This window comes from Pleurodeles waltl, chromosome 4_1 (assembly GCF_031143425.1).
Source record: "Pleurodeles waltl isolate 20211129_DDA chromosome 4_1, aPleWal1.hap1.20221129, whole genome shotgun sequence".
NCBI lineage: Eukaryota > Metazoa > Chordata > Amphibia > Caudata > Salamandridae > Pleurodeles > Pleurodeles waltl.
This window is the reverse complement of record NC_090442.1, coordinates 934,511,399-934,655,577: the sequence shown is the minus strand read 5'-3', so window position 1 is coordinate 934,655,577 and position 144,179 is coordinate 934,511,399.

Below are 144,179 nucleotides of genomic sequence, written 5' to 3'. Positions count from 1 at the left end.
TTGTCCTTCTTAGGCACCGTCAGTTGGGACATATTGGAAGGTGGCGGAATCCGCCGGTGTACCGACCGCTGGTGGACCTGTTGACAATGGAAGAGCGACATGTCATCGTGACCTACCGGTTTGACCGTGCCACAATCCAGGAACTATGTACCCAGTTGGAGCCAGACCTGATGTCACCAATCCGCCATCCGACTGGAATCCCCCCTCAAGTGCAGGTGCTGTCAGTGCTCCATTTCCTTGCAAGTGGGTCTTTTCAGACAACTGTGGCCATGGCATCAGGGATGTCCCAGCCTATGTTTTCCAACGTCTTGTCCAGAGTGTTGTCTGCCCTGCTGAAACACGTAAGGAGATACATCATTTTCCCTGAGGTGGCGGATTTGCCTACAGTGAAAGGTGACTTCTATGCCCTTGGACATATCCCCAACGTCATAGGTGCCATTGATGGGACCCATGTAGCTCTGGTCCCCCCACGCAGGAATGAACAGGTGTACAGGAACAGGAAGAGTTATCATTCGATGAATGTCCAGATGGTCTGTTTGGCAGACCAGTACATCTCGCAGGTAAATGCAATGTTCCCTGGCTCAGTGCATGACGCCTACATCCTGCGGAATAGCAGCATCCCTGATATGATGGGTGAACTCCAGAGGCACCGTGTATGGCTATTGGGGGACTCTGGTTACCCCAACCTGTCCTGGCTACTGACCCCAGTGAGGAATCCCAGGACCAGGGCAGAGGAACGGTACAATGAGGCCCATGGGCGGACTAGGAGGGTGATCGAGCGGACCTTCGGCCTCCTGAAGGCCAGGTTCAGGTGCCTTCATGTGACAGGTGGGTCCCTATTCTACTCACCGAAGAAGGTGTGCGACATCATCATCGCCTGCTCCATGCTACATAACTTGGCATTGAGACGGCAGGTGCCTTTTCTGCAGGAGGATGATCCAGATGACGGTGTTGTTGCAGCGGTTGAGCCTGTGGAGCCTGTGGACAGTGATGAGGATGAAGCTGAGGAAGATGAAAACGACAACAGGGAATCAGTCATACTGCAATATTTTCAATGAGACACAGGTGAGTACAATTTCATGTTTCACATCATTTTACATTTCACACGTCTACCTCTATCCTGTAAAATTGTTTTTGTAATGCATCTGTTTGTGTTTATGGTGTGTGTGTCTGTGGGGTGTGTGTGTTGTGTGTGTGTGTATCACTCTCTTTTTCCTCCCCCCCTCAATTCTGTGCTAGGCAGCTGTACTCACCGTCGTTGTCTTCAACGGCATTGGTGTTCGTGGTGAAGCAGAACGTAGAAGATCATCGGGAAGACGTGCAGGTCAGGTTCCATAGCGGCGTGGTTCTTCCCTGTGTCTCCAATGGTGAGTCCTTTCTTTTCTGAGCCTAGTTTCCACCAGGCTTTTGTTGTTGTTAGTACCGCCCCAGAAAAAGTAGCGGTTTCCGGGGTCTTAATATGGTGGGCAGAACATTGACTTTCGTCTGGCTGTAGGCGGCTACCACCGTGGTGGCTGTTGTTTCCACCCTGGCAGTCGGTGTGGCACATTGGCTGTCTATCGGAGATCTTTCTGTCATGGTCATAATTTTTGCAGTAGTTCCTGCCACCCTGTTGGCGGTATTACTGCCACTTTATCACTGACCGCCAGGGCTGTAAATGTGGGCCTTAATCTCCCCGTAACTAAAACCAAAATGAATGTGTATTGCAGAACCTTTGGGTACAGTCTGCACTATTTAAAACTTCAATAAAGCTAAGAATTAAGGCCCTGATTTAAGAAATGTGGCGCTTCACCCAGTGCAACGCCACATTTCTTCCACCCCCCTATTGCCCCACCGAATACTACCATGTGTGCGCCGTACCTAAGATATGGTTCACCATGGCGGTAGTTAGGGGAGCTAGCATCAACATTTTTTACCCCAGTTCACATATTTGCAGAATTAGCGTAAAACACTCTGGTGGTCATTACAACCCTGGCGGATGGTGTTAAAGCTGCGGTAATACCGCAAACAGGTCGGCGGACAAAAAAAGGTAATTACGACCCTGGCAGAAACTGCCAACTAAGACAGCCACTTTAACACATCGCCCGCCACGGCGGTACAGACAAAGAGCGCGGCGGTCACCGCCAACAGACAGGCGGAGGACAATGTACCGCCCACACTATCACAACACACCAATCCGCCACCTTTTCCGGGGCGGATTCACCGTGGATAAAAACACGGCGGAAACAGCTTGTGCTATGGGAAAACGCTCACCTGAAAACATCCCACGAGGAACGAGGACACCATGGAGCCGAAACTACAAATCTTACCTGCCCTTGCATTCCTGCTCATCTACGACCAACAGCGACGTAGGCGCAGAACAAACCGGTGAGTACAGCACCTACGACACGGGGGAGGGGGAGGCAAAAGTTACGGGGACACCCACCAAACACCCCCACCCTCGCATATTACAACATACACACCAATGCAGTCACAAAAATCACAGTAACAACCCACAATCCCCCTGGAAGAATGCAAAGACAATGCGAATAGCGGTCAAACTTTGTATTGTGCCAATATACTACTCATCAAACAATTAACGGATATATATTTCACGAAATCAGTCATAAATAAATGTACAATACAAGAAGTAGTGCAGAGATGTACACAACAATGTCCGTGCACCAACAGTCCAAAAATGCATGGGCGACGCCTACAACAGATACCTGACCAAAATCCGAGAGAACACTGCCGGGGCATCAGATAGAAACAATACAGGCACCTCAGGGGGAAGGGAAGGGGGGGCACCTATGCCACATGAATGCGAAGCCAGATCCACGACGGGGCTCCATGACCATTGATGTATCCTGGGGAGTGCAAAGCCACAGTCTCTCAAGTCACTTCAGTGGGTGGGTTGCCCACTGTGCCATCCTGGGGAGTGCTTAGCCACAGTCTCTCAAGTCTCTACAGTGGGTGGCTTGCCCATTGTGCCATCCTGGGAAGTGCAAAGCCACAGTCCCTCAAGTCTCTACAGTGGGTGGCTTGCCCACTGTGCCATCCTGGGGAGTGCAAAGCCACAGTCTCTCAAGTCACTTCAGTGGGTGGGTTGCCACTGTGCCATCCTGGGGAGTGCAAAGCCACAGTCTCTCAAGTCACTTCAGTGGGTGGGTTGCCCACTGTGCCATCCTGGGGAGTGCAAAGCCACAGTCTCTCAAGTCTCTACAGTGGGTGGCTTGCCCACTGTGCCATCCTGGGGAGTGCAAAGCCACAGTCTCTCAAGTCTCTACAGTGGGTGGCTTGCCCACTGTGCCATCCTGGGGAGTGCAAAGCCACAGTCTCTCAGCGGTGCTTAGCCATGGCGGTCTTTGCCCTGTTCAGCGGTCTTCACCATGGCAGTCTTGGCCTTGTTCAGCGGTGCTTTGCCATGCCGGTCTTTGCCCTGTTCAGCGGTCTTCACCATGGCGGTCTTTGCCCTGTTCAGCGGTCTTCACCATGGCAGTCTTGGCCTTGTTCAGCGGTGCTTTGCCATGCCGGTCTTTGCCCTGTTCAGCGGTCTTCACCATGGCGGTCTTTGCCATGTTCAGCGATCTTCACCATGGCAGTCTTGGCCTTGTTCAGCGGTGCTTTGCCATGGCGGTCTTTGCCCTGTTCAGCGGCCCTGTTCAGCAGTCTTCACCATGGCGGTCTTTGCCCTGTTCAGCAGTCTTCACCATGGCAGTCTTGGCCTTGTTCAGCGGTGCTTTGCCATGGCGGTTCTGGTACGGATATTGGTGTGTGGCATTACGATCTCCACACTGGACATTGGTGTGTGGCATGACAAACTCCACACTGGACATTGGTGTGTGGCATGACGAACTCCACACTGGGCATTGGTGTGTGGCATGACGAACTCCACACTGGACATTGGTGTGTGGCATGACAAACTCCACACTGGACGTTGGTGTGTGGCTTGACATTCCATCATTGCCCAGCGGGGCTGTGGGATTCCGGACCCTCATGGGCTGTGACTCTGGCGGTGGCGGTGGTCTCCTGACCAGTAACGATACTTGGGCCCTCCTGGGCTATGACTCTGGCGGTGGTCTCCTGACCAGTGACGATACTTGAGCCCTCCTGGGCTATGACTCTGGCGGTGGTCTCCTGACCAGTGACGATACTTGAGCCCTCCTGGGCTGTGACTTTGGCGGTGGCGGTGGTCTCCTGACCAGTAATGATACTTGGGCCCTCCTGGGCTATGACTCTGGCGGTGGTCTCCTGACCAGTGACGATACTTGAGCCCTCCTGGGCTATGACTCTGGCGGTGGTCTCCTGACCAGTGACGATACTTGAGCCCTCCAGGGCTGTGACTCCGGCGGTGGCGGTGGTCTCCTGACCAGTAACGATACTTGGGCCCTCCTGGGCTATGACTCTGGCAGTGGTCTCCTGACCAGTAACGATACTTGGGCCCTCCTGGGCTATGACTCTGGCGGTGGTCTCCTGACCAGTGACGATACTTGAGCTCTCCTGGGCTGTGACTCCGGCGGTGGCGGTGGTCTCCTGACCAGTAACGATACTTGAGCCCTCCTGGGCTGTGACTCTGGCGGTGGTCTCCTGACCAGTGACGACTGTGCTGGCGGTTGTGTCTGGACCGCCGGAAATGATGGCGCACTTCTCTGACATGACACTCACAACAGGTTGGGGAGACTTCCTCTGGACCTTCCCCACCTTCTTTTGAGTTACAGATGACTCACCAATCGCCTTGGATCCCATGTCACTGTTTGTCCCACCAGGAGTCTTGACACGGTCCCGTCGTCCACTCTCCAATTTCGGAGCCTTTACAGGGGTTGGGCTGACAGTGCCTTGGCTCCAGGTCCTACTGCCTGCCCTGGTGGACGGGGCACTCCAAAAACCTGGTACACGCACCACTGGTACTAGAGGCTTTTTGGCTGAGGCGCTACAACGGGACTGATGAATTGGAGTGGGGGTGGGGGCAAAAAGGTCAATTTGACATAGGGACAGTTTCTGACGTACACTGGGATGGGTAGCTGGAGGGGCTCTGGGAGTGGAGGAAGAGGAGGTGGTTGTAGGAGGTGTCACTTTAGCTGTTTTGGGTGCAGGTACTGGAGGCTGTCGTGAGGTGGATGGATGTTGGGTGAGTGATTGCCGGCGTTTGTGTACTTTGGGAGGGGGCGTCACAGACACACTGGGAGAGGACACAGGGGACGTGTAAATGGCAGTGGAGGTGGTGAGTGCAGGTGAGCGGCTTGTGGTGCTGGGTGTCCTGGTGCGAGTCCGAGTGCCTGTAGATGTGGTACATGCAGGTGTGTGTGTAGATGACACTGGGAGGGAGGAGGGAGAAGAGGAGGAGGGGGACACAGTGGAGACAGTGGATGTTGCTGTGTCTGTATGGGTCTGATGCTTGTGTGAGTGCCTGTGGTGTGTGTGGTGCCTATGTTTGCTTGAGCTACTTGTGTGTGTTGACTTGTCTGCATGCTGGTCTGTAGGTGTGCTTGGGATGGGCTGGGGTACAGGGGATTGGGTCTGGGTGGAGGAAGTTGGAGGGGGGAGGCTGGACACAGGGACAATGGCTGCCATCAGTGCTGAGGCCAGAGATTGCAGGGTTCGCTGAAGGACAGCCTGACCAGAATGAATGCCTTCCAGGAATGCATTACTGTGTTTCAACTCTCGTTCTACACCCTGGATGGCATTCACAATGGTAGACTGCCCAACAGTGAGTGACCTGAGGAGGTCAATGGCCTCCTCACTGAGGGCAGCTGGGGTGACTGGGGCAGGGCCTGAGGTGCCTGGGGCGAAGGTGATGCCCACCCTCCTGGGTGAGCGGGCTCAGGGCGAACGCGGAGGGGCTGCTGGGAGGGCGGTGCTGGTAGGGGAGGTGGTGGCTGTACCTGTAGAAGTGGGGCGCACAGATGGTGCCGCCACCACAGGGGAGCTCCCATCGGCGGACGAGTCCGTGTCGCTGTTTGGTGATCCTGTGGCCGACGTGAAGCTCCCCTCGCCCTTCGTCCCACTGGTGAATTCAGAGTCTGTGGTGTGGCCCTCCATGGCCATGTGGGATGCAGCTCCCCCGTGCTCCGGTGCCACTGTACCTCCGCCTGTTGATGCTGATGTACAGATGGACAGGGAGAGCAGAAAAAGGGTGGAGACAGAAGAAAGAGAGTTTTAGTGCATGGCATACCGCTACCGTTGGCGGACAAGACAAACGCAGCAGCCCCCTGCATTACGCCGTGCTCATGCCCTCTGCACATGCAATTTCTGGGATATGGCCTACATGGCAATGGTAGAAATCTGCCCACATGGATGGCAAAGCGGCAACTATACATCAATTTGCCTTTTTTTTTTAGCTGGGGTAGAGTGCCACATGGCCTACATTACGGAGGGGCCTTGCCTACCTAACTCGCCCTGGCCTGGGGACACCCACAGCCCACCTCCCCCACCCAGACCCCTCCACTACGCGCAAAGTCAGCAGAATGAGGTTGTACTCACCCTCTTGTGTCTGCTGTGATGCCCTCAAGCGCCCATCCAACACCGGGTAGGCCACCGCCAGGATCCGGAACATCAGGGGGGTCATGGTGCGACGGGCACCCCTCCCACGTTGGGAGGCCACCCCCAGCTGAGCCTCCGCCGTCTTCTTGCTGCAGCGGCGAATGTCCTCCCATCTCTTACGGCAGTGGGTGCCCCGTCTCTGGTGGGCCCCCAGGGTCCGGACTTCCTTGGCGATGGCACGCCAAATGTCCCTCTTCTGGTGGGCGCTGACCTACATGACATGCACAAGGAAAGAGGAACAGTCATTACCTACAGCACCGTCGTTGTAATTGGCCCCCTCCCAACTCTATCCCTGTGGCCCATTCATCCCCATGCATGACTGTTCTATGTACTTTGCCCCCTTCCCTCATCCACCCAGCCCTCTCCACCTAGGCCTAGCCCATAAAACGTGCTCCCTGTGTACTAACCTGTTGGTCTGGAGGACCGTAGAGTAGCGTATACTGGTGGAGGACCCCATCCACAAGTTTCTCCAACTCCTGTGCAGTGAAGGCAGGGGCCCTTTCCCCAGACGCAGCAGCCATCGTCGCTTCCAGACCGAGGTCACAGCAGCACTCGCAGTGTAGGTCCTCTCCTGTCGAAGATCAGGTATCTAGTGATTGAAGAGATAGAAAATGGTGGTGACGTCCGCGGCGGTGATGTCCGCGGCGGTGCGCATCATCACCGCCAGCACACCTGTTCATTGGCTCCTGGGACCCATAGGGTCCAATGTTAACCAATGCAGCATTGCGCCGCGCTCTACGACCGCCTACTGCGACGGTGTACAACGCCAGCGCAGTTACCCCACAATTCCAATGTCCCAGTTTAGAGGTCAGGCAGCCACCATTTCAGGGGCCCACATGGCTTCAATTACTACTGCGTCACACATACCGAGGCCTACACTCAAAACCTTTCCCGGATGGGTTAATTGTCTGTTGTAGTCTTGTGTGTGACTGTGGGTACATACCTGGAGGAATGCTGACAGTTTCTTCGCTGTTGTCCTTCTTAGGCACCGTCAGTTGGGACATATTGGAAGGTGGCGGAATCCGCCGGTGTACCGACCGCTGGTGGACCTGTTGACAATGGAAGAGCGACATGTCATCATGACCTACCGGTTTGACCGTGCCACAATCCAGGAACTATGTACCCAGTTGGAGCCAGACCTGATGTCACCAATCCGCCATCCGACTGGAATCCCCCCTCAAGTGCAGGTGCTGTCAGTGCTCCATTTCTTTGCAAGTGGGTCTTTTCAGACAACTGTGGCCATGGCATCAGGGATGTCCCAGCCTATGTTTTCCAACGTCTTGTCCAGAGTGTTGTCTTCCCTGCTGAAACACGTAAGGAGATACATCATTTTCCCTGAGGTGGCGGATTTGCCTACAGTGAAAGGTGACTTCTATGCCCTTGGACATATCCCCAACGTCATAGGTGCCATTGATGGGACCCATGTAGCTCTGGTCCCCCCATGCAGGAATGAACAGGTGTACAGGAACAGGAAGAGTTATCATTCGATGAATGTCCAGATGGTCTGTTTGGCAGACCAGTACATCTCGCAGGTAAATGCAATGTTCCCTGGCTCAGTGCATGACGCCTACATCCTGCGGAATAGCAGCATCCCTGATATGATGGGTGAACTCCAGAGGCACCGTGTATGGCTATTGGGGGACTCTGGTTACCCCAACCTGTCCTGGCTACTGACCCCAGTGAGGAATCCCAGGACCAGGGCAGAGGAACGGTACAATGAGGCCCATGGGCGGACTAGGAGGGTGATCGAGCGGACCTTCGGCCTCCTGAAGGCCAGGTTCAGGTGCCTCCATATGACAGGTGGGTCCCTATTCTACTCACCGAAGAAGGTGTGCGACATCATCATCGCCTGCTCCATGCTACATAACTTGGCATTGCGACGCCAGGTGCCTTTTCTGCAGGAGGATGATCCAGATGACGGTGTTGTTGCAGCGGTTGAGCCTGTGGAGCCTGTGGACAGTGATGAGGATGAAGCTGAGGAAGATGAAAACGACAACAGGGAATCAGTCATACAGCAATATTTTCAATGAGACACAGGTGAGTACAATTTCATGTTTCACATCATATTACATTTCACACGTCTACCTCTATCCTGTACCTACATTTCACTCCCTATTTGGTAACTGAGTTGTCCCCTTCCATTTCTTTTTCAGTAATGTGGTAACCTACGTGTCAACAGCTTGCACCCTTGAAAGGCTTGTGATGTGTGACATTGGTATGTTGACCTTCCAATGGGTAACCTTTTTTCACACTGTAATTGACAATACAAAGTTCACAATCATTGACTGACTCCAATATTATTGAGGATTCAAGGGTGTTTATTGAAGTGCATAAAAATGTAGGGGGGATGTGAAATAGGGAGAGGTCATGGTGGAAGAATGTCCATGGCAGAGTCCAGTCTATTAGTCTCACAGGTACATTGCACATCTGGCCATTGGAAATGGAGCTGGGGCAGTTCCAAGCTGGACAGGGTAATAAAGTGGTACAGTGGGGGGACAATTAGGGTGGTCTTATTTCCTGGTGGGGTCTTGCCATCTTGCTCTGTCCTGTTCCTGGATCTCAGGGCCCACTTTCGTGGTGGTTGTCCGTCTGCAGGGGGTGGGGTGCTAGTGTGTTGGTCCTGTGGCGGGGCTTCCTGTCCACTAGCGCTGGCGGAGGTGGTGGGCATTTCATCGTCGTGGCTAGTGTCAGGGGCCCCTTGGAGTGCCACGGTGTCCCTCAAGGTCTTTTGAATGTCCGTCAGCACCCCTATGATGGTGCCCAGGGCGGAGGCGATGGTCCTGAGCTCATCCCTGAACCCCAAATACTGCTCCTCCTGCAGCCACAGGGTCTCCTGCAACTTGTCCAGGACCGTTGCCATCGTCTCCTGGGAGTGGTGGTATGCTCCCATGATGGAGGATAGGGCCTCGTTGAGAGTAGGTTCCCTTGGCCTGTCCTCCCTCTGTCGCACAGCAGCCCTCCCAGTTCCCCGGTGTTCCTGTGCCTCTGTCCCCTGGACCGTGTGCCCACTACCACTGCCCCCAGGTCCCTGTTGTTGTTGGGGTGGTGGGTTAGCCTGGGTGCCCTGTAGTGGTGGACACACCGCTGATTGACCTGTCCTGGGTAGGGAGGTATGGGCCCGCTGGGTGGGTGCTGTGCTGGTGTTACCAGAGGGTGTAAGCTCGGTGTTGGGCTGTGGCTGGGCAAGGGGAACCGACTGTCCTGAGGCCCACGATGGTCCGGGCTGGTCATCAAGATCCAGTAGGGCAGAGCTGCTGTCGTCACTGTGGGCCTCTTCTGGGGGTGGAGTGGTGTTGTCTGGACCCTCTGGTGTGGTGACGTTCCTTCGGGGTCCTGCGGGGGTATAAGTACATGATTATTGCATGTGTGTGTTTCATGGTGTGCAATGGTTGGGTGTGCATGAACCCCAGTGCAGGCATTCCTGTGTGGGGGCTTGTGTGGTGATGTTTGGGGGGTGTTGTGGGTGTGTGCAGTGGGCATGCTTTAGTGATGGGTGTCCATGCTTAGTTGTGTCATGCAGGTCTTGGGGTTGAGATGGGTGGTTGGTGTTATGGGTAGATTAGTGAGGAGTTATGGTGATAGGGGAGGGTGTGAGGCTGGGGGTGTGTGATAGCATGCAGGTAGGGTGGGGGATATGATAGTGAAGATTTGACTTACCAGTGTCCGTTCCTCCAACGACTCCTGCGAGGCCCTCAGGATGCAGGATGGACAAGACTTGCTCCACCCATGTTGTTAGTTGTGGGGGAGGAGGTGGGGGTCCGCCGCCAGTCCGCTGTACCGCGATGTGGTGCCTGGATACCGTGGAACGCACCTTCCCCCGTAGGTCGTTCCACCTCTTCCTGATGTCCTCCCTATTTCTTGGGTGCTGTCCCACAGCATTGACCCTGTCAACTATTCTTTGCCATAGCTCCATCTTCCTGACTATGGATGTGTACTGTACATGTGAGCCAAATAGCTGTGGCTCTACCCTGATCATTTCCTCGACCATGACCCTGAGCTCCTCCTCGGAGAAGCGGGGGTGTCTTTGGCGTGACATGGGGTGGTGTGTGTGATGTGTGGGGTGGTGTATGTGTTGATGAGTGTGGTTAGTGTAGTGGTATGTGGTGTTTTGTGCGTGGATGTTGTGTGGGTGATGGTGTAGTGTGCCTCTGTGTGATGGTGTTATCTATTCTGTGCTGTCTCTCTCTGGCCTTTGTCTCTAATTTGTGGTCGTAGGGGTTTGTGGGTGTGTGTTTTATATTGTGTTGGGTGTGTGGGAGTGGTGTGTGTATGTGTATCAGGTGTGTGTATTTGTAATTGTCCAATGTGGTGGTGTTTTGGAGCTGTGTGTGTATTTTGAGTCCGGCGGTGTGTACCACCAATGGAATACTGCGGTTGAATGACCGCCGCGTGGATTCGTGTGTCGTAATAGCATGGGCGTGTTTCTGTTGGCGTGGAGGTGGAGGATTTGTTTCCGCATATTTATCGCTGACCTTTGGTGTGGCGGACTTGTGTGGGTGTCTGAATTTCGGCGGAATCCGTGATGTGTGTCATAATAGCTGTGGCGGTCTCCCGCCGCCGCCGCGGTGTATTGCCGGTCTTCTGCACGGCGGTAAGCGGCTTTTACCGTCAATGTTATAATGACCCCCTCTGATGCAAATCCTACAAAGCCCATTGAAAACAATAGCATGGCTCCTTTTAATGCCTGCTCTGAGCTGGTGGTAGAAGTGCCGAAATAAATGAAACAAAGAAATCTCTTTGATTTCTTTGCACCATTCATTTGGCCCCCCCTAGCGGGGAATGCCCCCTTTGCATTCATGATGCCTGGTGCAGGCATAATGTAGTGCAAAGGGTTACAAAGTGGCGCAATGCATGCAGGTATTTTGGCCTCATTTGGCCACATTAGCATAAAAGGGAATGGTGCTAATGTGGTGCAAGGAGGCACTAGGTGCTCTTAAATTGGCCCTTTGTGTTTTGCACAATTCTGTCATTGGGCCTTACCTGGGCTACATTTGTGTGGCCTGTGTGGTACGTTTGGTCTCTTTTTTTCTCTGGTGGCCATCTTGGGACACTTGTTTGTTTTAAAGCTCCCTAATTTCTGTATTTACTGCAGTATCCTCAGTAGAAAACACTTTCAGTTTTCCACTTCGATTCAATCAAGATGGCATTCAGATGTGCCATATTGTTTACATCAATTCAGAATTTTAGCACTCTAATTGCTCATTAGAACACTCTAGGCTGCTAATCACCAGGGAATTAACAGGCAGTCTGACGCTGGTTTGAAAGTGCATATTTCAGTCCGCATGTGAGAACTTTTTAATGAAATAAAAGAGAAAGATATTTGAGAACTCACTTAAAACATGTCCTAATTTTTCTTTATTCAGAACTAACCATAATTTCTATGACAAATTGAACACCCAGATTTTGTTCCTTTCTAAATTAAATGGTTTAACTTTTGATAGTTTGTCTTAATCGAGATGGCTTCATAAGTTAGACCATTAGCGCTCTAGATGTACTTTAGAACACTCTGGGAGACTGCAGTAGAACACAAGGGAAACAACTGACAGGTGCCGCCTGCTGAACTTACATATTTTACAGAAAATGTCAGACTTTATTCTCATATGGCTGATAAAGATAATGTGAATTTACAGAAAACATGCTCTCACTTTAGATTCTGAAGCACCTTCCATAACCTCTATGGAAAAATCACGAGAAAACAGTCTTCTCTCAAATATGATTCATGAAATCCCAGGGGGGTGAAATCACCTTAGAAGACACCACGATTCCTTAAATTAGTGTGGTACCATCAACAAATGATTTATATTGTAAATAAAAAATGTTATCACCCTGTATACGTTCTCCTTTTCTGTGACCCTCAAAACCTGCCATTCACTACAATGCATTTCAATGAGGTGCTATTGTGTATATTGGTCCCAAAATGTTTGCCAGCACTTCATAGTTGAAGTGCTGATAGCCAATCGGAGCTCAGCATGAGATCTGTGGCTAGGCTCCGCCCAGATATCCAAACTTGGATTTCCTTTATTTTCTCTGAAACTACTGAATGGATTTATACCATATAACAGTGTGCTCTCCAGACCAAAAGCTACCTTTCTGCAAAATGTGGTGTAATTCCCTCCAGCGGTTCGGGCTGCAGGCATGTCGAAAGGCTCCATGGGAATTAACATGGGAAATTTATGCACAGAGATGCATAAAAGTAGAGATTTAAGAGATTAATTCAGTCAAACAGCCACTGACACAACCACTACTAACTGAGGTATTCACAGACTCATACAGTTACTTACACACCCACTCATACACCCACACAATAACTCACGTAGCCCATCAATAGATCACTCATCTAGTGACACAGTCAATCAGCTTTAGAAGCATTGACACACCTGTACACACTTACCCATATAGTCACTGACACAGCCACTGACTGATCAGAACAGTCACTTACACATGCAATCATTCAACAATACAACTATTCACACACCAACTTACTCACCTAAACAGACATTCACCCACTCAGTCACCCATGCTGCCATTCACACAGCCACTCACTGACCAACACATGTTCTCATATGTCCACTCACTATCCTCAATAAAACGTGACACACCTACTCGGTTGAGAATACAGCCACTCATACAACAACTGGCTCTCCCATACACTCACTGACACAGCCATTCAGTTATACAGCCATTCAGACACTCGCTGACTCACCCATACAGTAAATAACTCACCAAGTCACTCACACATATACAAGCATGACACGCAGTCCAGGGTCCAGCAGTCCGATATTGCAGTCCACAAAGCAGAAGCTGGTATTTTCTCTTTTTTTCTTCCCAAAACCCCTTTCCCCTTGAGGAATTGTGAGAGGGCAATGTACTTTTCATTGCGGTCACACTAGTCCTAACCGGGATTGGGGAATTGTCATTGCCTTATCAGAACACCTAGAATTCAGGTGAGTGGCTCACATAGAACATATTGTTAATCCTTTTTTTACTTTGAAATGAAATTAATTTACATTTTTGTATTGAACACTAGGTTTGTAATGACATTATGTTCTTATTACATTTTGTGATATGTATTTTGCGATTCAGGTGAATTGCTGATTGTGAAGGGACCCTGTGAATAGTACTTTTTCTATGTTCCTTAGTTTTGTATATTTTTATGGTGAGGTTAGGCACAATTTTCAAATAAGGCTGTGAGGAAGACCCCTTGTGGGTTGAAATGCATAGTCGAATAAATTACCTTTGCAATATCAGGCTGAGGGGCATTTCTGCATATTGAAATGGGATCTGCACCCGTTTTTTCGGGACAAGGCCATCAGGAATGCAGAACTGCTTTGTTTCATAGATATATATATATATATATTACTAAGTAGCACTTGCCACTAGGTAGTTATAGTTAGGACCATATTTCCATAGAAAAAGTGTTTTTTAACATGCCTTTATCTTTGCCACCTCCTGACGAATCTTCACAAAATCTTCCAATAAAGTGCCACAGTGATTCTTGTAGTGCACAGAAAGTTCTGGAGTGGGGGTGATCCGTCATGAGGGGCAGAGAAAAAGGGAGGTCAAAAATTTGAGTTTCCCATGTTAATTCCTATAGGACATTTGAACATGACTACAGTCTGAACCACTGGATGGATTTACACCAAATTTGACAGAAAACAAGCTTTTGGTACAGAGATTGTGCTTTTGCTTATTTGGTTTAAATCCGTTCAATGTTTTTTGAGATATTAAAGTAAATCCAAATTTGTATATGTGTGATCACAAAGACTTCACAAACAATGATGCGCCAGTGGAGGGAAATGCACAGCTCTGATTGGCTGCCAACACTTCAAACCAGGAAGTGTTGGCAGCCACCTTGGGACTCAAGCTGAGTCCCACAACAAATGTGTAAATAAAAAAAGACAAGGAGCAAGGGTACAGTCACCCTGACCCCTTAGCTCTGGTGCTAGGGTCCCACTGGAACACCCCATGGTAAAAAAAGCATTAAAAAAAAAGTTTTACCACAAAATTGTGCTGATGTTGTGAATTTGTGGGAACATTTTTTTTTAAAACAAGCACGGGGTCCTGTGCTTTTTTTTTTTATAAGCCCCGGGTAGGCCATGTCCCTGAGGCATTGTTATTTTAATCGTGGGGGCCTCCTGTGTGTCCTCCGATGAATATCCATGAGGTAGGTTGCAATTTTCAACCCCCTTGGGAATGGCCACCCTCACAGGGATGGTGGCCTACCGGAGACAGAAGACCACCAGGTCTGTGACTGCTTTTAAATAAAGCATTTTTTTTTTAAATGCAGCCCTGAAAGGAAATCAAGATACATTTCAAAAACAAAAAATGAAACGTTTTTGTTTCCTTTTTTCAGAACAGGCAGTTGTCTGTAGGACCACTGCCTGCTCTGAATTTTTTTTTTTACTGCCATTCACAAAGGGGAAGGGGTCCCATGGTGACCCCTTCCTATTTGCTAATGGGTTAGCACCAGTGTGACACTGGTGCTAACTGTGATTGTTTTGCCTCATACCAGGTCCAGGCAACCCTTATTAGTAAGTGTTACAGTGTCTTGGAAGCCAGGGCTATCTAGTAGTAGCTATGGTGGGCAGCCAAGACTTATCTAGGAAGAGTGTAAAGCACTTGCAATACCACAGTAGTCACACAGTAACTTACCACACCTGAAAGGAACCACACAGTGTTGTAAAAATGATGGTATTTTTTATTATAGTAACACTGAACTAGAATTCTATAGGCATTCCCCCCTCTCTGGAGGTAAGTGCACACAAAATATACACAGGTAAGTACTAGGAATGAGCATAAAACATTGGAAAAACAGAAAGAAATAGCAAGGGCCCTGAAGGGGGGCAAACCATATACTAAAATAGAGGAATGCAAGAATGGGTTGCCCACCAGAAGATAGGGAGTAGTTAGACAAGGGCTGGGAGAGTATGGAATCCCAAGTGATGAGTATCTAGAAGACTCCCATGGACCAGGAGACCAGAGGTAAGTCACATGGTCGTCCCATAGACTAACATGGGGACTTAAAATTGGCACAGTGTAAGAACAGGATCAGACCAGTGGAACACAATAGAGGATTCCAGAACAAGTGGACCTGTGGAAGAAGGGGATAGAGTCCAGTCCAGGCAGGAGTGTCCCGGCGGGGCAGGAAGCAATGCCCATCCTTCTGTGGGTGAAGATCCGTGATGACAGTGATGGGTGAAGGACAGCTGTGGAGTCCAGGAGCTGCAGAGAAGTCCCTAAGTCAACTAGAAACTGTCCCTAGATGGTTGCGAGATTATAGATGGATCAGTGGTCAGGAGGACCACCAACAAGCACAAGCAAATGCATTTCAGAGCTGAAGAAAATGTGCACCGCTGGAGAGGACCAGCAAGGTCCAGGGAACCCGACCCTTGGAGGGGAGTCTGGGCTGACCCTCAGAAGATAGGAGAGCCAATAGAAGCAGTCAGAGCTCCCACGAGCAACCCACTGGCAGCAAACATAGGAAGTCACAGTGAGGCCCAATCAGCATTCTGGCAGAGTAGTCCCACATCACTGGGGCAGCAGAGAGGAAACTGTCCTTTCAGAGGCAGGGTGTTGGGGGTCGGGCAGCTTGTAACCTGAACATCCCTCAGAGCAGGAGTCAACAAGCCGTGGTTGCTGCAACAGTCATGGTGCACAGGGGTTCTATCCTGGAGGAAGAGGCAAGGGGTCACCACCTCCCAAGTTGGACAGAAGGCAAAGAGGACCCAGCAGACCCCTCAGAACCACCACCTGTGTTGGAGAATCTTTACAGATCTAGAGGACAGAAGATCTCAGCAGCCAAACGTCATTGCCTTAGGTGACTAAGATGCACAGGAGTGACTATTTCACTCCAAGAGAGATTACTTCTTGCTTCTTTGTTGCAGCTGAAGTCATGCCAACCGCACAGGATGCACAGCCATGGAAATGTTGTAAAGAGCTGACAGGAGCCACTGAAGCAATGCTGCAGGGTGAGGGTGAGGTTGTCTTGGTGGTGAAGTCCTGTTTGGTTCATGTGGAGTCCAGCAGTGGTTCCAGTGGACAGGAGCAGAAGAGGTTATTGCAGAGGAGTCCTGGTGGAGTCTTGCACACTGAATCTGGGGACCTAAATAGCCCAAAACAGGGTTGGTTGCTTTGCAAAGTGACCCCCTCTCAGAGGGGGTCACTGACATCATCTGAAAAACCTGACCACTCAGATGTTCCCAGGTGCCTCTGCCCACCTTGGTTTCAAGATGGCAGAATAAAGTGGCCACCTGGAGGAACTCTGGGCACCACACCTGGGGTGGTGATGGACAGGAGAGTGGTCACTTTCCTTTCCTGTGTGTAGTTTCATGCCAGAGCAGGGTTTGGGAGTTCCTGGACTAGTGTAAACTGAATTTCTGTAAGGAGAGTCCCAAATGTCCCCTCCCCAGCCTTGTAACACTGATTTCCAAGTGAGAGGAGGTTACCCCTCTCTCCAACAGGAAATCTTTTGTTCTGCCTTCCCCTGCTTGAGCTGATCAAGCAGCAGGAGGACAGAACCCTGTCTGGGAGTCTGAGGCAGCATGGGCTGCTCGCAGATCCTAGAAGACTGGTAGGAGCAAAACTGGGGGGTCCTCTAAAGGCCCCCAGAGAGAATGGAATCATGCCACCAATACTGGCATCAGTTTTGGGGTATAATTCTGACATATTTTATACCGAACATGAATAGGTTCAGAGTTACCATTATATAGCTGGATGACCTATGAAAGTACATAGTTAAAATGGCTTCCCTGCACTTATGAAGTCCAGGGAATTGGAGTTTGTAGGGGCACCTCTGCTCTTGACCTACACCCTGTCCTTAGGGCTGGGAGGGCCTACCATAGGGGTGAATTACACTGACCTGGTGAAGTGACCAACAGTGAAAAGGGTGCATGCACCTTTTCACACTGGTTGCAAATGGCAGGCCTGCAGAAACAGTTTGCATGGGCTCCCATAGGTGGCATAGTACATGCTGCAGCCCATGGGGGATCCCCAATGCCCTAAGTGCCTAAGTTTCATATATTAGGGACTTACAGGGGTATACAAGTATGCCAATTGTGGGGTGTAAAGTGTACCAAGGCAACCAAATTTAGAGGAGAGAGCACAATCACTGGGGTCCTGGTTAGCAGGACCCCAGTGAAAACAGTCTAAGCACACTGACAACAGGCAAAAAGTAGGGGTAACCATACCAAAAAGAGTGACTTTTCTACAGTAACTATAACTACAGAGTGGCAATCAGATTTAATGTGATTTCTTTCTTTTTACCTATAATATTTGTTATTCGTTTGTTTATTGGTTTACGTAATCAGGTGACCATAAATATGTCTTTTAGTCATTCTGAAACTTTACACATGCAGTCTAGATTATTTTTTGTGCTTCCTTGCTACTTATAGTAGAATTGTGCAACATAAGAAGGCCAAAGTGAATCAAAGCCAATCGTTATAAAAAAAAAGTTTTTTTTTCATAATGGCCAATTATCATGTTCCCCATATAGTAGTTTGTGTAACTCACTGCTAGGTCACGTTTATATTTTGTTGCACCGCAGTACATAAGGAAGATGTTTTTTGGTTGACTTGTTGGGCACAGTTATATTTTGAGAGCTAGAGAGCATGCAAAGAAAACGTATGTAGATTAAGATGTATCCTACATGTTAAATATTTGTATATAGGTTTCCATTAGCATGTGACCACAAATGGGTCTTTCAGTTGTTCATGCAGTAAATCTTAAACTTTACCTATGCAGTCTTTTTTTCCAAGCAGCCAATTACCATGTCCTCCAAATGGTAATCTGTGTGGCTCATTGCTAGGTCAATTTTGCATTTTGTTGCACATGGGTGCATAAGAAGGATGTTTTTTGTTTGGCTTGTTGGACCAGTTTCATTTTGTGAGTCAGAGAGCACGCAAAGAAAAGCTATGTAGATTAAGATGAATTCCATTTGTTATCTTTAGTTTATAGGTTTCCATTAGCATGTGACTGTAAAAGGGTCTTTGATATGTTCCTATAGTAAATCTGAATCTAAACATAGACATGCAGTCTTCTTTATTTTTTGGGCATTCTTGCTACTTTCATTAGTATGGTGCTACAAGATATCACTAACCAGAAAAACCTTATAACTTAACATTTACTTACCCTATCTACCTGCAGTAGCCCACAAAATCATCTGTGATCCCTAGTATGTAATACTGCCAAATTTCATAAAAATCCAGCTATCAGCTTTTGCTCTATGCAAAATACAAATGCTAATGAAAAATGCATTGGATCTGAAGCCCGTTTTGGGACTCCCTTTTTTTCTTTTCGTCCCCTTAACCAATTGGGTTAAAACTTTCAGTCCTCTCAAAATGTGAGGTCTGCAAATTTTCATGCACATTCGGCAAATAAGTGCAAAGTTGTTACTGGACAAAAATCCCCAGCCCACTTTGGTAAAATCACATGTGAATTCACCATTCAATAATGTGTTGGATGGCTGAGAACCACATCCTCTATTACTACACTTTGCATACTGCACAACATGTTGGTTCAGTGCATAATAGCCGAGTCTGTTCCACAGCCTGAACTCTGGAAACACTTTTGCCATTTCTTGCCTGTCTTTCATCTGGGTTAATATTACCTGACTTAAACTGCTTTAACTGTCCATGAATCTTATTTTCACTGATTCACCAGGGAAAAACTCCAACAAACATGGGACAATTGCCCCTGTGACTTCCTAATGCTGATCCCATTAGCCATTTCTTTAAATCACTATCCTTCGGGGTATCACCCCTTCTCAGCCAGGCTAGCTTGAATCCAGTGGCATGGGGAGCACAGGGTCCAGGTCTGGACATACCCTTCCCACTAAGGGCAATAAATGGGTTGCCCTATGTGTGCCAGGTATGCCCAGACGTGGGTCCTGGGTTCACTATGCCACAGGATTCAAGTTAGCCTGGCTGATGAAGGATGATACCCTGAAACCAATCCCAGAATTCTTGTTTTTGGTCCAGACATGATCTGGCCTGGCAGTTCGGGCTGGATTGTTCCCATGGGGAACAGTGTCAAGACTGATTTGCATATGGCTGGGTCCAAACTGGGGTGGCATGGTGAGCAAAAGAATTGATGGATTAAATCCAGATCTGTGACTGGTGGAGAATGCTTGATTGGTTTTGCATTCTGTCCATCATTTGTATTTGTTTGCCTTTGAGACACAACAAGGCCAGCATGATGGTGAATCTTCCACTGGCCCATTCAAATGCTCACACTACACCTGTTTATAGACTGATAGTGTGTACCATGGCCCATGGCAGAGTGTTGGGCTAAGAAATTGTCCAATAGCATAGAGCAGAATCCCTTTATGACATAATGAAAATCCAAGTGCCAACTGGAATGGTATTATCCTGTTTGCTTTAAAAAAAAAAGTGATCCGTGGAATGCATCAATTAATCTCAGTCACAAGTAATTACCCTGGACCATATTCCAATAAAATTTTTGCCCACTGGCCACTCTAGGAACTTGGCCATGCTCTAATAGAAACATTCCAGTCACAGCTAGCAAGCAAGGTCCCCTCCAAATGGAAACAAAAGCAATACCAGAAAGCTTCTGTCTCTTTGTGCCTCAAATGTAAAGTGACAATTGAACCCAATGGAACTTTGAAAAGGTCACTGTCTGCCCCATGGTCACAAATAATTAGCTGGCTCTAGGGTAAGCATCAATTTCACAGATAGATCCCACGGATGTATATTTTGACATGAGCCATTGCAATTGTAACAATTGTGTTCAGATTAGTTATCAATGTAGTAAAATATGAAAAGTATTCAGCATGAAGTTCGTCAAAAGCAGTTAAGGCTCAGTTAGTCTTTCATTAAACTATTTTAAGTGGAATTTCAAAGGAGAATGTTAAGACATTGGAAGAGGGTTACTCTCTGACAAACGTGACAGATATCTCATCCACCTCATTTCAAGTGCATTGGATCCCAATGCATATATGATTAGGTGAGAATTGTATCTGTCACGTCTGTGATGAGCACTCATTCCCCGAACTCTATTTTAGGCCTTAAGTTTAGAGTTAGAAATGGCAATGCATGAAGTGACTCGTTTGAAATAAGATATCCTGGGCCAGATGTAGCAAAGTTTTGCGAGTCGCAAATGGCCCGAATCGCTATTTGCGACCCTGCAAAATCCGAAATGGGATGCAAAAATCCCATTTCTGATCACCAAATTGTGATGCGACCCAGAACCGACTCTCAACATTTGCGACCTGATTTTGCGACACGCAATCAGGAAGTCGCAAATTGTGAGTCGTAAACCATATGCAAAAGCCAGTCGCAAATTGCGACTAGTTGCAAAAAGCCAGTTTTGCACACTCAGATTACCACTGATTCAGAGCAGGTGGTAACCAGAACCAAAGTATAAAAGGAGACCCAGAAGGCATCTGGGCTACTCAAAATGGCTGAACTGTATGTGATTGCATGGAGGAGGAGAGTCCAGGCTGCCCAGTAGAGGAGGAGGAGGCAGAGACAGGAGAGGATATACCGAACCAGGCAGACACTATTTCAACAAAATGAGGAGGAGATTTGTGATAAATATAGACTGAGCAGTGCTGTTATCTTAGAGATTATTGAACTGCTGAAACCTTAGCTTGAACGACAGACAATGCGCGGCAGCGCCATCCCCATATATGTGCAAGTGCTATGCTCACTGCACCTCTTGGCCTCGGGTAGCTATCAGGGGGTGATTGCAGTGGCAGGTGGGGTATCCCAAAGTGCCCTCTCACAATTCTTCAGACGTTTCCTAGATGCCATACTCGCACACATGTCCAGATATATATATACCTTCCCAGGAATGAGGCAGAAATGAACAGCACCAAGTTGGACTTCTACAGAATTGCAAACTTCCCACATGTAATAGGGTGTGTGGACAGGACACATATTCAAATTTGCCTACCTGCAAATCTGGAATATGTGTTCCGCAATAGGAAATGTACCCACTCACTAAACATCCAGGTGGTATGTGACGCCCGTAATTTCATTACTGACATTGTAGCTAAATATCCAGGGAGTACACATGACTCATACATATTCAGGCACAGTGGAGTACACCAACGCCTAGGACGTTGGGAGTTTGGAGAAGAATATCTATTAGGTATTGGTGACTACACTCTGAAGCCTTACATACAGGTCACTGTGTAACCCTGTGATGCCCTGCTAAATTAGCCTCTTTTGTCAAACAGGTGACAGTGCATATGCCCTGAGACCATGGATACTCACCCCATACCTAACACCTGGCAATCAGAACGAGAGGCGATACAACATTGCACATCGGCGGACCAGAGCTGTAGTCAAGAGGACCTTTGGCTTGTTAAAGGCAAGATTCCGATGCCTCCACAAAAGTGGAGGAGCACTCCAGTATGCCCCAGAAACAGCATGCAAGATAGTTGCCGCCTGTGCCATCCTACACAACATTGCCACCAGATGTGGGCTACATCTTACCCCTGAAGACACAGACACGGAGGATGAGGGGCAAGAGCTACCACACCGACAGCCTGGGGATAGAAGCATCGCAAATGAGGGCAGACAGAGACGGAACCACATTGCAACCCAATACTTTGGCAGGTACGTGGCAACCGTGACCACACTCACTAATGTCAGACACACATAGCCCAGCTGTGTAGTCAAACAAACAAAACCTTTTATTGCTAAACTATAATGTTGCTAGAAATGTGCAGAATGCAACAGTCTGGTATTGGAAACAGTCAGATCAGACACATTGGGCCTGATTACAACTTTGGAGGAGGTGTCAATCCGTCCCAAATGTGACGGATATACCACCAGCCGTATTACGAGTTCCATAGGATATAATGGACTCGTAATACGGCTGGTGGTATATCCGTCACTTTACCGTCACTTTTGGGAAGGATTAACACCTCCTCAAAAAGTTGTAATCAGGCCCATTATTTTCATGTGCCTCAGTAGTAGTACATGTCAGTGGCTCACAGCCTCCTCTGACTGCGGCCACCATGGCTCACACCAGGTGGGTCCCCTGAGCCCTGCCGTGCACTGCTACTCCGCAGCACACGCGCATCTGTGGCAGACACACTGCTGATTGTTGAGCCCTCCTTGCTGTCCTGCGGGGTATCCCCTGTGCCCCTTGCAGCCTGTCTGGTCTCCATTATATCAACCGCATGGCTGATGCGGCCAAGTCCCTGTGCCACATCACCAGCAAAATGACCCAGTTCAATCTGCAGGCTGACAGTGTGCCTTAACAGGCAGGTCATGTTCGTTGCCAGGCGCCCAATGGATGCTGCAAGTCTGTCGAAACGGGCTGCAGTGTTGTGCTCCCTGCGCCGTGCCTGTGCCCTGTCAGCCACCAGTTCCCTGACCAATAAGTCAATGGATTGTGTCAGGTTCGGAAGATGTGTGTTCATTGTTTGGAACTGATTGTCCACATTAGCCAGCCCATGGGTCAGTGTGATCTGCAGTCTTGTTATGTTCCAGTTAATGGACCTCAACTGTCTATTTTGCAGGCGGTGACCCTGTACTAAGGATGCCTCAAGTCCCGCAAACTCAACATCTGCGACATCCTCACTGTGCACAGACTGTACTCTGCGGCGGCATCTGCGCACTGCGCCTGCTGATGGCTGTGTGTGCCTCTCCATAGGCAATGGCCCTGGTGCTACCACTGCTGCCTCCATATCCAGTGCAGGATCGTCCATGGACTCCGGTGGCATTTCCATGGGTGATGTTGTCCTGCAGTGCCCTGCTGTGTCAGTGGCAACCTCCTCCTGTGGGTCTGGCCCATGATCCTCTCCCTGCATGTTTGCGCTGATGGGGGGGCCTTGTGGGAGACCTGTGGGACATAGGGGATACACTGTCAGTCTCGCACATCTGTTTTTTGCCTCATAATAAACATTTGCCTATATTTGGCCTACTGTACTACATTGCCCATAATGCACTATTCTAGAGTTTGCTAGACTGGAATAGAGCTAGTCTGGAGGTGCCTGCTGCTGTGTACTGGGATTGTGTGTATAGTGCATTTGTGGGTGTCAAAGCACATATGTTGGTACTTACTTTTTGATGTTCCATGCGCCGAACTGTTCACATCTCCTATGCCCAGTACAGCCTCTGGCTCCAGTGTTGTCTCCACCATGGTTTCCAGTGCTGTAGGTGGTGGAACTGTGGATGGGCCACCTCCAGTGCCCTTCATCTCCCTCATGCGCTCTGCAACCCTCTCCTTGGTCCTGGAGTAAAGGTCATACCACCTTTTCCTAATTTCATCAAGGGTGCAGTGACTTACCCCAATGGCATTTATTTTGTCCAGGAAGTGTTGCCAAATTTTGTTTTTTTTGGGTGTCAGGGGCACTCATTGCTGCCTTGCCAAAGAGTTGGTCATGGTGCAGGCAGCACTCCTCAGTAAGTACTTCCAACTCCTTGTCAGAGAACTTGATTTTTCTCTTCCTGCCAGCACTGGGTGTCTCCTCCATTGTTGCTGCAGCTCCTCTCACCTGGGTGTGGCTCTGCAGTTTGGGCTGGGTGTGCTCCTCCCAGTTCTATTTGGTGACTTCCTAGTTCTGATGTCATCACTGAGAGCCAGGAAGTGGTATTCAAACTGTTTTGTTCCACCTGCAGGCAATTTGCGAGTTAGTCGCAATTTGCGAGACCGGACCACACCCTTCGCGCAATTTGTGTCCTCGCTTTTAGCATGGTCGCAACTTGCGACCTCGCTAAAAACGGAGGTCGCAAATTGCGGTGCGACAACTCTGCGACTCGCAATTTGGAATGGCGAGTCTTTCTGGCATTTGGTTTTGTGAGTCGGAAATAGCGATTCGCATGGAGTCGCTATTTCCGAGTCGCAATTTTTTACCTACCTACATCCGGCCCCATGTCCTGAAGCCTTTGTTAATGGTTATCTATAAAAGACGGTTTAATGATTAGAAGTAAATAAATAAATGCAATCCATTATTAGAGGGGGTAGGGAATGTCGAGTGTTCAAAATACTTACACGCATTGTTAATTAACTTACACCAAAACTCATCTTGTTTCATCTCTGCAAGAAACACTAGTTCGCAGTTCTCTTCTTATCAAGGATATTCTAAAAAGAATTTCAAATGAACTTACAGTAAACTTCGTTGCCCCATAACAAAAGCATACCTTGAATATGAGGGGTGAAGTCAGGTCTGTGCGACTGAGAATCCTGTCCCTGTTCTTTTATTCTACCTATCTAAGCGGAGTTGCATTTTAAAGAAAATGCTGAACCAAGTTTATTTAAAAGTACTTCATTATGGCAATTAATTAGTTCTAAATGAATGCTAACCGAGACAAATCTGCGAGACTCCCACCAAGCTGAGATTTATAGCTAGAGAATGGACCACACATAATAAAGTGTAATTTGTTAGATAAGTAAGGGAACTATTGCAATTTACAGTAAGGCAATTACATGACTATAGATTCTGGCTTTCTTCTTAAATGCTGTACTCTGATATAAATCCATTCACATAACTGTACAGTGAAGGAAGGACTTTAATGAGTTAAGGTAAGCAAAGCATGTTTTTTCCAGGCCGACCGTTGGTTTCTTCGCACATAGTGAAAACTAGAAAGTTTCACGGTATACCTTTGTCAGAAAAAGACTTTTTCTGCATTGATAGATAATATTCAAAGCATACAGAGCAAATTTTCTTTGTACTTGAACACAGCCAAGCAGAAATTCTTTTCTCTTCAAGTATACCTTAAATTAAGGACTTCTATACAGGGCGCCAAATGTTTTTCTCTGGAAGTTTACCTATTGAGGAGCTTTTCTATGCAATATGCCATCTCTAAGCAGAGGACAAGGAAGCAGTATGTTATCTGTAGAAGCATTTGGTTAGCGTGAAATATCACAAGAGTCTTGGGGCTACATGTACAAAGCACTTTTGCCGTCACAAACAACACAATTCACAGAATCAGTCCATTTGTGATGGCAAAAAAGCTTTTCCAAATGTACAAACATCCAAATGCGATTCTCCTGGATTGCAGTTTGGGTGTTGAAATCTCTATTTGGAAGGTGCGTGTTTACCAGGTTGCATTTCAACAGAAAAAAAACAATCTTTATTCAATGGCAGACACAGACATGGAGGTCTGCTGACCTCCGCAGGCTACTATCCCTGTGATGGCTGCGATTTCTAATGGGTAGCAAACTGAGACCTAACTCATTAATATTCATGAGGTAGGTCGGTTTGCGACCCACTAGAAATCACAAGTATGAAACAAAAAATGTCATACATAAGGAATAGCGATTACCAAATAGCAATTTGGAAAAAAATTGCTATTCCTACTCGCTGCTCCTACATCTGCCCCTTTCATTTTTACATGGAAGCAGCAAAGTAGAAACACTTTCGGAAAGCTGTTGACCTTTACATAAACCTTCACAAACATATTTAACTAATGGTATTATTATTCATTACAGTTGATTTATTAAGAGGCTGCTACTTAAACCTTAAGGTGAATTAACAGATTTTGACTGCCCTGTTAAAATGTCTGTGCAAGCAAATCCATGATGTATCGAGTACATTGGCAAAGCTAAATGAATTCCTTAAATCTCCTGAAAATACTTTCATAGTGTTAGAAATGGGGTTTTTGGTTGGCAGTCAGGTTACCCTCAGTCCAAGCAAGAACCCTCACTCTAGTCAGGGTAAGTCACATACAATCCAAATTATCCTGTGCCCACCCTCTGGTAGCGTGGCACGAGCAGTCAGGCTTAACTTAGAAGGCAATGTGTAAAGCATTTGTGAAATAAATCATACAATAACACAATATAGCACCACAAAAATACACCACACAGTGTTTAGAAAAATATATAATATTTATCTGGATATTTGCAGGTCAAAACGAATAAAGATGCAATATGACATTGTAGAGATATCACTGAAAAGTGATATAAAGGCCCATATTTATACTTTTTGACGCTAAACTGCGCTAACGCAGTTTAGCGGAAAAAAAATTTGCGCCGTCTAACGCCATTCTGAAGCGCCATGCGGGCGCCGTATTTATGGAATGGCGTTAGACGGCGCAATCAGACCGGCGCTGCCTGGTGTGCGTGGAAAAAAACCACGTAGACCAGGCAGCGCCGGCGTGGGGAAAAAATGACGTTAGGGCGTCTTAAAATGGCGCAAGTCAGGTTGACGCTAAAAAATTGTCTTAACCCGATTTGCGCCATTTTTTCGACGCCCAGGCGCCATTTCATGACTCCTGTCTTAGTAAAGACAGGAGTCATGCCCCCTTGCCCAATGGCCATGCCCAGGGGACTTGTGTCCCCTGGGCATGGTCATTGGCATAGTGGCATGTAGGGGGGCACAAATAAGGCCCCCCTATGCCACAAAAAAAATACAAAAAAAAAAAAATTATACTTACCTGAACTTACCTGTACTTCACTGGGATGGGTCCCTCCATCCTTGGGTGTCCTCCTGGGGTGGGCAGGGGTGGCAGGGGGGGTCCCTGGGGGCAGGGGAGGGCACCTGTGGGCTCATTCTGAGCCCACAGGTCCCTTAACGCCTACCCTGACCCAGGCGTTAAATTCAGGCGCAAATGCGGGTTTTTTTGACCCGCCACCTCCCGGGCGTGATTTTTGCCCGGGAGTATAAATACGACGCATTTGCGTCGCCGTCATTTTTTTAGACGGGAACGCCTTCCTTGCATCTCATTAACGCAAGGAAGGCGTTCACGCTAAAAAATGACGCTCTTTCTTCATACTTTGGCGCTAGACGCGTCTAACGCCAAAGTATAAATATGGCGTTAGTTTTGCGCCGAATTTGCGTCGAAAAAAACGACGCAAATTCGGCGCAAACGGAGTATAAATACGGGCCATAGTGTCTAAAGTCTTTAAAAAGCAAAAAAAGTATCTTTCAAGCACAAAGTACCTGGTTTAAAAGGGCCACAGAGGAGGAGATACATGAAAAAATGGTGTGTGCGTCGGTTTCGCCCCTTCACACACAGACTTGCGGCATTATTCTTCACGCGGGGAAGTTGTGCGTCGTTTTCTGGCGCGCGGACAGTCTCCTTCTGTGGTTCACGGGATTACCAGATGTCACGGGGTCTGTGCGTGGAATCCTAGGGTTGTTTTCCGGCTGTGCGTCGTTCCGGTGGGCTGTGCTTGAAATCTTCTCCCTCACGGCAGGCGTTGCGTCGATTTCCTTTCTGAAGTCGGGTGGCGTTGTCCAGGCGAGGCCGTGCATTGAAGTTCCGGTCACAAGTCTTTCCGGATCGGCATGCAGTGAATTTTTCACTGCAGAGCAAGCTGTGTGTAAAATTTTCCGGCGCACAAGGCGTCCAAATGAAGAAGAGAAGTCTTTTTGGTCCTGAGACTTCAGGCAACAGGAGGCAAGATCTATTCAAGCCCTTGGATAGCACTTCAGCAGCAAGGCAAGAGTTCAACAAGGCAGCAGGGCAACAGCAAGGCAGCAGTTCTTTGTAGAAAGCAGTCAGGTGAGTCCTTTTGACAGCCAGGCAGTTCTTCTTTGCCGGATGCAGGTTCTGGTTCAGGTTTCTTCTCCAGCAAGTGTCTGATGAGGTAGGGCAGAGGCCCTGTTTTATACTAAATTGTGCCTTTGAAGTGGGGGTGACTTCAAAGAGTGGCTAAGAAATGCACCAGGTCCCCTTTCAGTTCAATCCTGTCTGCCAGGGTCCCAGTAGGGGGTGTGGCAGTCCTTTGTGTGAGGGCAGACCCTCTACCCTCCCAGCCCAGGAAGACCCATTCAAAATGCAGATGAATGCAAGTGAGGCTGAGTACCCTGTGTTTGGGGTGTGTCTGAGTGAGTGCACAAGGAGCTGTTAACTAAACCGAGCCAGACGTGGATTATAAGGCACAGAAAGATTTAAGTGCAAAGAAATTCGCACTTTCTAAAAGTGGCATTTCTAGAATAGTAGTATTAAATCCGACTTCACCAGTCAGCAGGATTTTGTATTACCATTCTGGCCATACTAAATATGACCTTCCTGCTCCTTTCAGATCAGCAGCTGCCACTTCAACTATGTATGAGGGCAGCCCCAATGTTAGCCTATGAAGGGAGCAGGCCTCACAGTAGTGTAAATACGAATTTAGGAGTTTAACACCACCAGGACATATAAACTACAGCGGTACATGTCCTGCCTTTTACCCACACAGCACCCTTCTCTAGGGGTTACCTAGGGCACACATTAGGGGTGAGGTATATGTAGAAAAAGGTGAGTTTTAGGCTTGGCAACTACTTTTAAATGCCAAGTCGAAGTGGCAGTGAAACTGCACACACAGGCCTTGCAATGGCAGGCCTGAGACAAGGTTAAGGGGCTACTGAAGTGGGTAGCAGAACCAGTGCTGCAGGCCCACTAGTAGCATTTAATCTACAGGCCCTAGGCACATATAGTGCACTCTACTAGGGTCTTACAAGTAAATTAAATAGCCAATCATGGATAACCCAATCAACAGTACAATTTACACTGAGAGCATATGCACTTTAGCACTGGTTAGCAGCGGTAAAGTGCCCAGATTTCAAAAGCCAACAACAACAGGTCAGAAAACATAGGAGGAAGGAGGCAAAAAGTTTGGGGATGACCCTGTCAAAAAAGCCAGGTCCAACACATAGGTACTTCACAGATTTTGTTTGCAGTTTTTTGCACCATAAGCCTGGTTCAAGATTATTGGAGCACTTTACATCAGACCAGACTGCATTACATATTTTTATTCTTTTTTAGGCACGGGGAGATTAATTGATTTTCTCAGAATCAGAGAATGTTGCGCCAAATTTAGGATTCAATTCCGGTTCCCCATGTTCAAGATCTCATGAGATCTCACCTTCTGTGTCATACAAGGGCACCAATTGACTGCAGAGATATCTGGGGATTCAAACGGGGCAGTTAATGCGTGTACTTCCAGCATGACCTCAGGTGTTGCTTTCTGCTTTCTCTCATGGCGCTGGGGAGACAGAGGCACTCTCATATGCAGGAGACCTTCCAGACCACGAGGGCTACATCAGCCTACTTGTTTCAGCGCACGAGAAAAGGGAGGTACTATACGTGGTGCACAAACACAGCAGTTTTCTCAGTCCACTGTGTCACTGGTCGCTGGGTAGGTTACACAAAGTCCTTCGTCCATGTTCTTTCCCCAGATTCTGTGTCGTTATGCCTGAAGTAAGACACGCAAAGCCAAGCAGGTGATCCTTGTGACCTTTATTGCTTTTGCACACGCTGTCATGTACTAAGCAGGCAGTTCCTCCATCTTCCTTTATGAACCTCTACGCAGTGTGAGTGTTCCCACTCTGCCTGTTTCTCCCACCACTTCTGTTCCCTCCCTCTCAGTGCCCAGAGGTGGTGACCAGTTCCTTCTTACAGGGACCCAGTGCCCTAACGTTGTTCCACCATGACATGTGATTGGGCGTTCACCTGTGTTCATTGGACACTTTCAGGGAATGGTAATTAAGTATGGTAATGAAATAAATACCTAACAAAATGAATTAACTCGCTTTTTCACAGCCCTTTTGATTGTGAAATATCCTCAGTATTCCCCAATTCCATTTCTTAGGAAAAAGCCCTCTGCTGATGAAATACACGAACTATTCTTACAATTTCTGATTCAGCTGAAAACAACTCCCACACGTTTACACCTAGTGTTTCTTTCATTTTGTATCTGGGCTTCAGAAACCTGAATTCCGTAGTGCGGTTCAAACCTTTTCTCTGTTGGATGCAATGTGGACCACTGAGGAAATAGGCCCATTCTCAGTAGCTTTAAAGGGTATATTACCTAGAGTAACCTAAGCTGGTTTAAGTATGTCCACAATTCTCTGATCAACACTGGGCTTGGTAATATTTGGTCCTTTCCAGAATCCATTAAAGGTGGTGCACTCTTGTCTATTAAGGGAATTAATTGACTGACAGGCCATAAGAAGCACTTGAGTGAGCAAACTAATTCAGATGTTTAGTTGTATTCCAGAATGTCGGTAATATCTGAATCATTTTGCACCGAGGTACTTTGCCTCTGTACCCAGTCTTGGAGATTCTTCCTACATCAATTTAAATACTATTTTAAGTGCTTGCATTTTGGGAACTCATGGAGCATTTTATGTGTTTTGATTGAAGAAACTGTGAAATGTAGTTATTTGGGAGTATCTAATAGCCTCAAGTATACGCAAATCAGGCACCTCAAAATGGCTCCTGGAATGACTTATTAGTGGTGCTCCTTCGATGGCCGATCAGATGTTTTAGGAATTTAATTTAAGTTCTGGACAGTCTTAGCAGCTGTTATAAGTTATTAAAACTAAATAACACCCATTCTCATAATTCTGTTTGCATGTCATTCAAGACAAATTCTATGGGCAATCTGTAACAAGAAATTACATTACCATCCTCAGAGCTACACAGTTTGTGATCTGATGTGGCTCCGGAATCTAGCATTTCATGTAAGGGCTATTGGGCTCATGCATCAGCCCTTAGCATTGGATTGATCTATGTTTTATTGTATACCTGTAGACATCTAAGATGCTATTATCAATTTAATTGATATCTCTGATTTTCTTTTTAATGTCACAACATTTCAATTTTTATATCTGAATGTATGCTGTTCGAATTTTATTATCAGAAATACATCTTGACTTCACGTTCCTCTGAACCACTTAGTGTAGCATTTCTACTGTGATTTGGTATAGAAAAAGAGTATTGATGTTAAGCTCTGCCGCACCTTGTTTAATATATATATATAGTCACTTAAAAAAAAGGTTGCAGGGATGTTATCGTTAGGCTCTAATTTTAAATGTGTGAAGCCATAACAATTCACCAGTTACAGTTACCTCAAGTAACTATAACTTCAGCCGTGGGTAGGGCAGTTGGCCAGAGGGCATGGACTCCGGCCATTCCCTTAGGCCGACACCCTGTAAGCACCCAACCTTGCACCATGCACAGCCTTCACCAGTGCGCAGTGTTGGTTGCCCTCAAGACTTGGCCTGCAGCCAGACCCTGCAGTCAATCCCCTTAAACACCCAACCCCATGCTGTGCAGGGCCCTTTGGTCATGTGTGGTGGGAGTTGGGGCAGCCTCTCAGGGTGTGAGAATAGGTGTGAGAGGGTGTATCTGGGGGTGAGAGTTGCTGTGAGAGTGTCTGTCTGGGTGTAGGAGTGCATACATCAGTGTTTTACTGGGTGCGTCAGTGTGTCCGTGGGTCTGTGATTGGGAGCATAAGGGTGTCAGTCGGTCTGTGAGTGGGTGTGTGAGAGTCTGAGTGAGTTTGTGATTGGTTGCATAACTGTCTGAGCGGATCTGTGAATAAGTGCATGAGTGTCTGAATGGGTCTGTGAGTGGGTGCATAAGTGTCTGAGAGGATGTGTGTAGGAAGTTGGCTCTGTATGCACTATTTCAAAGTAAGGAATAGTATGCACAGAGTCCAAGGGTTCCCCTTAGAGGTAAGATAGTGGCAAAAAGAGATAATACTAATGCTCTATTTTGTGGTAGTGTGGTCGAGCAGTAGGCTTATCAAAGGAGTAGTGTTAAGCATTTGTTGTACATACACACAGGCAATAAATGAGGAACACACACTCAGAGACAATTCCAGGTCAATAGGTTTTTGCATAGAAAAATATCTTTTCTTAGTTTATTTTAAGAACCACAGGTTCAAATTCTACATGTAATATCTCATTTGAAAGGTATTGCAGGTAAGTACTTTAGGAACTTTGAATAATCACAATAGCATATATACTTTTTACATAAAACACATATAGCTATTTCAAAAGTGGACACTGCAATTTTCACAGTTCCTAGGGGAGGTAAGTTATTGTTAGTTCTTGCAGGTAAGTAAACCACCTAAGGGGTTCAAATTGGGGTCCAAGGTAGCCCACCGTTGGGGGTTCAGAGCAACCCCAAAGTTACCACACCAGCAGCTCAGGGCCGGTCAGGCGCAGAGTTCAAAGTGGTGCCCAAAACACATAGGCTTCAATGGAGAAGGGGGTACCCCGGTTCCAGTCTGCCAGCAGGTAAGTATCCGCGTCTTCGGAGGGCAGACCAGGGGGGTTTTGTAGGGCACCGGGGGGGACACAAGTCAGCACAAAAAGTACACCCTCAGCAGCACTGGGCGGCCGGGTGCAGTGTGCAAACACACGTCGGGTTTTCAATAGGTTTCAATGAGAGACCAATGGGTCTCTTCAGCGATGCAGGCAGGCAAGGGGGGGGCTCCTCGGGGTAGCCACCACCTGGGCAAGGGAGAGGGCCTCCTGGGGGTCACTCCTGCACTGGAGTTCCGATCCTTCAGGTCCTGGGGGCTGCGGGTGCAGGGTCTTTTCCAGGCGTCGGGATTTTGGATTCAGACAGTCGCGGTCAGGGGGAGCCTCAGGATTCCCTCTGCAGGCGTCGCTGTGGGGGCTCAGGGGGGACAACTTTGGTTACTCACAGTCTTGGAGTCGCCTGGGGGTCTTCCCTGAAGCGTTGTTTCTTCACCAGTCGAGTCGGGGTCGCCGGGTGCAGTGTTGCAAGTCTCACGCTTCTGGCGGGGATTGCAGGGGTCTTTAAAGCTGCTCCTCTGGAAACAAAGTTGCAGTCTTTGTTGAACAGGGCCGCTGTTCTCGGGAGTTTCTTGGTCTTTTTAGAGCAGGGCAGTCATCTGAGGATTCAGAGGTCGCTGGTCCTGGGGAAAGCGTCGCTGGAGCAGTTTTCTTCCAAAGGGGGGAGACAGGCTAGTAGGGCTGGGGCCAAAGCAGTTGGTGTCTCCATCTTCTCTGCAGGGTTTTTCAGGTCATCAGTCCTCTTCTTCTTAGGTTGCAGCAATCTGAGTTCCTAGGTTCAGGGGAGCCCTTAAATACTAAATTTAAGGGCGTGTTTAGGTCTGGGGGGTTAGTAGCCAATGGCTGGGTACACCCTCTTTGTGCCTCCTCCCAAGGGGAGGGGGGCACATTCCTATCCCTATTGGGGGAATCCTCGATCTGCAAGATGGAGGATTTCTAAAAGTTAGAGTCACCTCTGCTCAGGACACCTTAGGGGCTGTCCTGACTGGCCAGTGACTCCTCCTTCTTTTTCTCATTATCTCCTCCGGCCTTGCCGCCAAAAGTGGGGCCGTGGCCGGAGGGGGCGGGCAACTCCACTAGCTGAAATGCCCTGTGGTGCTGGAACAAAGGGAGTGAGCCTTTGAGGCTCACCGCCAGGTGTTACAGCTCCTGCCTGGGGGAGGTGATAGCATCTCCACCCAGTGCAGGCTTTGTTACTAGCCACAGAGTGACAAAGGCACTCTCCCCATGTGGCCAGCAACATGTCTTGAGTGTGGCAGGCTGCTAAAACCAGTCAGCCTACACGGATAGTTGGTTAAGGTTTCAGGGGGCACCTCTAAGGTGCCCTCTGGGGTGTATTTCACAATAATATGTACACTGGCATTAGTGTGCATTTATTGTGCTGAGAAGTTTGATACCAAACTTCCCACTTTTCAGTGCAGCCATTATGGTGCTGTGGAGTTCGTGTTTGACAGACTCCCAGACCATATACTCTTATGGCTACCCTGCACTTACAATGTCTAAAGTTTGGCTTAGAAACTGTAGGGGCACAGTTCTCATGCACTGGTGCCCTCACCTATGGTACAGTGCACCCTGCCTTAGGGCTGTAAGGCCTGCTAGAGGGGTGACTTATCTATACTGCATAGGCAGTGTGAGGTTGGCATGGCACCCTGAGGGGAGTGCCATGTCGACTTACTCGTTTTGTCCTCACCAGCACACACAAGCTGGCAAGCAGTGTGTCTGTGCTGAGTGAGGGGTCCCCAGGGTGGCATAAGATATGCTGCAGCCCTTAGAGACCTTCCCTGGCATCAGGGCCCTTGGTACCAGGGGTACCAGTTACAAGGGACTTACCTGGATGCCAGGGTGTGCCAATTGTGAAAACAAAAGTACAGGTTAGGGAAAGAACACTGGTGCTGGGGCCTGGTTAGCAGGCATCAGCACACTTTCAATTCAAAACATAGCATCAGCAAAGGCAAAAAGTCAGGGGGTAACCATGCCAAGGAGGCATTTCCTTACAATGTGTGAGTGGGAGAACGACATTGAAGGAGAGAGAGAGAGAGAGTGAGAAAGAGAGTGAGACTGAGAGTGATAAAGACTTTTTTAGGCTTTGATGTATAATATACTTAGAATGAGATATCTCTGCAAAACCTGAAAAAAATGTATTTGTCATTTAATAAGAGTAAGATCACTTTTCATATGACTCTCAAACTTTTTTACTTAAAAATAAATAAATAAGGGAAACAAGTCAAGCTGGACTTGTTTTCTGAATGCTAGGTGTGAAGTTATTTTTTAGCCCTTTATGGGCTATGTGGGACTGCGGGGGAGCACTCAAGGCCATCCCTGGGGTCGTACTGCTTCAGCAAGCAAGGAGCTGCTTTTAACAGCAGCTCCCTGCTTGCTGAAGCAAAACTTCATCTCTGTTCACTGCACACGATCCTGTGTGCAGGAAACTGAGATGAAAACCTCACTTTTTGATAGCGGGACCTGTTTGACAGGTCCTGCTGTCAAAAAGTGGAGTTATGTTTGCTGTGGCTTTGCTACAGCATCAAAGCTGCAGCCAAGCCACAGTAAACAGCTATGTCCTGGGGTGGGCACCCCGAGACATAGCAGGAGCCGGCCCTGCAGGATGCTTTTTATTCCTGGTGGGATCTCTCTATTAACTTGCCACCAGAGCTAAGGGGTCAGGTTGTCTGTACCCTGGCCCCTTATATTTTTTATTTTTTCACTTTTTTCTGGGACTCGGCTGCTGAGTCTACAGATGGCTGCCAACACATCCTGGTTGAAGTGTTGACAGCCAATCAGATCTCAGCACGTAATTGGGAGCGGTTGTGAATCCTTCACTTCCCTACATGTACAAATTTGTTTTCCCCTTAATTTTTGAAAACCTACTGAACGGATTTACACCAAAACAAAAAAAGGTAGCTTTCCGGACCAGGACCTACCTTTCTTCCAAATGAGGTGTGATTTCGCATCCAGCAGTTTCGGCGCTATCGCTGTTCTATTTTTCCAATGGAAAAGTTAATGGGGAAAAAGTGTTTTGGGACTCCCCCTTTTTCTCGCGCCCCCCAGACCGATCACCCTGAAACTTTCCAGACAGCAGCTGATGTGACTGGCAATTTTTTTTTTAAAGTTTAATGACGATTCGTCAAGAGGCGCCAAAGACATAAGCAAGTAAAACATTTTATTTTTTTATATATGGAAACTAGGTCCTAACTATAACTAACTAGTGGCGACTGCCATATATATTTTACCTAATAGAAGGTTGCCAGTAGGTAGGTAGGTAGTTATAGTTACAACCTAGTTTCCATTGTTAAAATGTTTTGTGATTTTGCTATATCTTTTGCACAGTTTGATGAACCTTTATGATATTTTCTAAACAAACTGTTCCCAAGGGTCTTGAACATAGAATTTTTTTGGGTGGTCCTTCAAGGGGGGGGTGACAAAAAGGGGGGTCAAACAAAGTGTGTTTTCCATTTTAATTCCCACAGGGATTTTGAACATGACTACAGCCCGAACCACTAGACTGAATCACACCAAATTTGGCAGAGCGGTAGCTTTTAGTCCGGAGATCATGCTTTTTGTTATTTGGTGTAAATCCATTCAGTGGTTTCGGAGTTATTAAAGGAAAAATAAATTTTTAAATCTAGAGGCGCGGATTCTCCTCAGATCTGGAGAAAAACCATGGCCCTGATTTGCTGGCTACAACCTGACAGAAAAGTTCTGACTTCTGATAGGCACAAAATTGACTATTTGTTTTTTTGGGGCGATCTGCGGATCCTTGAATCCTCCTCATATTATCCTCGAATCCAGGGGAAAAGCAAGGACTTGATTGGCTTGTTGCAACCTGACAGAAATATTAAGATGAGCATTAAAAAAAAAACCTATAGAAATTCATTAAAAACGCCAAAAGTTACAGGGATGTTATAGTTAGACTGACGTTTTACCCATACAAAACAATAGAAATTCAGAAGTTATAGTTACACTCATCTAAAGAAGCTATAAGTTGTGCCGCAAAGTAACTTTAGGCATTGAGTTATAGTTTCTGTCACTCTTTCTCTCTCTCTTCCATCTCATCATGAGATGGAAGAGATGGAGAGAGATTGTTATTGTAATGGCCTTTTCATACAATAACTTCAAAGTGTCACACTTGAAAACAACAATCACTTTTGGCCTACTGGTAAAGCTATTGGGCTCGCTTAGTACGTTGAAGGTTCAAATCCAGGCATCTCATGCAGGATGTCTGTTTATTTACTACTGTTAAGAATGCTAAACATTCCTAGTGATAGAACATTTGTCATTTTTACATCCAAATCTTTGGGTTGAATGTCATATGTATGCCTGGAAATTGCATAGCAAAACGTCAGCTGTGGCCCCTAGACGTTAAGGTCTTAGGCCCGGACCCTGGAGGGTAAGGGTTCCAGTCTTTGTATGTCAATAATTACATTCCTGTTTTTATTACTTTTTAAATTAAAATATTTAAGATATAATTGAAATATTATAATTATAGGAGTTGGCCGCAGGGTCTGGCCGCAGGCCCTGTGGGCCACCCACTCCGCGCACAGCCAAAGGCCATGTATGGGGTGCAGGGCTGGGTGATCATAGGGGCTTGACCGCAGGGCTCAGCCACAGGCCAGGCGCTCAATCCAATCCCTACCATGCACCGGCGAAGGCCATGCTCGGCGGTGGTTCGACTAACGTATAGTAATTTAAGTTACTTTAAGTTAAAAAAACATAGAAATTCACTGAATAAAACAAACGTTACATGGATGTTATAATTAGATTCTGAATTTACTCACACAAAACCATAGAAATTCAGCAAATATAGTAGGAATTATTTGAAGTAACTATAACTCGCTCCCTAAGGTAATTATTACTCGCGCCCTGTCCTTGCACTGCAAATTACTCCAGATATTACAGCACTCATGACAACTTCTATAAAATCATTAAAAATAGAAATTAAAGATTAGCAGTCAAATTATTGGAGAGAAACAAAGTGTGGCAGAGGTCAAGGAGCAGAGTAAGTATTACAAAACAAACCACTGTGTGTAGCATTGCAAATTAATATTATTATGGTAGGATTCCTACAATTTTAGAGTAGCGCTCCGTTTAAAATCAGGTATTGAGAGAAGGTAAAACGCGGCCTAATTAAGTGACATATAATTGTTAATGTGGTATTTGGCATATTACACAGATAAAATGTTCCCAAAGAATAAATGACATTACATTAAACTATCATCTCGAGATTACACCATTTTTTGAGGCGGTTGCGTGGCCTGCTCCTATTTGAAGTCTACCATACAATTTACAGCTCTTTGATGTACACACGCATGGAGCAATATGTTTTTATTTCTATGTATTATTTTTGTCATGTAATATAATAGATGTTATTAATCAAAGTTGTGTCGTTTTGGAGATAGTGTTAACATTCGAACACTATATTTGATTTGCAGATATAGTATTTTTTTATGTCTATACCCTTAACCTAGTTACTTGAATCTGCACGTGAGTGATAGAGCTGTAGTCTATCTGCTGCCAAAGCAGAATTTTGATTAACTGGGTAAATCTTCCACTTTATTGAACACCATAATTCGCCTACGTTTAATTTCAAAGATAGGGCTGCCGTTCTCACAGGAATTTCCACCCACGCTTTACAATCACATTTCAGCAGCTAATCAAGTGCAGAGGATAATCTTGCTGCATTCAGTTACACACAGATTTCAATCAAAGATGAAACGCTATTTCCTGTATGGCAATTAAGTGCCTGTATTGTATGGCGTTTTACAACCATATCTCCGACCTACTGAAAAGTGAGAATGTTCTGTGGAGTGTGCAGCGCTCACTCTGGTGCAGTATGATCATGTTTTTATAATAAAATGCTTCAGCACACTTGATAGAGTTTGCACGGGTTCACAAAATTTAAAACGACTTATAATTTGCCATTTCCATATATCTGCATCTAAATGAATGCAGGGATGATCTGCCATGATTTAAGTGTCTCAAGCGCTTTTTTCAAACACGGCCTTGCTTTCCCGCCTGATTCGATGAGCTATTCGTGCGTGTTATCTCAATTTACACCTGCTTATTGTTTCATTTATGAGTGCAAGCTAGTCAAATGTGAATTTGCACCTGTAAATCAATTTCCATAAGCATAATATTAGCCAAATGTGATGTAATATTGCACACTTTCCTAAAGAGGCGGGATAGATTGTTTTACAGTGCGGATGTCCTAGAAGATTCGTGAACATCCAGGCAATCGACAGCGTTAGTGAGTATTGAGAAACCTCTCCACAACTACTAGCCGGTTGGAGAAAATAAAATATATTCATTAAAATGGTACTGGCCAAAAATAATATCTTTAAATTCCTGTGCTGGTAAGCTAACGAGGTGTCCACACACATGGTTGAGGGCATTCAGCAATGATTTGCAGGTGGTTTTCCAATCGGTAAAATACACAAATGTGTAGTTCTGGCAGGGGCCATTAGTAAGTATGTTGTTTTACGTAGGATCGGGCATTAAACACCCCAAAACTGATGAGTGATTTAGACGGATTTACAAGGGAAAAAAGTTTCTTCTCCGACAAAAAAATGTAAATTCTATTAGTGTCGATGCATTTTCATATCCATAAATTTACACTGATTTATGAAAAGTTAGTGCCGCCTTTGCGGTATTTTTTTACGCAAAAGCGGTGTAGAGGTCCATATTTAAACTTTTTTTTGCGTTGCATTTTCTCCGCTTTTTGACGCAAAAGCGGCGCAAGGTCACATATTTTGTGTGTGCGCCGCTTTTGCGTCAAAAAATGACGCAAAGGCGGCACTAACTTTTCATAAATCAGGCCTATGTAACTGATGGAAAGCTGCGATTGTCGTTTGTTTCTCTACGCACCTTCATTAATAATTGTGAAAACCTACAAATCAAAAATCTACACCAGTGTAAGGCATCGAACTCATGGGCGCAGATCTCGAATGTTTTTGTGAATCAGGTCCTATATTTTTAAACTATCAGTTGTACTTGAGAGGTATTTATTGACCACTTAGAATACTAGTGTTCACAATTGACTGAGGAGGATTGAATCCAAAATACCACATTTTCAAGATCACCATTAGCTATCTAGATTTTTCACATTTAGGTTCATTGCGCACAGATTGTATCTCTCGTACGTATCCTCAAACTACTATGTGGGTCCATTTCTCGTATAGTAAATTTGGACATTCCTGCAGCAGAGTTTTGGTTGGCTCTGAGATTTAAGCATGAGAATATGAGATATTTATATTTTTTCGCATATGACGATGAACTGAAGTGAAATGCAAAGACGTGTACAGGCATGTATTTTACTTTAAAATGTATATTGTCCCAACAAGGGCCAATTTGGCATTTATCAAAAGGGCATTTTACAATGTAAAAGACTGCCCACTATGCTGTGCGACCAACACAACTTTGAAGAATCAGGAAAAATATAATAGACTTTTTAAAATCAGATTTCTAGAAGTCCAGGATTGCAAGAGAGAGCTTGTACAACACTAATGTGTTTGCCAGCAGGATCTAGGTGCGAATTGCTTTCCCCCCAACTTCATGATGCCTGGATAAGCTAGAAGAGAGGCCAGGAGGAAATCAAGAAAAGTAGGAGCATATAAAGGGAGCCAGAAGCATACATCTGGAGAACAGTGAGTTCTGAACCACGGTACATGTAACAAGAGCAGGGTGTGTGTGACTCTACACCAGTTACAACTTAGGGCATCATACGCAACTTCCACCACAGCGGCCTTGCCAAATGAATGATCAACTTCACCAGCTAATGCCAAGCGTTGGTCGAAGTGCCATAAATAGCATGCAAAAGTAGTGGATAGTTGCCAAGACACTGCATAGCTTGCCAACAAATGAATATGGCTATGAATATGCCTCCATCCATCCCAGGCATCACTGGCAGGCTTTGATGCACTGCTATAAGAGGCTGACAATTAACACGCTACTATACACAAGAAACATTAAGGACCAGGGCGGCCACATAAAGCTTTATATAGTTAATGTTTACAAGTCCCTCCAATGGTTACTTTCCAGAGTGCTGTAAGATGTACTACGCTGGGATTTCACTCACTTTCAGTGCTGGCCTCTCCAACACCCTGCAATACGTGAACTCCACCAGACTGTTGTGTAGAGTTGGTATAAAGTCCTGAGTATATATTCTAACCCATTCTTGGATCAGATACTCTTTGATGCACTCAGCTGTTGACTGTCAAACATGCAGGGAATTATGATTACTGACAGTGAATATAATAAAAGAGCAAGAAAGTGGTCAGACGGTGTGTCCAGGAACCCAAGTGATAAAAGTACAATATGAGCAAAGGATTTTGAAAAATCACAAAAAACTACTATAGCTCCCACAATGGAGGGGCCCGCGGGAAGCAAGAGCAACGCTCTAGTCTTCCCGCGGGTCATTTCGGGAAAGGAAGTGACGGCGAGGGACAGGGATTGGGAAAAGGTAAGTGTGGGGCGGGTCTAGGGGGAGGAAATAAAAGGGGTTGGGGGTGGAGGGACCGGCCTCTTTTCCGCGCTGCCATCGCGCGTTTTAATTTGGCCTCCCACCCACCCGGCAATTGGAAGAGCGATTGGAAGGACGGAAGTTAGAGTCGAATAGCAAGGGGGGGAGGGAAATTGTCAGTTAGGGCAGGTTGCAGGGGTGAGCGAGCAGTAGATGGGGGAGGGTGGTGAGTCTGATGCGGGCTTGGCCACCCTTCCAGGGAATAAACAAGCAGGTGAAGGCTCTGAGTGGGGGTACGCACAAACCAAATGGGGCATGAAAGGAAAAGGGGAGTGCGTAGGGGAATGGAAACAAGATAAGGGTTTGAAGGAGAAGGATGAGCGAGGAGATGTTAATAGGAGGGCGTTATTAAAGTTACGGTTACGTTTGAAAGTTAATGGTTATGTTACTTATGCAATCCTGTCCTAATAAATGACCTTTTACACTAAAACAGCTGTCACTGAATTATTTCCCGACTAGCATGTGAAAAACCAGTTACAGTTGTGCCAGCGCACCAGATAACGTTCACATCTTACGCATTTAACTACAGCCTGCACGATGCCTACGAGATTAGCCTGTTCTCGGCTACCCTAGAAAAAGCACAGAGCCAGAGGGAGGACACAAAGACTCCTATGAAGCAGTTAGTAAATATAACCTTTCAAATGTCAACTAAGCTAGTTCAACTTGATTTAAAACGAAACGTGTGTTGGAGTTGCACGTTATGGCTTGTGAATGGTGAAAAGCAAAAAGCTCAAAGATAGCTATAGTGACACGTCACAATATTAATCCCCTGAGAACCACTTCCGGTCTCTTGAGTTTACGACACACCTCCATTTGGTCTGTCCCAATCCAGCACGTGTCCAACTACATACTACCAATACCTAGGATACACATAATGTCTGACGGTGTAAGGTTCTAGAACAAGGTAAAAACTTACATTTAAAAGCTGAAAACGCATCCAAATCAATGAAAGTGAAATAACTAAAACTTTTATTTTTGGAAACTCAGCATTTTTCCTGCTCCAAGACACTTAAAAATGTTGTACTTTTGCCAGTCCTTCGAAGTTATCCCTCTCGAGGCTTCCAAGGGCACCTGAAAACCATTGTTAATAGAGGACAACAAACAAACAATGATTTGTGAGCCCCAATTTGCTTCTCACAGTGACATAAGCCAAGATAAATATATTTAAAATCACTACGTAAACATATTTCACTATCATTTGAAGCGCTGCAGTTGAAGTCTCCACCTGATTGGCCTTAATGTAAAAACGTTTTGTTCCTTAAGGTTTTGTGAAAAAATGTAAAACTCCACATGGAATTTTTTGCTGTATTCTAAGATGATGATGGTCTGTGTTAACAACAAGGGTGCCTTTGCAGCCCTAAAATGAAATTGATGTCGCCCTTGTTTTTATCTTACTTATGGTAAGTTGCCTGCCTTTCCGTGCCTAAAAACTGTTTACCAGAAATTTCAGAATACAAAATATCAGCAAAAAGTTAACTTGCAAAAAAATAAAATCTGTATACATTTTTTAAGCATAGAACCTTGCCACAAAAATGGAAGTCACGAACATACAAATGTGTAACAAATGGTTTGCTTGAGTGGGTTCAATTAGCATGAGAATTACATTTGAGGGAAATACAAATTTGAATGGGTGGAGCAAAAGAAAATGGGAATCTTCACAATATTTGCAAATGGGAAAAATCATGGCGAAAACCCTTTGCCCATTCTTGTAAAAATATGCCATATTGGCAAGTAAAGAAAAAGTATTTTGTTTTGCATGCTATATAGATAATCTGCTTATCTAAACATAAATGTCCCTTCCTTCACATCATTGTGATTTATTTGCTGCATTTACGGCAGTAAGGGTTGATCCTATGATCCTCTTTCTAGACAGTAACAGAAAGGGAGCTGGTGTGTAGCCTGCATATCTTGATGAGCCATCTGTGCTGGGAGGGAGGGGGGAGTGGTCATTTACACCTGAAAGGGCTGTGCCTGCCCTCACACAATGCAGTCTCCAAACCCCTGGTGTGTGTCTGGGGCTTGGCATGGGCAAGGCAGGATCTTACAAACAAGAGATACTTTCCTTTGAAGTAAGCCTACTTCACAGGGAGAAAGGAATATAAGAAGAGGGCCCCAAACCCATGAAAATCAGATCACTTCTGGAATCAAGAGGAACCTTTGCCAAGGAGAAGAGCTGAAGAGCTGAGGAGAAGTGCTGCCCTGCCTGTGTGCTTTGTGGAGCTATCCTGCAGTTGCTGCTTCTGCCTGTGAAAGGGGACAAAGTCTGGACTTTGTTGTGCATTCCTGCTTGTGAAGAATCTCCAAAGGCTTGAACTGAACTTGCCTTCTGTTGTTGAAGTCTCAGGTCCATCAAAGTCTTCTGCTGAGACTCCTGCCCTGCCAAGTGGTGCCCTATCCAGTTCATTGGCACTTGAAAGCTGAAGCTGGCAGACAAAGACTGAAAATCCACGCACAGACTGTCATGTGGGTACATTTTCAATACACCTTCTGTGACGTGGCTGATAAACGATGCCCTGCCTGCTTCACGGCTAAAATCAGCGCTCGACCTGCATTGCGGCTGAAAGATTGATGCAATGTGGCTGAAAGAATGATGCGCAACACCCGCTAACGGAGGCTAACAACGCAAACCTCATGCAGCAAGGTTTTGTGATACAATGCAACCGGATTTTCAACGCAACATCGCTGGATGCGAGAAGTCAATGCAAAGCCTGCCCGGACCCGAGGTGCCCATCCGGATCAACACATCACTCTCCTGCGGAAGAAAAGAACTGACGCACGCCGACTCGACTGAAGGAGGAACGGCACACGTTCTCTCTTGCTAGTGAGAAATCAACACACGGCTGGCCTTTTTCGATGCACGCTCGCCTGTGCAACTTTATTTTGACACTACACAGGTACTTTTGAGTGCTCATCAAGTTCTCACTGTTTTCTTAGGATTAGGACTCTTCTTCTTTGAAAATTCATAACTTGATTTGTATATGTTGGATTTTTGTCGTTTTGGTCTTGTTTTGTTTAGATAAATATTCCCTATTTTTCTAAACCTGTGTTGTGTCATGTTGTAGTGTTTTAACTGAGTTACTGTGTATGTTGGTACAAATACTTTACACATTGCCTCTGAAGCTAAACCTGCCTGCTCATGCAAGGGGGTAAGCGGGGGTTAACTTAGTGTGATTCTCCTTTACCCTGACTAGAGGGAGGGTCCTTGCTTGGACAGGGGGTAACCTGACTGCCAACCAAAGACCCCATTTTTAACAATCATACTAAGAAAAGAAAAAGTGGAATATGCTACAGGAAGAAATAACATGCCAGCCACATGTGTAATGCATCCCCCATTTTATTTCAGACACTTGTAAATGAACTACAGCGAACCTTGTTTCCAACTTGAATGACAATGACTTTTTAATAAAAAACACTTTTGCTGCACTGTAACCAGCCTGCAACTGAAGAGAAGATAGTGAGAGCGTAAAATATGGTTGGAGTGAAGACTGAAACCTACAACTACATGACCATGTTCAATTTCGAGAAAGTAGACATATCTTGCATGCTCCAGTGATGTACGGATAACAAACTGCAGATAATACTGCCATGTACTCTCATTTTCCTAAACACTGCAGAATCACTAGGAATGGGGGTAAAGAACACTCTGCCTCTGTCACATGTCTCTCTCCAAGGCTAATATCTAGAGACATTCACTACTCTTTTGAGAAAATGCCTGTTTTTGGGGGGTCACCCCCATTTTCAACTGGCTGGTAGTGCTGGTTTTTAACTCACACTGGAGTCTAGTCATCCCAAATGTTTGTGCTCAGGACCCTAAACATGGTAAAATTCGCTAATCCCCCACTGGCATGTTTACCTTCAAAGTAGGTTCATAGCATATGCTGCAGGAAAATACACCAATGGCATGGAACATTAAAGGTAATCTAAGATCTTTTGACCCCGAGTAGCCCACAAAGTAGAGTGCCTAATATTTAAAAGTGAAAATACAAATAGTTTGCTGTCATGGTCCTTCAGTGATTAGCTCCCAAAAATTATTTTAATTGTAAAAAGCAGTAGCTAATCCACTGAGAAATACTTTAGCACAATTAAAATACTATTTTTGCTAACTTTGGCTTCAGATAAGCTACAGAAATGATTCAACAACTCTTTTATTAATTATCCAAGGAGGTTACATTGCTGATAAATATGCAGGAAAAGTAACTTATAAAAAGTTAGACTTTGCCTGCCTGAGCTCCAGTAGGTTAAATCACATTAGCCTACCAGCATCTGCCATGGCAGTGCTTTCCCCTTAATGATGAGTGAAAGCTGCTCCCACACCAGAAACAATGACTATGGCCTTTTCGGCAGGAGGGACTGGTGTGAGGAGGTGTCACTCATCCTGTCTCAGGAAAAAGGTTGGGGATAGTTCAGGAACTTAATGAGTTTGAAGGGGACTAGTGTGAGGCCTGGCCTTTCATAGTGAAGTGAAAAGCGAGATCTGATCCCTGGGCCCAGTATAGTATTCTTGGCAACATCCCAGTGGGAGGGGGAGCTGGTCTCAGAATCATGGTTGTGGAGGAAGTGACTGCTGATTCCCCCTGACCAGAGGTCTTCAACCTTTTTTGTAATAGGAGCTACTGATGTTCAAAGAAAAATACACAGAGCTACAAATAAATTAGTATGGTAACCAAAGTTACGTCAGACAAGATTAAATTAGTGGCCACTTTATGAAAAATGATCAGTAGTGATCACCTCAATGTTTCAGGCAAGGTTTCCATCAGTAATGTGAAAAAGGCGTTTATCAATTTGGGCTGCCTCTACATGGTTAATAAAAGACAGCCATAGCAGCAATTCCCCTGACACCAAGGTAAAAATATCAGTAATAAGTCTCTCCAGTGACTCATGATTTGTCACTCAAATATCAGCTTTACATATATTAAATATATTTTGGAAATTTAGAAATTTTTCCTCCAAACATCAAGTTAAGTTCTGAAAAATACAAGCAATTTCATCCTGAAAACACTTTTCAGTTTTGAAATGCATTTATTAATTCAACCAAGCAAAACCTTTTAATTTACTAGGTTGGGATGCACACAGGAGAGCTACTCACAAGTAGCTAGACAGCTACCAGAAGCTCACAAGCTAAATTTAGATGCCTGCTTTAGACACACCCCTGGCTGAGGCACCAGCTTCTCCAGGGGCAGAAGGGTTCTGCATGTTGACTTTCACTAATAATAATATACTGTAGGATAATTTGCAGTCAGGCAAGCAGGATATGCTGAAAATAAGGAAGGGATTGCCCCTGGTTATCTGGTGACAATTTTTAGAGACTGTCCATGAGTCTGCTCACCCACAAGCTAATGAATCCTCTGAAAGAGGAACCTCACCACCAGTTCATCAGAACACATCTGAAACTGCAGAAGACTAAAAGAGTACTGGACCTGCTGTCTGTGACTTGTGTGGAGACGTGAACTACTGAACCTGATCCCACCTATTCCCTGGGGTATTTGGCCGACCTTCTATGCTGCTACAGGGCCACAACAAGCTGCAAGAGGCCTTTATCCTGGAATGACCAGCTGGCCAGTCACAACTGGACTTTGACTGGAACCTGCTGGTGGCATCTGTTGGAGAGAGCCCTGGTCCCTTAGTGCTAACCTTGAGGTCCATTGAGCTTACCATTGACCAATAGACACTGCACCTGAAAGTCTGAAAAGTTGTGAATTTTAAAACCCCCTTTCAAAGCCCTTGGAGTTTCAGTGGGATTTACTACAAAGGTGTCATATTTTGACAGCACATAATTGGATAAATCTTCAGACCTACCCCGGTGGAGGATTTCAAGTTCAAAAAAGAGATCAAGGTGGTCATTACAACATTGGCGGTAAAAGGTGCATACCGCCGTGCAGAAGACCGCCAATACACCGCTGCGGCGGCGGTAGTCCACCACAGCTATTATGACACACATCTCGGAATCCGCCGAAATACAGACACCCACACAACTCCGCCACACCAAAGGTCAGTGTTAAAGTGGCGAATACAAAACCTCCACCTCCACGCCAACAGAAACACGCCCATGCTATTACGACCCACGAATCCACGTGACGGTCTTTCAACCGCGGTATTCCATTGGCGGTATACACCGCCGCGCTCAAAATACACACACATCTCCAAAACACCGCCACATTGGACAATTCCAAATACACACACCTGATACACATACAAACACCACTCCCACACACCCAATACAATATAAAACACACACCCACATCACCCACAAACCCCTACGACCACAATTCACGGACGAAGGCCAGAGAGACAGCACAGCCAAGACAACACCACCATACAGAGGCACACAACACCATCACCCACACCACATCCACGCACAAAACACCACACACCACTACACATCACCACACACATCAACACTCACACCGCCCCACACATCACACACACACCCCATGTCACGCCAAAGACACCCCTGCTTCTCCGAGGAGGAGCTCAGGGTCATGGTGGAGGAAATCATCCGGGTAGAGCCACAGCTATTTGGCTCACAGGTACAGCACACCTCCATAGCCAGGAAGATGGAGCTATGGTGCAGAATCGTGGACAGGGTCAACGCTGTGGGACAGCACCCAAGAAATAGGGAGGACATCAGGAAGAGGTGGAACGACCTACGGGGGAAGGTGCGTTCAACGGTCTCCAGACACAACATCGCGGTTCAGCGGACTGGCGGCGGACCCCCACCTCCTCCACCACAACTAACAACATGGGAGGAGCAAGTCTTGACCATCATGCATCCAGAGGGCCTCGGAGGAGTCGGTGGTGGATGGGACACTGGTAAGTCAAATCTTAACTATCATATCCCCCACCCTACCTGCATGCTATAACACACCCTCACCCCCTCCCCTATCACTCCAACTCCTCACTAATGTACTAATAACACAAACCACACATCCCAACACCAAGCCCTGCATGACACAACTAAGCATTGTCACCCCTCACTAAAGCATGCCCACTGCACATACCCAGAACACCCCCTAACCATCATCACACAAGCCCCCACACAGGAATGCCTGCACTGGGGTACACAGACACCCACCCATTGCACACCATCACACACACAAATGCATTAATTATGCTCTGATGCCCCTGCAGGAACCTGAAGGACCATCACCACACCAGAGGGTCCAGACAACACCACTCCACCCCCAGAAGCAGCCCACAGTGACGATAGCAGCTCTGCACTACTGGATCCAGATGACCAGCCCGGACCATTGTGGGACTCGGGACAGTCGGTTCCCCTTGCACAAGCACAGCCCAACACTGACCTTCCACCCTCTGGTAACACCAGCACAGCACCCACCCAGCGGGCCCATACCTCCCTACCCAGGACAGGTCAATCAGCGGTGTGTCCACCACTACAGGCAACCCAGGAGAACCCACCACCCCAACAACAACAGGGACCTGGGGGCAGTGGTAGTGGGCACACGGTCCAGGGGACGGAGGTACAGGAACACAGGGGAACTGGGAGGGCTGCTGTGCGACAGGGGGCGGACAGGCCAAGGGAACCCACTCTCCACGAGGCCCTCACCTCCATCATGGGAGCATACCACCACTCCCAGGAGACGATGGCAACGGTCCTGGCCAAGTTTCAGGAGACCCAGCGCCTGCAGGAGGAACAGTATTTGGGGTTCAGGGAGGAGCTAAGGACCATCAGCTCCGCCCTGGGCACCATCGTAGGGGTGCTGAAGGACATACAGAACACCTTGAGGGACACCGTGGCACTCCATGGGGCCCCTGACACTAGCATGAACGATGAACTTCCCACCACCTCCGCCGGCGCTAGTGGACAGGACGCCCCGCCACAGGACCACCACACCAGCACCCCACCCCCTGCAGACGGACAACCACCACGCAAGCGGTCCCTGAGAGCCAGGAACAGGACAGAGCAAGATGGCAAGACCCCCGCCAGGAAATGAGACCACCTTGATTGTCCCCCCACTGACCCACTTTGTTACCCTGTCCATACTTGAACTGCCCCAGCTCCACTTCCTATGCCCAGATGGGCAGTACACCTTTGAGACTAATAGACTGGACTCTGCCATGGACATTACTCCGCCATCACCCATCCTCATATTACAACCCCCTCCCATTTCTGAGCACTTCAATAAACACCCTTGAAACACAAAACAATCTGGAGTCAGTCTGTGAGATTGTAAATATGTATTATCAATGACAGAGTCATAATGCATTTCCCATTGTGAAGACAACATACCTATGTCACACATCACAAGTCCTTGAAGGATGCAAGCAGATGACACACGTTGGTAACCACACCTGTGAAACTGTAATGGAAAGGTACAACTCAGTTACCAAATACTGCTTGAAATCAACAGACAGGATAGAGGTAGACGTGTGAAAGTTAATGTAATGGTAAAAATTTAAATGTTCTCACCTGTGTCTCACTGGAAATATTGCTGTATGACTGACTCCCTGTTGTTGTTTTCTTCTTCCTCAGCTTCCTCCTCATCACTGTCCCCAGGCTCCACAGGCTCCACAGCTGCCACAACACCGTCATCTGGACCATCCTCCTGCAGAAAAGGCACCTGGCGTCGTAAAGCCAAATTATGAAGCATCGAGCAGGCGATGATGATCTGGCACACCTTCTTAGGTGAGTAGTAGAGGGAACCACCGGTCATATGGAGGCACCTGAACCTGGCCTTCAGGAGGCCGAAGGTGCTTTCGATCACCCTCCTAGTCTGCCCATGGGCCTCATTGTAGCGTTCATCTGCCCTGGTCCTGGGATTCCCCACTGGGGTCAATAGCCAGGACAGGTTGGGGTAACCAGAGTCCCCTAATAGCCATACACGGTGCCTCTGGAGTTGACCGATCATATCAGGGATGCTGCTATTCCGCAGGATGTAGGCGTCATGCACAGAGCCAGGGAACATAGCATTAACCTGGGAGATGTACTGGTCTGCCAAACAGACCATCTGTACATTCATAGAATGATAACTCTTCCTGTCTCTGTACACCTGTTCACTCCTGTGGGGGGGGACCAGAGCTACATGGGACCCATCAATGGCACCTATGACGTTGGGAATATGTCCAAGGGCATAGAAGTCACCTTTAACTGTAGGCAAATCCTCCACCTCAGGGAAAATGATGTATCTCCTTACGTGTTTCAGCAGGGCAGACAACACTCTGGACAAGACGTTGGAAAACATAGGCTGGGACATCCCTGATGTCATGGCCACTGTTGTCTGAAAAGAGCCACTTGCAAGGAAATGGAGCACTGACAGCACCTGCACGTCAGGGGGGATTCCTGTGGGATGGCGGATTGGTGACATCAGGTCTGGCTCCAACTGGGTACATAGTTCCTGGATTGTGGCATGGTCAAACCTGTAGGTGACGATGACATGTCGCTCTTCCATTGTCAACAGGTCCACCAGCGGTCGGTACACCGGAGGATTCCGCCATCTTCTCACATGTCCCAGCTGACGGTGCCTACGAAGGACAACAGTGACATCCAGGTATGTACCCACAGTAACAAACAAGACTACACCAATCACAAAACCCTTCCTGTATATGTGTTGAGTGTAGGCCTAGCTATGTGTGACGCAGAGGTAAATGAAGCCATGTGGGCCCCTGAAATGGCAGCTGCCTGACCTCTAAACTGGGACAATGGGATTGTGGGGTAACAGCGATGGCGTTGCGCACCGCGGCGGTAGGCGGTCGTAGACTGCGGCGCAATGCTGCATTGGTTAACATTGGACCCTATGGGTCCCAGGAGCCAATGAACAGGTGCGCCGGCGGTGATGATGCGCACCGCCGCGGACGTCACAGCCGCGGATGTCACCGCCATGTTCTATCTGTTCAATCACTAGATACCTGACCTTCGACAGGAGAGGACCTACACTGCAAGTGCTGCTGTGACCTCGGTCTGGAAGCAACAATGGCTACTGCGTCTGGGGAAAGGGCCCCTGCCTTCACTGCTCAGGAGTTGGAGAAACTGGTAGACGGGGTCCTCCCCCAGTACACGCTACTCTACGGTCCTCCAGACCAACAGGTTAGTACACAGGGAGCACGTTGTATGGGCTAGGCCTGGGTGGAGAGGGCTGGTTGGAAGAGGGAAGGGGGCAGAGTTCATAGAACATTAATGCATGTGAATGAATGGGCCACATGGCCAGAGTAGGGAGGGGGCCACTCACATCGACGGTGCTGTTGGTAATGCCTGTTCCTCTTCCCTTTGTTCATGTCATGTAGGTCAGCGCCCACCAGAAGAGGGACATTTGGCGTGCCATCACCAAGGAGGTCCGGACCCTGGGGGCCCACCAGAGACGGGGCACCCACTGCCGGAAAAGATGGGAGGACATTCGCCGCTGCAGCAAGAAGACGGTGGAGGCTCAGCTGGGGATGGCCTCCAAACGTGGGTGGGGTGCCCGTCGCACCATGACCCCCCTGATGTTCCGGATCCTGGCGGTGGCCTACCCGGAGTTGGATGGGCGCTTGAGGGCATCACAGCAGACACAAGGGGGTGAGTACAACCTCATTCTGCGGACTTTGCGCGCAGTAGAGGGGCCTGGGTGGGGTAGGAGGCCTGTGGGTGTACCTAGGCCAGCCAGAAAAACGAAGACTAGGCCCCTCTGTAATGCAGCCCATGTGGCACTCTACCCCACCTCAGTAGAGTGCCAAGTCGAGGTATAGTTGCCCCTGTGGCATCCATGTATGCAGATGTCCACCATTGCCATGTAGGCCATATCCCAGAAATTGCATATGCAGAGGCCAGGAGCACGGCGTAATGCAGGGGGCTGCTGTGTCTGTCTTGTCCGCCAACGGTAGCGGTATGCCATGCACTCAACCTGTCTTTCTTCTGTCCCCCCCCTTTTTCTGCTCTCCCTGTTCTTTTGTGGATCAGCATCATCAGGCGGAGGTACAGTGGCACCGGAGCACGAGGGAGCTGCATCCCACATGGCCATGGAGGGCCACACCAAGGACTCAGAATGCACCAGTGGGACGGAGGGCGAGGGGAGCTTCACGTCGGCCACCGGATCACCAAGCAGTGACACGGACTTGTCCGCCGATGGGGACTCCCTTGTGGTGGCAGCACCATCTGTGCCCCACACTTCTACAGGTACAGCCGCCACCTCCCCTACCAGCACCGCCCTCCCAGCAGCCCCTCAGCGTTCGCCCCGTGCCCGCTCACCCAGGAGGGTGGGCATCACCTTCGCCCCAGGCACCTCAGGCCCTGCCCCAGTCACATCTGCTGCCCTCAGTGAGGAGGCCATTGACCTCCTCAGGTCACTCACTGTTGGGCAGTCTACCATTGTGAATGCCATCCAGGGTGTAGAACGAGAGTTGCAACACGGTAATGCATTCCTGGAAGGCATTCATTCTGGTCAGGCTGTCCTTCAGCGAACCCTGCAATCTCTGGCCTCAGCACTGATGGCAGCCATTGTCCCTGTGTCTAGCCTCCCCCCTCCAACCTCCTCCACCCAGACCCAATCCCCTGTACCCCAGCCATCCCAAGCACACCTACAGACCAGCATGCACACAAGTCAGCACACACAAGTAGCTCAAGCAAACATAGGCACCACACAACCCACAGGCACTCACGCAAGCCTTACCCACATGCAGACACAGCAACATCCACTGCCTCCACTGTGTCCCCCTCCTCCTCTTCTCCCTCCTCCCTCCCAGTCTCGTCTACACACACACCTGCATGCACCACATCTACAGGCAACAGGAATCGCACGAGGACACCCAGCACCACAAGCCACTCACCTGCACTCACCACCTCCACTGCCATTTACACGTCCCCTGTGTCCTCTCCCAGTGTGTCTGTGACGCCCCCTCCCAAAGTACACAAACGCCGGCAATCACACACCCAACATCCATCCACCTCACGACAGCCTCCGGTACCTGCACCTGCACCCAAAACACCTAAAGTGACACCTCCTACAACCACCTCCTCTTCCTCCACTCCCAGGGCCCCTCCAACTACCCATCCCAGTGTTCGTCAGAAACTGTCCCTCTGTAAAGTTGACCTTTTTGCCCCCACCCCCCCCCTCCAATTCATCAGTCCCGTCGTAGCGCCTCAGCCAAAAAGCCTCCAATGTAAGTGGTGCCTGTTCAAGGTATGTGGAGTGCACCGGCCACCAGGGCAGGCAGTGTGACCCGGAGCCAAGGCACTGGCAGCCCTCTCCCTGTAAAGGCTCTGAAATGGGAGAGTGGACGACGGGACCGTGTGAAGACTCCTGCTGGGAAAACAACTCACATGGGTTCCAAGGGGATTGGAGAGTCAGCTGTGACTCCACCAAAGGTGGGGAAGGGCCAGAGGAAGTCTGCCCAGCCTGTTGTAAGTATCACAGGCGGAGAAGGGCGCCATCATTCCCGGCGGTTGAGAACCAAACGCCAGCACCGTCGTCACTGGTCAGGAGACCACCGCCACCGCCGGAGTCAGTGTCCAGGAGGGCCCAAGTAACGTCACTGGTCAGGAGACCACCGCCACCACCGGAGTCAGTGCCCAGGAGGGCCCAAGTATCGTCACTGGTCAGGAGACCACCGCCAGAGTCATAGCCCAGGAGGGCCCAAGTATCGTCACTGGTCAGGAGACCACCGCCGGAGTCAGTGCCCAGGAGGGCCCAAGAATTGTCACTGGTCAGGAGACCACCGCTGGAGTCATAGCCCAGGAGGGCCCAAGTATCGTCACTGGTCAGGAGACCACTGCCGGAGTCATAGCCCAGGAGGGCCCAAGTATCGTCACTGGTCAGGAGACCACCGCCGGAGTCAGTACCCAGGAGGGCACCGGCTGCCACAGCCCAGGTGGGCTATGAGGGAACGTCATGCCACACACCAATGCCCAGTCTAGGGAACGTCATGCCACACACCAATGCCCAGTCTATGGAACGTCATGCCACACACCAATGTCCGTACCAGAACCGCCATGGCAAAGCACCGCTGAACAGTCCCGAACCGCCATGGGGAAGACCGCTGAACAGGGCAATGACCGCCGTGGTAAAGACCGCTGAACAGGGCATGCACCGGGTAAGAATGAATAGACCGCCACATCAAGCATCCTTATCCTATGTGCAGCTGGGACACTGACGGGACAGGAACTTTCACGGGGAGACTAATCCAGTCTGGGCACCAGTCCCCCTCACGAGCCACTGGCGAATGTTATCTACTTGCGAAATTGAGGCTTTGCACTCCCCAGGATGGCACAGTGGGCAAGCCACCCACTGCAGAGACTTGAGAGACTGTGGCTTTGCACTCCCCAGGATGGCACAGTGGGCAAGCCACCCACTGTAGAGACTTGAGAGACTGTGTCTTTGCACTCCCCATGGTGGCACAGTGGGCAAGCCACCCAATGTAGAGACTTGAGAGACTGTGTCTTTGCACTCCCCAGGGTGGCACAGTGGGCAACCCACCCACCGTAGAGACTTGAGAGACTGTGGCTTTGCACTCCCCAGGATGGCACAGTGGGCAAGCCACCCACTGTAGAGACTTGAGAGACTGTGGCTTTGCACTCCCCAGGATGGCACAGTGGGCAAGCCACCTACTGTAGAGACTTGAGAGACTGTGGCTTTGCACTCCCAGGATACATCAATGGGCATGGAGCCCCGTCGTGGATCTGGCTTTGCAGTCATCCGGCTGAGGTGCCCCCCCTTCCCTTCCCCCTGAGGTGCCTGTAGTATTTCTATCTGATGCCCCGGCAGTGTTCTCTCCGATTGTGGTCAGGTATCTTTTGTGGGCCTCGCCCATGCATTTTTGGACTAGTGGTGCACGGACATTGATATGTACATATCTGCACTACTTCTCGTACTGTATATATTTCTGCCAGATTTTCGTATATATCTGTATATTTTTGTAAGACTTGTTTATAGCAACATTACAATGTTTGAACGGATTTCGCTTTGTCTTTACATTCTTCCGGGGGGATTGTGGGTTGTTACTGTGATGTTTGGAAATGCATTGGTGTGTATGTTGTAATATGCGAGGGTGGGGGTGGGGGTGTTTTGTGGGTGTCCCCCTAACTTTTGCCTCCACCCTCCCCTATGTCGTAGGTGCAGTACTCACCGTTGTCTTCGGCGCCTACGTAGATGATGGTCGTAGAGGAGCAGAAAGACAAGCGCAGGGATTATTTGTAGTTCCGGCTCCACGGAGTCCTCGTTCCTCGTGGGATGTGTTCAGGTGAGCGTTTTCCCATTGCAGCAACTGTTTCCGCCGTGTTTTTATCCACGGTGAATCCGCCCCGGAAAAGGTGGCGGATTGGCGGGTTGTAATACTATGGGCGGTACATTGTCTTCCGCCTGTCTGTTGGCGGTGACCGCCGCGCTGCTTGTCTGTACCACCGTGGCGGGCGGTGTGTTAAAGTGGCTGTCTTTGTTGGCGGTTTCCGCCAGGGTCATGATTCCCTTTTTTTGTCCGCCGGCCTGTTTGCGGTATTACCGCCGCTTTAACACCGTCCGCCAGGGTTGTAATGACCCCCTAAGTGACTAATTTGGAATTTTGTGGGTGATAAATAATGCACTGGTAATACGGCGGAGAAGACACCAGACTCGTTTGTGACAGAGTATCCCGTCTGCCAAACTCTAGATAGAGCCCTGAATCCATAGGTAAAAATCCGGACCGAGTGAAGGCACTAAAAGTACAGGAGAAAACATTGGCAAGCATGAAAAATTAAATTTCTCACTCAGAGTTTTTACTGCTAAAGCCAACGGCTTTAATGTTACCTCATCCAATGGCTATCCAAATTCGCATAATACAGCCATCAACCTTGCCACCCTGGAGTAATTGGACATACATGAAAAATACTATATCAGAAGGTAAAATCTCTCACAAGGGTGACCTGCTTGGTGTATTTGAACTCGACTTCTTTGTAGTCAGCCTGGAATTGCGCCTAGGTCTAGGTCAACCGCCAACAGTTACTTCTGATTAGTGATTTACTGATATCTTGGTCATTTTTGCCCCAAAGCTTTAAAATTCATTTTCCTGAATCTCCCTCTTGGATTTTTTTCACTTGTATATTATTTTTCTAATTAAAATGTTATTTGTTTTAAAAATTGGTTATGGTATTTTTATTGTGTTCTGACTTCTTGATTGTTTTGGTACTGCTAAATACTTTACACACTTTTCCCTAAGTTAAGCCTCTTTGCTCTGTGTTACAGCTATCAGGGATCGAGCTCAGAATAATTTATTAGACTTGTTTGTTTGACGTAATAGGATTTTGGACTTGTTACATTGTTACTTGTTACAAATAATCAAATGCTTTCTTACTCTTGTGTATGTAGCTCTGCCGATGATGATTTGTGTCCTGACGATTAATGTGGGTTTCCAGCAGAAGCAGCACTGAGCTACATTGCACTAATGTCCACTCAACCCTTGTATTTTGCTCATCCACCTTGCCTTGCCAGAGGCTGACAGGCTGTGCTGGCCCCAGTAGCCAGTTCTGGATGTTTCAGTATAGTGACAGGAACCAATATCAGATTCAAAGCACCTCTCTGGTCATTACATAAATTACCATAATGTTTCAAAATAATCACACTGCAATCACAAAAATGCTTCATCTAATCTTTCCCACTATGTAGCATTCTATCCAGCTGTTAAAGCTCTTTGGGGCCTTCTCATGAGCCAAATGCACTATGTAGATGAAACTACAATCCAGTTCAATAAAATGTAGAGATCTAGCAAGTGTACAGAATCATCTAGAGGTTGTGTAGAATGGAATTCCGGCGTGGAGTTCTGCAAAATTATGTGTTGGCTGGCATAGCAGAGTCACTTATTCTTTGGGTTTATCCCTGGCTTATTCATCTTTTCCTGGATCCTGTTTTTACTTGACACAGTGTGTCGTCTCAGGCACTAAAACTGATTTCACCCAATATGTCTATTTAACTTTCATTTAAGACAAGGGTAGATGGTGCATACATTGCATGGGTGTGGAAGTTGAATGTTATATTTAGATTGCAATGTGTACTTACACCATACACATAAATGCCAAAAATATATTGCCACCAGGTGTGCTCTGGCTGATTAAAGGTTATAACCTCTGCAGTGACACATTGAAAGTAAAAGTACCTTAGTGATGGAGGAAAACCAATTTCATATATTACAAGGTCACTCCTAAGGTGTGATTAGTATGCTTACGGAGCTGGGTGCTTAATATATACAATGGGGCACACTAATTATTTGGAACAGTGGGCCTTCACAGTGACTACATATTGATCAGATGTTTTCATTGCACAGGTTAGCAAGATTAGCCATAAACAGACCTAGGTAATATTATATTAGGACCTTTATTCTGACCTGCACCTGGAACACTGTATAGAAAATGAAAGGTTTTTCCCTTTTAATGTAAAAACAGAATTCTATGATGAAAACAGATTTTGATACCTTTTGTGTAAGTGGAACTTTATCAAAAATGTACTTTGTGCTGCATGATCCAAAACTGGCTTAGAACCAGCTTTTCTACTCATCTCATCTCCAAAAGTCCAGTACACATTCTTGGCTCAAGTTAACAACCCTGCTCTCCAGATGGCAATAGCCTGGGCTCATGGCCCAGGAAGGAAGGACTATTGTCAACAAATGGCCACTTGACTGTGATAGCCACCTGAGAGGATGACAGGAGCAGTTGTTCAGAACAACAATTAGGCTTAACACTAACTTTTTTGACTTGGAGATGCCAAAAAGGGCTGACAGAATCTATTCCAATTCCCAAGGAATGTCCTAGACTTTCTGGCCTCCAGCAGGAGCCCCCCAAAAAAACAGGTCCTCCCTTTTACAAAGGGAAAGTACCTCATCTAATTGGGGCATGGTTTAGGGATAGCTGGATGTAGGATGTCTTGGGATGTTTTAAGTAAATCAAAGAGTGCAGCAAAGGGGCAAGGAAAATTCCCCAATCAATGGCTAGAGGTCCAAATAAGAATGACACTTCACCCCATCTGCAAGGACTGGTACAAGGTGCTGAGGCTTGCCCAAGAAGTATGCACACTAAGAAGGCAAGAAAACAAGGGTCATCCCTCTTGTAACTTTCGCTCACTAAAAAAAGGTTCAGTTGGTTACCACAATTAAGGTATCAGATCTTGTGGGGCACTGCCCACCTATAGATTTATTGGAGGAGTAGAGAACTAAAAGAGTGCAAGACTTTAATCAGGGGTGCGGCGACAAACATATCCCAATAGTGAAGAAACCTTACTGGCTTTGGAATCCAGCTTTATCAAATTCAGAGCCGTTGGTGCCAAAAACAGTGGCTTCCGATAGAACTCAATGGCAAAATATGTGTTAGACTTGCCACTTGTGTGGTTCCCCTAACATTTTGCCTTCAGACCTTCTGTTTTTTCTGACTTCAGGATTCTGCACACTTTACCACTGCTAACCAGTGCAGGAGTGTTTGTGTTCCTTCCCTAAAACATGGTAACATTGGCTTATCCCCAATTGGCATATTTAAGTTTCTTATAAGTCCCTAGTGGAGTGTACTACATGTGCCTAGGGTCTGTAAATTAAATGCTACTAGTGGGGTGGCAGGACTAAATGTGCCACCCACTTAAGTAGACCTTTTAAACCTACCTCTGGCCTGCCACTGCAGCACCTGTGTGTGCAGTTTTAAACTGCCATGTCAACCTGGCAAAATAAACCCTTTGCAAGTCCCAAACCTTCCTTTTTAATACATATAGGTGACCACTGAGGTAGGCCCTAGACAGCCCCAAGGGCAGGGTGCAGGGTATTTAAAAAGTTAGACAGAGGTTTGAGTTTTACACGTCATGTTAGAGAAAAACTCTTAAATTAAATAAGCATATCCCTCCCATCAGTTAATATTGAAATTACCTTATTACATCTTATGAGTGTAATTCACAATCTGGAAGCAATACACTTTTCGAGTTTGGTGCCTCTGGAGTCATTATTTAAAATCACACTGTATGGTAAAGTTGGATTTTAAATTGCAATTCTGAAAATTACACATTTAGAAGTTGGCATTGTCTTACTTTAACCATTAGGTGCTTATTGGCTGTCGCTGATCACATGTCTGGGGGGATGGGGGTTACAGCTGAGCTTTGTGTATTCCTTCTAGACAGCCTCACATAATGGGACCTTAGGTGTGACCTGATGGGCCTTGATGGACCGTCCTGGGCAGGATGGGAGGGGGTAGCTGGCCACAACCCTGGTTACACCTGAATAGGCTGTGTCCTATCCACACACAAAGGGCTGCTTTCCCCCTGTTGTGAGTCTGGAGCCAGGGCCGGAAGGACGGGGACTACGTGCACACTAAAGGCATGTCTTTGAACTCTCCCCCACTTCAAAGGCCCAACTTGGTATAAGTACTGAACCTCTGACACAACTACTTGAGTACACTTCTGGAACTGTGGATACTCTGCCAGGAAGAAGGACTGCTGTGCTGCTGAACGCCTGCCACTCTGCTGGACTGCTGTTTTCTGGACTACTGCTCTGCTGCTCTGCTGTGTTGACCTGCTCCTGCGGCCCTCTTGCCTGGGAGTAAGAAGGAATGGAATCTCTCCAACTCAGAGCCCAAAGTGACTCCAATGTCTAATTATCTAGTCTCCGGATCTGAAGTCTCAGGAACATAAAAGACTTTCAACCACACTGCTCCTGCACCTGGACTCTGCAATCTCTGAATCTGTCCTGCCAAGTGGTGCTCCTTCAGTACTCGGAAGTGGACCTAAGGTGTTTGCTCCAGTGGATCTGACACATCCTCTGCTGCATGAGCAAAACTGACACATTGCCACTGTTGCATGGGCAAAATCACTGCATCTCCGCTGTTGTGTGGCATTGAACCTTTCTTTGGTGCAATGTCCACGCTTTCCTGTCGATGACATTCTTGACAATGATGCAACACCCCACATCGCAGCCTTAGTGCTCATCAGAATCAATACATTGGCTCCATGTGGGTGCAGCCGGAACCTGCACTTGAACTCCACCCCAGCTCAGCCCTGACGCCAAGCCATCGCTGCGTGGGGATCTTTGACGCATCTCCTCAACTGTGTGAGGAAAATCGACACATCTCCTCAATGACATAGTTCAGAACCATTGCAAAGCTCCACGACCAGAAGTTAAGGTACTTTGTTTCAGTGGACGCAACAGGGTCCCTTTAGCCAGTCCACACTCCACTTCAGTTGGACTGAACCATTGGCTTAGTCCTGGTCCGGTGCAACCAGATATCCCTGGTTTGCACACTTGGCTTCTAAGTGCTGTTTTGCAGTTTATTCTTTTAAAGTTCAGAAGTCAGTTCCACTTTTTTATCGTTTTGGTCTTGACTTCTTAAGTTCTATTTATCTAACCTCATATTAGATCCTTTGTGTGTGGTATTTTCACTGTCTTACTCTTTGAAGTGTTGCACAAATACTTTACACATTACTTTCAAGATAAGTCTGATTGCTCTGTGCCAAGCTACCAGAGGGTGAGCACAGGTTAATGTGGTGTTTGCTTGTGCCTCACCTTTACAAGAAATGTGATTGCTGATTGACCAGGGCTCACACCCTAGTCAACTAACAACCCAGTTTCTCACAATGTACAACTTTGAGGGAACCTCATGGGCTTCAGCCTTGTACGTTGATCTGCAGGAAGACATTGAGCCCCAAAAGGTAGACTAAGTAAAAAAATAAACACTTCTATCAGGGTCACCCTCTGTGTGTATCCAACCTCTGCATCATCATGGTTGGCCTGACATAGTGCCTGTGTTCAGGTCTCATACTTTTTAAAGTGCCTTACTTTTTCTAGGTATTTCTGCCTTTAAAGTTTTTAAGATTCATATCTCTGGTTAGCCTTATGCAATTTTAATTATTTGATGTCTTTTTGCTTATTATTTTTTTCTCTATTGTGGAAAATTGATTTGACAATTATATTGTGGTGCTATTTTGACTTTAAAATTATTGGTACTGCTTGAACTAAACACTCATTTCTCGGAGGAATTTCTTGCTGCTTGTGCCATAGCTACCAGGGGTTAAGCCACATTGTGTTGCACATTTGTGCTACTTACTTCCCATGAAAGCTAGAAAAACATGGGGACCTAATATTACTTGGTGTACATAATATTCCCCAATCTGGGGAAAAACTTGCAATCCTATTATCTCATGGAGAGATGAAGTTTGGTATCATAAATTCACCGCCAGTACCTCGAGTGGAGACAACAGGTAATTCATATTTAAGGCCTTGGAGTATAAGTTCCTAACACTCTAGAGCATCCTTGCTAGGCAATTAAGACACATAGGCCCTCATTACGACATAGGCGGTAAATGCCGGTTACTGCCGTGCAGAAGACCGCCAACACACCGCCGCGGCTGCGGAATTCCGCCAAAGCTATTACGACCCACAGCTCGGAATCCGCCAAAATCTAGACACCCACACAAGTCCACCACACCAAAGGTCAGTGATAAACTGGCGATAACAAAACCGACACCGTCACGCCAACAGGAATATGCCCACACTATCACGACCCACGAATCCACGGGGCGGTCTTTCAACCGCGTTATTCCATTGGCGGTACACACCGCCGCGCTCAAAATACACACACATTTACAAAACACTACCACATTGGACAATTCCAAATACACACACCTGATACACATACACACACCACTCCCACACACCCAATACAATATAAAACACCCGCCCACATCACCCACAAACCCTTACAACCAAATATTTAGACGAAGGCCAGAGAGACAGCACAACAAAGACAACACCAGCATACAGAGGCACACAACACCATCACACATACACATCCATGCACAAAACACCATACACCCCTAAACATCACCCCACACATCACAACACACACCACCTCACACATCACCCACACCACCCCATGGCACCGCAAAAACACCCCAGGTTTTTTGAGGAGGAGCTCAGGGTCATGGTGGAGGAAATCATCTGGGTAGAGCCACAGCTATTCGGATCACAGGTGCAGCACACCACCATAGCTAGGAAGATGGAGCTATGGTGCAGAATCGTGGACAAGGTCAACGCAGTGGGACAGCACCAAAGAACACGAGATGACATCAGGAAGAGGTGGAACGACCTACGGGGGAAGATGCGTTCTGTGGTCTCAAGACACCACATCGCAGTTCAGAGGACTGGTGACAGACCCCCAACTCCTCCCCCACAACTAACAACATGGGAGGAGCAGGTCTTGGCTATACTGCATCCTGAGGGACTCGCAGGAGTAGCAGGAGGAATGGACTCTGGTAAGTCAAATCTTTACTATTACATCCCCCACCCTACCTGCACCTCACCCTCACCCCATCACTCCAACTCCTCACCTATGTCCCACTATCACAAACCACACATCCCAACACCAAGCCCTGCATGCAACAACAAAGCATGGAGACCCATCACCAATGCATGGCCACTACACATACCCACACAGACCCCTAAACAATTAGCACACAAGGTCCTACACAGGAATGCAAGCACTGGGGTACAGGGTTACCCACCCATTGCACACCATGCCACACACAGATGCAATAATCATGCCTTTACACCCTTTCAGGACCTCTACCCAACGTCACCAGACAGGAGGTTCCAGACATGTCCACTCCACCCACAGAAGGGGCCCACAGTGATGACAGCAGCTCTGTCCAACTGGATCTAGATGACCAGCCTGGCCCATCAGGGACCTCGGGACAGTCGGTTCCCCTCACACTGGCACAAACCACAACAGAGCCTCCCACCTCTGGAAACACCAGCACAGCACCCACCCAGCGGGCCCATACCTCTGTCCCCAGGACATGTCAAGCAGCAGTGTGTCCACCACTACAGGGAACCCAGGCTAACCCACCACCCCAAGAACAGCAGGGACCTGGGGGCAGTGGTAGTGGGCACACGGTTCAGGGGACAGAGGCCCAGGAACACAGGGGAACTGGAAGGGCTGCTGTGCGACAGGGGGAGGACAGGCCCAGGGAACCCACTCTCCACGAGGCCCTCTCCAACATCATGGGAGCCTACCATCATTCCCAGGAGTACTGGCCAAGTTTCAGGAGACCCAGCGGCTGCAAGAGGAACAGTATTTGGGGTTCAGGGAGGAACTCAAATCCATCAATACCACCCTGGGCACCATTGTAGGGGTGCTGAAGGAATTTGTGAACACCAGGAGCGACACTGTGGCACAACAAGGGGCCCCTGACACTAGCCTGGACGATGAACTGCCCACCACCTCTGCCGGTGCCAGTGGACAGGAGGCACCGCCACAGGACCACGACACCAGCACCCCACCCCCTGCAGATGTCCCTGAGATCCAGGACAAAGACAGAGAACAATGCCAAGACCCCCGCCAAGAAATGAGACCACCCTGATTGTCATCCCATTGTCCCACTTTGTCACTCTGTCCATCATTAAACTGCCCCAGCTCCACTTCCTATGCCCCTTTGGACAATGCACCTGTGAGACTAATAGACTGAACTCTGCCATGGTGATCAGTATATGGAAAGGTGCAGAAGACATTGTGATGCAAAGGGTTAATTAGCTTGAACAGTGTAGATGAGCGTGATGCCTGGTAAAACCCGAACAACGTGGAAAAGTTCATGATGTTGTTTTCAAGCTTGTTTCCCTACATTCCATAGATAAAATTATTCACAGCTGCATGTGTTAGAAACAGAATGTGTAGGAGCGAAAGCCGGAGGTCGCCTCAACCTTGAGAACGAGAGTACAGGAAACAGATGGAATGAAAACAATGGCAAGGGAATGGCAGAGCAGTCAAGGGACATGTGCTGATAACATAGCTGGAAAATGCGAGAAAGGGGTAGAATCCAAGCTTCAGGTTATTTAAGCACTGAAGTGCGGGTAAAGGGATTGAAGCTCGCAGATGGGGTTGTGAAAGCTCCCATAGCCAGGCCCACAGCGCTGCCTCCCTGTTTTGATGTTAAGAGACCGTGACGCTCGAGGGGTAGAGAGGTCCAAGCGGATGGTAGAGGGCTTCCCAGCATTTCGTGGACTAAGTTAAGTTTCACCCAGGGATGAAAGGCCTTTGTTTCTCTGCTCTATTATTATGATTGATTATTATGCTTGCACTGTGTTTATAATCTGAAGTATTCATCTTGTTTATATTTTGCTTCCTGAACATCGTAGTGTGAGCTTGCTGCAGTAATTGAAATACGCATTTTTGTATACGGTTAATCAAAACTTATATCTGTCAGTGAAATCTTTGGTCATATATAAATAGATGCTCTTTGTAGTGTGCTCATGTATAAATAGATGATCTTTATTGCTATTTTCATTCTACTTCGTTGATGTGCCAAATGCATACATTTACCTGAAATTCTAGTAAAACTAAATTGTGTTCATAATTGGAGTGTGGTCCTTCATTGAGCGTCCTTATTGACTTATATCGAACAGATCAGGTGTCAATCAGTCACCTGGATAAGACACATGGACATTCCTCCACCATCACCCCTGACCATTTTTCAACCCCCTCCAAAATTTAGCACTTAAATAAACACCCTTAAATCACAAAACTATCTGGAGTCAGTCTGTGCTTTCACAAATGTGTATTTGCAATAACTGAGGGAAATAGCAATGTCCATTCTATTGTCAACATACCTATGTCACACAGCTCTAGTACATGAGGTTACATAGCAGAGGTCACACAGTGGGACCCACATCTGTGAAATTGAAAGGGAAAGTGACAAATCAGGGTCCATACATTGGGTGAAAGTGACAGACAGATGAGAGGTAGAACAATTGTATCAGATGTAGGAGGCAGTGATGTCTTCTTACCTGTGTCTCACTGGAAGTATTGATGGATCACAGTGTTTCTGTTGTCTATGTCCTCTTCTTCTGCCTCTTCTTCTTCACTGTCCACAGGCTCCACAGCTGCCACAACACCTCCATCTGGACCATCCTCCTGCAGAAAAGGCATCTGTTGTCGCAAAGCCAAGTTGTGCAGCATACAGCAGGCCACGATGATCTGGCACACCATTTTTGGTGAGTAGTAGAGGGAACCACCTGTCATATGGAGGCACCAGAACCTGGCCTTCAGGAGGCCGAAGGTCCTCTCTATAACCCTCCTAGTTCGCCCATGTGCCTCATTGTAGCGTTCCCCTGCCCTTGTCCTGGGATTCCTCACTGGGGTCAGTAGCCATGACAGGTTGGGGTACCAAGAGTCACCTGCAAATGTCGAGGGACAACTGTTAGACACACACTAACCCTTGGGGACAACCCTAGACCCAGACAACTATTCACACTGTATAGGGTCCTTGTCCTCACCTAATAGCCACACACGGTGCCTCTGGACCTGGCCCATCACATACTGGATGCTGCTATTCCTTAGAATGTAAGCATCATGCACTGAGCCAGGAAATTTGGCGTTCACATGGGAGATGTACTGGTCGGCCAAACACACCATCTGCACATTCATGGAATGATAACTCTTCCGGTTTCTGTACACCTGTTCACTCCTGCGGGGGGTACCAAGGCCATATGTGTCCCATCAATGGCACCTATGATGTTGGGGATATGTCCCAGGGCGTAGAAGTCACCTTTCACTGTAGGCAAATCCTCCACCTGAGGGAAAACAATGTAGCTGCGCATGTGTTTCAGCAGGGCAGACAACACTCTGGACAACACGTTGGAGAACATAGGCTGGGACATCCCTGATGCTATGGCCACTGAAGTTTGAAAAGTCCCACTTGCCAGGAAATGGAGTACTGACAGGACATGCACTAGAGGGGGATCCCTGTGGGATGGCGGATTGCTGACATCAGGTCTGGCTCCAACTGGGCACACAGTTCCTGGATTGTGGCACGGTCAAGTCTGTCGGTGACAATTACATGTCGCTTTTCCATTGTCGTCAGGTCCACCAGCGGTCTGTACACCGGAGGATGACACCATCTCCTCACCTGCCCCAGCGGACATGCCCTATGGACGAGAACAGCGTGCAGAGAGTCACCTAACACTGAGGTCTTAAATAGAATATTTATTGCACACATTTGTCAATCCGCTATGTGCCCGTCTTAGTGTATATGCAAGGCCTAGATATGTGTGACACATTTACAATTAATGCCATGTGGCCCCCTGAAATGGCGGCTGCCTGACCTGTAAGGTGGGACAAGGGGATATAAGGTAACAGCGCTGGCATTGTATACCATCGCAGTAGGCGGTCAAAGACCGCAGCGCAATCCTGCATTCGTTAACATTGAACCCTATGGGTCCCAGGAGCCAATGATGATGTACGCTGGCGATGACGGTACGCACTGTCACGGACGTGACCACCATTTTCTCACTGTTCACTCACTTGATACCTGATCTTCGACAGGAGAGGACCTACACTGCAAGTGCTGCTGTGACCTCAGTCTGGAAGCGACAATGGCTCAGGTGTCTGGGGAAAGGGCCCCTGCCTTAACATTGGAGGAGTTGGACAAACTAGTGGATGGGGTCCTTCCCCAGTACACGCTACCCTACGGTCCTCCAGACAAACAGGTGAGTACACTGTGAGCATGCTGTATGGGCAAGGCCTGTTTGGAGTGGTGTGAATGGGAGATTGGGTGGGGGGGAATGAGGCGTGCATTAAACGACAGTGAGTGGATGTGCGTCATGGCAAAGGTAGGAACGTGGGCCAATGACTGTGACGGTCTGGACGGTTATATTTTCTCCTTTTCCCCTGTACTATTCCTGTAGGTCAGCACCCACCAGAAGAAGGATATTTGGCATGCCATCGCCAAGGAAGTCCGGACCCTGGGGGTCCACCACAGACAGAGCACCCACTCCCAGAAAAGATGGGAGGACATTCGCTGCTGGAGCAAGAAGATGGCAGAGGCCCAGCTGGGGATGGCCTCCCAATGTGGGACGGGTGCCCGTCGCACGATGACCCCACTGACGTTCTGGATCCTGGTGGTGGCGTATCCGGAGTTGGATGGGTGCTTGAGGGCATCACAGCAGCCACAAGGGGGTGAGTACAGTCACAGTCATCTGATTCAGCGCGCATTGGAAGTGGCTGGGTGGGGGAGGTGGGCTGTGGGTACCCCTAGGCCAGGGCGAATTTTGTAGGCAAGGTCCCTTCGTAAGGCAGGCCATGTGGCTCCCCACCCCACCCCACCAGTGTTAAGAGCCATCTACCCCTAGTCAGGCTCCTGTTACTTCCGTGTGTGCAGCAATAGGGCATAGGCCTTGTAACCCATGGCCCGGTGATTAATAAGGGAACTCTAAGTGCATGGCGTAGTGCAGAGGGCAGCTGTGTCTGTAGTGTCCGCCAACGGTAGTGGTATTGCATGCCCAGAACATGTCTTTCTACTTTCTTTCCCCCCCCTTTTTGTGGTCTCCCTCTTCTTGTGTGCATTAGCATCATTAAGCGGAGGAGCAGTGCCACCAGAGCGGGAGGGAGCTGCATCCCACATGGCTCTGGAGGGCGAGACTACGGACTCCGATTTCACCAGTGGGACGGAGGGCGAGGGGAGCTCCACGGCGGGGACAGAAGCTGAGACCAGCGACACCGACTCCACCTCTGATGGAAGCTCTCTTGCGGTAGAGCGCCCCTCTGTGCCCACTGCATCTACAGGTACAGCCGCCACCCCCCCTACCAGCACCGCCCTCCCAGCAGCCCCTCAGCGTGTGCCCCGTGGCCACTCACCCAGGAGGGTGGGCATCTCCTTCTCCCCAGGCACCTCAGCCCCTGCCCCTGTCAGCCCTGCTGCCCTCAGTGAGGAGGCCATTGACCTCCTCAGATCCCTCACTTTTTGGCAGTCTACCATTCTGAATGCCATCCAGGGTGTAGAGAGGCAGTTGCAACAGACAAATGTATACCTAGATGGCATTCATTCTGGTCAGGCAGCCCAACAGCGCGCTTTTCAGACTCTGGCCTCAGCACTGATGGAAGCCATTGTCCCTGTGTCCAGCCCCCCCCCTCCAAGTTGCTCCACCCAGCCCCAATCCCCAGTACCTCAGCCTATCCCAAGCACACCATCAGACCAGCATGCACACACCTCAACACACAAGGGTAGCTCTGGCAAACATATGGACCACACATCCCACAGGCACTCACACAAGCATCATACCCATGCACACATACCAACATCCACTGCCTCCACTGTGTCCCCCTCTTCCTCATCTCCCTCCGCCCTCCCTGTCATGTTTCCACTCACACCTGCATGCACTACATCTTCAGCCACTATGTCCGTCACCAGCACGCCCATCACCACACACCGCTCACGTGCACTCACCACCCCACTACCATTCACACATCCCCTGTGTCCTCTACCAGTGTGTTTGTGAGCCCACCTCCCAAACTACACAAATGCAGTCACACACCCACCCAACAGCCATCCACCTCATGACAGCCTCCAGCCCATGCACCTTCACCCAAAGTCAGCAAACAAACACCTCCTACAACCACTACCTCTTCCTCCACTCCCAAACCCCCTCCATCTACCCATTCCAGTGTGTCTAAAAAGCTTTTCCTGTGAAACCTTGACCTCTTCCCTTCACCTCCCCCACCCCTTCTGTCCCCTCGGGCCCGCCTTTCTAGGTCCCAACCCAGCACCTCAACCACCACATCACCGGGAACAGTGGTGCCAGCAGTAACCGGCCTCTGGAGTGCGCCAAGCAGCAGCGCAGCCAGTGTGCCAAGGAGCCAGGCCAAGGACAGTCCCCCACCTCAGAAACATAAGAAGTTGGCCACAGCCCGAAGGGAGAAGGGCAAAACACCTGCCACCAAGGGCTCTCCCAGGACTACAGTTGGGAGTGGCAAGACAGCTGCCCTACCACCCAAGGTGGGGAAGGGGCAGAGAAAGAAAGGGAAGTCGCCGCCAACCTGCACAGCGGACAAGACCGCCACTGGCATCGCCACATGCACCGCCGCCACCAGCACTGCTTCCCAGGACACCGCCGCCACCAGCACACTCACTGAGCCACCCACCACCACCGCTGGCCAATGAGCGCCACAAGCACTGCTGCTACTGAGGCCGCCGCAAGCACCACCAGCGGCCACACCACATCATGTGCCAGTGGCACCACTGCAGACATGGCTCCATCCCCAGTGGTCAGTCGTACAAAACTGGTGGTCAGTTCGAGGGGACTGGACAGCTTCCATGTAGGCCCACCGTCAGTGGAGTGTCACATCCACTACCTCTGTCCTTGGCAGGATGAAGCACTCTGGGCACAAAGCGCCCTCCAGAACCAGTGGAGATAGGCATCCACTACCTCTGTCCTTGGCAGGATGAAGCACTCTGGGCACAAAGCGCCCTTCCAGAACCAGTGGAGAAAGGCATCCACTACCTCTGTCCTTGGCAGGATGAAGCACTCTGGGCACAAAGCTCCCTCCAGAACCAGTGGAGTATCACATCCACTACCTCTGTCCTTGGCAGGATGAAGCACTCTGGGCACAAAGCGCCCTCCAGAACCAGTGGAGATAGGCATCCACTACCTCTGTCCTTGGCAGGATGAAGCACTCTGGGCACAAAGCGCCCTTCCAGAACCAGTGGAGAAAGGCATTCACTACCTCTGTCCTTGGCAGGATGAAGCACTCTGGGCACAAAGCTCCCTCCAGAACCAGTGGAGTATCACATCCACTACCTCTGTCCTTGGCAGGATGAAGCACTCTGGGCACAAAGCCCCCTCCAGAACCAGTGGAGAACTGTTATCCACTTGAGAGACTGTGGCTTTGTACTCCCCAGGATAAAGCAGTGGGCAAACCACCCACTGGAAAGACTTGAGAGACTGTGGCTTTGCACTCCCCGGGATAAAGCAGTGGGCAAACCACCCACTGGAGAGACTTGTGAGACTGTGGCTTTGCACTCCCCAGGATAAAGCAGTGGGCAAACCACGCACTGGAGAGACTTGAGAGACTGTGGCTTTGCACTCCCTAGGATAAAGCAGTGGGCAAACAACCCACTGGAGAGACTGTGGCTTTGCACTCCCCAGAAAAAGCAGTGGGCAACCCACCCACTGGAGAGACTTGAGAGACTGTGGCTTTGCACTCCCCAGGATAAAGCAGTGGGCAAACCACCCACTGGAGAGACTTGTGAGACTGTGGCTTTGCACTCCCCAGGATAAAGCAGTGGGAAAATCACCCACTGGAGAGACCTGAGAGACTGTGGCTTTGCACTCCCCAGGATAAAGCAGTGGGCAAACCGCCCACTGGAGAAACTTGTGAGACTGTGGCTTTGCACTCCCCAGAATAAAGCAGTGGGCAAACCACCCACTGGAGAGACTTGTGAGCTGTGGCTTTGCACTCCCCAGGATAAAGCAGTGGGCAAACCACCCACTGGAGAGGCTTGTGAGACTGTGGCTTTGCACTCCCCAGGATACATCAATGGGCATGGTGCCCCCGTGTGGATCTGGTGTTGTGCACTCATCCGGCTGAGGTGCCCTCCCTTCCCTTCCCCCTGATGTGCCTGTTTTATTTCGATCTAATGCCCCTGCAGTGTTCTCTCCGTTTTGATCGGGTATCTTGTGTAGGCCTCGCCCATGCATTTTGGGCCCAGTGGTCCACGGATTATGTGGGTGCAGTACATGGACTTGAATTCTTGGTGTATATATTTGTTAATAGTGTATATTTATTTTTAAGTAATGGATTTTTAATGATTGCATTTGTTCAACTCATTTCCTTTTGTCCTTGCATTCTTCCGGGGGGGTTGGTGGGGTGTAAATGTATTGTATCAACATGTATTTGTGTGTGTGTTGTAGTGGGTGAGGGTGGGGGTGGGGGTTTTGCGTGTGTGTGTCACTCTCTTTTCCCTCCCCCCTCCCCTGTGTCGTAGGTGCAGTACTCACTGTGGTCGTCGCCGCAAGCGTTTGTGCTCCTGGTAGAGGAGCAGGAAGAGAATGGCAGGTAGAATTTGGAGTTCTGGCTCCATGATGTCCTGGTTCCTCGTGGGGTGTGTAGAGGTGAGCGTTTTCCCTTCCAAGTCCTGTTTCCGCCGTGTTTTTGTTTGCGGTGAATCTGCCCTGGAAAAGGGGACGGATTGGCCTCTCATGATACTGTGGGCGGTACATTGTCTTCTGCCTGTCTGTTGGTGGTGACCGCCGCGCTGTTTGTTTGTACCCCTGTGGTGGTCGGAGTGTTAAAGTGGCTGTCTATGTTGGCGGTTTCTGCCACGGTCGTGATTCAATTTTTTTTACCGCCGCTTTAACACCGACCGCCAGGGTTGTAATGAGGGCCATAGTTGCTACTGCAGAGGCCTTGTTGATAGAGCTTAGGAAACGTTGCAGACTGTCATTATCTTTGGAAGTTTACAAAAGATTGAACATGATGCTAAGAAGCATTTTAAGATTGTACTTGTGTTTCAGGATATATACTTATATTTGAACACTATTTTCAGGTGCAGGATTATGAATTATTGTCTTTGAATGTGTTGTTCTCCAGAGAGAAGCACAAAAAAAACCTCAAGTGAACATAGACTTGATACACTTTCTGAAAGAGACATGTACGATATTAATGATAGTGAATAGTGTCATTTATGAACCTGTAACTTTGAAAGCAATTTAAAGTTGAGAACATATTTGTATAATAATGTAGTTATCTTTAGTAGGGAAAACATAATAACTCACAATTCTGCATATAAATGTTATACCAGTTTGTGTTTTCAGCTCTATGAAGACATAGAATCTCTCCTGACAATAAAGAGTTAGACATACAGAGATTGTCAAAGGTATACCATACACAACATTAGGTATTAGTTGTGAAAGTCAGAAAGAATGACATCATTAAAGGTTTTTGTTTGGCTTTACATATCAACGCCCATGCAGCGCAACTTGAGTCCAGCATCTCTGTCTGGCAGAATGAAGATATCCAGTGTCTCTGTTTCTCTCACTTATCCAATTCCCCTTTCCCTGAGTATAATTCTAACCAGTATATCACAAGAGTATTATTGGCTGTGGGTACCAAGAAATGTGGAAGCATCCATTACTCTTGCATATTACCCATTCCAATGTTAGTGCATTCTGACAGCTGGTAATGGTTTCCTCACCCACACGTTCTGATAACTAGTGTTCATGTACCTGAAAAATCCAGGTGTGAAAGCTGGGCCTGACTTTACCAGCTGAAATTTCTGATCAGTAAAATTGTTTTGATTGGGGAAAGTGTTTCATTGCAGACAGGACCTGTTCCATGGTCCCCAGCAGATCCTCAACCAAGACTCAATGTAGCATGTAATGCTTCCCCATCCAAGGCAACATCTCTATTTTTCTCCATCCTCCTTACCCACCTTGCTCCTTCCCCACACTTTACAGAAGATGTCACTGTCATCTGTAACCTATTCAAAGCTTGTGATAAATGTATGAATTAAACCATGTTGAATTTTAAAATCCATGCGGAACACCAACAGGAAAAAACAGGTCCACTCTTACACCCAATTTCACATATTTTAGCTAGTACTTACAGGAATTAGATTGAAGATTCCCACTAGTATTGGAAAGTTCATCTGCCTGAAATCTCAGCATGGAATACCGCTTTAGTCACTATTGGGTCCCTAGTGCATGAGTACTATGAGCACATTTCACAGTGGAAAGTGGAATACCTGAGCAAAAATCTAAATATAGGGATGTACATGGCATAGTGCGGTTTGTTGACATCAATAATGATTGATTCATTTGTTTATTTTTTGTTCATTTTTTTAATATATTTTAAGGCTACATTTTCCCCCTAACCAATTTGTAACATAGTTAGAAGGGAAAGTTAGTCTTGGGCGAAATTTAAATTACACAGTGAAATTTGCAATTTATGACATTTTGGATTACACTTAAATTATGAAATGTTACAAAATGTTGCAATATATGATTTGGTGTAATTTTTGTTCAAGAGAGAATCTTTATGCAGAAAATGTGTTGTGAAGACTCATTTTCTGCTTCACCCAGTCTCCTGCAGCACCTCCCAAGACAATTGTATGTGAAGTATGTCTTGATGTGATAAATGTCAAGTGGGTACAGTCAAATCATATTTACGTTAAACATACAAGTTTTTCTATTTTTTACCAAATTTTCAAGAAATAAATGTTGCTAAACAGCTTGTAAGACAGCTTGGGGCATATTTATGAGAGGGTTGTGTCAGGTTTGGCCCACACAGCATGGAAGATGCATGGCACAAACCTCTAAGTCAGATTTTTGAAGCCACTCAAAGCCATTTTCAGTGTGATCAAAAATCGGGAGTAAGGCAATGCAGCGCAAATCACTGCTTTGCCTTACTCTGACCTGGTTGGCCATTCCATGGATGTTGCAGTGGCTGTCTCTACGCAACTCCCTGGATGTTGACGCATTCCCAGATTTACAAGGACTTGTAAATCTGAGACTGCGCCAAAATCTTATGCCTCCCCAGGAGAGGCATAACAAGGAGAAATATCTATATTTCTCCTCATGTATTTTTCTTTCAGAGAAAGAAAAGGCTCTGAGGTTTGTTTTGTGCAGGAAGGTGTCTCTTCTACACAAAAACAATCCTGCATGCAATGCAGCCATCTATGCATCATGGTGCAAGGGTGCCTGCATTGCCTCTAGGCAGTCCATTGTGTGACAGTGCAGGGGAAAAGTTAGGAATGTACCACATGCCTTAAATTCCTGCCCTTTCCCAGTGATGCAGTGCAGCAAGGTTACTTGCTGAGCTGAACTGTGGCACTTTCTAATAAATATGCCCCTTTTTGTTGGTAATAACACATCCCTTTTCTGGTTGACTTGCTATGGACATTTCTTCCCCACCTACTCACGTAAATTTGGTTTAAACATCTTGTCATTATTTTGTCTCACTTTGGTTCCTCATAATCACATGTCAACTTTTGGGCATCCTCTAGAACTCAAAGATAGATGTAAATACAATGGGGCATATTTATGAGATGGTTGCACCACATTTGTACCACGCAACAGGGTACCTGTGTGACACAAACCTCTAAGTCAAAGTTTTAAACCCATACAAAGCCACTTTGTGTGGCTGTGAGTGGCTTCAAAAATCTGGAGTGAAGCAACACAGTGCAAATCACTGTGTTGCCTTACTCTGCCCGGGCTGCGCTTTTCATGGGTGTTGCGGTGGGTGTTCCCACACAACTCTCATGGATTTTGACACATTCCCAGATTTGCAAGGACTTGTAAACCTGGGAATGTGCCAAAATCTTACACCTTCCCAGAAAAGGCATGACGTGGAGAAATATCTTTATTTTTCCTCATTTTTCCCTCTTTGTCTGTGTGCTGTATTCTGCAGCACACATAGAAAGAGGAACAAGTCTCTGTGGATTGCTTTTGTGAATAAAGGTGCCCCTTCCTGCACAAAAACAATTCTGCATGCAACTCAGACAACCTTGCAGTGCTTAATTTGTGCTTGTTGTTTCCGGTGCTGAGGACCAGCACTTATTTTTGAGGGCCGGCGCTTGTTCTCCTGCCCCAGGCATTTGCTGTGAGCAAAATACACATATGGGAAATACGGAGGAAGGGAAAAATGAAAAAGCGTCACAATGGGAGAAAACAGAAAGCTACAAAAGTGAGATGAAGGGGCAGGAAGTGGCTTTAAAGGGATTGAAGAGGCCTGAGATGGCTTCAGGATTACACTGCCTCAATATTCCGTGTTCCCACATTTAATTGCAACAGCCGCGTGTTTAAGAGGAGGGCTTTGAGCATCGGCACGTTTTTATTTACAAATTAAGCACTGCAACCTTGCATCATGGTGCAAGCACTCCTGCATTGGTACTAGGCATCCATTGTGCACCAGCACAGGGGAAAAGTCAGGAATGCGCCATAAGCCTTAAATATAGCACATTCCTGCCCTTTCCCAGTGACGCAGTGCAGCACAGCAAGGTGACTAGCAGTGCTGTACTGCGCCACATTCTCAGAAAAGTGCCCCAATGTCTCTAACTAACCTGCTTGAAAGATTGCCGACTACATTTTGGAGACTGTAGCTGTCAAACAGATATTCAGGCAGAGCAAGATGTATCCATGTTTTACGGCTGTTTCTCACACAGGAGCATTGTGTGGGGAAACTGCCAGAGATAAATACTGTTGGTGCATGCTCATAATATTACCCCATTTCCGAAAGAGGAATATCTTGTGATTTCTGTTCTACTGGCTGGTAAAACCACACACCGTCACCTGTTAAATATTGTTTTTCCTGCACAAATTACAAGCACAATTTGTTCCCGATTCAGTGCGTGAAACTGAGCACAAATGGTTGTGAGCATGAATTCACATTTACTGCTGGAGTCTGAATGTGCCCACATATAAAAAAAACATACATCACAGGACAGGATATATAATTACTTGGTTTTCATGAGTTAGTTAGAAATGGTGGGATCCCTCTGAGGGGTTTGAGGTGGGAATTAAGCAAAATAAAAAAAGAACAGTACAAATACACCAAGGGCTGTCTATTTAACCTTCCAATGATATGTTTGTGTTCCATTGGGCTTAGTCAAGCTTTCATTCTAAAGTTCTGACAAGATGCCCTGGTTGAACGTAAGCTACTCGGCACTAAAAAACGCTATAGCACACACATTACTAAAAAACATATTAGCAAGACGTGGATACAGTTTCTTTGAACTCCTTTATGTGGTACAGAAATAAAATGACTGCGTAGAATTGGTTTATAATAAATGGTTTTACGAAATCAAAGAGGTTCCTTCATGTTCATAAGCACAGTAATCTCCTGTTCTTATCATTTCCCCTGCTTTCCTTCCCAATCTGTTCATATTTCACTAATTGCAGTTTTCTAATTTCCTCTTATCTTCTCGGTTCCGGGTTTGGATCTCAATCTTGCTGCCAAATACATTTGAATCTCAAACATTTCAATGGATTTTCCAAATAACTAATATCACAGGGCTAATGGTATATTAAGAAAAGCAAATATGAGTCACGAAAATACTTTATTTGTTGAGCGAATTGATGGTGATTAATGTCTATTTAACTACATATAAGGGTGCTGCATTAATCGGGATTGTAAAGCTTTAGAGAAACGCAATCAAAAATATTTCACTGGCTTAAGAGGTGACGTATTGACCTTTTAATTGCTAGGCACAGTGTTTTCTTTATTAAAGTATGATGGCCAGTGATTTAGAATCAAAACCGGAAGCCAATCTGTGATTGAGAATAAGGAAACTGATTACATGAAGTGCTCAGTTATACTGGAGTCTCCTAAGCGCATTAATAATGTATCCAAGTGCATTCTCTTGGCATACTTTTTGTAATAGACACAAGTGCTGCTTACAGCACCTAGGCCCATATTTATACTTTTTTAGCGCGGCACTTGCACCGCTTTTTGATGGAAAAGCAGCGCAAACTTACAAAATACAATTGCATGATATAAAACACATTTTTAGTATTTCTTATTTTATTATTATTGTTTTTGCTAGCATTATTAGCATTTTATTAGCATTATAATCAGTATTATTACTGTTTCTATTACTATTAAAGTATATTTTTCCCTCATAAATATGTATCTCTGATCAGACACCACAGGAAAACTGCCATTTAATGGATGTTAAAATTTGTAAATGATGAGGAACCACGGTTTCTTGATGAACGGCAACACAAAATGCATTGGGGGAGGTATCACATTTCAGTCGGATTAATGTTATTCAATTGATCAATGAGTTCTCTTATTGAGTTACTTAGAGTAAAAAACTTACCTGGAAAACACATTCATTGTGATTTATTATAAATTAATGAAATATATGGACTTGTTTATTTGTTTGAAAGTGATTTGGTGAAAGAAATATTCCAGAAGAACGATTACATTTAAAGTCACATGGTATTGGATTTGTGAGACTCCTGCTACATTCTCAAAACAACGAGGTAAGTAGTAAACAGGTTCCCAAGGATGCATAACTCATTGAGTATAACATAGTCAGAGTTAACTCAAGTATCTCAAGTAACTATAACTCGCTTCCTCGCCATGCACAGTTTTTCATCAAAAAAAGTTAACATTATTACATTAATATTATCAATGATGTTATCAGAGATGTCATGAGTGCTGTAATTAGCAGTACATGGTGAGGGTTTGAGCTATAGCTACCTTAGGGCATGAGTTATAGTTACTTCAGATAACTCTAACTATAACAGGTGAATTTCTATGGTTTTGTGCATTTAAAATGTGATCTTAACTATAACGTCCCTATAACCTGTGTTTTTTAAGTGAATTTCTGTGGGTTTTTCGAATTCTATTTCCTAACTATAACTTCCCTGTAACCGTTGTTTTTTTCAGTGAATTTCTGGGTTTTTTAAATTTTCATTACTATACGCTAATCCAACCACTGTAGTGCATGGCTGAATCCCCCCTGCGGCCAACCCCCTACAACCACCCAACCTAGCGCTGCACACAGTAAAAGGCATGTGTGGTGGGGTTGGCTGAAGGGCCTGCCCTGCGACCATTCCCTACGGACAACACCCCGTAACCTCCCAAACCCATGCTGCATGGGCCCTTTGCACTTTTGCAGCAGGAGATGGCCGCACATCCACGTGCCCCCCTCCCCTGGCCAGCTTCTGCAACTTGGATCTGATGCTTTAGGGCCTGGCCTTCTAAAAATATTTTGGGTGGTGAGGGGGCCATGCAGGATCACTCCTCTGACCAATTTCCACCCTGGAGACCGCCATTCCACCGGGGCCCAGGGTTAATATTTCTTTTTTTTGTTGAGTGGGGCCAATTGTGGCCTATGGGACCCTATCCTCCAGGGCCCAGCCTAAACATTTTATTATTTTATTGGTAGGGGGTTGTGTGGCCTCCCTCTCAGGGCACCCAGTCAAAATGGTTGGGGACTGCAGGGGACCCTGAAGCCCCTTAATTCCCAAACCGGCTACCTGCCTCCTCCAGGAGCCAGCATTGCTGTCAAAGATGCAGCTCCCTTTCTCTGAGAGCAATAGTTTCCTCTGTTTACCTGCCTTAATGTTTGACAGCTCTCACTTGCTTGAACTGGAGTGTTTGCTCTGATTTGGTGAGATAGTGTAGGGTCCCGTCCTGGGGGGTGGCAGTCCCGAGGGCAATCTGTGGCTCCTCGAGGGGGGCTTTGCAACCTTCTCCAATTTTAACAGCCCCAGTGAGGTGGTGGTGCCTGGGGCTGGAGATCCGTGATGGTCCCCCCTCATTCTTTAAATTCAGTTCCGGAGAGGTAATGGTCCCCGGGTCTGTGGGAGACCACACGGCTGCCAGCATTCGCAATGTATTTAGCCCTGAGGAGATGGTAGTCCGAGAGCTGCGGGGGGCACACAGCCCCCCACACATTTAATTTATTTGGCTGCAGAGGTGCTGCACGGCCCCAGCATACAATTCATCATTTGCCTTGGGGAGGTGGCAATCCCAAGGGCTGCAGGGGGCCATGAGGCCCCCCTACATACAATCCAATTTGCCTCAGGGAGATTGCGGTTCCCGGTGTTCTGAGGGGGTGATATTGATTCCCGTAATCACAATGTATTTAGCCTCAGGGAGGATTGCGGTCCACAGGGCTGTGGAGGGGTACCCCCACATACATAATTTCTTTGGTCCCTGAGATATTGTGGTTCCTGTGGCTGCAGGGGGACCATGTAGTTCCCCCACATTTACAATGTATTTGGCTCAGGGGAGGTATGTGGTGGACACCCAGAGAAGTTACAGCCAACTCCTGTCACGCACAGCCAAAGGCCTGTGACAGCATGTGGTTGGGTGGTTAGGGTGTGTTGGCTACAGGGTCTGGCTGCAGGCCAGGTCTTGCTGGCAACCTCCCCTGTGCATGGGTGAAACCTGTGCACAGTTGGGTGCTTATTAGGGCCTTGTCTTGTGCGACAGTGGTTGGATTAACGTATACTAATAAAAATTACTGTACATTAAAAAAACAGAAATTCACTGAAAAAACAAAGGTTACAGAGATGTTATAGTTAGGAAATAGAATTTGAAAAAACACAGAAATTCACTTAAAAAAATTCACTTAAAAAATAAAGGCTACATGGACATTATAATTAGGCTCATATTTTAAATGTACAAAAAAACTGAAATTCACCAGTTATAATTAGAGTTACCTCAAGTAACTTTAACTCGTGCCCTAAGGTAACTGTCTTGATACTGCTGTCAATTGATGTCGGAAAAAAGTGACCGTCCTGCTTGATGAAGTATTAATATCTGCTGTCTCATGAGGAGAAGTAAAACTGAGGCCCATATTTATACTTTTTTAGCGCTGCATTTATGCTGCTTTTTGACGCAAAAACGGTGCAAACTTACAAAATACAATACAATTAAAATTACAATTAAAATTACAACTAAAATTGTATTGTATTTTGTACAAGCATTAAAGTTTCATTCTGAGACTCCAGCTCCTAAAAGCAACAGAGATTTTTGGGTGAAGCTCTGGGAGAAGAGTTAGGGGAGAATGAGGAACTACCAGTGGAATCTGGGGCAACATTCCTGATTCACCTGGTTGTTTCTTATTTTTCAGAGGAACTGATGGGTCCCATTTGTGATCATTCATGGAGTGTGAAGTTACTACCTCTAAATCGGGGGCAGTCATAATGGGGTCCTAAGAGTAGCTTAAATCTGATGGTGTATGGGGTTGCAATCAACTGATGGTATGCTCTCATTTTACCAGAGTCTCCATTTTTTAGTTAGATGAACAAAGATGGAATCAAGTATTGCTCCTAGGTAGGTGGATGTACTTTTATTTTGGCTGGGTTAAAGGAGATCCAGCTTTAAATTTTGTTCACACATAAAGTATCCTTAAAATGTTTTATGATTCAATTTACAACTCATTAGGATACATTTTGGAAGTTAAGCCCTTAGCTTATCAAATCTATAAAGGAAGTCAAATAGCAATGAATGGAGTGGGAAAACTGTCTTCAAGCCACCTCTATCCCCTTTAATCCACTAACAGACATTCCTTTCCACGTTATTGCACTCTTGCAGGTTGCTCCTTTCATCCTTTATGACGGTTTTTCTATCTTTCTCTTACTCCTGTTTTCCCGTTTCTGTGCGTTTCTACCTCTCGCCTGCTGTCATTATCTGATAAGGAAAAATAAGTGCCAGTCTCCAAAAATGAGTGCGATGACCCCCACCAGCACACACTGGCTCAAATTAAGCACCGATGGTATCATAGGTATATTATCCCATGCATTCTCCCATATCTCTTTATTGCTAGTATCGATCAAAGTTCGAAGAAAGGAACCGAGATAGTCAAGTCGAGAATTAAGGTATTAATCGTTGTTTCACATATTTAACAATTATCCTAGTGTTCTACACTGAATTGCACTAGATTTTAATTTATACAAGGTTTCATTCCCAAGTGAATTTCTGTCAGCTAATGCCAGAGAACACAAGTGGCGGATAGAGCACTACTCCCTCGGCTTGCTATGATTGGAGGAGGCCGTGCTTGTCCTGTGACCTATACAGATAGTGTGTGGGTGCTTTTTCAAGAACCAGGGATGTGCACTCATAGTGAGTTGTTGTCCTTAGACGTGAAGATAAAGCGAAATAGAGAGAGTCATAGAACGCTTAAAAATGAAACCTGGTGAGGTAATGGGAAAATTGAGTGACTACGTTACAGCCTGAGTCGAAAGAGTTTTCGTGCAGTAAATACATGGCAGAGAAAGCTCAGCACACATCACACACATGATGATGCACATCGTCATGTGTTTTAAGAAGTATGTGAGAATTCGCGTCTTAAATGTACAACTTTCATGTTGATGTTTGCGCGCATTTCCGTGTATCAACGTAAGAGTTTTCCGTAATTCACGGCCTCCATTAAAGCCACTGAATCTTTGACCTGCCAAAACCTCTGTTTCTTTTGAGTCCTATTGATTAGTACCCAAGCAGCAAGAGTTGCATTTTCCAGGCCAGGGCATAAATTCACAACAAGGCTATCGAGTTGACAAATCTGAAGCCATGAAATCCTTTTACATTCAGAGCCTACATGCCTCCCCTAATCCTGTTTCTTCAGACATGGGTCTTTAATATGATTTACTCTCCTTTTTTGTTACTTTCTGTGTCACTCCATGTTGGTACTTTGTGTCGCATGATAAATAGATTGCAAGTTGCCAGACTGCTGAAAAAGTAAAAATACAATAAAGCAGGGATGTGTTCAGAGCTGCAGACAGGTCGCAGCAGGCCAAAGACACCCAATAGATATGGGCTTTCTCTAACAGCAAGATGACAGAAATTCTCTGGGGTCAGAAGACAGCACATTTTTAACCAACGGACCAGGTTACACGACAAAACAGGAGCTGGTACAATGACTAAAGACTCAATATTTATTTCAATTGGAAACAAATCCTATGAAAAATGATGTTGTCATTCACAGTTTAAGAGAACGCTTCGCTGTGATTAATACACGTGTTTAACGCTGGTTTAGGATGAATGCCCGTCAGGAGCGCACGACAACCAATGAATTTGAAATGAGCTGCGTTTTTGCCTTTGAGCTGGTAATTCATTTGTGACAAATGCAAACCCAGCAATGTACTGTTGGACTTGCCTGCATTACTTCATAAGAATAAAAATGTACAATGCCCTTTGTTTTGAATTGTTTCCTACCCTTGGTCACTGAAATGGTTGTTTCAGCAACCATGAAGTCGACTTGCAATTGATGGTGAAAAATTGTAGTGCATTAATACGAAGCAGGGGCCACATGTACGTATGTTAGGATATCTCAATTTCCAATGTTCGAAACTCAATTGGGTTCAATTTGCCATTCCTGGTGGGTCGCAAATAGACCTACCTCATTAAGGGCCAGACGTACAAAGTAGTTTTCAAGTCGCAAATGGCAAATCGGCCCGTTTGCGACTTGAAAAATGCTATTTGGGATGTACAAAGTTCAAACTGTGATTCGGTAACTTGTTACAGAATCGCAGTTTGGGTTTTGCGATTCGTTATTAGGAGGGGGCGTGACAAAGGTATCCCTGCCTAATACCGAATCCAGATGGTATGTATGATTGTTTTGTGACTGTGAATGCGGTCGCAAAACAATCGCAGTTAGCACCAGTTTCAAACTGGTGCTAACCCATTCACAAACAGGGACCCCTTCTTTTTTATGAATGGTAGCGAAAATACTTTTTCAGAGCAGGTAGTGGTCCTATGGCCACTGCCTCCTCTGAAAAAAGGAAAAGAAAACTTTTCATTTTTGATTTTGAAATGCATCTCGTTTTCCTTTAAGGAAAACAGGGTTGCATTTAAAAAAAAACAAAAAATAAAAACACTGCTTTATTTAAAAGCAGTTACAGACATGGTGGTCTGCTGACTCCAGCAGGCCACCATCCCTGTGAGGGTAGCCGTTCCCAATGGGGTTGCAAATTGCGACCTACCTCATGAATATTCATGAGGTAGGTCATTTGCGACCCCATTGGGAATCGCAAACAGTGTCATTGACACTGTTGAACATCTGGTTTTGCGACTTGCAAATTGCGAGTCGCAAAACCTGATTTTTGTACATGTGGCCCTAATACTCATGAGGTAGGTCACAATTTGCACCCCATTGGGAATCACAAAAACACAGGGATGGTGGCATGCTGGGGACAGAAAGACCACCAGGTCCGTGTTTGCTTTTAAATAAAGCAACTTCCTTTTTTTTAAGTGCTGCCTGTTTTCCTTAAAGGGAAACGAGCTGCGTTTCAAAAAGAAAAATTAAAGTTTCAGTTTCATTATTCAAGCGTAGGCAGTGCCCTTAAAAAAGGTTTTCCTGTTTGTGAATGGGTCACCACCAAAGTGAACTTGGTGGTAAAAAGTGAATGTTTTCAGACAGCATTTCAGTCCCAAAACACTCATACATACCACTGAGAGTCACTATTAGGAAGGAACACCCTTGACACGCCCCTTCCTAATACCAAATCGCTAACCTACTTTGCGCTTCGGTAATAGATTACCGAATCCCAAAATAGAATTTAGTACATCCAAAAATGCTTTTTTCTGCTTGCAAACGGCCTGATCCACAGAAAAAACGCTTTGTATATGCGGCACCATGTATTATCTGGCTCTAGGAGTCAGACAAACGGACCCAACCATGCAGGCATGATTTGGATGAGGTTCATTCAACACAACTCTGTTCTGCAATATGGCACATTCCTGTCCATGTTGCAAGGGTGTCTACATTGTCATCAGGATTGTTTTTGTGCAGTAAGGGATTCCTCTTTTTATGTGTGCTGAAGAGTGGCTTGGAAGCAGCCACTCCATATTTTATTGAATGCAGTCCCCCAGGTAGCACAAGTTTGTGGCTGCCCTAGGGGTAGTACATTAATGATGTTAAAGCACACTAGCCCAGTCTGTGCCAGGTACATATTTTGAAAGGTGCACCATGGTGCAAACAGAGACAGTGCACTCCATGTGTAATACGAGACCCAATCTGTGTTGTAGAGGTATGTTTGAAAGTAGGTAGTAATTGTTAGACCTGGCATCCTTAGTGTGGTTTTCCCCTAACTTTTTGCTTTCAGACCTCCTGTTTTTGCTGACTTCATTTTTGCTGGCCTGAGGACTCTGCACACTTACCCATGGCTAAGCAATGCTAAAGTGCTTGTGCTCGCTCCTTAAAATATTTTAGTTTGTCTTACACCTAATTGACATATTTAGTTTACTTGTAAATCCCTAGTAAATTGCAATGCATATGCCCCGGGCCTGTAAATTAAATGTGCACTGATTGTGCCATCCACTTAAGTGGCACCTGAAACATGTCTCAGGCTTGTCATTGCAACCTGCGTGTGTGCAGTTTTATACTGCCAATTTGACCTCACAAAGTAAACCTTTTACCAGACCCAAACCTTTCTTTTTAATATATATATCCCTCCTAGGGTAGGCCCTAGACAGCTCAGAGGGCAGGGTGCAATGTATTTAAAAAGGAGAACATATACATTGAAGTTTTACATGTCCTGGTAGTGAAAAAAAAAACTTAAATTATTTTTTTACTACTGCAAGGCCCACATCTCCCATATGATAACATTGGAGTTTCCTTCTTACATTAAAGAAGTGTAATTTCCAAAGGGGAACAAGTAAACAGTTAATGTTTGGTGTCTCTGAAATCACAATTTAAAATGCGAATGTATAGTGAAGTCGGATTTTAAATTGCAATTCCAGGGGCGGCTCTGAGCTGCCCCCCTGGCTAAGTCAGCAGATGAAAACTAAAACAATAGTTTACTTTTATTTTATTTTTCAGTTGTTGGCTCAGCCAGTAGCATGTGCAGGGAGGGGATGGGCTGGGCCATGGGAGGGGTGGGGGAGTGGAATGCAACTAAGTGTGCATGTGTGTTTGGCTGGCCGTCTTAGGCCGGCCAAACACACATGCACACTTAGGTTTCTCCAACTCCGCTGTGTTACAACTGGGTTGGAGAAACTGTACAGACTCCCATGCAGTATCTGAGCAGACGACAAAGCTGCACAGACCAATCCTGGTGCTGCTCTCATGCTAGGTTTAGCATAAAAGCAGCACCAGGATTGCATGGAGAGCCTATGCTGGTGTCCCAGGAGCATCAGAAGAGCAGAGCAGCGAGGCGGCAGCATCAGACAGGTACTTTAAAAAATATATATGTTTCACTCCCCCATCCTTTCCATTGAGATTTGATGCGGCTGCCACTGTGCAGTTCTCAAAATGTCACTTTTAGAAAGATGCCACTTTTTGCCTTAGCCATGTGGTGCCTGCAGTCTGGGTCACACGATTGGGTGTAGCTGACAGCTAGGCTTTGTATATGCCTCCTAGATTGCCACACGCTTAGGTGTGACTGGATGGGCTATTACTGGCAGGGTGGAGGGAGGAGACAAGCCAACCCCACTTATACTTGAATAGGGTGTGTCATGGCTCCACACAAAAGGCTGCATACCCCTTGTAGTTATTCTGGAGCCAGGGCTAGGAAGAAAGAGCATCTTTGCACTGTAAAGGCAAGCCTCTAGAAGCTTCTCCCCATTTCAAAGGTCCAACTTTGTAGAAATACTGGATCTCAGACACCAACTCTTTAGTACACATCTGGACAAAAAAGGACTGCTGTGCTGCTGAAAGGACTGCCACTCTGCTGGACTGCTGCTCTGAAAGAACTTCTGCCCTGCTGACTTTTTGTCTGCTACCCTTTTGCCTGGGGAGGAAAAACTGAACCTGCAATCTAATTTTGAACACAGTACTCCCAAAGTGACTCCAAGGACTAGTCTGCTTTCCTCCTGATATGAGCCTGAGGGAGATTAAATGCTCCGCAGCATCTTGCATCAGTCCCTGCACCCAGCTGCAACAAGTTACTGACCCCCAAGTGGTGCCCCTCAAGTTCTGGACCCTTGGTGTGGCTCAGTGAGCTGAAATCAAGTTTTTGGGCTGCATGTGGCTCCAAACAGGCGTGTTAGCATCAAGACCTCAATGCTTGCACTGCAATTCAGAGCAAAGCTCCGTCCGCTTGACTTTTTGTGCTCCGGAATCAACCGCTTGCAGAGACTGTCAATGCATAGCTCCAGTAACGCCCATCCATGACAACAGAGGGCTCTTCACACCACACTGACAGCCTCCTGTGATGCTCTCCCCACTCCCCGTGTCTCTCTTTAACCCGAAAAGAACATTTGGTACATATTTTAGAAGGTAATCTTCAGCGGGCCTAACCTGATGACTGTAATCGACTTGCATTCCATCGTGGTGGGCCTGAAAGTGTGACTTTGACCTGGTCCAGTTCGACCAGATATCCTGAGTTGGTGCTCTGTGCTTTTTGAAACTATTTTCACTAAAATCTTGAAAAATTCATAACTCCAGTTCTGCAAGTTAGATTTGTGTTGTTTTGGTCTCTGTTTATTTATAACATTTTGCTCTATTTGTCTAACTTGATGTGGAATCTTTTTTATGTGGCATATTGGACTTTTATACTGTTTGAAGTGTTGCACAAATACTTTACACGTGCCCCTATAATAATCCCAGCTGCTTTGTGCCGTGCTACCAGGTTTTCAAGACCAGGGTTTCAAGAACGAGGGTTTGTTTGTGCCTTTCCCTGACAAAGATGGTGGTTAATGTTTGACCACACCTCACACCCTAGTCAACCGGAAACCCAATTTCTCATAGTGTCTTACTGCCAATGTCTTTTCCAAATAATCTGTTAGAAATACCAAAGCTTCTGTTGAAAACAGATCACTCTGTGCCTTCCACCATGCGAAGCTGGGTATTGGCCACAGGACCTGGTCTCAGGGACCAAGTCTTGTGTCAATGTAACTGTCCAACTCCCCGCGGATTTTGTTTTTATTCATTTTTTGGGGGTATTATGGTACTCTCACTGTACCAACTGCTCCAGCTATACCCCCATAGTATCATAAAACCTTGCTTGGGGAAGCTTGCAAAGTGCTGTGGTACTATGGGGGTCAGGATTAAGTGGGGGCTCCTGCAGGAATACCACAGTAACTAATGGAAAGGCCACAGTGGATCACACCAGACTGCTGCTGGAGTACTGCAATACAATGGCACAATTTTGTAAATAATTTTGGTCCCTCTGGGTTCCCCCCCACAGGTACCAGGGGGTCCGGGTGTCCCTACCCTGCCCCCTTGTACTATATGATAAAACAATGTCAAGGTCACGGGAACCAAGTCTCCAAGTCCTGCAATTACAGCAACATTTTCTTCTGTGGCCCCTCCAAACAGATTTTTCTACACTGGAGGACTGGGAACTGTTGTATGGTACCAAAATTGGACATGGAAGAAAAAGCTTCCTCAACCCATCATAGGGCTACATTTATGAATTTTCGGTATTTCAGGACTCCTGTGGGCCTAACTGTCCAGATACAACATTTTATACCTTCAAGCCCAAACCAAGCACCTTTTTCTCAAAAACAGCTGAATGGATTTCCACCAAATCACAGAAAACATGGGGCCATATTTATACTTTTTGACGCAAAATTGCGCTAACGCAATTTTGCGTCAAAAAAATGTGCGCCGTCTAACGCCATTTGGATGCGCCATGCGGGCGTCAAATTTATACTTTGACGTACGGCGGCGCAACCAACAGGTGGGAGTCATTATTTCGTGACGAACACAGCGTCGGTCTGTCGTAAAGGAAACCAACGTAAATGCGACGCACATCACTGTGGGTCGATTTACGACAGCGCAATCGTGAAAACGCCGTTTTTTTTCACGCAATTGCGTCACATTTTTGCGCGAAAACTGCCCTTTCAGGAGAGGAGACCCAAAATGGATCCTAGATGCCCCAACAGACCCCAAGAGGATGAGAGCAGACCAGGAACCAGCCAGGAGGAAGCATACAGGACCCAGGACATTTAAATAAAAAAAAGAAAGTGTCGCTTCAGTGCAGAGGAGCAGGAAATCCTGGTGAAAGAGGTGACGGAACACCAGCACCAACTTTTCATCTCCTCAAAATTGCCACTCAGTAGGAGAGAGGCCATCTGGAAACAAATTGTGGACAAGATTAACAGTGTGGCTGAAGAACGCCGGACAGTCACCGAGTGTAAGAAACGCTGGCATGACTGCAAACGTAGGACCAAAGAGAAAATGGCCAGGAACAGGAAGGCAGCAATGCAGACTGGAGGGGGGAGTCCAGCACAACAGGAGGCCCTGGACCACATGGAGGAGATGGTCGCAGCCGTCATCCCGGAGGAGATCGTCACAGGGATTCAAGGACTGGACAGCGTAGACTACCACGACACTACGCACATGCAGGGTAAGTCGCATGGGGAATCATAATACAATAATGGGGACTGTAAGCAGGGGGGGATACCTACTACACAATGCATGTAAGTCAGCACATATATGAAGTGGCATGGGGAAAGGGGCACGGCAGGGGGGCATGCCCTGTACTGACCGAAGCTGGGGCACGACAAAATACAGCAACCACAACAGTCCCACGGGGACATCCTGTAATTACAACAAGAGAGCCAAGGGAAAGCAGTGACAGGTGGGAAAGACACTACCTCAAATCCACATCCAGGCACTTGTATTGCAAAATCTATTCTACATCAACTAGGTCCCTATCTGTAATGCAGTAGCAAATACAACAACTGTAACTTAACTGCAAACACAGTTGACAATAACACCTCTCATCTCTGTGCAGCTATAGTACCAAATGGCAGAAACCCCACCCTGGAACATACATACCTAAATTAGGGGGTGAGGGTGACATCTGCAATTACTCCTAGAAATAAGACAAAGGTACCAGTACACTCAAATGCCGAATGTCCATAACTGACACATACATAAGCCTAAGTAAACAGCAATAGGAGCCACACAGCACTAACGATACACACATGCTGCATACGTCAGGGTCCCTCACGTGCCTGGCTAACAAGGCTACATCACTAATGTCATACTGCTCAGACAACAACATTGAGGAGGGGACACAGGCAACTGGTCACTGAAACACACCTGCAAAGTCGGACAAACAAATAGGACCTTCATACGATAAACAGGCCAATCCAATTCAAAACACATCACCCAACACCATCTCAAAACATCAAGAATGGTTACATCCATACCACATCCTAACATTGACATGCATAGGTAATGCCACATTACATGTACAGATCATGCAATGTGAATAAAAAGTGTATGGGGCAGGGCCTGAGAGGAAAGTGTGCTGGCAGGGCAGTCACAACACCCACAGTCAGTCAAAGTGTAGTGTGGCAAGTGAAACGTATACTTTGCGCATTAGCCTCAGGCTGGAGGCCTTTGTGCATCTTACCCTGAATGTACTTATACTCATTTGCTCACATCTAAGTGCCTCAGAGCAATTTGCACTAAATGATTCTCATTGCCCTTCCTATCAGTTAATGTAGCAAATAGTCAGTCCTAAGGTGTTGTCAATTAGTCAAATCACACTGTTTTGCCTACTTCTGCACTGGAGTTTGCCAGAACATATTCACTCTGTGCCCCAGTCAAGGATACCGTCTGGTACGTTGCTGATAGATGTGGTAGGGGTCAAGGTTTGGCATTCCTGCTTAGGGAAACTTTGTCATCACCATGACATATGTCTTTTACATTCACTCCCTTGTCCCAAGACACGCATGGGGGAGTTTCCAAACAGAAAATAACAACTAGATGCTGCCTGCCTTGCTGCTGATGCACAACCAGATCCTAGCCCATTCCTCTGATATGAGGGATGATGTCTCCCCTGTGATTCTGACAGGCAACCTCCAAACTTAACAAGCTGTGCTATACATAGAACATGCAGGGGGAGAGTAGAAACAGTTAGGCACCATGAAAGCTGTGTACTAATGTATTACTCTCCTGCGGACTATTTCAATTCTAACAGTGTGTATTGTTTGTGTAAATGGGGCTCACACCTAAATTCCTACAAGTCAGTTGTACAATGAAACTTCATATCAAACTAATACTGTCTATGTCATTTGTGTATGGGAACCTACCGGAAAAGATACAAATGTGTAGGACCTGAGTGACCACCACTTCCCTGAGAAGTTCCAAAGATGTCATGCGCTCGGATGTCTAAACATTCCTTTGATGTGGGAGACCAGAGGCACTGCTAGTTAGTCTTAGCTAAATTGAATATCTGGGTGACAGAGTTATTTTCAAGTGGGTCAAACTTAGTCCCCCACACCATTAGCTATCCTGCTGCCTAGAAAGCCAAGAATCACATGTTGGATAATGAGAGCCCACCCTACAAAATGTCCCTCCATAACAATAGTGAAACACTGAGTGAGGAGTTGGAGAAAAAAACACCTATTCCTAAATAATTACAAAGCAACACCTAGAGGCGACCTGGCAGACATGTCTGAAAGATCCATATCAAACATGTGACACACAGGTGGGCCATAGGCCTACAACAATGCCCTATGACGGACAGCAGATACCTAGACAAACACAGAGTACAATGTTAAGGCATCCAAAGGCTTGTATCTTACTGCAAAATTGTCACAACACAGACACACTAATTGTACCCTGTTTCATTGCAGAGGAACACGGATCTCCTGCTGATCTGCCTGTCCATGAGTTCCCTGATGACATGGATGACGACACCATCAACCTCCCACAAGAGACCATTGACATGGTCCTTGAAAGCCTCCAAACCCCACCTTCAGTCACAAGGAGGAGCACAGAAGAAGCAGCCACCACAGTAGAACCACCCGCCACCCCAATTGTAAGACCTGCCAGCTCCAACACAGCTGAGGACTCTGACGACACTGGCACCAGCTTCGAAAGAACTGTCGTTGGGGTCCAGCGGGAGCTGGCCAAGGAGGTGCGGGTGGGGATGCAAAATATGGCAGCCAGCCTTGAGGGGGTGCGTTCGTGCATTTTGTCAACTGCTGATCAGGCAGCTGCAATGCAAGCCAGAAATTTTCTCTTGGAGGACATTTCAAAAACACTGAAGGAAATTGGCACAGCTGTCATCCAGTTGACACAACAACTCAAACTGCAAGCCACTCAACGTGTGCACGAATGCAACATAGAACCCCTCAGGGCCGACCTGGCTGCCTACCATCGGGATGTGGCTGCCATTCTGAAAAACCAGCAGGCCCTCCTTGCTGCAGTACTGCCCTTCCTTACTCAACAGGGATCAGTCCCCGGGATGTCTGCCTCCATGTCTTCTAACACTGAGGTGTGTGTTGCCCCTTCACAACCAACAACAACAAGGACACACCAGGCAACACACACATCAGAAGAAGAAGACATGGAACAGATAACATTCACACGCAAGAGTACCCGGAAGCCCTAGTCCCTGCACCATGCCCTACTCTGACCAAGGTCCTACGTTTTGACACATGCCAGTCTCACTACAACTAACCTCAATGACTGTTCGGCAATCCACTGTCTGACTTGTCCACCTTGCCAGTGAATGTTTCTCTCCTACCATTTGGCATTTCATGTTCCTCTGCACTGTCTGTGACATCACCCCAGCATGTCAGGAGCATCATCCACACCCCTTCTGTAGGATCACCATGTAATAATGCACCAGAAAGGAGTCAGCAAACATGGTGAATGGACATTTTGCACAACACCACTTATAAATAAATATCACTTGCACACCTATTGTGTCTCTGTGTCATTTCAAAATTCAACTGTGCAGTAGATAACTCCAAAGTGGCTGTGTGGAAACCATGTCGATTCTCTATACTACTGTCCTGATTACATGTATACTGAATCATCTGTGCAGTGGCCAGGATTGCATCATAGCTTTACTATACTGAGGAAAATAACTGATGAAGGGACTAAGCACACACAATCATGCTGTGTTGGACAGAATGATGCACCATCTATAGCTATTCTACACAACTAATGGTGGCTGAGAAATGTAGGCACCATGCAATACTAAAATTTTAAATTATGCTGTAGAATGAAAGGAATGATAAACAAATTACACTGCATCAATCACCCTTACGGCGTATACTTCCATGAAGGAAAGTCATGCTGAATCAGTACACACATGATGTAGGTCAGCAATGATAGCAACAAGACAAGAGTGTGAACAAATCATCATCTATAAAGCTCTCCCTGAACTTCACAATGCTGTCCGACCTATCTATTTACCTACAATAACAAGTCTGGAAGCACTCTTTGTGAAGTAGGATACATACCAACCCCAAACCTTGATGATCAATGCACACTACCAATGGTGGCTCTCCAACATGGTGGATACTTACCAAGTTAGCACACGGGTAGCTGGCATGTTAAACCTCATAAGCCTGGGGATAGGGAGCATGGAACACAAATGTCATACTTAACATTTCTGCTACACTGATGTCAAGGCCATGAAAAGGTAGCACCTAACGCATCAGGTAAAGGGTTAACACATTTTTTATTTAAAAGTAGTAATAAAAGAGGCAACTAAGGGAAAGGTAAACCTACACTAATCTAACCTGACTACTACTAACCCACAACTGTCCCTAACTAACCTAAGCTAAACTTACTCTACACATGTAACGAAGCGATCTAAACATCAACCCCCCACCCACCATTAAGAGACAAGACACATGCAGGACAACACTTACTAACCTACACACATACTATACTATCCTAAACAAACATTTATTTTTTTGTATTTTTTTTTTTTATATATATTTTTTTTTTATTAAACAGGAATCCCAACATTGCCCCCCACCCACCCACCCACACAAAAATATTAGATAGAAAGTATAAGGACCCCCCACCCTCTTACCTAACACTAACTAAGCTAATTACCTATACTTATCCTATAACTAACCCCCCAAACCCAACTAACAGTATGAAAAGAGGAAAGAGGGGAGAGGGGAGGGGTAAAAGTTCAGGAGGGCAAAAGAACTAAAGATTTGCCCTCTGAAGTGTGCGCCGGATGGAGCGCACCTTCTTTTTAACCTCCGCCATGTCCTCCGTCAGGTTGTCCACCTTTTGAATTAACCTGTCCAGTTTCCTAGACAATGCCTGGAAGGCTGCAGGGTCAATTGGAGGGTCACTGCTGGTCTGTGTGCCGGTGGAGGTGGAGATTGTCGCTGGAGTGGAGTGGCCACGGGACAGCCCTGCTCCCAACACACGGCTGGGTCCAGGTCTTGAGGAAGATGCCCTACTCTGACCAAGGTCCTACGTTTTGACACATGCCAGTCTCACTACAACTAACCTCAATGACTGTTCGGCAATCCACTGTCTGACTTGTCCACCTTGCCAGTGAATGTTTCTCTCCTACCATTTGGCATTTCATGTTCCTCTGCACTGTCTGTGACATCACCCCAGCATGTCAGGAGCATCATCCACACCCCTTCTGTAGGATCACCATGTAATAATGCACCAGAAAGGAGTCAGCAAACATGGTGAATGGACATTTTGCACAACACCACTTATAAATAAATATCACTTGCACACCTATTGTGTCTCTGTGTCATTTAAAAATTCAACTGTGCAGTAGATAACTCCAAAGTGGCTGTGTGGAAACCATGTCGATTCTCTATACTACTGTCCTGATTACATGTATACTGAATCATCTGTGCAGTGGCCAGGATTGCATCATAGCTTTACTATACTGAGGAAAATAACTGATGAAGGGACTAAGCACACACAATCATGCTGTGTTGGACAGAATGATGCACCATCTATAGCTATTCTACACAACTAATGGTGGCTGAGAAATGTAGGCACCATGCAATACTAAAATTTGAAATTATGCTGTAGAATGAAAGGAATGATAAACAAATTACACTGCATCAATCACCCTTACGGCGTATACTTCCAGGAAGGAAAGTCATGCTGAATCAGTACACACATGATGTAGGTCAGCAATGATAGCAACAAGACAAGAGTGTGAACAAATCATCATCTATAAAGCTCTCCCTGAACTTCACAATGCTGTCCGACCTATCTATTTACCTACAATAACAAGTCTGGAAGCACTCTTTGTGAAGTAGGATACATACCAACCCCAAACCTTGATGATCAATGCACACTACCAATGGTGGCTCTCCAACATGGTGGATACTTACCAAGTTAGCACACGGGTAGCTGGCATGTTAAACCTCATAAGCCTGGGGATAGGGAGCATGGAACACAAATGTCATACTTAACATTTCTGCTACACTGATGTCAAGGCCATGAAAAGGTAGCACCTAACGCATCAGGTAAAGGGTTAACACATTTTTTATTTAAAAGTAGTAATAAAAGAGGCAACTAAGGGAAAGGTAAACCTACACTAATCTAACCTGACTACTACTAACCCACAACTGTCCCTAACTAACCTAAGCTAAACTTACTCTACACATGTAACGAAGCGATCTAAACATCAACCCCCCACCCACCATTAAGAGACAAGACACATGCAGGACAACACTTACTAACCTACACACATACTATACTATCCTAAACAAACATTTTTTTTTTTGTATTTTTTTTTTTTATATATATATTTTTTTTATTAAACAGGAATCCCAACATTGCCCCCCACCCACCCACCCACACAAAAATATTAGATAGAAAGTATAAGGACCCCCCACCCTCTTACCTAACACTAACTAAGCTAATTACCTATACTTATCCTATAACTAACCCCCCAAACCCAACTAACAGTATGAAAAGAGGAAAGAGGGGACAGGGGAGGGGTAAAAGTTCAGGAGGGCAAAAGAACTAAAGATTTGCCCTCTGAAGTGTGCGCCGGATGGAGCGCACCTTCTTTTTAACCTCCGCCATGTCCTCCGTCAAGTTGTCCACCTTTTGAATTAACCTGTCCAGTTTCCTAGACAATGCTTGGAAGGCTGCAGGGTCAATTGGAGGGTCACTGCTGGTCTGTGTGCCGGTGGAGGTGGAGATTGTCGCTGGAGTGGAGTGGCCACGGGACAGCCCTGCTCCCAACACACGGCTGGGTCCAGGTCTTGAGGAAGATGGCTGGTCCGTCGCTGGGTCCCCTTGGGCAGACCTGGTGGTTGTAGGTGGCACCGTTGGTGGAGCCTGTGGTGTGGCATACCACGCCCCGGAGGCCCGATCGGAATTGTATCTGCGGGCCATCCTCCGATACCCATACTGCACCTGCAGGATGTGCCTGTACCTCATTGACCTGTGCTCAAAATGGTTGCGCTCTGCGGCACTCAGGTTTGCAGCTGTGAAGAGAAAAGGGAAATATTGAGCATTGAATTTACAGTGGGTTGAATCCCACAATGGCTCATTTGTCCATTACTAGAAATATATTGTATGCAGCAATTGTTCCAACATAGTTCACGGAAATGCTCAGAGGAAGTACATGTGAATCATGCATCCCTAAGGTCATATCACACCTAGCATATCCATGTCTCTACATGATGGATGACATCACCCTAAACTACTCATCCAAATCATACCTAAGGCATTTGACATTATGGCACCAGCTCTTCCGCATACTGACTTCAGTACATATGTCATTCTATGTGATTACACTCACACTCCTCACTCAATAGCATTTTTAATTAGTTGTGTGCTAAGATTGAACCCCTGGCCCAGAATCATGTGTCCACACTAGGTGTCAGATGTAGGAAATTAGGAAAATCAACTAAATCAACTAATCAACACTAAAACTAAAGCAGAACGGTGTCTCTGACACCGTCTGCGAGTTGCTATGGGGTCCATAAAACCCACCTCATGAACATCAATGATGTGGGTTCCAAGTTGCCCCACCTTAGCAACATGGGCACTCACGGGGATGGTGGCCTGCTGGTACCAGCAGAACTCCATAGACGTGACTGTTTTTAAATTAAGCAAGTTATTTCTCCCCAAGTGTAGGCCGTTTACCGGAAAGAAAAATGAGCAGCAATTATTTTTAAATCACAACAATTGTACTTGGAAATTTTCACGGTAATTATTGGTCCCTTAGACCACTGGGTTTTTTGCGCAGGATTCTTTTAGTCCACTCACAAAGGCTGAAGCTTTACAATGAGGATCCCTTCCAGTCAGCAAGGTGGTTACCATCCACTTCAAGTGGATGATAACAGCTACTCACTTTGCAACCACGTACTCGGTTGCAAATGGGATTGCCTACCACTGTGATTTGCAAGTAGGTCTGGTAAAACCCTTCATTATATCAATTTTGAAAAGCATTTTACTCATATGTACATGACCACCAAAGACATTTTGGATTAGGAAACAGACGTTTGCAAATCCCACACAGATATTTATGCCATTTGCAACATGTAGACATTTTTCTCACTCTGGCCCAAGGTACTAACTCAAGTCACAAAAGGTGTTAAGTACGTGTAACATACTGGTTGCTACAGTCCTAGGTACCCTGTTTCACAGTAACATCCCAGTCTTTGTGGGTGGTGTGGGAAGAACAACCAACAATCCCATGTTCAATGCACACCCAGGAGTGTACAGAAAGTGCAACAATTATGTGCCTTCACACACAACACCTATGAAGGGCTAGCAACACGTTGTAGTCAGCCCAACCTTGTCACATCCCAGGTCCACACATGTCAAAATGTTATGACTTAGCCCAACATAACATACTATTAGTGAGGCATGTTTAACAACACACACAGGGGAGGTAGTACACCCATTCACATGATTCAACTGAACACCTAGGGCATTGCACTCAAGTCACACACACTTCGAGTTCACCTTGTGGAAGTACATGCCCATGGAAGATCCAACCTACAGTGTACACAGTCCATCCTCAACTAGGAAGAAGCACTTGTCATCAATGCCATGTGCCTAAGCTATCTGGGAGACTGTCAGTCTGATATGCAGACTCAGTTCATGGCAAGTCCCTGACCAAATCTAACATTGACCAGTCTATTCGAAATGAGTCATACCATTCCCAATTGCCGCCATAATTGAATGGGCTACAGCCCCTCAATCTGAGAGATGACTACGTATTGCTTTGCAGAAACATAATTCTAATTTGATATCACACTAAAAGAACAAAGCAAATGAACGGCCAGCACATCAAATCATGAATTCTCTTGAACACACAGTAATCCATCATGCGTCATTACCAAACAATGTAAATAGCACTCAGGCGACACTCACTGTAGGTATCGGGGTCGTCAAAATGGGCCACCTCTCCCACGGTGTACGGGGCTGGTCCACCTGTAAAGCATGAAACAAAGATTATACTCAGACTGGGTGAACGGACAAAAGATTTCTGTTACAATGACACTGTGTGAAAATGACATGGTAATGATAGACTTTCACACATGCTCATCCTGCATGGATCACTTTGTATTCAACATTAACATTGGATGAGTCTCCTGCTCCAGTGTCACACCCTACTACACTCATGCAGTGGTCAGGACAGTCAGGTGTCGTCCAAGTTAATCCTCCATTAGTATGCCCCAACAATAATGTTATCCATACATCTCAGCATGTGCATCCCCGAGAGACATTCCAAAACTGGTTCCATGAGGACTGCATGACCACTCACAATAAAACAGGCTATTTGGACAGGGTCAACAGACAGCAACCAGACACACATGTAACATATGTGTGAACAACATGACTAACTGCATGTGACGTGACGGCAACACACATGTATTGCATCATCATGTGTTTACAATTTTCTGTCTAGCTATGGCGTCTGCATCTGTAGGTATGTTGTTTCTACATGACGTACTCACTGGCCATTATGACCAGTGGAGTACAAATGGAGCCGTTCACGTGTTGCATTTCTGACACAAAGGCAACACTACATTACATGCAGCTACAGGCATCTGGTATGTGTTGCAAAAATGATCCATCGGACTGGTAGCATAGGTCTTCATACACATTCTGCAACAAATACACATTAGGACACATATGTATACCTTTGTAGCGCAGCATTTGAAACATTTTGGGACGCAGAGAGGGGGCGACTTAGCATAATACAAATAGATGTTGAATTTATAAAGCTGTCATTGCGTGTACATGTGTTGCAAGAATGGGGATTAATGTGTATAACCATGGGCCTAGGTTTCCCTGGCATTACACACACTCAGCTACTTATTTTGCAGATTCGCTAACAATCATCACATGTTCACACACCGATTTCTGTCATTCCCATGTAATTGTTTTTTACTCACCAACATGGCCACCAATCTGGAGTCCCAGGTGGTCCAGCAGGTCCTGTTCCCTGGTGATCAGATCTGCCCAGCGGTGCTTGAGTTGGTGTACATTCCTGAGACTCCCATAGACCCAGACCAGGTGATGGCGCACCTTCTCCCACCGGATTTTCCTGGCCTCCGTGTGATACCCCTGTATCACACGGCCCCCAGCTTCCAGCATTAGTGGGAGGAAATGGCTTACGAGCCATATGAACCCCCCCAATTCGTCTTCCCCCATCCTGGACAGGCGAGGCCTACCTGACATATTGAGAGGGATAAGAATGTACCAACAAAATATAAAATATAAAGGGGGAAATGGGGAAAGGTAGAGGTGTGAAAGAAAAAGGAGAAGTAGAAAAATAGCCCAACTAACCCCCCAAACTATGCTACCCACAACAGACTCCCACAGACAAAACAAACTATCACAGGTATAGACAAAATAACACTAAACAGACTGAGACAATGTGATACAACAATAATAGATTGACACTAAGACAAAATACAAGGCACACAGGACACTAGAGCAGTAAAACACAGGACAACACCTTTCACACAACCACACAGTCTAGAGAAATCTGGGACTGCAAAGTGAAAGTGAAAGTTACCTCCCAGTACAGATTTTGTAAACAGGATATCCTATTACATCACTTCCTGCATAAAATGGCCGCCGTTTTTATTTTCCCGTTATGCGTCATATTTTCACGCATACACAGTTGTGCGTCAATTTTTTATGACGCATTACAGTGCACATGATGCGGAGTGAAAAAATATTAATATTAATAATTAATACTGTACATGAAATGACCAATATATTGTGCATGTAGCGTCAATTTCACCACGCATACATCATGGGCGTCGTTTTTTTTACACGTACAGTGGTGCACATGATGCGGAGTGAAAAAATATGATATGAATATTAATAATTAATACTGTACATGAAATGACCAACATATTGTGCATGTAGCGTCAATTTCACCACGCATACATCATGGGCGTCGTTTTTTTTACACGTACAGTGGTGCACATGATGCGGAGTGAAAAAATATGATATGAATATTAATAATTAATACTGTACATGAAATGACCAACATATTGTGCATGTAGCGTCAATTTCACCACGCATACATCATGGGCGTCGTTTTTTTTACACGTACAGTGGTGCACATGATGCGGAGTGAAAGAATATGATATGAATATTAATAATTAATACTGTACTTGAAATGACCAACATATTGTCCATGTAGCGTCAATTTCACGACGCATACATCATGGGCGTGGGTTTTTTTACACGTACAGTAGTGCACATGATGCAGAGTCAAAAATATTGTGGATGTAAATAATAATTTGAAGGTGAAATATCAAGACACTTTTGGATACATTTGTATCTGACTCTGCATTGTGTGCACTCATGTACGTGAACAAATTATGACGGCCATGCTGTATGCGTAGAATATGGAGCAAATTTTTCCAAATTTCTTCATGTGTTTAGCTTTGGAAAGGTGATTTGTCATGGTAAAACGGTGCGATGTGAGACACATTTGTGTTTGTATATGACAAATGTCCGTACTTTTATGTATAGACGGCCTTCACACTGTGATGTTTGGGATACGTTAACTAATGTATTGACCATATTTGACAACATATTTGGTGTAATTGCTGATGGCTATTTTGAAATGATGTTTTTGATACCTTTATGTATTCCGTCTCCAAAATGTCCCCACCTTTATGATGGGGATGCTTTTATCTGTAGTCCTAACAGGGAGTGGGAGAGTCACTTTCAGTTTTTATGGGGCTGACCATGTCCCATTATGATTTTGTGTTTCATATTTGTGTAGGACTTGTGACATGGAGGCCACACATGTGCCTTATGCATGTGTTTAGTTCACAAGTACATGATTCTTGTATGTTTTGGGGGTGGTAGAGGTGGAGTTAGGCCCCCAGCACCCTAGGATTTGACCATCCAGAATAGCTACTGTATCCATGGAGTATTTTTATCATATCCTGGCAAACCTGCAGCAGCGGGCGAATGTAAGGCCATATGGTATGAATGACTGTTGACCATTCATTCATCTCATTAGCCCATTTGACGTTTGCAGTAATGATGATTTGGAGCTAAGTTGCATACCATTTTCATATGACTAAGGGGGTCATTCTGACCGCGGCGGTCGGCGGTCGCCGCCCGCCAAGCGGTTCCCGCCGAAAGACCGCGGCGGTCATTCTGGCTTTCCCACTGGGCTGGCGGGCGACCGCCAAAAGTCCGCCCGCCAGCCCAGCGGGCAACACCCTTCCCACGAGGACGCCGGCTCAGAATGGAGCCGACGGAGTGGGAAGGTGCGACGGGTGCAGTTGCACCCGTCGCGAATTTCAGTGTCTGCAAAGCAGACACTGAAATTCTTTGTGGGGCCCTCTTACGGGGGCCCCGCGGCACCCCCTACCGCCATCCTGTTCCTGGCGGGAGACCCGCCAGGAACAGGATGGCGGTAGGGGGTGTCAGAATCCCCATGGCGGCGGAGCACGATCCGCCGCCATGGCGGATTCTCAAGGGCAGCGGGAAGTCGGCGGTACACCGCCGACTTCCCGTTTCTGGCCGCGGCTGAACCGCCGCGGTCAGAATGCCCATCGGTGCACCGCCAGCCTGTTGGCGGTGCTACCGCCGACCTCCGCCATGGCGGTAATTACCGCCAGGGTCAGAATGACCCCCTAAGTTTGCAAGACTCTCAGCGTTCACGATGTGATAATGCGAAGATTGTTTTGCTTGTCTGTGTCCCTTTCTGCATAAACTGGTTTAGTGTCATGTTACAATCTTCCTGCTAGGTTCAAACTGGGACACAACTGTGATGGTCTACTTTCAAATATTAGGTTGGTTGTATGACATATGTGTACATGTGTGTGGGAATGTGGATCCAGTATGACCTGTCTGTGTGTATGTTGTCACTGTAACTTCAAGGTCTCCTCCTGAGTTAGTGGCAGCTGATGTTGTTGCAATTGTGTATTGCTCACATCATACACTTGAGAGAAGCCATTGATGACATGTTCACGTACACATGGATGGTCCCACCCTGTCTCTGAACACGTGTGATGTGACTTTCAAATGATCTCCAATTTTGGGCTGGATGAGAGACTGTTTCAGTTGTTTGGATCCGGCATGTGTAATTGTCACATTTGTACTCTTGTTGGGCTCTGTGTATGGTAATGTAACATGTCACATCCTACCCTCTGTGCATACAGTTGTGATGTTTATTTTTGGTGTGATGAATTTTAATGGCATTCTTGATCAATGAGACGACATTCAACTTCAGCTATTTCAAACTAAAGGTGGTCAGAAATGAATAGGCCAAAGCATGATGTGGTGTTTGTTATCTGTGTTTATTTACAAGTGTGGAATACAAGTGATTATAATAACTTAAGTAAAAAAATTGTTCACAAGCTGTTGGCGCCTACGCACTCCTGCTGCGGTGTTAGGTTGTTCCCCCTCCTGTTGCAGGCCAGCATTCTCCTCATCATCATCCTCAGGCATGTCTGGGTCCGGTTCAAGGAGGGGAATGTTCCTTTGTACACAAATATTGTGTAATATGGCACAAGTGAGTATGATTTTGCAGACCATCTCTGGGGAGTATAGTAGGCTTCCGCCAGTGATGTCAAGGCAGCGGAACCTTGACTTTAGGATCCCAAAGGTCCTCTCCACAATGCTGCGGGTCCTCTTGTGGGCGTCATTGTATGCCCGCTCAGCAGCAGTATTTGGGTTCCCATATGGTGTCATTAGCCAAGGCTGGATGCCATACCCCTGATCAGCTGAAAGAGAAACACAGAATGGTATCAATTAGATGTAGGAGGCACTGTTGTACGTATCTTTGATGGCAGTAGTTGTGTTGTGTTGTCTGTGACTATTTTGTGTACTAATGTGACAACCTATGGTTGTTGGTGGAAACTTTGGCATTGTTTTTTTTCCTTGGCTGAGCAAGTGTTTGTTGTCTAACTGTTTGTCAGCAGGATGTATTGGTTTCTCAAGTACAGTGTGCCCTCCCTTGCATTGTGACTTGTGACACAGGTGTCCGTGTGTCCTCACTGGGGGTGTGATGATAGTTCCATGCAGAGTTGAAACATGAAAGGGTATTAGAAACGTTCATATGAACATAGCCAGGCCATCCCATCCCTTAAAAGTTATGCATTGTATTAGTGTACAGGTTATTGTGAGACTTCCAATTTGCAAGGTGACATTTAGGCAACCACAGTCATGAATGTCTTCACACTAAGCTGTGGAGTAAATTCAAATGTGTGAGAGGTTCAATGGTGACTTGTGACACATGGCTAGTGATGTGAGTACCTCAGTGTGTTTCTGTCTAGGTGTTGCTATTGTGGTGTATGGGTTGTTTATCCTAGAGGGTTTCTGTGCAGTGAGTATATAAGTAGATTTTTGTCCTTACCAACAAGTAGTCCATTGCCATACCATCCATCCTGGAAGTGTTGGTTGATGGTGCAGTGACGGAAGATGAATGCGTCATGTACACTCCCAGGATATTTAGCCACAATGTTGCTGATCAGTCCTTGGTGATCGACTATGGCCTGCACGTTGATGGAATGTGTGTGCTTCCTGTTGCGGTAGAGGTGTTCACTCGCAGCAGGTGGCACAAGGCGTACGTGTGTGCAGTCGATTGCACCAAGGACGTGCGGAAAGCCACTGATGGCGTAGAACCCCTGTTTTGTTTCCTGCTGCTTCTGCACTGTGTTAGGGAAGCAGATGTGGCGGGGTGTCAGTCCAATGATGGCATCCAGTACTTTAGGCAGGAATGCGGAGAAAGATGGTTGTGAGATTCCACCAACCAGGGCACCAGTTGTCTGAAACGAGCCATTTGCCAGCAGGTGAAGTACGGCAAGCAGCTTTGTTTCGGTTGGGATAGTGCGTGGAGTCACTAAAGTGGGGGCCAATTGCTGTTCAATATTTGTCAGCAGCTGCTGAATGGCCTGCCAGTTCAACCGGTACCTCTGGATGATGTCTCGTTCCCTGAGGCCATGCAGGGTTGTTCGTGGGCGGAATATCCTCTCCTGCCTTCTGCGCTGTCTTTGGGGTCCCTGCTGTTGTTGTTGTGGCTGCTGTTGTTGCTGCAGGGCTCTGCGTCTACGTGCACGTTGAAGAAAAAGCACCTCCATGTCTCCCTGTTGCTGCTCTGCTGCTCTGCTGCTCTGTTGTTTGTTCTGTGTGTTCTGATTAAGTACAGGTGTGTTTGCCCCATTTTAACGCCTGCCCTGACCCAGGCGTTAAAATTTCACGCTATTCGTGCTTTGCGCCATTTTTTGCGCCGCCTGCCGCGCGGGAGTGATTTTTGCCCTGGAGCATAAATACCACGCACCGCTATGTGCGTCTGTTTTTGGACGGGAACGCCTACCCTGCATGTCATTAACGCAGGGCGGGGTGCCGCTTCCAAAAACTGGCGCACATAGCGCCATTTTCCTGGTGCGCCGGATCGGGCGTCAGGGTTTAAATATGGGGCAACGTTTGCGCTGAAAGTGCGTCAACATTTTTGACGCACATTCGGCGCAAATGGAGTATAAATATGCCCCATGTTTTTTTGAGTGATGGGCTATCTTTTTGGCAATTTTTTTGTAATTCTGTTCAGCTGTACTTTTTGTATCAGATATCAAAGTTTTTCCTTTGGGAACTAGCATGGTAAACCATCTTTTGGAGCCTTGACAATGAGATGTATGAACTTTTTGCTGCCAAAGATGTTAGCAAAACTACACACGCACATTTCCTATGAAAACTCTGACCTAACCATAATAACACAGAGACAGCTGCCACTGTGTAATATATCTTTAAGGTACACAGATGTGGAGTTAAGCACAGTATTGCTGTACTTACTTTTATATACTTACCGTCATAAAATTGTAGTGGCCACTATTCTGGCTATAATATTTATATAGGGAAACATTTTTGTATGGGATCGCCTTTCGACTGGAAAAAGCATGGCACGCTGTTTTATTCATGGCCAGAAAAACACTGATGGTACCATGGCCTTCTTGACTATAACAATAGCAATACAATTTATCACATGTATATAACATTGATCATAATGAATTTCAAAGAAGTGGTAACCAACATTTACTAACCAGCGGTGGAGGCTTTTGACATTTTTCATTTAAAGCTTTAAGAAGTTGGTAGGCAGGTGTGGCCAGAGCATATTAATTCTCTACATAGTCAATAGCCTTTCTAATTAATGCTGAAGCCCAGAATAGCACACACATAGACACACTTACTATGGCAAGTGTGATAGTAAAATGTTATGTGTTGTCTCTATTATTGTTTTGTGGTGTATTTCAAACTGATAAAATAATCCACTAAGTACTAGTAACCTAGTTCTCCAAATGATTATTCCAGTCATCTATTGTTCTGCATTAGCATTGCATGTTTACATTCAAATTTCCTACTCTAAGTTCCAAACCAGTGCTCAAAATGGGCACACATCCCTCACCAACAATAACAACAGACTTTCATTGAAAGAGTGGCGTGGTTACTCCATCTGGGCGATGGAGTGAACCAACATGATTGAGATCCATGGCACACTTTCAATTTCCCTGGTATTTTCTTATTTAAAAAAAAAAAAAAAAAACAATGATCCTGTCGCCATGACAGTTTTCTCCCTTGCCATGGGCCGTGGGAGGCTTTGAAATGTTTTTACTTTCACTTTTTGCCACGTTTTGGATGACGGAAAACGAAAGAAAAAGCTTGCCATTTGTTTGCCCACTCTAAATAGGGCGTACAGACAAATGGCAGCACCTCAGACGTCCCTTACTCCTTTGGGCCGTGGGAGGTGTCTATTAGCGGCAGTGACAGAGTAATCTCTGCCGCTGACATACTTAAGGTGTGCCCGATAAGTCAGGTGGACCTTTATTACAGGAGAAAGAGCACTCCACCGCCAATACGATGGTGTATCTTTTCTGCCTCACTCTAAATCAGGCCCAAGGATTTTAAGTTATTTGTATTTCTACAACTTCAGCTATTCACTTTTAAACATGGTCCCAGTTGTTAACAAATTGTATTGATATTTACCCGTTTTTGGATATGCTTTCAATTCTTAAATATTTGTTTTAATATGTAGTGCTAAGATGGGCCTACATCAGTGCCCATTTATAAATTAATATATCCTTGCACGTTGCTGCCTACGTCATTATGAGATAAAGTCATCATCTTTTTAAATGCATTATCAAGTAGTTACTTAACAAACCTAACAAGTACGGTCTGGCTTTTGAAATTAAAGCTCCCGTTGCAGATTTTGTGGATGATGACTATGGGCATAATTTTTTTATAAATGCATCCAATTAAAAAGAAACATGTACAATGCGTGTTTCAAAGCACACTACTCACCCTTCTTTCTCTGGCCATCTCCAATTGCAACATAGCTACAGAGATGTGCTCGCCAAAATGGGAGGCCTAAAAGTTATCCATAAATGCGTCTTTCTGAGGTGAACCGCAATAGAATCCAAGCTGCAAAAAGATGTTAACTCCCTTTCTGAATCTTCTGCTTGTGTACTGCATATTGGATGATACAGAGTTTTGGTCCATTGCCTGGCTGTTCTTCAGTGTACACAAATCAAAAACATAAGCTATTGCCCATTATGCTTAGTGATATCAGATGGAAATTCTTAATGGCAAATGTCTCCCTCATAAACGAAACAGCAATGTCTTCAGTTTCAAAATTCCCAAAAGCCACCTTGGGTCAGCTAAAACTAATACACCTTCCGCTAAGTATATATGGCATTAAAAAGCAAAATAAAAAAGGCCAACAGTATCAAAATGTAATCTGCACCATTGTCAATGGGAGCACAACACTCCCCACAAAACTAATCTGTCATACAGATGCAATTATTTCTGAAGACAAACGCTTGACGTTGTGTCATCTTTATTTGGTACATTACCTGACATTTTATTTTTATTACTTTTCTCACATTACCGCCACAACAAATTGAAAAAAATCCTTCCTACGAATCACACATCCTATATGGCTATCTCTCTAACATCCTTTTCTGTAGAATCCAATGCCGTAAATATGGCACTCTTTAAAAGCAATCAGCAACTCTATGTTTCTATGCTGGCAAATGCTCACTTTTGTAACTGCCCTTCATATTGTTAGTGTAAATGGCAGAATTCCCTTCACCTCACCGTGTGGTGCCAGAATATATTGCGCAATATCATTTGTTCTCTCTCAAGAAACATCACCGTAAATTGATGGTTCTCACACGCCGCCAAAATTGCAGTTTTCGCCACTTATCTAGATCTGAGAGAGATGCATGGTTTCCAGTGGCAGAGCCTTAGCTGTCTCCACTGTCGTAAAGCCAGGATTAGACAGTCCTGCCCGGACACAGGGAGGTCAGCCCTCCGTAAAACAGGCAGAGTGGCTGTCACTTACATTCCCTGACCGTGTTTGCATGACAGGTTAAGGCAGGTAATACTTGATGCCGTCCCCTTTTGATTTAGAGAAACAAACTTTCACTGTGGAAGTTTGTTTCTCTAAAACAAAAAATTTCACAGTGAGGCCAAAAAACAGGAAGTCCGCCCAGCAAACTGCTCTGCCTTCAGTGCATCAACTGTACTGTACTGCTGGAAGCATAAAACGCAATGAATTCCCCACCATGCAGGCGAAAATCTCAAAATATGGCTGATCTCTGATAAACTGACTGGTTAGGGAGCTGCCCACCTGTGTTTAAATTACCTCTTATGTGCTCTCAATTCATTTTGTTCAATTAAACATTTTTATTTTCCCTGGCCACGTCATTTTAGCTTTGGTGCTTACATGCTACTGTTGCATTCAGATTTCCTCTAAACATCAACTAATGTGTCTATGTAGGCAGTGTTTAAACTGGAAAACAATAAGTTCTGGGGCCCAATGTTTTGCTAAAAAGCACACAGATGTCACTGAGAATATTGGGGGTGCCAACTGACTTAGGGCCTGATTTAGATCTTGGTGGTAACAGTCCTGTTGTCAGTTTTCTACCAGAAAACCGTTCGCCGCATTGGCGGTCCACCCACCAAATTTAGATGTTGGCAGTCCTATAGGCGATAGCCTACATGAGACCCACCGACTCAACCAAGGATTCCCATGTGCGTTGATGGCGCCATTGGAAATAGTTGCTGGCAGTGGGACTCAAGTCACCTTTACCAGTGTAGAGATTTGGATGTGCCTTATCGCCAAGCCAACTGTGGAGGTCCAGCCTCCACATCTGAGTTGGCGGATTGGGGGCATTAAAGGGGTGAAAACTTGCCTTTTACCCCCGATTCCACTTCCTTTTTCGACTGGACATGACTGGACAACACCTTCTTTTTCTGCTGCCACTGGACCATTGAGAAAACACAAACCCCTCCCGTTGCTGAAATGCAAGGAAGGGAACCTGCATTGCCTGTGTTGATTGTGTGGGTAGCGCATATGAGCTCGGGACCACTGCAGTCATATACATGTCACAATAATTTTTTTTACTGGGACATGCATATGTTGGGGACACAATTGTGTCAGACATGGATGGTTGACACACTGATACATCACACGTATTGTACACATAAGCAACTGTCATTTTGGTTTCAGTATTCATCGCCAAGTGAATGCTGGCACCACAATGCCGGTACAATCACACTTTTCAACTGTGCTCAAGTGTGCACAATGCAAGTGGACCCGTTATTTTGTCCTTCCAGTTGTCAGTCAGTATGTGTAAGTGTGTGTGGAATGCGATTGGCTAGCTGAGGTGGGGGGAGCTAGAGTGAATGATCTGGTTGTGTCTGTATGTGTGCCCCTTGCATATGGCTTTGATATTGTGCGTATGTTGTGTTATGTTACTGTGTGTATTACTGAGGTGAGTGTTGTGTGGTGGCCATTGTCATGATATGAAATGGGGTCTTTGGTTGACAGTCAGGTTACCCCCTGTTCAAGCAAGGACCCTCACTCTAGTCAGGGTAAAAGAGAATCACCCTCAGCTAACCCCTGCTTACCCCCTTGGTAGCTTGGCAGAGCAGTAGGCTTAACTTCAGAGTGTTAGGTGTAAAGTATTTGTACCAACACACACAGTAACTTAATGAAAACACAACAAAATGACACAACACCAGTTTAGAAAAATAGGAAATATTTATCTAAACAAAACAAGACCCAAACAACCAAAATCCGACATACACAAGTCAAGTTATGAATTTTTAAAGGTTAAACTCAAAATTAGCACTTAAAAACACAAAATGCTTCGATGAGGTGTTAACATGGCATCGTGGCCGAGTCGTTCACAACAAGCCGACACCAGCGGCGCTGGACACAGAATTGCGTAGACCCCCAAGTACAGTACCTTTGGTAAAGAGTGAAAACAAGTCGATGCGCAAAGTTGGGGATCGCGGCGTCTGTGCGAAATGTTGATTCCGCGCACTTCGAGCGGCGTCGGTCATGACGTGGTGCGGCGACTTCCACAGAGTCGCAGCCTTCGGTGGGGCTGCAGCGATGTCGGGCCTGCAAAGGTCGTCGCGTTCCAGCGAAGATCACCGAGTCGGGTGTAGGCGGCGTCACCGGATTCAGCAGCGGCGTCGGTCGAAATCGTCCGAAGTCGATTTCCTTGGATTTCCACCAGCTTCCCATTCAAGGGCCCAGGGACTGGATAGGGCACCACTTGTCAGAGCAGGAGTCTCTCCAGAGACTCCAGGTGCTGGCAGAGAGAAGTCTTTGCTGTCCCTGAGACTTCAAACAACAGGAGGCAAGCTCTAAATCTAGCCCTTGGAGATTTCTCCACAAGATGGAAGGAACACAAAGTCCAGTCTTTGCCCTCTTACTCTGGCAGAAGCAGCAACTGCAGGATAGAAACCACATTACTATGGCCCTCATTCTGACCTTGGCGGGTGGCGGAGGCCGCCCGCCAAAGTCATGCCGTCAGCTTACCGTTCCGCGGTCGAAAGACCGCGGCGGTAATTCTGACTTTCCCGCTGGGCTGGCGGGCGGTCGCCTTCAGGCCGCCCGCCAGCCCAGCGGGAAAGAGGCTTCCACGATGAAGCCGGCTCGGAATCGAGCCGGCGGAGTGGAAGCTGTGCGACGGGTGCAGTTGCACCCGTCGCGTATTTCACTGTCTGCGCAGCAGACAGTGAAATACATTTAGGGGCCCTCTTACGGGGGCCCCTGCAATGCCCATGCCAGTGGCATGGGCACTGCAGGGGCCCCCAGGGGCCCCGCGACCCCCCCTACCGCCATCCGGATCCCGGCGGTCGGACCGCCGGGATCTGGATGGCGGTAGGGGGGGTCGGAATCCCCTCGGCGGCGCAGCAAGCTGCGCCGCCGTGGAGGATTCAATGGGGCGGTGGTACACTGGCGGGAGCCCGCCAGTGGTGCCGGTCCGACCGCGGCTTTACCGCCGCGGTCGGAATCCCCATTGGAGCACCGCCGGCCTGTCGGCGGTGCTCCCGCGGTCCTCCGCCCTGGCGGTCTTTGACCGCCAGGGTCAGAATGACCGCCTATATGTCCTACCTTAACCATACACTGCACCCTGCCCTTGGGGCTATGTAGGGCCTACTTTAGGGGTGCCTTACATGTAAGAAAAGGGAAGGTTTAGGCCTAGCAAGTGGGTACAGTTGCCAAGTCGAATTTACAGTTAAAACCGCATACACAGACACTGCAGTGGCAGGTCTGAGACATGATTATGGAGCTACTCATGTGGGTGGGCTGCAGGCCCATTAGTAGCATTTGATTTACAGGCCCTGGCACTTCTAGTGCACTTTGCTAGGTACTTACAAGTAAATCAAATATGCCAATCTTGGATAAACCAATCAACAATACAATTTACACAGAGAGCATATGCACATTAGCACTAGTTAGCAGTAGTAAAGTGCTCAGAGTTCAAAAGCCAACAGCAACAGGTCAGAAAAAATAGGAGGCAAAAAGATTGGGGATGACCCTGCATAAGCGAAAAAGTCCAACACATATTGCTTTGATATTGTGCGTATGTTGTGTTATGTTACTGTCTGTATTACTGAGGTGAGTGTTGTGTGGTGGCCATTGCCATGATATGTGTGATTGTGCTTGTCTGTGTGTGTGTTTGTGTAGATGAGTGTGCAGTTTTGTTGATTGTTGTGTCGTGTGTGGGTGCAGTGTCAATAGTGTGTCTACGTTGCATTAGGGATGTAACATCAATGTGTGTTTTCAGCTTGCACGTTTTGTGTTGGGGTGAAATGGCAATGGATACACGTGTGTATGTGGGGTGTAGTGTGTTGTGTGGTGGGACACATATAGCCGAGGCACAATGTGTGCATGACTTACCTGTATTTCATGGCCATTGCCAGATGTCCATTGGGTCCAGCAACGTCCTCGCTTCATCAGCAGTCCACCGGCAGCACACTGCCTGTAGGAAAATAACATGTAAATATGGTCATTGGGAACCCACCAGCCTGACGGGTTCCCTAATGGGGGAATGCCCCCTTTGCATACATTATGCCTGACACAGGCATAACGTAGCGCAAAGGGTTACAAAGTGGTGCAATGCATGCATTGTGCCACTCTGTAAGTATGGCGCGGGGAAAAGGCCACCTTAGCGCCGCCTTAGCGTCAAAAAATGATGCTAAGCAGGTGCTAAAGTGGCACTAGGCTCTCTTAAATCAGGGCCTCAGTTTCTTTTGGGAAAATCTTGAGGGTTCTACACATATATGACCAATGGGTTGCAGACTGGTTTCCAAGTCAAACTGGAAGTAGGTTACAAGCACAAAAAACACTTTTATCCAGGGCAATTTTCCCAATTTTTCAAAAAAATACCTCAAAATATAGCTATATTTTGTCCATATCCTTCTGGGGAATCCACAATTCCTGGCTACGCTAAGAAGCCTCAGGATGTTGGAAAATGGCCACAAATTTGGCATGGATACCTTATGTGAAAAAGGGTTATGTAGCCCTAAGTGTGACCTGCCCCAAATAGCCAAGAAAGGACTCAGCACTTGGGGTGAAAGGCCCAGCAACTAAGGGGTTAAGCACTGATTGTAACTATTTTCCATATAACTAATATTGTTCCTAATAAATGCATACAAAAATAATCCTTTTTCTTGTCAGTATCTTCCTATATGTAGTTAAGTGTATAGCAGTTGGGAGCGCGGAGAATCCTAAAAGTATAAAATACTTTGGGCCAGATTCATGGAAAAGTGGAGCAGCATGGTGCTGAGCCTAAATTGGCAGTGCTGCGCTGCAGCACTTTAAAAATGCAGGGATGCGTCATATTTAAGTGAATACTGCGCACCCCTTTGTTGTCCCCTGCTCTGGTACTAAATTCAGCTGCTGGTGCCAACGTAGGCATCCTTGCACCATCGTGCAAGGATGTCCGTGTTATGGGGTGTGATTATTTATCTGCAGGAAGTTGTCCCTTCCTGAATGCAGGATGCATAGAAAAAGCAAAAAACGAGGAGGAATAAAAGTATTCCTCCTCGTTGTGCACTGCTAATGCCACCCCTAGGAGTGGCGTTAGATTTTGGCGCTGCCTCAGGTTAACGAAATTTCACAAATCTGAGGCAGCATCAAAATGCAATGGCGGTTGCTGTGGCATGCCCACAGCAACACCCATTGCACTTCTTTTCCACGCACTATTCTGCGTGGGAAGGAGCCGTATCTACAAGGTGACGTTAAGCCACAAAAGGTGGCTTAGCCCCACCTTGGAAATACAGTGCAATGCTTGGAGCAACAGGAGCTTCATGAAAAGTTAAGCTCCTGTGGCGCTAGAGGCCTTTAAATACATCCCTTTGTACCTCTCAGACACCCAGTAAGGGATCTTTCATTTGAGCTGGAAAAGAAAGCTGCAATTTTCAAACATCAATACATAAATTCATTTCTCTCATGAGTCAATAATGAGAGTTGTAGTTAGAGTTAGCATAAGTTTTAAAACTTTCTTTATTAGTCAAATAAGTTTACAGAACATTGCATAATGCATGTACCATAATTTATCCCTGTTTTTGTATTCGAAACCAGTAAAAGTAATTACGTTTAGTCAGAAAATAGCAAATGGGATAAATGACTAGGAGACAGTCTGGTCAGCGAAGCTATCAGTACTCATGAAGAATACTGTAACAGACTCTGATAGAGAATAGTCTATGCAGAGAGCAAAGCCTGTCTGTGTCTCACAATCAGGAGCTCTGAGAGAGGAGTCTATTTTTCCCTGGGACATTTTCTATACTCCAAAACAATAAAATACAATCTATGACAATTATTTCATCTGTGTTTTAAGCCAGCCAATCACAAAAAAGTGAGACAGAAACAGTTCCCATTGAGATGGTAACTTCTAACAAAGACCATTCTAATACAAGATATATTTGACAAACTATGTTATACAGATGTCTTTTCAGATGGCTGATGACATCTTTCATATTTTCCACTATCTGAGTAGATGGGAGCAGCATAAGACATCCTAGCAAGCTACAAATCCTCTGATGGACCTACTATGGATGTATGATGGAACAACGCATCCATACATCATGAATGCATTTACAACGCGGTCTCTACCACAAGCGCCTCTTTACTGTGCATGCCTTTACCACACATGCCTTTAGACATTTTTTTGTATAAAAGCCTGTTTGGTAAAGGAAAATGCTTGGTAAATTCACCCCCTGCCCCCTACAACTGACACCATGCTCCACCCGCCCAAACATTTAAAACTTTCTCTTCCACTTCCTGCCCTGAGCCCTAAACCCCCAATCTGCCATGCCCTGTCCTAAAACCTACCCTGCCCTGCCCTAAACACTACCCGACTCCCACCCCAAACCCTAAGACCTACCCTGCCCTTTCCTAAAAACACCCCTAGCCCCCTGCCCTAAACCCTAAAAGCTACTGTGCCCTGTCCTAAAGCCTACCCTGCCCTGTCCTCAAAACTACCCCAACCCCTGCCCTAAACCGTAAATCCTACCCTATGCTAAAAACTACTCCTCCCTGTCCTAAAGACTACCCCAACCCACTGCCCTGAAACCTTAAACCTACCCCGTCCTGTCCTAAAAAACACCTCAACCCCCTGCCCTAAACCCTAAACCTACCCTGCCCTGTCCTAAAACCTACCCTGCCCTTTCCTAAAACTACCCGACCACCCGTCCTAAACCCTAAAACCTACCCAGTCCTAAAAACGACCCCATCCAGTCCTAAAAACTACCCCACCCCTGCCCTAAACCCTAAAACCTACCCTGTCCTAAAACCTACCCTGCCCTGTCCTAAAAACAACCCCTGTAACCAAAGACAAACCCTGCCCTGTACTAAGAACTACTCCTCCCCTACCCTAAACCCTAAAAGCTACCCTGCTCTGTCCTAAAACCTACCCCACCCTGTCCTAAAAACTATCCCAACACCCGGCCCGCCCTATTCTCTAAAACCTACCCTGTCCTAAAAACTACCCGAACTCCCCACCCCATCCTGAACCCTAAAACATACCCGCCCTGTCCTAAAAACTACCCGACCCCCCAACCCTGTCCTAAAAACTACCCCAACCCCCTCCCCCAAACCTGTGCTAAGCGCATGCATAGTAAATGCATGCGCGTGGTAATGGTAGCGTGGTCAATGCATAGCATTGCATTGACTGCATTGTTAGTGATGTTTCCCCCTACTATTAGTGGTAATTCGGTTGGCTTCTTTTCCATTTGGCAAATAACTAGAGGATACAGTGCATGCCTTCTCCATACTCCATATAAATACTCCACCATACTTTCTTTGTGCTAGTTCCTATCATCTGTGTCATCTGCTACCCTGTGCCCCATGCCTTTCTTCAACATGTTGCCTCAAACAGGGGCACATGTGTTGCAGAGGGCACTGGGAGGTAGAGGAGCACTGGATTGTCAGGGGACATCATACTTGAGCACTGCAACTTTCTATGAACCTTGCTATCACTGCACCCCCTTTAGTCCTGTTTACTCGCCGTCCATGCCAATGAACTTTTGTATATAAGTTTATTCAATGTTGAAGCCTGTTCCCATGTAACACTGCTTTCATCCCTCTATGTCCCTGTGCTAATTCCTCAAAGAGTACATTCTGCCTCAGGCATTTCCCCTACATGGTGCATCAGCAGTATTCCTTTCTTTAATCGGGCATTTGTACTTGAAGCTTTGAGGTGTATGGGAAGCAGGGATAATAGAAAAGTAAGCTCTACCATGTTCTGACCTGTGCCTTACTGTCATTCCTGCAAGCACCCAATGAATACCTACATCCATGTTTTCTTATTGTTGATCCTCTATTTGCCGCTTCCTATCCTGTATAGGCTATAGTGATGGATAAAGAACGTGAGGTGCTGGGTGGCAAGCGTGCATTCCCTGCATTTCTCTGCCTTTGCACCACTGCATCTTTCCTACCATATCCACAGATCACTTTATGTAGCCCTTCCTTCTGGTGGAAAATGTCTATGTCCTGCTGTCGTAAAACAGACTTTTTGCATTTTCCCCCACTTTTTGCCCCCTTTTAGACTACTAGCTGTTGTATTTTGACAGTGCACTGGAGCCTGCTAACCATGCCCCTGTGCCAGTGCTCTTTCCATAAATCTGATGTACATGAACTGGTATTCTCAATTGGCAAGGACTTTAACCCCCTTATCCATCCCTGGTAAATGGAACCAATGGTTTCCATGGCATGGGAGTTAAAGGGTTCATCAGGGTCCGAAGCACTGATTGTGCCACCCTGACTGACCCAGGTAAATAGTTGACAACAGCCCTGTCATTGCAGACTGCAGAACAGTGCAAACAGCTCCAATTCGAATGTGCCCTCACCACATGTAGCATGATCTCAGCACTGTTTTTAATAAATGCCAGTCACCCTTAAAGTAAGCCTCCTGAGCCCAGGAGGCAGGGTGCATTACATTAAAAGTGTGGACATATAAGTGCAAGCTTATATGCCGCTAAAATGGCATTTCCCATTAACGGCTACTATAGGATTTCAGTGGGCCATAGGCTAACATGAGCTAACATCTGAGCATTCCCAGGTCACCAGCTCCATTATGACTCCACTGAAGTATGTCATGTTTGGTATCAAACAACTTGTCTCATTAAACTGAAGTCAGATATAATGTGACATGCACCTGGGTCGCTCCCTTAGAGGTTGCCCACCTGGTTGCACCAGTATTTTCTCGTTCCCCGAATGACAGCCTACAGCTGCTGCCACCACTACTGGATTCTGACCCCCTGCAAAGAAGTGTGAACACTTCCAGGAGTCAGAAACATAGGCCTGCTAGGGCGTGAGGTGTCACTTCTCTTTCTGGCACGATGGCTAGTCAACTGCCACATCAAGGTAGTGAGCTTCAAAGGGCACACCACCTCTGATATGCAAGTAGGCTGTCCCTCAGAGGACGGCAAAGCTGTCTTCCTGCACCCAGGCACACATGCACCAGGGCAGATAGGAAAATTAGATAGTCGGGACGTGTTCCCCTAGAAGGCTAGCCACATCTCTAGGCTGGGCTACCTGGTCTGTACAATTTAGGATGGGTTATGCCATTTTTAAAAGTGGCAAAATACAGGGTTCTGGGTAGAGAAGGTGACACACCCCCGGATGTGGTCACCTCAGGGGCCTATTAGCTGCTGTGGCTAGTATCCCACTGGCCATGTGCACTCACACCCCTAATGCCCCTAAATCTAGGAATTAATAGGCACTCCTGACACCAATACCTCAGACCTGATTTGACTTGCACCTAAAGACAAAGAATGAACCAGAAGAGACTACTGAACCCAGCTCCTGGGATCTGTATCACCTTACCCCCCCAGTGGTTTCCACTGGATTCAACCTGCAAGTGACTGATTGTCACTAGTGGTTTTCTCCACTGACGGCAACATTAAAGTTTGACAGCTGTGTACTGCACAGATTTATTTTTCCTTTGAAAATCGATAAACCAAGTTATATGAATCTAAATTACTTTGTTTTGATGTTGAAATGTCTATAAAAATCAGCTCTATTTTAAAAAATTGCTGTCAGATTTCTTTTGAGTTGTGCCAATTATTAATCATCCATGTTGGTACTCTGAAATACTTAAAACATGCTCCTCAAGTAAAGCCTGGCTGCCCTGTGCCACACTACCAGGACTGAACTAGGGTTTTATTATTGTGAATCCCAAAAACCTAGTGTGGGGCACTGTGAGAGTATTGCATAGTGAGACCTAACTAGCCTCATTGCACAATACTCACTTTACTACACCTGCCAAACATGTCTGTCCTCCTGTGCTCATGCTGACTTCTGTGTGAATGCTGTCTCTAGTTGCCCCTTGCCCCATACCTCTGTCACCATTATACCCACTGTGTGGGCACAGATATACAGTATGAGCTCAAAGACGCGGAAGGTATAAACATGCTAACCCAGCTTCTTTTCTTGCTGTCCAAAGTGCCACAGTGCCTTCCTGCTATCCTGCCAAAGTTGTTCCTGTGGTAGCAAAGGAGAATGCTTGTGAAAGTTGCATCTGAGGTGATGAAATTGGACTGGAACCAAAAGGCCAGAAATGTATTCACTAAGTTACAAAGGAGTAAGGCCCTCATTATGATATTGGCAGCAAATCCCACTTACCCCCATGCCATCTGCCGCCAAGATGACACTGCCGTTGCGAATAACCGCCAACCATATTATGACACACACATGCCAATCCGTCATTATACAGCCACACACACAAGTCCATCAGCCCAAAGGTCAGTGATAAACTGGTGGTAGCAAAACCCACACCGTTACGCCAACAGAACTACGCCCACAACATTATGACCCACAAATCCCCGCGGCGGATATTCAATGGTGGTACATACCGCCGCACTCAAAATACACACACTCAAACAAAACAAATCTACATTGGACAATTCAAACTACACACACCTGACACACATACGCACACCACACCCACACCACTATAAAACACACACACACATTACCCACAACCTTTTACGACTAGAAATAATTGCCAGCACCCAAACACCTTACGTCACACATCCCAACACATAACCCCACACACCCTCACCTATACCACCCACCCCACACTCATGCCACCACAACGACACCCCAGCTTCTCTGAGGAGGAGCTGAGGGTCATGGTGGAGGAAATCATCCGGGTAGAGCCACAGGTATTTGGATCACAGGTGCATCAGATACCCATTGCTAGGAAGATGGAGCTATGGCAGAGGATCGTGGACAGGGTCAACGCCGTAGGACAGCACCCTAGAACAAGGGATGACATCAGGAAGAGGTGGAACGACCTACGGGGGAAGGTACGTTCCATTGCAGCTAGACACCAGCTTGCAGTACAGAGGACTGGCGGTGAACCTCTACCTCCTCCCCCACAACTGACAACATGGGAGGAGCAAGTCTCGGCAATCATGCATCCTGAGGGTGTGGCAGGAGAAGAAGGAGGACTGGGCTCTGGCAAGTCACCTCTCTATTACTATCACCCCCCCTACCTGCATGCCATTACAAACCCCCACCCTTACCATCACTCCCATCACTCCACCACCTCCCACATACCCCACCATCACAACCGACTCATCCCAATACCAAGCCCTGCATGCAACACCAATGCATGGACACCCCTCATAGACCTGCATGGACACCTATCACCACAGCAGGCACACTAGAGACAATCACCTAGCCCACCAAATAACAACTCACACAAGGAAAAGTTGTCAGGGCAACAACAACCATAGAGGGCAACACACCCATGCACAATGTCACACGCAGAAACAATAACACTGCATTTACATCCCCACAGGTAACCCATCCATTGTCACCGGCAAAGGGGTGCCAGCAACATTCAGTACCCCCACAGAAGAGGCCCACAGTGATGACAGCAACTCTGGTCGCCTGGATCTGGATGACCAACCTGGCCCATCAGGGATCTCCGGATAGTCGGTTACCCAGGCAGAGTGTCACACCACCACAGAGCCTCCCCACTCAGGAAACACCACCACAGCACCCACCCAGCGGGCCCATACCTCTGTCCCCAGGACACATCAAACAGCAGTGTATCCACCACTAAAGGGACCCCAGATCACCTCACAAATACAGGACGATCAGGGACCTGGGGGTCAGTGGTAGGGGGCACACAATTTAGGGGACAGAGGCACAGGACAATAGGGAAGCTGGGAGGACTGCTGTGCAACAGGGAGAGGACAGGCCCAGGGAACCGAGTCTCCAGGAGGCACTCACCACGATCCTAGGAGCATACCAACATTCCCAGGATACGCTGGGCAAGATACTGGACAAGTTGCAGGAGAACATGCGGCTGCAGGAGGGACAGTACCTTGGGATCAGGGAGGACTTGAAGGACATCAACACCACCCTGGTCTCCATTGCAGGGGTGCTGGCAGACATGGCCAACACTATGAGGGAGGCAGTGGCACACCACCGGGCTCCTGACACTAGCCAAACCACCAAACAGCCCTCCACCTCCGCTGCCACTAGTGGACATCTAACATAAGCCATAAGCCAAAGGTCCTCTCTATAATCCCCATGTGCCTCATTGTAACGTTCCTCTGCCCTTGTTCTGGCATTCCTCACAGGAGTCAGTAGCCATGAGAGGTTGGGGTAACCAGAGTCACCTGCAAATTTTGAGGGACAACAGTTAGCCACACAAAAACCCTTACGGCCCACACCATACCCATACACCAACATACACTGGGTGGGAACCAGGGCTCACCTATTAGCCACACCTTGTGACTCTGGAGTTGAGCCATCACATTTGGGATGCTGCTATTCCTCAGGATAAAGGCATCATGCACTGACCCAGGATTCTGAGCAATGGTGTGGGAGATGTACTGGTCTGCCAGGCACACCACCTGCACATTCATGGAGTGAAAGTTCTTTTGATTTCTGAACACATGTTCATTTCACCATGGGCGGGGGGGTCAAATGCAATATATGTTCCATCAATAGCCCCAATAATGTTAGGGATATGTCCCATTGCATATAAGTCAGCTTTCATTGTGGCCAAATCCTTCACCTGGGGGAAAACGATGTAGCTGCACATGTGTTTAATCAGGGCAGACAGCACTCTGTTCAGCACAATTGAGAACATTGGCTGTGACATTCCTGCTGCCAAGCCCACTGTCACTTGGAAGGAGCCAGTTGCCAGGAAATAGAGTACTGATAGCACTTGCACAAGATGGGGGATCCCGGTGGGGTGACGGATAGTAGAGACTAGGTTAGGCTCCAATTACGCACACAGGTCAGTGATTGTGGCCCTGTCAAGTCTATAGGTGAGGATAATGTGCCTGTCCTCCATTGTTGCCAAGTCCACCAGGGGTCTGTAAACGGGGGGTGTCTCCATCTCCTATTCATCCACAGCGGTTGCAATCTATGGGCCAAAAGAGTAAGCAGCTGGTCATTATCTCCACATTCCAACCACTACAGTTCAATGCATGTTGTGATTGTAACAGTATTTTGTTGGAGATGTCCAAATGGTGCATTTGTATACTGTGATGCAGTTAGGAGCCATGGCCTGCTCCCCCCTGAAATGGCGTCCGCCTGTCCGGTATGGAGGGACAGGTGGAAATGAGGTAATTCCGCTGACATTGTGCGCCGTTGTGGGAGGCGGTCGAGAACCGCCATGCAACTCCTCATTGGTTAACATTGGACCATATGGGGTACAGTGGCCAATGGTGATGTACGCCGGCGGTGATGGTACTCACTTGCTACCTGATCTTCAATAGGAGAGGACCTATACTGCATGTCCTGCTGTGACCTGTGTCTGGAACCGACCATGGCTCGTTTTACTGGGGAAAGGACCCCTGCCTTCACCTTTGTGGAGTTGGAGCGACTGGTGGATGAGGTCCTACACCAGAACCGACTCCTGTATGGGCCTCCAGACCAACAGGTGAGTACATCGCGAGTATGATGCATGGGGCATGAATGCATGGAGTGGTGGTGGATGGGCCCTGGGGGCAGGGGGCAGCATGTATGGTGGGCCATGTCTGTGCTAATGGGGATTGGAAGGGGCATGGTGAGCCATGAGTGTAACAGGCAGGATGGTCGGACTAATACCTTTCCCTGTGTCTATTTCCTTGCAGGTCAGCGCCCATCAAAAGAAGGGTATATGGCGTGCCATCGCCAAGGATGTCCGGACCCTGGGGGTCTACAGCAGGCGGAGCACCTACTGTTGGAAATGGTGGGAGGACCTAAGACGCTGGGCACGGAAGACGGCGGAGGTCCAGCTGGGCATGGCCTCCCAACGAGGAAGGGTGCCCGTTGAACCCTGACCCCCCTGATGGCCTGCATACTAGCAGTGGCCTATCCGGAGCTAGATGGGCACTTGGGGGCATCACAGCAGCCACAACACGGTGAGTACAGTGCCCTAAAATTCAACTTACGCCTGGTAGGGTGTTTTTCTGGGTGGAGGGTGTGGGCACTGTGGGTGCCCTTTGCACAGGCCTGGCATTGCATAGTAGGTCCCATGTTGGGCAGGGTTTGGATGTGAAAGTACTCCACCCAAGCTAGTAGGCATACATTACTAGGCAGGGGTCTGTGGGTCTCAGGTATGTTGCAATTTGCGTTAGATGTCCCTATACATGGGCTGGTGACTAGCATTGTGACTGGTAGTGCATTGCCGAGTCTGTAGGGCTGTTCCCTGTGTGTGAGTGTGTTGTGTATGCCAACGATGGTATTGTTGCCACCATTGACCAAGTGTATACTTTGTCTCTAGCCCCCCTTTTTGTTTTATCACCCTGTCCTTATGTGCATTAGCATCATATGGCGGAGGAGCAGAGGCACCGTTACGGAGGGAGCTGCATTCCACAGGACCCAGGAGGCCGAATCCACTGACGGTGAGGCCAAGAGTGGGACGGAGGGTGAGGAGAGCACCACGGCGGAGACTGGAGGGGACAGTTTGGACATGGATACCTCCTCCAATGGGATCTCCCTGGTGGTGGTTGACACCTCTGTGACCACCCCAACTACAGGTACAGCCGCCACCCCCTGTAGCAGTACTGCCCTACCAGCAGCCCCTCAGTGAGTTTCCCGTGCCCGCTCACCCAGGAGGTTGGTCATCTCCTTCGCCCCAGGCACCCCAGGCCCTCCCCTAGTTAGCTCTGCTGCCCTGAGTGAGGAGGCTATTGACCTCCTGCGATCCATCTCTGTTGGGCAGTCAACCATTGTGAATGCCATCCAAGGGCTGGCAGCCCAAATGCAACAGGCAAATGCCTTCCTGGCGGGCATTCCCACAGGCTTGGCGGCCCAACAGAGATCAATCCAGGCTCTGGCCTCCTCTCTGATGGCAGCCATTGTCCCTGTTTCCACCCTCCCCCCTCCAACTTCCTCTTCCCAATCCCATTCCCCTCAGCCCCAACATATATCAAGCACACACTCAGACGAGCTGGCACCCAGGACAACACACAAAAGTGGACATGGCGAACACAAGCACCACACTTTATCCCACAGGCACTCACACAAACACCATACAGAATCAGACATACCAACATCCACTGCTTCCACTGTGGCCCCCTCCTCCTCGTTGTCCACCTCCCTCCCAGTTGTGTCTACACTCACACCTGCATGCACTACATCCTCATCCATTACCACCATCACCTATCAGTACACACCCCTCACTGGCAGTCACCACCCTATATCCATGCACATGTCCCCTGTATCCTCTCCCACTGTGTCTGTGCCCCCTCCTCCCAAAGTACACAAAACGCAAGCACTCAGACACCCAACAGCCATCCACCTCACAACAGCATCCAGCCCATGCACCCGCACCCAAACACAGCAGACTGACACCTCCTACCACCACTCCCACTTCCTCCACTCCCAAACCATCGCCCTCTTCCCACCCCAATGTCCCTATGAAGCTTTTCCTCACCAACATTGACCTCTTCCCTAGCCCCCCCATCTCTCACATCAGGCCAGGGTGGTCAGAATCCAGCCAAGCACCTTAGCCACCCAGTCCACGGGCACAGTGGTGTCCCCAACTACTTCAGGTGGAAAGGGATCACAGCCACCAGCCAGCCAGACGGACAGGGTGCCATCCCCAAGAGCGTCAAGGAAGGGCCAGGAGGCAACCCCAGCTGCAGGAAGGAAGGGCAAGGAGGCAGCCCCAGCTGCAGGAAGGAAGGGCAAGGAGGCAGCCCCAGCTGCAGGAAGAAAGGCGAGGAGGCAGCCCCAGCTGCAGGAAGAAAGGGCAAAGAGGCAGCCCCAGCTGCAGGAAGAAAGGGCAAAGAGGCAGCCCCAGCTGCAGGAAGGAGGGGCAAGGGACCTGCAACAGCAGGCAGTAGAGACAAGGGGCCTGCTGCAGTGGCTCAGTCGGAGCCCACACCACCAACCATGGTGGTGCAGCCGTCCGAGGCTGCAGGTGAAGGGCTGGAGCCTCCCACCACAACTGCCAGCACTGCCACCAGCACCGCCACTAGTAGCAGCAGCCCCAGTGGGCAGCCGTCTGAGCCTACAGGGTATGGGCTGGAACCTCCCCCAACACTGCCAGCACCGCCACCAGCAGCAGCAGCCACAGTGGGCAGCTGTCTGAGGCTGCAGAGGATGACCTGGAGCCTCCCCCCCACCACTGCCACCTCTACCATTAGCAGCACCACTGAGCAGCCGTCACTGCCATGGGCTGTTGTGCGGCCTGGCTCCTGCAAATCCTGTGGGTCTGAATCCCAGGTGAGAGACTGTGACCTTGCACAAGATCTGCATCACTGGGCACACAGCCCCCTCCAGAAGCAGTGGAGAAGCCATCCACTCACCCCATCCTCCCCAGGATGAAGCTCACTGGGCACAATGCCTCCTCCAGAACCAGTGGAGAAGCCATCCACTCACCCCATCCTTTGCCCCCTCCAGAACCAGTGGAGATGCCATCTACTCACCCCATCATCCCCGTGATGAAGCTCCCAGGGCACAATGCCCCCCTCATAACCAGTGGAGAAGCCATCCACTCACCCCATCCTCCCCAGAATGAAGCTCACAGGGCACAATGCCCCCTCGAGAACCAGTGGACACACCATCCACTCACCCCATCCTCCCCAGGATGAAGCTCACAAGGCACAATGCCCCCTACAGAACCAGTGGAGACGCCATCCACTCACCCCATCCTCCCCAGGATGAAGCTTACTGGGCACGATGCCCCCTCCAGAGGATGTGGGCAAGTCACCCACTGAGAGACTGTGGCCTTGCACTCCTCAGGACAGAGTAATAGGCATGTTGCCCCCTCCAGAGCATGTAGGCAAGTCACCCACGTGATAGACTGTGGCCTTGCACTCCCCAGGACCAAGCACAGGGCATGGCGCCCCCTCCAGAGCATGTGGGCAAGTCACCCACTTTAGAGACTGTGCCTTGCACTCCCCAGGACCAAGCACAGGACATGTTGGCCCCTCCAGGAGCAGTGGCGTTGTATCATCTTCTGGCTGATGTGCCCCCCGTTCCCCCTCCTCCTCAGGTGCCTTGCTATTTTCGACTTGATGCCCCTCCAGTGTTCTCTCCGTGTTGTTGCAGGAGTGAGGTGGGGCCTTGGACTATGTGATGTGGCCCTGTGGCTCACGGACATTGAGGACTGGGCAGGGTACCTACATTTGTAAATATGTATATACTTGTTTATTTGGATGCACGTATTTTTACTATACCATATATTATATATAATCAATTCATTTTGTCCTTGCATTATGCCTGAGGGGCACGGGGTGAATATGTAATGTTGCTGCATCTGGCTATGTGTATGGTGTTGGGGGTGGGGGTGTTGCGGGTTGTGTGTGTGTGTCACTCTCTTTTTCCTCCCCTGTGTGCTAGGCGGCAGTACTCACTGTGGTCGTCTTCGCCAGCGTTGGTATTGGTAATGGAGCAGAATGTAGAAGAGCATGAGGAACACATTCAACTTGGACTCCATGGCGGCGTGGTTCTTCCTTGAGTGTCCAGAGGTGAGTCGTTTCCATTCTGTGCAGTGTTTCCACCAGGCTTTTGATGTTGTTGGTACTGCCCCGGAAAAGGTGGCGGATTGGTGTGTCATTATACAGTGGCCGGAACATTGTCTTCCACCTGGCTGTAGGCGGATACTGCGGTGGTGCCTCTTAATTTCGCCCTGGCGGTCGGTGTGTTAAAGTGGCTGTTTTAGCAGTTTCCGATGTGGTCATAGTTTCATATTTATTACCACCGGCCTGTTGATGGTATTACCGCCACTATATCACCGACCACCAGGGTTGTAATGAGGGCCTAAGTGGAACGGCAGAGGAGAAGATTTCAAGAATGAGTTGTAGGGAGCTAAAAAGGCAGTAAGGACACCTGTTGAATGGTTGATAGCACTAAGGAAAGAGGTTGAATGAAGTAGACTGGTGCAGGTATATGCTACTACGATAAAAGGTAGACTTTTGAAATGGGGCTTGTGGGGGTATTTTAGTTTTATGTTGCAGCGGTGTGGGGCAGGGTAGATATTTGTAGGGCTCAAGAGGTGGGGGAATCAGGGCAGTTTAGGTATTAGAGGTCAGGGTAGTTTTGGGTCTCTTTTGCATGAGAGAACCACGCATGTTGTTTTGCATGCCGTTTCCACACATGCCTTTACTATGCATGCTTTTACAACAAAATATGTTGTAAAGGCATGTGTGGTAAAGGCATGCATGGAAACAACCTGGTTGTGGTTCCGAGTGCATTGTTAAGGCATGTGTTGTTCCAGCATACGTGGTTCCATCATAAAAGCCTTTGACACCACTCTGTCTAGTTCAGACCCATACACAGCATGGAAACTGCCCTCATTACTGCCACAAATGAAACCCACATGACACCGGACTGGGAAGAAACAGATGCCCTCATCCTCCTGGACCTCTCCACAGTATTTGACACAGTCTCCCACCACATCCTTATCCAATGTATATATGACATCCGAATTCGAAGACACACACTCCGATGGATCTACTCGTCCCTGAGCCTGACACTCTTTAATGCATACATAATCCCTCTAGCCAAAATGATCTGCTCTCATGAAATCAAGTCCTCTCCTCCACTAATGACACCCAGTCATTCTCTCTTTCACAGACAAATGCCCAGTATCCGGATCAAGTTCAATGCCTGCATGACTGAAATCACCCACTGAATGGAGATCAATTGTTTTAAAACTGAAATCTTGATGTTTGGAAAGAGCATCACCTGGTGGCCAATAGAGCTAGTACCAACACCCACCCCAACCACCTATGCCAAGAACCTTGAGACATCAAGAGCAAACTCAACATGACAACCCAAGTCAATGCCATCACCGCCTCATGCATCCGTATTGTGAAGATGCTGAAGAAGATTTTCAAATAGCTCTCAATCATCACCCACAAAACTGTCACGCATGCCTTGGTCACAAGCATGCTGGACTATGGGACTACCATTTATGTGGGACCAACAAAAAAAGCACCAGAAAGCTGCAGACCATTCAGAACTCGTGGCCATAATCATTCTCAACTTCCCACACTGCACTTACATAACACCACACATGAGGGAGCTCCATTTGCTCCCTATTCACAAACAAGCACAATTCAAACTCCTCACCCATACTTTCAAGGAACTACATAACACTGGCCAAGCATACCTCAACTATTGCATTGACTTTCACAAACCTCCCAGACACCTCCACTCATCCGGAGTCCTATTTGCAAAAATCCACCCACAGGAAAAGCCAGATCTGGGAGTCAAGTCTTCTCCTACATTACTTCTAGAGCATGGAATGACCAGCAGCTACACTAAGAGCCTTCTCCTCGCTTCTTGAATTCCGCAAGTAGCTGAAGAACTGGAATTTGAAGTAGGTCTTTCTTGAATCTAGGTGTGCCTAGACTCATAATTGCTCAGCATCAGGATAACTTCCCAGATGATAGTGTGCTCTACAATCTGGCACAAAATAACATAATATAACATTAAATAGGGCAGGGAACAGAAGTATAATGTAAATGTGTTCTGCCTGTAGTTAGCTGAAGCAGCAGACTCAAACCTCTTTCCATTAGGGCAGGAAGCCCGCCAGGGAGTTGGGGCCCCTTTCGATTATAAGGGATGAAATACACTTGTGCCCCAATTGACAATGGCTATAACTAAAACACATAACTGGCAGTTAACCCTGTACCATTAGACTGACTTTCAGCCAGTCTTTATTTTGCACCCTTCACATGCTCGGACTGATAGTTTTAATTTCCCCATCATAAGTATTGGCCAAGGAAAACAGGTCTAGCTTTATCTCACTCTCCTGTCATGGTTCCAGTTGAAACAGCTACACGTGCAAGCTCTACTGTTAATCTGTAAAGGTGACTTAAACTTCTCTTTGGGTGCCAATCACAGCAAGGATTTGATGGAATTAGCAGTCAAACTGCACAGTAAGTAGTAGAATTAAGACAAACAGATCTGGAAATGTAATTCCTTGAAACATTTTTGTAGCAAATGGCCCTTTTTGCAGGGTCATCCCCAAATGTTTTGCCTCCTAATTTTCTGACCCTGTTGTTGTTGGTTTTAGGACTCTGGGCAATTTCCTACTGCTAAACAATGATAATGTGTATGTGCTCTCTCCTTTAAACATGATAACCTTGGCTTAACCACAATTGGCACATTTAATTTACTTGTAAGTCCCTGGTAAAGTGCCCTACATGTGCCCAGGGCCTGTAAATTAAATGCGAATTAAACACCTGCAGCACTGATTGTGCCACCCACTACTGTAGCACTTTAAACATGACTCAGGCCTGCCTCTGCAGGATCTGTGTGTGCAGTTTTAAACTGCCATTTCAACCTGGCAAGTGCACCCACTTGCAGGGCCCAAACCTTCTTTTTTATTACATGTAGTCACCCCTGGGGTAGGCCTTAGTTAGCCCCAGGGGGGTGTGTGCAGTATATTTTAAAATTTGGATATGTACTTTTAAAGTTAACATGTCCAGGTAGTGAAAAGCTGCTAAATTCTTTTTTCACTATAGCAAGGTCTATCTCTCCCAAGGGAAAACACTGGAATTACCTGAAAACATATTTTAAGTGTAACTCCTAATTGAGAAAAGATAGAAAGGGGGAGTTTGGTGTCTCTGGACTCACAATTTAAAATCACAATTTATGGTAAAGTCAGATTTTAAATTGTAAGTCTGAAAATGCCGCTTTTAGAAAGTTGGCATTCTCCTACTTTAACCATTCTGTGCCTCTGCCTACCTCTGAATACACATATGGGTTGGGAGACAGTTGGGCTTTGTGCATTTCCCCTAGACAGCCACACACAATGGGAGTTTAGGTGTAACTTGATGGGCCTTAACTGGTCTTAATTGGCCACTAACTGGCTTGATGGGGGACAGAGCTTACTCCTGAATAAAGATGTGCCTCTCCCCACTCAAAGGGTTACATAACCCCCTGTAGAGTGTCTGGAGCCAGGGAGGGTAGGACATGGACTTCGTGGCCTCAGAGGAATGCCTGGAAGTCTTCCCCACCTTCCAGAACCAGGGCACCACAGTATAAATACTTGACCCCAACCCTCACCAAATCAAATCTCTACTGAAACAAAGGGCACTCTGCCATGAAGAAGCACTGCTGTTCTGCCAGGAGGGACTGCCACTCTGCTACTTGCTCTGATATGTTTGCCTACTGCTTCTGCTGTAAGAGGGACTGCCACCTTGCTGCTTGCTCCGCTATGTTGGCCTGCTGCCTGCTGCTTCTACCCTGCAGTGAGAAGGACTGGACTTGTCTCTACATCCTTCCAACCAAGAATCACCAGGGGTTTGCAAGCTTGCCCCCTGTTCATCTGCAGTCTCAGGAACATAAAGGACTGCTGCAACTCACATGCTACAGCACCTGGACTCTGTCATCTGTGAGTCTACCCTGCCAAGTGGTGCCACCCCAGTCCTGGACCCTTGGAAGTGGGCCTAAGGTGCCCTGCCTTCTGTGGTTTACAACAGAACCACCGTGGAGCAAAACAAAGCCTCGCAAAGCAATTCTGCATGGATCACGCACCAGGATTTAAGGTACTGTGTCCAACGGGCAAACTGGGTCCCTGCAGCTGGCTCGCACTCACTCGAGGTTGGCCTGAACTTGTGACTTTGTCCTGGTCCAGGATGACCAGATAACCACCATTGGCGCTTTGCGTTTCTATGCGCTATTTTCACCGAAATCTTTAAAATAGCATATCTCAGGGTCTACTTATTCGATTTTTGTTGGTTTGGTCTTGTTTTAATCAGATTAATATTCTCTATTTTCCTAACCTGCTGTTGATTCTTTTTGTGGTGTCTTCCACTGTGTTACTATAATTTAAGTGTTGCACAAATACTTTACACATTGCCTTTTAAGTTAGGCCTGACTGCTCTGCCAAGCTACCAGTGGGTAAGCACAGATTACTTTACAGAGTGTAACTGACTTACCCTGGCTAGGATTGTGGTCCCTACTTGGATAGTGTGCAAACCTCTACCAACCAGAGACCCAGTTTCCAACAGTTATCCTATTATATGAGTACCCATTGTAGGCTCTTTTGATTAGAAGGTGGACTACAGTAAATCCCTTTGTGACCTGCACAAATCCAGTGTCTCTTAATGTAGGGTTTTCCAGATAATTCCTCTCTATCAGCAGCCTTACACGGGTTCTGCACTCAGGCTGGAGAGAAACACACTAATAGTGTGCATGTGAGGCCAAATGAAACAACTTGTCTTTGACCCCGTGAAAGAGTTCAGGACCCGTATACCCACCCTCAGGCTACAACTATTAATATCAATCCACTCAGATCGAATGGTTAATCCATCGTCACCAGTTTGACACGTACTTATCCGACCTCATCAACTGTTCTTGTAAGAGTCTGTCAAGGGAATCAGTGAGTGCCTTACTGACTGATCACAATATTCGCCTTTCTGCTTGTAGAAAGCTTATCTTGCAAAGCGCGGAGGCAATTTAGGAATCCCTAGCGTGTAGCAGCATGGACATGGCTCCCGTGCCAAATATGAGCTGTGAGGGTGCTTCTAAAGTCAGACACACAAGATGGCGGCCTTGGTCTCCAAACGCTGCATTTCAAGGCACGTGGCAGGATAAAACTCAGCACCAATTGCCATACTGTTTACTATAAAAGTAGTATTGACAGAAATGTATGACAGAAACTTACACTTTGATAGTTTTTGAATAAAAGAAAATTCTCGACTACTGAAGAATATACCTAAAATACATAAAGTCTATTATTTTTTAGCAAGCATTAGTAAGAACGGATATTGAAGGTTACCTGAAGGGCTCTTGTCTATATATTATTTTTAATAGAGTCACCCCTATAAAATGCACAACGAAAAGAAGTATGCATTTCAAATGTTGCCAGATGACGCATTTTATGATAGGAAAGCGCAGAGGTGAGAGGGACATTCTCAATATGGCATGTTTCGTTGTACACAGTGGCTGTGGTGGCAAACTTGCTTTTCAGTTGCAACCACTGTCATTTCAGCTCTTATGTGAAGCTTAATTCGCCTGCGCGCTGAAATGCAAATGCATTTTTTTTAAATCATTGTTTGCATAGCCCCCTAATGTGAGATAAAACAAACTTCAGGCACACTGCGCTAAATAAAGGAACAATGACTATCCAGTAAACAAGCTCAAGTATGTTTTTAAAATGAGACCGTGGGTTAAACAGTGGCAGCTGACATCTCATGTAATCTGCAAATTAAATAATTCGACTCCCTTCAAGATGAACTCCACTTCTCGGCCGTTCTTAATTTGATAAACGGGGCACCATTAACTGGGTAATAACAGCACCTTCTATTTTATTTGTATATAATAAATATCGATATTAACATCAATAAAGCACACGTCAAAAATCACATTGTAATCATAATTTATGCATGATAAATCAAAGAAAAACACCCAGCAATACAATTCAGTAAAATTAATAGTATCCTTTCTGATTAATTATCTGGATAAATGCACGAAAGTGTTATAATTAAACAATAACTACATTTAAGTGTATAATTAGCCATATATGTAAAATTACATGTGATTTTCTCGTATATTAAAGTTCTGCCTGCAAAAGTCTACAAAAATGTGTATTATTGAACCGTATGTTGAAGTGTGTTGTTTACTTCCCTTCGAGACCGATGAGGTAGACCTAGGCCCTGAGTCACACGATAGTTCTAAATGGACAGAAACAGCGGTTTGAAATAGGATTGTACTACTAATTTTACAGTAAAAGCTGCCACCGTTTTTGTAGGAAAATACCTCAACGCTCTAGATTTTGTGGCTTAGAGCATGGAAACATGCAATAATACTGTGAGATGCAGATCTTGAAAAGTGAAGGTAATACCGCTTCCAGTAAATACCACACTTTGCGATATCGGTATTTATCAGGTGCTCTACTGCTTCACAAAAATAGACAATTCGGAATGGAGTCCTGAGCAGCCAATAATGCACATCCTCAAACTTCTCCAACAAGGAACCGGGGTGCACAATTACGAAGGAGTCCGAATCAGTTATGTAGAGATCAACCAGAAGTATTCCTTAGGTTTGCTGTTATTGATAAGCAAGCCGAGGTCCGTTCAGATGCAGAGAAAGGTGAGACCGAGCCACAGTAGGTGGGAGGAGGTATGAGGAATTGTGTGCACAAGTGCGCATGTGTGTTTGGATGCCTAAGACGGCCATCCAAACACACATGCACACTTAAGTTTCTCCAGCCCGGCTGTATATACAGCCGGGCTGGAGAAACTGCACAGGCCCCTGGGTTGTGTCTGAGCGGCAGTCACTGCTTCTCAGATCAATCCTGACTCTGCTTACATGCTATATTTAGCATATAAGCAGCAGCAGGATTGCGAGGGAGCCTCTTATGGTGTCCCAGTGACTGCTGGGACACCAGAACACGAAAGAAGGACGAATGAGGCACCAGGAGAGGATAGCAGCAATGACGAACAGTATGTTTTTAAAAAAACAATTATTCCCCCATCCTCCCCATCCCTGTCACCCCCTTCGTCCCCCCTGCCCTTCCCCTTGAAATCTGAGGCAGCCACCATTGGATATTTGTATTACAAGAACGAAGAGCAGTCATTTTCCAAGGAGGGTCCCATGCTTCTCTAAAGTCTGTAAAATATTGTCAGTCAGGAGCCTCAACACTGTTAGCTGGAGAGGAAAAGCTACAAATAGAAACCAGCATTTGCAATGCAACAGGTCTCGCATTTGCCTGAGTTAGATCTATTAGTGTTGTAAACTCCTAACTGGACTTTTCTTGCCACATAAATTGAAAGAATAAAAATGAGTACGATTGCGCCATGTAAAACCGAGCGCAATTGAGCTGAAATTGAAAACCAAAAAACCAAGCGCCATCGTGCTATGTAAAACCCAGCGCGATCAAGCTGCATGGAAAATAAAAAGATAAAGTAGTGCATAAACCAGGCTGGAAACATGGAGCCATGTATGTTTTCAGTAGTTGGGCTCAAGGAGGGCTTTACACCGGAAAAGGCGTAAGGTATGCATGCCTTTCAGTAATGAAAATAAGCAGATTCTAAAAGGTAAGCTCACAAACCATTGAAAGTGACAGGCATGACATGGGCGTGGTTAAAAGCCCAAAGAGAGATTACAACAGGAACAGAGCACTTGTACACTCAACCCTAAAAAAGAAGGGGTATTGAGAAGAAGTGGGCTGACCCTTTGGACAGAGGCAATAGCTCAAGGCATAGCAGAAGTTTAAGCTCTAGGTATTCAAATAAATGAGGTCTCCTGAAGACAGAAACATGACTTACTCATAGAGTTTGAGGATGAGCAGGCCCTATGTCCCTAGCAGCAGTCACTGTGGCTGCATGCCTAAACCTAGACTCATATTCCGAAGATTTGTTGTTGAGAAGTGTCATACATCAGGGCATCATTGCATCGATGGGTGCTTAGATGCTCAGCTGTTCTGTCCATAAGGTAAAGGAAGCATACGGAGGTTGCTGTACTTAGGTAGAGGTTTCCAATAAATGAGTTAATCTAGCACTTGAGATTTAACAGATCACAAATGTGAACACATGAAAGATCTGCATAGTCTGAAGTTTACCTTACAAAATGTAGGGACACTACCAAACAGTCATACGAATCACTGAGCGGCAGATTGACCTCCATACTACAGTGGCACTATACTGGATCTTTTGCAAGCAAACATCATATTCAAGGCTAGCCACATCACATACAAGACCACCAGAAATAGCACCTCTTTTCACCTGGTAGAGACATGAACCCCTCAGGCAGACACTGCCATAGTAGAAGCCAAGTCATTCCTAGACAGAAAATAAACAAGTCCAAAAAAACATAAGTCAAACTTTCTTAATCTAAGTTCCCTGGATCTGAAACCACATTCCCATAAACATAGTAACTGCCCCAACACATGCATTCACACTAGCATTGAAGAATCATTATTTCAGAGACCATTACATCTCAACTGGTACGTAACTTTTCCCCCAGTGACACTTTACATTCTAAATGGTCCTGAATCATGTTTACAAGCTTCTGCCTTTTGATTTCTAGTATGTTCACTCCACACAAATACCCCAACATACATGCATGTTCACTTAAAGGGTAAAACAAAATTACTGAAGAGTTTATCCTGAGAAGTGTTCACAAGTACATTAACATTTGATTTATGGAAAACTACTGATCCAAGTGAATTATCCAAGATATCTAACTGATAATGTTGCAGTACAGATCCTTGTTTCATCTCATTAGTTAATATTAGTGAGTGATTGGACACTTTCTTAAGGTCGATGAACCTTTTGACTTGTATGGATTATATTGATTATAACATTGATTGACACATTGATTATTGACACAAAAAAACAACAACAATAAATATTAATAATATTATCCAAAGAATCAATATATGATGCACTGTTAGAAATGCGGTCTTTGGTAGGCAGTCAGGTTACCCCCTGTCCAAGCAAGGACCCTCACTCTAGTCAGGGTAAAAGAGAATCACACTCAGTGACCCCCACTCATCCCCTTGGTAGCTTGGCACGAGCAGGCAGGCTTAACTTCAGAGTGCTAGGTGTAAAGTATTTGTACCAACACACACAGTAACTTAATGAAAACACTACAAAATGACACAACACAGGTTTAGAAAAATAGAGGATATTTATCTAAACATAACAAGACCAAAATGACAAAAATCCAACATACACAAGTCAAGTAATTAATTAAAATGTAAAAAGAGTCTTCATGTTCTTTTAAACACAACGCTAACGCTGTTAACGTGAAAATGTTCCTGGGTCATGTCAAAAATAACCCCGCACGGGCGAGCGTGCGTCGAAAGAAGCCTGTGATGTGTCGGTATCACTCAGAAGTAAGACCGGGCGTCGTTGCTCTTTCAGTCGGGTCGATGTGCATCGTTTAAAGCTCTCCGCAGGGGAGCTTTGCGTCGATCCGGACAAGCACTCTCGGAACCGGGCAGGCTTTGCGTTGTTTTTACATGCCCAGCGATGTTTGCCGGCAGAAATCCTGCCACACGGTGATCCAAAAACCGCGCAGTGTGGGTTGCGATCTCAACAGCCTCAGTCAGCGATGCTGCACGTCGTTACTCCAGCCGTGAGCGTCGATTTATCAGCCGTGCTGCAGGCGGAGCGTCGATTTCAGCTGTGAAGCTGGCGTTGCGTTGCTTTTCCAGATGTTCCATAAAAATCTTCCCCGTATGGCGGTCTGTGCGTGGATTTCTCAAACTTGGCCTGCCAGCTTCTCCTTTCAAGGCCCCAGGAACTGCATAGGGCTCCTCTTGGCCAGGCAGAAGTCTCAACAGAGGCTCCAGGTGCTGCTAGAGAGAAGTCTTTGCTGTCCCTGAGACTTCAAGAACAGGAGGCAAGTTCAGTTTCAAGCCCTTGGAGAGTTCTTCACAAGCAGGAAGGCACACAAAGTCCCGTCTTTGTCCTCTTGCACAGGCAGAAGCAGCAACTGCAGGATACATTCACAAAACACAGTCACAGGCAGGTCAGCTCTTCTCCAGGCAGAGGTTCCTCTTGGTTTCCAGAAGTGATCTAAAGTCTGTGGTTTTGGGTGCCCTTCTTATACCCATTTTGCCATTTGAAGTAGGCTTACTTCAAAGAAAAGTCTCTCTTGTTTGTGAAATCCTGCCTTGCCCAGGCCAGGCCCCAGACACACACCAGGGGGTTGGAGACTGCATTGTGTGAGGGCAGGCACAGCCCTTTCAGGTGTGAGTGACCACTCCTCCCCTCCCTCTTAGCACAGATGGCTCATCAGGTTATGCAGGCTACACCCCAGCTCCCTTTGTGTCACTGTCTAGAGAGAGGTGCAACAGCCCAGTGCAAACAGCCCAACTGTCAAACTGACCCAGACAGGGAATCCACAAACAGGCAGAGTCACAGAATGGTTTAAGCAAGAAAATGCTCACTTTCTAAAAGGGGCATTTTCAAACACACAATCTTAAAATCAACTTTACTAAAACATGTATTTTTAAGTTGTGAGCTCAGAGACCCCAAACTCCACATGTCTATCTGCTCCAAAAGGGAATCTACACTGTAATCATATTTAAAGGCAGCCCCCATGTTAACCTATGAGAGAGATAGGCCTTGCAACAGTGAAAACCAAATTTAGCAGTATTTCACTGTTAGGACATATAAAACACATAAGTATATTTAGTATATGTCCTTCCTTAAACATACACTGCACCCTGCCCATGGGGCTACCTAGGGCCTACCTCAGGGGTGTCTAACGTGTAAGAAAAGGGAAAGTTTAGGTCTGGCAAGTCGGTACACTTGCCAAGTCGAATTGGCAGTTTAAAACTGCACACACAGACACTGCAGTGGCAGGTCTGAGCCATGTTTACATAGGTACTAATGTGGGTGGCACAACGGGTGCTGCAGGCCCACTAGTAGCATTTGATTTACAGGCCCTGGGCATCTCTAGTGCACTGTACTAGGGATTTACCAGAAAGTCAAATATGCCAATCATGGATGAACCAATAACATACCCATTTTGCATAGGATCACTTGCCCTTGCACTTTAGCACTGGTTAGCAGTGATAAAGTGACCAGAGTATCAAAAACAGCAAAAACAGAGTCCAGCACAAATCAACAACCTGGGAAACAGAGGCAAAACGTTAAGGGAGACCACGCTAAGGATGAAAAGTCTAACAAGCACCTTAACCCATTTGGCCATGATAAACCACACCTTTTAGTCTCAATTAAAATATTTCTTTCCCTATATTAACAATGCTAAAGTCACAAAAATGAGTCTCAACACCAAATGGTACAAATAATGTAGCATCACAGGCTGGTGAATTGCTCTGAAAAATCTTAGTTTAAACAGAGAAAATAAAATAATACACACAATAGTTAGAAAACAAATCAATAACATGAGTATCTGTGTAAGAGAGATAGTATACATTTGATTCAGTAAATAAACAATGTCAAGTCATAAGCATAGGGAAAACACCTCACTGACCTCAAATTAGCAGTAGCATGTTGGGCATCATGCAACAGTTTTAGTAACATACATTTAGAAAACATCTAGCTATGGCACTGTCAAAAATAGCAACAGAACTTTAAACAGTAGCAGCTGGTAACCTGCAAAACAAAAACAAAAAATACACAGAATTCATACATTTACCTCTCCTTAAGGTAAATAGCAAACAGGTTACAGCTTCATCACGGGGACCTCTGCATCAGGACAGTGGAAAGGGGTGACAATTCAGAAATATTTACCCTAAATTCTCTGAACCATTAAATTAAGTATTTAAGGCAGGCAGAATAGCACTATAGGCTCTAAGCTCAAAGTGCTAAAATAAGCACCAACATTTTTGCATGGAGTCTACAAAATATTTCAAAATAATAGAGTACCAGAATGTAAGTGGACTGACTGGCAGAACATGAAATGTCAAAGTGAAAGATGATAAGAATGAGGAGTGAAACCTCTGGAAACCAGGGAAAATAATGCACACCAATGTCTGATTCACAAATATTAAATTAAACTTGCATCTGTGATTGGCTGAAAACTGCATATGCGCACAAATCATCCAATCACAAAACAGCAGCACATCAGAAAATATTCCACCTTTAACTTAGATATTCTGTATTCTTCTGTCTCTTCCTTTTTGCGTAACCACATAATATATTACTTATTATTCCCTGCAGCATTCTCTGAAATGTTTTGTGAAGGCCTTTTGTTAAACACATTTCAGAATGCACTCGCTGCCGGACGATAGTCGGGAAGAAATTTTAAAACTTTCAAATCAGCTCTTTCCCCTAAAAAAAAATACATTCCATTAGTACAAAACACAGATTAAACTCATAATTCAAACAAAAGAAGCTTGTAATTCAACAGAAACGTTTGACACTTTAGCTTGGCTTGGCAGACAGATAACTACACGTGATGACCTTGCTTACTTGAGACACAGCAGAGAACAAGTGTTGAAAGAAATACATTTAATTAATAAAAGTTTTATGCAAGTATGAGATATAACAAAGAATGTGTTATACAGTGTGCATGAAATCATTCTACTAATGTAACATTTTAGGAACATTGACAGACATTCAACATCAGCTCTGACCTGGTTCTGCCGAAAGGCACTGCAGAAAACTCAAGAATTATTCACATTTCTTCTAATATTATTTTTCAAAGCACATGTTCTTAAAGAGACAGAATATATTTCATCACTAAGTTAACACATTTAAAAAATATGTATAGGTCTTTCACTCTGATGGTGGCCACTAAACAAGCACACTTTCCATGTTAAATTTTTTTTTTTTTCATTTGAAGCATTTCTAATGTCAATGTATCAGTATGATTACATAAATCATAAAATAATTATTTCATTTCAAGATTGCACTCACAATCCCTCCTCTGATGACATTATATGTTATTACACTTACATCCAAAATACATTTATTTCTCTGTACTGTTTTTGTAAAAATGTGTTTCTCTCACGTTTTTATAAATTCTTTTCTTCTTTGAGTTTTTCCAATATAATCTTCCCAGTTGAAATTCTATCCTCCTCTGATTCTTGTCAAATCTTCTTTTGATTACTTTGTATAATTCACATATTCCCCATAAACCTATTAGGCAATCACAATAATTTAAACTCCTTTTATTATTTTCATTACCCATCCTTTCCCTAGGTTGCCAATCCAGTTTCCCACAGCAGTCATCCCTTTGTCAGCTTTTTCCCAAATATTGAGCTCTGTTAGTTCTTTTAATTTAGTTTAATCTTTTGTTAAATTGTTAATCAAACCTCTAACCTTTTCATTGTTCAAGGGTATGAAGGAACAACAATGATGCAGACCTAGCAATTTACAAACTTCGCCCTCCTTTTCTAAAAGAATGTCTAACGCAAGGCGGTTCTGAAGAGACATAGCTCTTACCGCAGCTATTTCTGTATCCAAAAGGATAATAGCTCCTGAATATCTTGTCAGCATGTTATCCAAAACTGTAGACAACTGTCGAATTTTAATAGAACTCAGAACAACTCTCACTGAAGGAATTATTGCTCTGAATATGTCTCCAACAAGGCTAGAAACTGATTCTCGCTTTTGTCTTTTTCGTTGTAATTCAGTCATTTTAGGAAAATTACTCAAATCATTAAGTCGATACATTTTCGGGAAGAATATTCCCAAATACCAAGGGGCATATTTATACTCCGTCTGCGCCGAATGTGCGTCAAAAAGTTTGACGCACATTCAGCGCAAACCTTGCCCCGTATTTAAACTTTGACGCCCGAGCCCGCGGATGACAAAATTCCACTGTGTGCGTCATTTTTTGGATGCGGCAACCCGCCTTGTGTTAATGATATGCAAGGTAGGCGTTCTTGTCCAAAAAATGACTTAAACGGCCGTGTGTCGTATTTATGCTTTCGGCCAAAAATTACGCACGGCCAGGACGCGGAGCCGGAAAATGCTGCACAGCCCGATTTGCGTCAAAATGTAATGCCTGGGTCAGGGCAGGCGGTAAAATGGGGCAAACACACCTGTATTTAATCAGAACACACAGAAGCAACAGCAGAGTAGCAAAAGGGAGACATGGAGGTGATTCTTATCTAGCGTGCAGGCAGACTCAGAGCCCAGCAGCTACAACAGCAGCTACCACAACACCAGCAGGGACCCCGAAGGCAGCGCAGAAGGCAGGAGAGGATATTCCGCCCCAGAACAACCCTTCATGGCCTGTGGTTCTAAAAATTCTGGACCCATGTAATTTACTTTGCCACAGCAGTACGATTTTAGTATCAAAAGACCGATAATGACTAGTACACTAAGCATGAGCATTTTCGCTCAATTCCAGCAGCGTTTTCACCTCGAAATCGCCATTTTCGTCCTGCACTCGTGGCTCCCATTTTATACACGGCAGCCATTTTTAAAAGTTGCCCTCACATAGGCTTATAATACAGTCAGATTTGATTCCAAGGACACGTACACCTTGATTGACTTTTATCTGACCTGGGCAAGCTGGAACCATTGCCTCAGGCCAAACCTGTTTGGTCAGTCCCTTTCCCAGTGGCCGAATCAGATAGCATCAAGGCACACCATGCCATAAAACCCTTATTATCGCTCACACACCCTGCCTAATCTTGCTCACACCTGCACCTGCTCTTTTCTTCTTCTTACTTTACGAGGGGGAGGTGCCCGTTTTTATTGGGGGTCCACACTTATCTGATGTAAAATACTAGGCCTTGCCGGGTAATTTATTATGGGTTGGATGACATGAAATATGAGGTTTCATCATGACACTGTTTTTTCCTTTGTAGTGAAAACATGTGAATGACCAACCAAAATGTCAAGAATGTTTGCCTGAAGCTTAAAAAACTGTATATAAGGAAACCTGACTTTGCATTGAAACACAGTCTCCTGAGAACATAAAAACCGTGCTGTTGTACTTCTAGGACGCTTGTTACTTGGCTGCAGCCAATAAATTCGATCTTTGACTTCACCTAGAAGACTCTGAGTTTCTGGGGTCTGAATCAGGAAAGTACCCGAGGTCTTTGGGTGTACCCTGGCACTGCTGGGTTACCGGATCAGTACCGGTTCTGAAAAACCCAGTACCTCAGTTGGCGCCCAACGTGGGGCGATACCAGCGGTACCGGTCCAAGCCTGAGGTCCATGGGGAGTTTCGTGTGAAAATTCTGGAGGAAGGCCGCCACTTCATCGACCCCTGCATGTCGACGTGGTCCAAAAGTCTTTGCTGCGAGGTTCCCCGCTTCCCGATGGCTACGAAGGACTGCTGCCCTGGCTATCGCCCTGATTTGGACCCTTGATGTTTGGTAGAGCGAAACGATAAGACGAGTCTTCTGGTGACGTCATCGATATTTTCAGTTAAGTATAAGTGGAGCGTCTCCCAGTCCTTAGTTGGACACTTGGTTTGGTCCTTAGTTGGACATTTGGTTTGGTATCCCTTCGGGATCACTTTGATTTGGAACTTGCAAGTACCAAAGCCGAAGGACTCGTGTATTCACGAGACTATCGTAAACGATAATCCTTTGAAGTTTGAAGCTAGACTAGTGAGCCAAGATGCCTGGTCTTAGCAGACTTGGAAATTTGTTTTGTCTTGGTTGTAAAAGGGACTCCCGGTTGGAGGACTCATTCATAAGTAGAAACTTAGAAAAAAATCCAGAAATGAACCATGTGATGTGCTAACATAGCTATATGTTGCTCTTTAAATTATAGAATGAGCAATTGTGCACATATACAAAACTGACGTTAAATGCTTAATAAATTAGAAAACACATTCAATAGATATAAATAGGGCCCCAAAAAAACGAAATTATCTATTTTTGCAACAAAAAAAAAAATACATTTACAGCATTTTTCTTAGATGCATTGTATTAGATGTTCACAGGCAAACTTTTCAGCTGCAGTATATTTGATAGGAATGTTCAATTCAGCCAGCACTTTCCCAGTTAAACACGGGTGGAATTTTGCATAACCTTCCTTTTAAATGAAAATGGCGCAAAAATGTGACGCATTTCAAGTTAGGCTTATGCGCTTAGGCTTGTGAGTTAATGTATCCCAAATAATAGGCAAGGGATGCAGCTTGCTTTTATATGTGGAATTATCACAAAAAAAAGAATAATTGGGTTTTTATTTTTTTAAAAAAAGAAAATGATTAATTATGGAAAAATTATTTAAAAAATAAGTGCCTTTCAAAATCGTTTTTTAATATTTATAAAGCTTAATACCTATACTATGACCTCCTAACATTAAAATTTAATTTAAGTTATGTTGCACCGCTAAAATGACATTTGTATGTGCAATTTTCCCTTGGCGCAGGAGCAAACAAGCTCATTTCTATAAAGTATAAGTTAATATTTTCAATGGCTGACTCATGGATTGTGTAATAGACATTCTGGTAATGCATATTATGCAAGAAAATTGTAGAATATTGATTTTTTAATACCTAAAATATCAAAGTCGATTTTGGGCAAAAGCACTGTTTAAACTGCATTTTCCTTCATTCAGAGTACTTGTTAAAGTGTCTCAGGCTTCAGTAAATGCATACATTTAGGTTTGATATATATTTGCAGGTTGTGCCTTCTTATGATTCAATGAGTCAATGTGCCAGTACAAAGGCTTGTTTTAATATCAAGGTTGAAGGTTCTAACTTCAGCTGGGCCTACTGAGACGTTCATTCATTCGAGGTTGATGAAATATGTACCATTGCATGGGATTGCAACAAGCATTTATTCTAACAACTGGTATGTGTGTTATTAAGGTTTGTGAATTATTCACAGTAAATGTAGTTTAATAATCTGGAAATAGAGATTAAAAAAATTTAGCGCATAAAAAGGATTTTTTTATTTTTTTTAAATAAAGTGAATTATTGCAGGTTACAAGGAAAATAGGAAGGCCTACTGTCTTTGACAGATTCAGAGTGGCAGAAGCTAGGGGAGCTACAGAGGCTGGCTCAAGTCACGCTGCTGAGATGCTATCTTTAGTTTTCCCATAAACAATGGAGGAGGCTGTCATGTTGACACTTGTGACCTTCTAAATTAGGGCCTTGTCTCTGTGAAATGCAGAATGACCCTACCGGGCCTCTAAAAGTGGGATTTCTGGTTTCTCCAGAAGAACATCAATACAATTAAAGAACTTAATTCCAAAGGGAAAATATAAAAAAAAGGGGTTACTTCGAAAGTCCCAACATCATGTTAAATGCTCTGCAGAACTGATACAGTTGTGTCTCCGCTCTAAAAAAAATAAAATGATGCCTGCTAGTTGCTTTTATTTGACAGAAAACGAAGTGTTGCATTAAGTCTTAGACAGAAAATAAGATGCAGCCCTTTTCTAAAATTTTGAAGGCTACATGCCTTAATGAGAACAATTTACCAATTAAGACTTATTTTTCACAGCGGAAATTGTAGGTGCCAAATTAATATGGAATGTCAGTGTAACAATTTTTACTTTTAGAAAGGTAAAACTAAGGTGGCTTGATGTTGCGAAGTAACTGACAAGAGGGTAACAGTTAAGTAACGGAAATTTATTTTCATGTATTTGGTCCTATCATGAATTGTTCTTGCTGGTACTGTATGTTAGAAGAGAAACAGTAAAGTTATATTTGACAGCAGATTTCCATTGCTTGGTGATCTACTGTCAAAAGGAGGGTAAGGATTTTAAACCTGACAAATTAAACAGGCCCAGATATTGGGTTTTGGGCTGCAAGTTTACAGTGCATAAAGTACATGACATGGTGTTGTGTGTCACCGCTTATTCACACATGCTATTGTTTTGTCTATGCTTTTTGTGCTTGATACACAGCAAGTATATCTGATGGCTTGACGTTTTGTGCGTTTTTATGATTTTTTATTTGTTTTTTGCATGTTTGTTGCTGCTTTTGATACTATTACAAGCTCCCCTGTGTTGGGAGGGGATGGTCATGACGATGCCCATCGCTACGCAACAGTTGGTTGAACTTGTTCTGGTTAATAAATTCCACAGATAATGATATTTCATGCTGTGAACATAAGAGACAACACTTCACCAGTGCATGTCTATTTGGCTATAATGGTATTGAAGGAAAATAAAAAGAGATATACAGGATCAAAGTGTGTCACCTGCAGTTAGTCACGTTACTGCCCCTTCCCTTAAAGGAACAGGCAGCCCTACATTTATGTAGCCTTGATTGGACCTAAGGATGAAATTATAGATCTTTGACTCAAGGTGGCCTAATTTCTATATTACATTAGTTAATGATGTTCTGTTTCCTAAGTAGCATATGGCTTTTGTTCCTTAAAAGAAAACCAGGTTTTCATTTTTTCCTGAAGAAGGAACTGAAACATTAGCTATGAGTACCGTATATGGTGTAGTCACCAACGGTAGAGTTAAAATTTGTGTAACTTTGGCCTTTGTGTATCACCCGTACTCTCGGTGTTGTGTCACATGCCTGACTATCACCCAAATAATTTTTTTGTTCTTCCTATAGATTTTTTCTTTTGTTACTTCCCCTGACCAATGTCGCATCATGCTTAGTTATTGAGATTTTAGCTATGTCCTAGTCCCATTTCTCTTTTTCAAATTCCTTTCACCAGTCAGACCTTTTATTATTATTGATGTATTGTTCTGGTTCACATTTCCAGACTGCAGTGATGTACCAGGGACCCCCATGTTATGTATAATTCCCTTTGGTATGACCAGACTGGTTTTCAAGAATTTGCCTTAGGCCTGCTTCAATGTTTTCCAGCCTGAATGTCAGGGTAGCGATAGACTGGGTAACTGACTCAATATTATAGTAAGACAAGTGTTCCATCTCAATAGGAGATATCTTATGTTTACCTTTTTGAACATGACGAATTTTCAATGTCTATTTTAATTTGGTTTTCGGTTCCCTTCTGTTCTATGTGAGGGCAACTTTGTGTATAAAAACAATCATCTCACCCCCAGTGAAGACACAGGGACACCTGTATCACAAGTCACAATGCTAGGGAGGGCACACTGTACTGCAAATCCCAAAACATACTGCTGACAACCGGTTAGCAGCCAAACACTCATTCAGCCAAGGAAACAACACAATGCAGATGGTACATCCTACAAGCCTAGGATGCGACATAATAACACAAAAGAGTCACAGACAACACAAGACAACTACTGCCATGAAAGGAGATTTCAATAGGGCTAGCTACATTAACATGATCCCATAAATTTTCTCTTGCAGCTGATCAGGGGTATGGCATCCAGCCATGGATAATGACACCTATTGGCAACCCGAGTACAGCAGCAGAGCGTGCCTACAATGACGCACATAGGAGGACACGCACCATAGTCGAGTGGACCTTCGTCATCCTCAAGTCAAGGTTCCGGTGCCTCGACATCACTGGTGGTAGCCTCCTATATTCCCCAGAAATGGTCTGTAAGATCATCCTAACATGTGCTATTCTGCACAACATTTGCATGAAAAGGAACATTCTCCTCCTGGAACCCGAGCCACACATGCCTGAAGAGGAGGAAGAGGAGGATGATGGCCTGAAACATGAGGGGGAACAACAGAACACGGCCACTGGTTTACGCAGGCGGCAACATATCGTGAACAATTTCTTTTAAATATAATCACCATCACCACTTTATGAACTAATTTAAATAAACACCTATAATAATCACCATATCATCGTTTGGCTATTCATTTTTGCACACCTTCATCTCTAACTATCACAATAAGAGTGACACTGAAAATCCCAGAGCAAATGTGATGCATATTATACAATGGTCACATACACACACACAGTAAATGACAAATATCCTGTACATTTCACCTTTGAAGGCCAATAGCAGAGGACCACACCTATTTCACACATACATGTTGAAATCATGGTTCATCGCAGCCTATGGCTCACAACTAAGACACCATCACTCAATAAGGGGAAAACAAGCCTCATACATGAGGCAGTGGATGTGCTTTTGCATCAGTAACAGGAATGTCTGACCAGACCCTTGACAGCAGTAAGTCCAACTGCATCCAATATTTGAAAGGACTATCTGTGACCAGAGTTCCATAGAAGCAGTACATAGACAGCACAAGTGCCACACATATGAGCAGCATTGTGCACATGACATTCCATGTACATGTCAGCCCATTTCCTAACTCCTGACACACCCATGCACCTGGTCACAACCCACCTGTCTGAAGAGGTCCCTGGAATAGTAAGATGTGTACCCTGATATTCCCTCCTCTACACACACACAGCTTGTCAATAGCAATCCAGTGTGCTACACCCTTTCCTATGGTATACCATTGTCATAGAACATCTGACTGCATGGACGTCAGGTCATTTAATACTGGCTTCTAGTTTCCAAGCCCTGTTAGCACCTGTAGATTGCTTCCCGTGTGAAAATGTCTGTTGGCCATTAGAATGCAAATCTCACCTACAGGACTTGTGAGAAACAGATGCAGTCCACACCTGTGATCACCTCCATGCACACCACCCATTTCAACAAGCACTGCCCCTGCTGATGCCTGGAACAGCATAGGAGTTGCCATTTTGTCAAATACACTGTTAAGCATTGATACTAATTAAGCCGTGTAACACAGCCCTTGGCTTCATTTGTCACCTTCAAAAAAACAGGACATACACAGTTTGACATGTCAACTGTCTAGTTCGTCCTCCAAACAGTCTTCGTCAGACCACTGATTATGTAACTTGTCAAATTTCTGGATCCTGATTCACCCTGCATCCTGTCAGCCTGACTGGCATCTGTCTGTGCGTCACCCTCAAGTATCTCTGTGGCTACATATGTACCACACTTGCGTTAGCAAACCTCTCATTCATCAGAGGGTATTTGGGCATGTGCTTCTTCAATGCATACCCAAATACATTGTATAGCATCATCTGCCTTTTAACTGTACCATATGAGTAAAATACTCTGTGAAAAACAAAATTCATGGCCCATCCCTTGTCTGGGTCTCATTTATGCATGAATGACAAAGTGTGACAGTGTCCCAGGGCCATGTTCAGGGATTGGGTACGGGGCTCTCAGCAGAACCAGCAACCTCTGATAATGTCCATGAAAAATCCACACATGTCAGGACCCTGACAGTTCACACACAGAATTGCATTGCTCACAACATATTGATGGGCCGTGTGTGGTGAATAGCTGCAAGAATAATCAGCACAGAGGCTATGATGTTCCCAGATGCAGTGGGAATTGCAGAGGCTAACCTGTGTACAAATGTTGTAATGACACCTGCCGGAACCTGAGA